This window comes from Ambystoma mexicanum, chromosome 1p, assembly GCF_040938575.1.
Source record: "Ambystoma mexicanum isolate Mex_15411 chromosome 1p, UKY_AmexF1_1, whole genome shotgun sequence".
Lineage (NCBI taxonomy): Eukaryota > Metazoa > Chordata > Amphibia > Caudata > Ambystomatidae > Ambystoma > Ambystoma mexicanum.
The window spans coordinates 530,666,169-530,810,347 of NC_090921.1; positions in this window are offsets into that span (position 1 = coordinate 530,666,169).

The window sequence follows — 144,179 nt, forward strand, 5'->3', positions numbered from 1 at the left end:
GCCTCACTCCTAATGAAGCCCATGGTTTTATTTGTCTGCGCAGCTTTTTAATGGGCATGCAGGAAGAGCTGACAGAATGTATATGGTTAGTAAAGGTTAACAGGGAATCAAAATAAACTCCCAGTGTCTTTGCATAAGGGGAAACTTGGATGGAACAGCCTGCAATGGAGAACTGTGAATAACAGGGGTCAAGTTTTTTAAGTCTAGGACCAGTACAGACAATAAGGACCTTTGTCTTTCCATCATTAAGAGCCATCTAATTGTGAGCCATCCAGGTTTGTACAATGGCATAGATCTTATTGATTGCCTGAAGATCGTGATCCTAATCTCCATGATTTATGTAATATTTGCGAGTTGTCAGCGTAGTTGGTATATAATATGCCAATGCTGTCCAGCAATAGAAAAAAAGAGGCTTCATATAGTTGTTAAATAGTGAGGGAGATAAGCATGCGATTTGAGGGACATCATGTTCTGAATTTTACTGGCGCTGTCTGGAAATCTGCCACCGCCACTCTTACTGACCTGGGGCCTAGGAAGTACATGATTCAAGCCGCTACACTATCTGAGCATCCGACCACATCGACAGCCTCCTCACCAGGAGAGTGTGGTCAACGAGGTCCAACAGTAACAAAAGTGCTGTGTTGCCCTCATCTTTAAACCTGGACATGTTTGATTTCAAATACAACAGAGCTGACTCTGTACCATGGCTTTCTCTATACCCGGATTGATGATATCCCAGAATGTTAGTCCTCAATGTGCTCCTGCATTTGCAAACATGGCACTCTGGGCCTCATTACAAGGTTGGCGGGCTGGAAACAACGTGCCAGTAATTCTGATTACCTGCACTATTTCAGGACCGCTGCACTACAAGAGAGAATGCCAGTAGAAACAGTGCCGGTAACGGCGGATACTGTGCTACCATTGCCAGTAGAACAGGGAACTGAAACAGCGGGACCCTCCAGAAGCAGTGCTGGAAACACCGGCATCACCAAAACAAGACAGCATTACAACAGCAGTTTCCCCAGAAACACTGGCACAAAGATGATGGTGGCACATGGAAAACCGTGCCGCAAACACTGGCACCTCAGAGCAGGCTGTAACCAAGCCCAGGTGTGGAGGAACAGGCCAGAGGTGCACACAACTGAGCCAGCTGCACATAATGAGCACAGGGCCTGCTGAAAAGGACCACACCCACGCCACACACACCTTCGGACACAACCATGCTGCCACTCGTAGCAATAGTCATGAACTTGGAGGTGCTGCATGCAGGAGTCCAGCTCTATGAGCATGATCTACTGCAGAGGCAACAGGCCGAAAGGCATTGGCGGAGAAGGATGAGAATGCAGAGGAACAATGGGCAGCAAGGTGTGCCCCAGAGGCTTACACCTATACCCCGCACAAGGGCCACACTGTGGTCCCTGACTGACAGGCATATCCACACACTATACCGCCTGAACAGGGAGACCATCCTGGAAATTGTGGTGCTCATCCAGGATGACATCCAGAGCATCATTGGCATCCAGACTGCCATACCCCCCCTGTTGAAGGTGGTGTCTGTGCTGCAGTTTCTTGCCACTGGCACATTCCATCACACAGTCAGGGAGCTGCATGGCATCTCTCAGCCATTATTTTCAGTTGTGCTGGTGCAGGTCCTAGATGTCCTCCTGCATCATGTGTCCCAGCACATTGCCCTACCAAGGACACAGGCACAGGTGAAAGCCACCAAGGACTGCTTCCATGTCCTCGCGGGCATGCCTAATGTATTGGGAGCAGTGGACTACACACACATGGGGCTAGTGGCTACCCATGCCACAGAGGAGGTGTATCGAAACAGAAAGCTGTACCACTCCTTGTATGTGCAGATCATCGCTGATGCGGACCTGACGATCACACACTGCTGTGCACGCTTCCTGGGATCAACTCATGACTCCATGGTCCTGCAGAATAGCATGCTGTCTACATACATGGCACATCACCTGGCTATTGGGTGAGTAAAAGCATCAACAAACACACCACATTGCATGTGTACCAGGGCATGGGTGGATGTTCACTGGCACAAGTGCATGGCCCACAGGCACCATGTCAATGCAGGGACACATTCTGCATGGAGGAGTGGGTGGCCGCGATTGGCATCCACCACATGTGTCAACGGATGGACACCCTGTCACAATCTGGGCACAGACAGACAGGCACATGTAATGCACTACAGGTACTAGAATGCATAAATGCGATGTCACAAAACACAGCATAGGCCGACTCCGCCCCACCCACAACATGGCTTGACAAGCATTTCCTGTCACAGGGTGTAGCAAGGTGAATAAGGGCCTGCAAGAGCACAGACCCAGGTGCATGTGTCACACAGCCATATCCCAATATGTGTGCACTGCCCAGTTACCCCAATAAAAAAGCCCTCCCTGTGTCCCATTCCATGCAGGTGATCCTGGTTATCCCCTGCTACCTTGGCTGATGACCCCTGTGAGTGATCCACGGACTCATTAGGAAATCGCATACAATTGTGCCCACATCAGAACAAGGACGACAATTGAGCAGACTGTTGGACTGTTGAAGGCACGCTTTTGGTGCCTTCATCGCTCCGGTGGGGCACTGATGTACAGGTCAGTGAAAGTGGGGAAGATAGGCCTGGCCTGTGCCATGTTGAACAATATGTGCATCAGGTGGAACATTGCCCTGCCCCCGCACATGGACTGGTCTCCAGCGGACGTTGATGATGATGATGATGGTGGTGACGTGGATGCAGCTGCAGACATGCACCAACACCATCACAGGGATGTCAGGGATGGACGTGCAGCCTGCCAGGAACTCATAGAGAACTACCTTTGAGCACACAGTGCCTGCACACTACCCATGGCACACACTGCATATGATGCAGTGCAAAATAAAGCACACCACTTCACAAATTGAATGTCCAGACATGAATTCAGTTGTAGAACCATGTGTATTTTGGAATGAACAAACATGAACCACCTCCTCACCAACTAACCCTCCCCACTGTCCTCTCCCCAACTAACACTCCCAAACACACCCTCCCCAATTTACCCTTCCAAACACACCCACCCCAACTAACCCTCCCATCAACACCCTCCCAGTAACACCCTCTAGGTTGCATAAGTGTCATGGAAAGTTTTGAACTGGCTCACTTCTGTGGCCTCCTCACACCGGACCTGCACTTTTGTGCTGAGCCTGACAGGCGCAGAGATCGATGCCCTCTGCTGCTCTGTTGGGAGCTGGCAGGCTTGGTGATGGTTGAGTGGGGGGTGGGGCGTGAACTTGCCATGTCCCTGTGCTCTAGTGCCACCTGCAGGGAAATGGTAAGGGACTCAGCCAGTGCAGAGATTGCCTTATTCCCCTCCCAAGCCCCCAGTGCAAGGTGTACTGTTGCACGCGAGGAGGGGCCCATGGTACATGCACAGTGTCGGCTGGTGTCTTGCACACTCTCCTGCATCAACCTGGTCTCCTGCTGCTGCTGGCGCATGCGTCCTGCCATCTCCTCATGCCGTGCCTTGATGCGCCGTATGCATGCATCCATATCTCGGATGCTGGGGAACGGAGGTGGAGGTCGGAGGGGCTGAATGAGGGACGGTGGTAGGGGGTGTGTTATGGTAACCCCTCGCTGGTGTCCTTGCCCTCCTGCCCGGCATTGACATCTGTGGTGGGGGAATGAAAACCCTGATGTTCCACACTGCTGTGTGTCAGGGGCAGCTGGCTGTGCCTCCGTTGGCGCAGCAGGTGTTGTTGCAGTGGCAGTTGGCTGTGCCTCCTTTGGTGCAGCAGGTGTTGCTGCAGGGGCAGCTGGCTGTGCATCCGGCGCAGCAGGTCTTGCTGCAGGGGCAGGCGGCAAACTCACTGGGCCTGTGGTTTGCATAGTCGGTGCTAGTGTGGCCTTGTCAGTGATTTTACGGGGAGTGGCTCTCCCCCTCTGTGTGGGTGTCCGTGATGTGCTTGGTCCACTTTGATCGCTCTCAGATGAGGTGCCTGTGGGGGTGAGATGGGAATGCCGTTAATCACCTCTGTGACATCCTATGGCCTTGCAACACGATATTATATGATATGGCACATGCAGTTCATACAGCGAGTGACATGATGCCTGTGCATGGAGTTTACACTCCATAAATTGTACATTTGTATGGCGCCTATACGGAAGTGTTACCATGCATCGCAAGATGAATTAGGGTGGATATAGGTGGGGATATTAGGATCAACGGTCGTACTGGGCCTTGTGTCATTCTTACCCTGCAAGTGCAGGAAACAATAAGGTGCAGGGGAGGGAGGGGTAAGGGGGCAGGGATGGGAGGGGTGAGTTGAAGGTGAAACCAAGGTTTCTGGCCTGACACGGGGGTGAGAGGAGGAAGCACTTGGAAGGTGCCCAGAGAGTGGGTAGGAAACAGTATGCATGCCTCACAATGAGAAGCTTGTCTGTCTTGCTGGCAATAAGGCAAAGATCGTAAGCAGAGCACGATGCATGAATAGCAGTCAGACAGTCATATATGTGAGAGAATGGGAGAAGGTGCTTGCATTGCCATAAAATAGGCCACTTTGCAAGGGTAGATGTGGAAGGGCTGAGAAGAAAGGGAGAAACCAGAGAAGAGCAGCATCAAACCACAGTGAGGAATCTCCTTAAAGAGTGCCGCATAAGACAGAAAACCTGCGAAGGGCGAAAGAACCAAACCGCTCTTCAGCATCGATGGGGACCCGAGGAACATACAAAGGATGGGAGACTTAGGAGTCCTTCTCACCACCATTTTGAGGGAAAACCTCAAGAACCTTTGAGGCTGAGATGAAAGGAAGCTGGCTGCGGATGGGTATGGAGGTGCCTAAATTCAAGCTACCTCTGCAGCACTTTACTGGGTAGGGATTTGGGGATACCCAAGCTAAATTATATGGAATTAGCTGAAAAGAGATTTCCGAAGACATTATTGTGCATCCCCAATAGTGTACATACAATCCCTCTTTATTTAGAAGGAGGTATTCAGCCTATACAATACTGTGTGGGGCTAAAAATGAGTATGTGTTGGGTTAGAATTAGCAAGGTGGAAGATTTAGATGTTGTCCACAGGAACATTCCTTTTATGTTGAATTCCTGTTTGATGTACTCCCGTTGCACTCTAGATGACCCAGCGAGCAGCACTGGCGAATGCACGGCATCAACTTAAATGGGAACTGATTCCACATGTTATGTTTCATGTCACCCTTTATTCTTTCCTAAGGAAGCGGTTCCTCATGCCCTTCATTATAAAAAAAGAAGCTATTCACAGCAAGAGAAGTATTAGCCTTTATAAACCGGCAGAAGAATATGAAGTGTTTGTAGCAACCCACAAAATGTGTAACTTTGGCTTGGCAGCGCCGTATGACAAATATCAATTTGACTGCATTATGTGTATTATATATTTGATTATTATTACTCTTTAATGCTTTTAAGAGAGTCATATTCCTCCATGTGTAGATGTATTGCTTATATGGACTGTTTATCCGCATAAAGCTTTTTAAAAAAATAAACATCATGCTGATTAAAAACAACTCTGTGCTTTCATGACTCCCTCTGGGATGTACCAATACTCCCAAATGCCCTTTGGGTTGTACTACTCACTGCCAGTTTTCCAGAGATTCATGACAATAATGTTGAAGGTACGGAAAGTACTTCCAAGGCAACACACTAATACATGGGATGGATGATCAACACCACAATAAGTTCTTGGCTAAAGTGCTCTGGAGACTAGAGACATGTAGCTTGCACCTGAAAAGGAGAACAGTAACATCCTTACAGTGTTGATTAGCTTCCTAGAATAATCCGTTTCGCTGCAGGATAAGAGCCTAAGGAGAGTCTGGTAAAGACAATACAAGTTGTGTCAGATGATGATAAAGTTGTTCCTTGTCATGGCTTAAAAGTATATAACATTAGTGAGGGTCTTTTTGCCAAAGCAGAATTCCTGAGAGCCGGACTGAGAAAAGAACACATGAGGCTCAAGAATCAAGATGTAGATAGTCATTGTTTTCAATGCAAGTAGCTATGGGGAAAGTGCTGATGCAAAACAAGCATGAAAAGAGCATGGTAAGTAACATTTGCATCAAAAGCATCATCTGAGACTAAACGCGCTCAATAATAAACGTGAAATACTTTGATGCTTGTGGGCAGTGACCAACTTTAGGTAACCGCAGGGAGTTCAGATTATGGACTGAAAGCTTTGAGTGATCATCCTGGGGCCTAAACCAAACAGCAAGATTGGTAAGACAAGGCTACAAAATACACAAATGTAACTATTAATTAGACCACATCCCACAATGGCAGAGCAAGCAAGCTTCTTTTTGTGAAACATGACTGTATCTGCAAGCATTGAGTAGCATTGCCTCATTAACAGATACACACACACACACACACACAAGGCATAGTAATTTCTGAAGAATGGAGCGAGAATACCCTAACAGATGACACACAAGCAAGAGAGAAGACATGTATAAGAGATGGGTGGACATATAACAGGAATCTACTGCCCAAATTACAGAGATACAGGACAATTGTTCCAGATCGCACTACAAAGGAAATTACTAATGAAAAGGCCAGTGTTTATGGCGCCTGCAGTAGTATGGTCCATGAAGGACACACAGGTGTGTCATTGATGAGGAGTATGGAAACGCTATTGGTGCCCACAGATTTATACAACCATTGAGAGACAAAGCTGCAATTGGCATGTAAATTAGTCAAGCGACATGAGACTAACTGCAATGTCACGTGTCACAGGGTGGGAATCAAAGGCGTGGAGCTAAGGCACAGTTAACTTCATAAGCCCTTACAAACAGATGAAAAGAGAAGAAGGGTATGAAGTTGTTGGGGTGGACTATAAATTCAGGTTCATACAAATTAAATTCATGGAATAAATCTGCACCACAACAACCGTCATATTGTCAATGTAAGTTTTTACCATGTAAAGTAGTCCCTCAATGATAGTAAATGACAATGAGTAGACATTCACCACTGGAGAAATGAAAACATTTCTAGAGCAAAGTGAGACTTCCCATTTCAGGGGAACCATATACCAACCTCAGGGGAATGGCAAGTAGAAAGATGAAAATTTAATTTTCAGGCAATTAATGCTGCAGGGTAAAACTGTGCAGGAGTAGTGCTAAAATCCATTGTAGCGTACAAAATCCATTCCGAACAATGAGAAACCATCAGACAAACTCAACTCTTGCTCCTCCTTGACTGATATAAAAAAGAACATTTACCAAGACCCTTCTCAAATAAATTCCAGAGGATGTTTTGAAAGTTACATGATGCCCTTAAAACTAAAACCCATTGACCTCACCGAGCCAAGATTGAGAAAAAATAACAACACCCAAGATAGACAGACCGACAGTGTCCGATACATTGCTACACTAGGTTGAAGAATCAGATACAATTACATAAGGACAAACGGGAGAACATGGAAATTGGAATGCAGGGCATTGTACAAAAATCCCTGGACCAACATTGAGGAAATCCCAAAGGGAGAGCTCCTGAGAGGATGACACCCCCTTGAGACCTCATATTCTGCAACCCCTGGTGAACTCATTGCAAAGAAATATGCACAAATGGAGAACCTGCTGGAACTCAAAGAGAAAGTGAACAATCGGAACCGAATGAGAACAATCCAGGGAAAACACACCCACTTGGTTGGACCAGACAACGTTTGTTGATCTGAGAAATTTGAAATGAGCTGTACTTTTCATCAAATGTACACACTTTACTATGAGAAGGGGACAATCTGGTATACTGTCTCACCGACTGACCTGTCAGCGCAGACTGTATCATCCACATGTATAGCATTCCCAATTTCCACAGCAGAGCATAAGATGAATGTGAAAGGTGGGAGACGAGGAGTCCAGACATGAGCAGTGTGAGGGTCCAGGTCATCGCAGAAAAACTGAGCAGACATGCTAGCACATGTAACATGTGAATAAGGCCATGTGTTATAATTCACTCACCTGTCCCATTGACTCCCACAGATGGAGTGCATGGTGGGCAGCTTGGACTTCTAATGGGAGATGCAAATCCTTCGTCATATTAATGAGGAGAGCTTGCTCCTCTGGGAAGTGTGTTCAAAAACAGACCTAGTGGTATTCTTGTTTTTATTATTATTATTATTATTATTATTATTATTATTATTAATATTATTATTATTATTATTATTATTATTATTGTAGTCATTATTGAGAGCTTTGGAAACCAACAGAGCGCTTTACAATCATAAGGGGAAGAACAACATTAGGGAGAAGAGAAACAACAACAGGGGAGGGAGGGCAATTGTCAGCAATGGACCCACAAGTCCATTGAGGGAACGGTTGGGATCAGATCACCTAGTCTCAATGGGGGGATGAGGGGGCTATAGCCCCAGGTCTTTTGGTTGCAGCCCTGGATAGAAGCTCAGGGGCTACAATCAAAAGGCTAGCTAGCCCAGAGTCCCAACAGTCATGAAATTAATGTAGCCCACGATCTTTCCAGACATAGTAACACCCCTGCATCCCTTACACCTCATTGAGACTGGGTGATCTGATCCCCAAGGTTTAATAATGAGAAATAAGTGAGAGTGGGAAGTATGAAACCATGTACAAGGGATTAAGGAGGGTGTCCTCTAAGGAAAGAGACTACACGCGGAAGTGTCCGAGGGCTTGAGAAGCCGTTCCTGTTCCGGGGATGTGGTGGCGCTAGCAAACAGAGAATAGAAAGTAAGCTTTAGAATGCCGGGGAGAGAAATCTACTGAAGGGAGATGAGTCTGATTGTACTCACTAACACGGGCGGCCAACCCGCCAGAAAACCCACAGATTCCACCAAATACGGCCAGCAGCTGAGTCTAAGCAACGGAATAGAAATCAGAACAGAAGTAAGGAATAAGGAGAAACTCTGAGTCAGTAGAGGAAAGGAGTGTGAGTCCTAGAAGCGAACTTACGGAGCCTCCACAAAGGCAGTAGCGACACGTATACAGACAGCACTTCCTTCCTTATCAGGAGTCACGTGACCCAGCGCGAGTGCGTCAGATGTACGTGAAACAACTAGACCATTGTTGTCTCTAGGAAAAGTCGCCGTTATGGGAGCCTGCATTATCACGTTATGCGCCGTTCTCCCTATTCTACCGCTTTGCCACCATGACCAACGTTGATAATGTGTAACAGTACGACCCCTCCTCAGTGGAGGTGCTCCTGGTTTTCCGGGGTGGAAACGGTAGAACCTTTTCACCAATTTGGGGGCATGAACCCCCAAAGCGTTTTCCCACGTCCTTTCTGAAGGTGAGTACCCTTTTCAGTCAATAAGGAACTGAAGTCGACCTCGATTGAATCTTGAGTCACAGATATTGGCCACTTTGTATTCCGGACCTGTGTCTGTGCCCACTAGAGGAGGGTGAGAATTAGGTCTTCGCGCAAAACGGTCTGTTATGGATAGTTTAATCTGGGAGATGTGGAAGACCGGGTGCATTCGAGACCAAGAATGAAGCAGCTCTAAACATACCGCCGAAGATCCTACCAAGGAGAGGATCTTAAAAAAAAATCGAGGAGACAATTTAGAAGGAACTAAATGTTTGGGGAGAAAACGGGAAGCCAGCCAAACCAGGTCGCCCTCCTGAAGTGTAGGTATAGGTCTGCGATGACGATCTGCATATCGTTTGGCTCGGTCCTGAGCGTCCTTCAAAGACCTGCGGGCCAAGCAATGACCTTCCTGAATGTTGCTCATAATGTGGTTGACTCCTGGGCATTGTGACAAAGAAGGAGAGACGGTAGGGAGAAAGGATGGGTGATAACCATAAGAGCAATGGAAAGGAGTAGTCTTCAATGCAAAATGATACGCATTATTGTATGCGAATTCTGCTAGTGGAAGCAACTCCAGCCAGTCGTCTTGAGCTGCGGAGACAAAGCATCGTAGATACCCTTCCAATGTCTGGTTCAAGAGTTCGTCTGACCGTTGGTCTGCGGGTGGTATCCGGAACTAAGGGATCTCTTGATGCCCAATTTCCGACATAAAATTCTCCAGAATTTAGAGGTGTATTGAGAACCCCAATCGGAAACAATGGTGTCTGGAAGGCCATGTCGGGAGAATATTTCCGCTAAAAATATCTTTGCCATCTGTTCTTCCCCAGGAAGCTTGTGAAGAGGAGAAAAGTGAGCCACTTTAGGGAGGTAATTGATAGTTACCATAATGGTCGTGTGTTGAGATGAAATGGGAAGATCAACAATAAAATCCGTAGAAATGTACATCCAGGGTCGATCTGGGGTAGGCATACGGTTTAACAGACCGTATGGAGACACACGAGGAGTTTTAGACTGTTGACACACGACACAGGCGGAGACATAATCATTTACATCACTCCTTATCGTGGGCCACCAGAAATGTCGAGAAGTTCTAGAGTGTGTTGAACTCCTCTGTGTGCTGCAACCTTGGAATCATGGCACATGTGGAGCACCTGTTTTTGTAAGGATGCAGAAGGTACAAGAACCTGATCCTTGTGAAAGCAGCAACCTTGGGTCAAATTGAGCGAGTGAAGATCAGCGAACTCTTCGCATCTTTGTCTGTTCTGGCACGTGGCCCGTCTTAGTTCTTGAAGAAAGTCACCCGTCATTGCGACAAATTTAGCTTTGGCAAATAAGGGTTCTGGAGAGAATTTATAGTAGGAGTAGTCTTTTCGTGAAAGAGCGTCTGCCTGAAGATTACGATTACCAGGTGAACTCGATTCTAAAAGGCAAAAAAAAATGTGCCCATCTTTCCTGCCTGCTATTCGTGGTATATGCTTGCTGCAGCACCTTAAGGTTCTGGTGATCCATGCGCACTTCCACTGGATACTTCGTTCCCAAGAGCAAATGTCTCCACTCTTCAAAGGCTCTTTTAATGGCCAATAACTCTTTTTCTAGAACGGAATAGTTTTCTTCCGAACGATTGAATGTCTTGGATAGATAAGCTACTGGTTTCTCGTCTCCTTGTTCGTTCTTCTGGAGTAACACGGCCCCCAGAGCATGGTGAGAGGCATCCGACTCTACCACGAATGGTCGATTTTGATCCGGGTTAGCCAATATCTCAGCAGAAGTAAAAAGACGTTTAAGTTTTTCAAAGGCTGTCTGCGCCTCAGTATTCCATTCGAAGGAAACTCCCTTCTTAAGCAGTCTGGTGATGGGTTGAACGGTTTCTGAAAAGCTTGGGATAAATTTACGGTAGAAATTAGTGAATCCTAGAAACCTCTGGATTTCTTTTATTGATGATGGAGGAGGCCAATCCAATACTGAGGAAACCTTTCTGGGGTCCATAGAAATCCCTTGAGGGGGCAGCACAAATCCTAGAAATGTAACTTGGCTCTGGTGAAATTCACACTTTTCTGCTTTACAATATAATTGATTTTCTTCCAGATGAGATAATACGAGGTTTACATGACTGATGTGTTCTTCCTTGTTTTTAGAGAAAATCAAGATGTCATCGAGATAAATTATGACAAAGTGAAGGAGGACATCAGAAAATAGGTGGTCCATAAATCTTTGAAAGATCGCCGGTGCGTTAACTAGCCCGAAGGGCATGATGTGATATTGGTAATGGCCAAAGGGAGTGCGGAATGCTGTTTTCCATTCATCTCCCGGTGTTATCCTGATGAGATGATAAGCTCCCCTGAGATCAAGTTTGGTGTAAACCGAGGCCCCTTGAACGGCCTCCAAGATGTCAGTAATAAGTGGCATGGGGTACTTGTCTGGGATTGTGATCCGGTTTAGACCGCGGAAATCAATACACGGTCGTAATTCTTCTGAGTCCTTTTTTTGGAATAAAAAATAGTGATGCATTCGCAGGGGAAGTGGATTCTGAGATCAACCCATTTTGTAGGTTTTGGTGAAGATATTCTTTTAGAGCAGCCTTTTCTTTATGGGATAGTACATACATGCGGCCGAAAGGAATAGGCTCATCAGGCAATAGGTCAATACGACAATCATCTCTGCGATGAGGTGGAAGAGTAGGAAATTTGGGGTTAGAGAAAACTGACAGAAATCGCTGATGACAATCAGGAATCCTACTAATGTGACTAATAGATGGAATGCTCAGACATCTTTCTATTTCAAACGTAATATGTACTCCTACAGTAGTATGTAACAAACAATGAGTGGAGCAATACTCCGAGCCTAAAAAGAGAGTGCCCACTGATCAGTTGATGAAGGGATTATGTAATCTCAACCACGGGAGCCCCAAGATTATTGAAAAATGTGCCGTCCGGATGAGACCAAATTCTATGTTTTCTTGATGTGTCCCTACAGCACAATGTAAAGGTTGGGTTTGTTCCCTGATAAGACCTGAACTCAAAGGTGTCCCATCAACCCCTTGAACTGGAGTGGCTAGTATCTTGTCAACCCTAGGAATTCCTTTCTTGGTCGCTCATGCATCATCCACAAAATTGCCCGCCGCCCCGCAATCAATCAGTGCCGGGACATTAGTAAGGATGATAGTTGGAAGGGTTATAGTTAAAGAAATCACAACCATAGACTGCTCTACCTGTCCAGGATCTGAGGAAGAGTTCTTGTTAATAGGGGAACCCTGACGAAAGACTCCTACCGTGGTTCCCCCTACGGTAGGGTTCTTGCGTTTCCCGAAAGCTGAGATGGAATTCTACGTGATGGAACAAGTGGGCAGTCTCTTAGAATGTGTAAGGAAGAACCACAATACATACACAGACCGCAAGTCTTTCTTCTCTCCCTTTCGGAGTTGGAAAGAGGGCCCTTCACGGTCCCAATTTGCATTGGCTCTTCTGGAGAGTGTGTCTTGGTAGTTCCGGGAAAGAATTCCATATGAACCCGAGAAGCTTTTCCCGTCTTTTTCTCCTGATGGCGTTCTTGCAATCGATAGTCTATCTGCATAGAGATCGAAATCATCTCTGCCAAATTGGCTGGTCTAGGGACCTTGGACACCTCGTCTTTGAGCTCTTCTGAGAGCCCTCGTCGAAACAAAGTAACCAGACCATCATCTGGCCATCCTGTCTCTGAAGACAATTGTTTAAAAAGTGTGATATATGAGATGAGGTCTCCAGATCCCTGCTTTAAATCAAGTAATTTTTCCTGAATTGAAACTGACATTTCTTTACGACCAAACATGGTTTTCAAGCTACTGGTGAAAGCAGCATAGGAATCGAGAATGATATTTCCCGAAGTTACCAAGGGGGTAGCCCATGCTAAGACTGGGCCTGATAGCTGGGAAATAACGAATCCCACCTTATCTTTCTCTGTGGGATAAAATCTAGGCTTAAAGGTGAACTGAACATTGCAGCTGTCAAGAAACTCTTTTAACTTAAGCGGATTCCCGTCAAACTTGTCTATCTGGAATGTTGACGGAGGAAGATCAGAAAATGCCCGACATAACTGTTGTTTTAATTGCGAGTTATCCTGTTTTAAAGTCTGCATTTCCAATGTCATGGACTGCATTGCCGCCATAAATTGGTGCATCTGTTGTTCCATTTCAGATCGCCGTCTGCCGCGGCCAGTCTTTTTTTCGGCGTCGCTAACTGTCAAATCTGTAACAAATTGCACTAACCTGGGCAGACTGCGACCCGGAATGGAGACAACTGGCGGATGTCGTGGAAATGGATGAATCCCCCGTGGGAGTCCTGCTTCCCAGCTCCCTGAATGATAAACCAGTTAGGAGGAGAGCAGGATCCCCAGGGAAACTCTCCTGGGGGAAAAAACCCTGAGCCGCTGCAACTCTTCGGAACGGGAGGTGGAAGTCTGGACGGATCCTCTATGCGCGCTGGACAATGAAGAGGGTCGGAGACCTTTCCAAGGAAACAAGAAAGAACAGGTAAGTTCCAGGAAGACTGGTAGCGAGAAATAAGTGAGAGTGGGAAGTATAAAACCACGTACAAGGGATTAAGGAGGGTGTCCTCTAAGGAAAGAGACTGCTCTCGGAAGTGTCCAAGGGCTTGAGAAGCCGGTGCTGTTCCGGGGATGTGGTGGCGCTAGCAAACAGAGAATAGAAAGTAAGCTTTAGAATGCCGGGGATAGAAATCTACTGAAGGGAGATGAGTCTGATTGTACTCACTAACACGGGCGGCCAACCCGCCAGAAAACCCACAGATCCCACCAAATACGGACAGCAGCTGAGTCTAAGCAAGGGAATAGAAATCAGAACAGAAGTAAGGAATAAGGAGAAACTCTGAGTCGGTAGAGGAAAGGAGTGTGAGTCCTAGAAGCGAATTTACGGAGCGTCCACAAAGGCAGTAGCGACGCGTATACAGACAGCACTTCCTTCCTTATCAGGAGTCACGTGACCCGGCGCGAGTGCGTCAGATGTACGTGAAACAACTAGACCGTTGTTGTCTCTCGGAAAAGTCGCCGTTATGGGAGCCTGCATTATCACGTTATGCGCCGTTCTCCCTATTCTACGGCTTTGCCACCATGACCAACGTTGATAATGTGTAACACAAACTGGCTGGGTCAAAAAAGAGCATTCCAATAATCGATCCTGCTCGACACCAATGCGGGCACCACAGGCGGGCGCAGATGGGCAGGAAGAAAGGGCAAGATTTTACGAAGAACCTGCAACAGGAAATGGCCAGACTGGCATACTGCACTCTCCTGTGCCTCCATAGAAAGTGACGAAGACAAGTAAACCACCAGGTCCTTCACCACAGTCACCGAAATGGGGAGTGCACCAAGAGTAGCAGGCCAAAAGGAAGAGGACCAAGAGTCAGATGTGGCCAGGGAACCCACCACCAAGACCTCCGTCTTGACCCGGTTTAACTTGAAACAACTGGTGCCCATCCAGTCCCCCACGGCCAAAAGGCAGTTATTCAGTCGAGACGATGCACCATCCCGATCAAGATCTAAACGGACCAGGATTTGCATGTTGTCTGCATAGGAATAGCACCTAAAGCCATGTGAGCGGATAAGAGCAATCAGGGAACAAATATGGATGTCAAACACATCGGGGACAAGGCAGGGGTCTGGGGAACCCCACAGAACAGAGAGTGAACAGAGGACAGAAAAGGAGGAAGAGATACAGACTGGCCTCGACCAGACAAAAAGTAGATGAACCAGGCTAGCACAGAACCAGCTATCCCAATCGCCGCCAGCCGGGAAAGGAGGAGGGGGTGATCGACAGTATTAAAAGCAGCTGACAGGTCGAGTAAAATCAGTGCCCCCACTCCTCCACTGTCAACCATCCTGGCAAGGTCATCCATAACTGAGACTAGAACACTCTCTGTACCGCTTTCCGGCTGAAAACCAGACTGAAAGCGGTCAAGTACTGCACAGGACTCCAAGATAGAAGAAAGAAGAGGAGAGAAATCAGAGCTTCAAGAAGGTTCATGAAAAATGGAAGTAAAGAAATAGGGCAGAAGTTAGACAAAATGGAGGCATCCAAGGATGGTTTCTTAAGTAGAGGGACCACAATGGCCTGTTTTAACTCAGCTAGAATTAGCCCATGACTGCAAGAAATATTCACAGCCTGGGTCGCCAAGAGAATAATCTGAGGCAAAAGATCCTGTAAAATGGATAAAGGAACTGGGTTTGATTGTGCTGCCGATTTAATATGCAAAATGGCAGTCAGAACAATCTCATTTGTGAACACTGAAAACTGGACAAATATCCCAGCTAACAGTGGTGGGTAGATTGATGTCAATAACCGGTGCCCCAGAGTATGTAGATTCGATATCATCACGAATTTTAGTGATTTTTGAATGAAAGAAATCTGCCAGTGCATCGCGGTGAGGACGGGATGGCAGGGACGTGGGGAGAAAACGTGCAATAGAAGAGAAAGATTTTACAACTGAGAAAAGTTCCCTGGACTGATTCAGGACAGCTTCTATACTGCTTGTGAAAAACGACTGTTTAGCAGTTTTGATCAGCAGATGGTATTTTCTAGATAAAGAGGAAAATGTAGCTTTGTCAGTCAAATTATAGGACAGGCGCCATTTGCGCTCAGCTTGGCAAACACTGCGTTTAGCTGCTTTGAGATCATCCGAAAAACACGGTTGAGAGGGACGACAACAAACATTTGCAGACTCCAAAGGCGTAAATTGGTCTGCAGCTGGCAACAATGATAAAGACAGGGTAGAGAGATCAACACGACCATTAATAAGGCAATTTGCTTTGACGTTAGAAACAAAATGAGATAAATTCACATTGCACCAATTTCTCCTGAGAATTGAGTGCTTAACAGGAGGCAGTAAGCGAGTCAAAAGAGGTACCGTAAAAGAGACCAAAAAATGGTCTGTCCAGATGAGTGGCATAACAGGAAAAACCACTACTCCTGGAATGGCTGAAAAAATTAGATCCAGGATACCGGCCAACTGATGGGTGGGTTCAGCCATATGATGTTTAATGCTGAGATCTAGTAAACTGTCCAAAAACTGATTAAAAAGTGGAGCTAATGGCAGATTAACTCTAACGTTAAAATCACCTAAGGCAATCAAATTCCACAAATGGCTGTAGGAAGAGGGAACATGCCCCAGGCAGACGGTAAACCAGAAAGAGGTGAAGCAACTGTGAAGCAGATAGTGTCACATTGACTAATATCGACTCCATGGCCAAAGCATGAACAAGAGGTACCAATCTAACTTTTGGCATTGATTTAAAGATTTTGGCCAGTCCTCTCCCAGCCCCCAGGGTGAGCCGGCACGCTATCCACATGCAGGATATTGAACCCATCAGGTAAAAACTGTGGGAACATAGGGGCTGAAGAGTCAGTTAACCAAGTTTCACTTACACAAAGTACATCAAGCCCACCAGAAGAGAGTAAGTCATGGATATGATTTGAATGTGCCACCATTCACTGAGAGTTGACAAATGTAACCCTTAAAATCGGTCTAGCCTCAGCCGATACCAACCATAACAATATGCTACGTGTGTAGGACACTGAGACTGCCCCACTAGGGCCCAGATGGGCTTAACTTTGGCACGCAGTAGGCACGCCCGCTGCACCTGACCATTGTGCTGTCTGTAGGAGCGGCACATAAGTGTCGCAGTCCTCTCTGGAGTCACGTGACTGCGTGCAGAGCAGAAAGCATAGAAAGACTGTTTAAAGTGGGCGTAGGAAGAATGACTACACAGCAGCCAAAATGCACTAAGCACCTAGACCAATAAAACTAAATCACCACACAAACAACAGGTGGGAAACTTCGGGCAAGGGAAACATCATCACAGTAAATAAAATGAGAGTTAAAATTATGTAATTAGAAACAAATCACAGGCAGCGCTTTCAGCAGCAATATCATATGCACAACCGTCCATCCAATTTTTTTTTAATTGCAAGTTCCCCTCATGTTAGCTTGTGTGAGCTAGTAAAGAAATAAGTAATTCAGTGCTGGCCACACAGAAATCAACTTGTGTGCCTTTTCTGCAATTTATATCACTATGGGGAAAATGAGTTGCATCATTAATAAGTGGCTTGTATAACGCAGAAAGCATTTTACATTGTGGCAAAGTTAGAGACTACGGTTACAAGACACATAGGCTTAAATGCCACTAGACCAGATTGTGTGATCCTCCTAGGCCAAGCATGTGGCGTCACTGGGCCTTGTTTCCTCTATATGCATGGAGAAGACATTCAGTTACCATTGTGTACTTTACAAAAGTGTCATTCATAAATGTAGACTATAACAGAGGTTCCCTGATCATCATTCAGCCGAGCAATTCGTGGATGGGGGTAGTGACGCTGGGGAGGCTTTGAAGTAAAATCTTTATTAGGGCACCAGAGGAGCGACTGCACATTCTGAAAGAGGAGCATGAACACACTAACTCCTGTCATCAGGGGCAGGGTGTGCTACAGGAAGGTACTATCTGCATAGAAACAGAACATGACCCCCCCCATTGAACTTTAAACAGCAGGTTTCTTTTAGTCATTTTTTTTTCCAATCAGCCACCTAGGACGCTTAACATTTGACTTGGGGCCTCATTACGAATTTGGAGGTAGCCATGCCCTACGACCTCCATGTACTTCTCAATGGCAGAAAATATGCGTAAATCGGGACTCGCCCTGCCGCTCTGAAAGGTGGTACGGGGAGCAGGCCTGGCCCAGGCCAGCACGTATTGAACATTACAGAGCAGCAGAGTCATAAATGAATAATTAATCTGCTGCTCTGCACAACATTGATTTGCTGGTTCACTGAGAGAAGTTGAGAACCAATGTTCTCGCTCTGCACACTCTGGGGAGCCTGGTTGGGAGGGGTGGTGTTCCCTGTGCTATGTAAGCGGCCGCCACTGGTTGTTTGTTACCCCTGAGCTTCTATCAGGGGCTACAACCAAAAGATGCAGGGCTATAACCCCCACAGCCGACCCCCATCCAACAACGCCTCTGCTGCCCACAGGGAAAGTCTGGTCTAAAAAAGACAGCTATCCAAGTGGCCAGCATCAGCCACATGATGTTACGTGAACTTAATAAGGGCATGGCGACCTCCAAACTCGGGTCTGGGTCCGTGGTCCCTGAATGGGGAAATACCGGCCCATTCCGACTTTGGAGGGCCTGGTATTTCCCCATTCAGGGAACCCGGACCATCCCCATTCCCATTGAGCCCCTAAAGGGCTCAATGGGAATGGGGAGCATGCTAACAATGGGCACGTTAATGACAGGCCCGTTGTTAGCATGCTGGTTCCCTCGCGGGACCCACAAAGGACGTCTGGTCTGGCCAGACGTCCAGAGCGGGTCCTGCGAGGGAACCTCATAATGAGGTGGTACGTGGTTAACGGCGCTGGCACCTTTGCCGGCGCCATTAACCCCTTACCACCTCACTTGTAATGATGCCCTTGGTCTTCGAAAAAATGAGTTGGCTTCTTTCTGGAGGACGACTGTGGGATCATGCAGAAGTACACAAATTTCAGGCTCCTCGAAATATGTTGAGGCTGTCTGAGTATCCTCTTTCACTGTCATCTCTATGCATGCACATTTTTATAAGTGCAAGGACTTTCAAGTTACTTCCGCTGTGGTTATAGTCACTTTTACAGATCTGCGTGAATTTTCTGTTGAGGAAAGGTCTGCGACAGAAAAGGTTGCATGAGAAATGTACGAACCACAAAAGGTTTGTACATTTCCCATGCGAACATACATTAAAAACCCCTACAAACCCACACCCCCACCCACACCCACAACACACCCACAACACACCCCACCCACACCCCACCCACACCCCCAACATAAGCCACCCTACTTACCTTTGAAGACGCGCTGAGTCCCTGAGGGGCAAGTTTCCTTTCACTTCCATGATCCGGAACTGGCGCCGCAGGGTGTTTTTCTTTTTTCTTCTTTTTTTTCTGGGCAGCTGCATGGCATGTCCCCCGCAACTCCCCGCTCACTATACTGTAAAGTATAGTGAGCGGGGTGTTGCGGGGGACACCCCCCGAGCCCCAAGTCTGACCCCACCGAAACACCCAAACACATACCACAAAAAGTTCAAACTTTTGGTAGTTAGAACTTTTCGTGATGTGTGTTTTAGGTCTTTTGGTGGGGTCGGACTTTTATAGTCGGTAATTTCATACAATACCGCTTTTACATGTGAGACAGTGAAAAGGGACGGACCAAACTCTGATTCATGGAACTGTTTTATAATGGCGCAATCCCATAGGAAAACGTTCCATGAATCAGGCCCCTTGGTGCACAAATGCATAGCCACTGGCTTTGGATATCATCATAGACTACTTTACAATGGAGAGCTCCATAGGGCTGCATTTTTACTCGGCTAGGCGGAGGAATGTTTTTTCTGCAATGCAAGAGTATGCCATTTCACCCATCACATTTGCAAAGGCACCTGTGTCCTAAGGAGCATTACGTAACCAGCTCTTGAGTTATGTGCCTAAGCAAGTGTGACAGTTTAGCCACTCGGGTGGCTGTTCTGTGAAGTTAATCAGGAATCTGGTAGAAGTTGCTTTGTCGTACAAGTATGATAGAGGTGTCATCTGAGCCAAGCACCCTACATGGCTGGTGGTATAGGACTGGGAGACACCTTGATTGGCTGATCATGAAGGTCATCTATAACAGACCTACCGCCGTGTAAGGATTGACAAACATTCACGGCATGGCAAGTCTTTAGCACAGCAGTTCACGTACCATCATGTGGCTGATGCTGGCTACTTGGATAGCTGTCTTTTTTAGACCAGACTTTCCCTGTGGGCAGAAGAGGCGTTGTTGGATGGGGGTCGGCTGTGGGGGTTATAGCCCTGCATCTTTTGGTTGTAGCCCCTGATAGAAGCTCAGGGGTAACAAACAACCAGTGGCAGCCGCTTACATAGCACAGGGAACACCACCCCCCCAACCATGCCCCACAGAGTGTGCAGAGAGAGAACATTGGTTCTCAACTTCTCTCAGTGAACCGGCAAATCAATGTTGTGCAGAGAGGCAGATTAATTATTCATTTATGACTCTGCTGCTCTGTAATGTTCAATACGTGCTGGCCTGGGCCAGGCCTGCTCCCCGTACCACCTTTCAGAGCGGCAGGGCGAGTCCCGATTTACGCATATTTTCTGCCATTGAGAAGTACTTGGAGATCGTAGCTCCACGCACTGTACATAACCCATCTTCATTCAGGAGGCTGGCAGGGCGCTGAAGGGGTGTCCCCGCACTATTGTAATTGTGTGCATACAGTGCACCAGTCTAACTCCTGAGTTTTGGGTCCTGACAGGATCAATGTGCTAGCAGGCCAGGCAGCAAAGCAACAGGTAGTTAATGGATTGTCATTGGATGTTTGCCAACCAATGACAGTTCGAGTGTGAGTGGGGTCGGGTCATGGGCACATGGTGTGCCTCACCTTCTCTTTCTTTCTCTGCTAGCTTGATGGTGGTGGACTTCTTTCTTCGAGGACTCTGTCTGAAAGCTGCCCAGAACCAGGCCCACCACATGTGCTACTGCAGCCCTAACAGTAGCCAACTCTAAGGTAAGTGTTACAATGCTAGTAATATTGATTGACTATAGTTAAGTTATGCGGCATGATGAAGACTAAGAGATTACTTAACTTTTCATGGCGACACTCTGCGAGTGGGCCTACATCTCACTGCAAGATGCAGTTCTATTGGCTCGCCACCGACCGTGCTTATTGGTATTTTTGCTCGCGGCCCGGGTAGGACTCCGAGTAGTGCATAGTGCACTGCTCTGAGTTGGTGCAGGGGGGTTGCCAGCAGGCCCCAGCCCAGGACTGCTCTCTGTCTCCCGCTCTGACTCTGGACTCCAGAGGAGGACCAGGCCAGGAGTCTGGGCTGGGCTGGCCTGGTCCTCCTCTGAAGTCCAGAGTCAGGACGGGAGACGGAGAGACCAGGTGGGATGGGGCTCAGTGAGGCTCACACGCATGCTCCAGCAGGACCATCCTCCTAGGCTGGGCCTCTTCTGGAGTGGCTGGCTGGGTATCCCAGTGTGAGCTCTCTGGGCTGCTTGGAGGGAGTCTGAATCAGAATGCAGGGCCTCTGGCTCCTAGAGTTCACTCCCACCCACCCAAGCACTAACTGGGCTGGGCTCCCTCTGGAGTTCCCATTGAAAAAGGGAAATATTTACATTTAAAAATGATGCTGCTCTGATGCTCTTTTTCCTCTGTTACTCATCACAATACTTTTATTAATGAAAGCTTGCCTTTCCCCTCCACATTCACATTGTGCTCTAAGCAGACAAGAGCAGTATTCCTGAATGACAAACTGTTGTTCAGATTGGAAGAAATCAAAAGAAGCTTTACTTCAGCTACACAGGAAACGCTTTACTTTTTGGCGACAAAATGTCAAGGATCAATGCGTCAAAAAGGCCCTGGGTTTCTGGGCTTATGTCAATTGCAGTGCAACTGTGTTTTAACCCATTGCTGCATACCAGAAGCTAACTATGGCTACAAAACAATGTGGGAATTCAGATGGAATAGAACAATCGAATTTGCAAGGAAAATGTAGTCACCACACGTTTAAAATGTACTTTTGCAAACTAAGAAAAATACTTGTTTAAAAGTGTATGATGGATAAGGCCCTGTCCTTATCTAGCAATGTGAAGGGGTTTTGTGCTGTGGAACAGACATGGGAGATCTTATTCACGAGGCTTTATTCTGATTTATAACAAAAACAAAAAAAATAAGGAATTAAATTGCATTGGTTGCAGTGGGGGAAATCAGCCACAAACAGATTCCTGCTTGGGGGTTGGCAGCAACAGAAGGCCCCCCACAGTAGATTCTAGAACACACAAGTGATAATTGCTACCTTGGCAGACTTTTGTCTGGGCTGAGGCCTCTTACAACAGAATTTCCGGGACACCAACCTGTGAAGTGGAAGCGGCCATAAACCTTCAATCGAACTAGAAAAACCCCTCCCCTCACTGGGCTGAAGTGACACTTGGAGGTAGCTGAAGAGAAAAAAATGGTTCCAGTGGACAAAGGATGCCCATTTGTTTCAAAAGATTATTGTATTAAGAAACTTTAAAGACAGTTATTTTTGCAACAGAAATGTGCAGGAATGTAAAAAGTTAACAGTTTTAATGTAATTTTGTGGTTTTTAATTTAAGACGTTGTAGGCTTCACTGGCATATAGGGAACAGAAATGGCACAGAATGGGGTATTCCAAGGAAAGTGTATATTATGCCAATGTAAAATTCAATACCGACATGCCTGATGATAATTCATACACACAGGTAAAGCTATAGAATTTTAGGCCGAATATTTAACGCTAAAAATGACTAAAAATTATTAGAAGGGCAAAACGATGGGCCTCATTCTGAGTATGGAGGTAGCCATGCCACTTTTAGCAGCATGGCTACCCCCATACCGGGTACCGGGTCTGGGTATCTTGAATGGGGAAATACTGGGCCATCCCGACCTTGGACGGCCCGGTATTTCTCCATTCAAAGAACCCGGACCCGGTACATCCTTGTTCCCATTTGAGCCCCCTCTTTTAAATGCAAAAAACGTTTTTGCATTTAAAACTGCAAACCAGAAAAATGCAACTTTTCCATGTGTGAATTGGGCTGCACTGGGTTTTCAATTTCAATCTGTTTTGTGAACTGTATGCTTTTGTGATACCTTACCTTATGGTTGATAGTGAGATAACATCCCTAATACTGTGATAAAACATAAGTATACCATTCTTTAGACACACCTATAATTAGTTATTTTACAAAATCCGAGTGTCATTTTAGGCCTTTGCAAAGGGTTTAATATCCGTTTTCCTCTTATTCTGTGGGGATTATGATTCTGTTTGGTGCCTCTTATCCCTGGCTACCTGCTGCTTCTTTCTATCCACTCAGAATTCAATTATTTGTGGGTTGCGGGAACATTGCAGAGGGAAACCTTAACTTGGGTGCTATTTATCCAAATTCAAAAAGTGCTCCTAGTCACTTGTGCTTTAGATATTTTCTATTAGAAGGTTAACCAAGTGCATTGCTTCCATTTGCATTGTCATTATCTCCCCATTGGTGATTGCTGCCAAATATTAAATGTGTGTGATTTTTGGGACTTTTAAAAATAAATAAATATTGTATTTTCACCAACCGGCCTGATTTATGGTCCATTGTTACCCGGGGTATTTGTAAAAGGGGGTGTGAGATGGGTCAGGTACCGGCTCAATTTGAATTTGTTGAAATGAAAGAAAAAGCATTCCTATTGAGCACCACATCCCAGGCTAAAACCAAGTGTCCTGGTCCAGTGTGATGCCCGATTGGAATCTTTAACAAATTGGTGGCTCGATTCGGGGATTGAGTTTGTTTATTCACCCGTGACAGCCTAAAAGAGCAGACTAATCTCCAAGGTAGGAATACTTTGTGTGGCTGGAACACTGTGTTACGTTTAGAAGCCCCCAACCCACAAAACAAAAATCCTAAGTAACAGGCTTGTGTATAAAATTAAAACTAAATCAACCCTAAAAATAGACAAAAAGCAATAGAATACAGATTACCCTTCCATTAATAAATTAAGAAAGTAAGAACACTTTCCAAAATGGCCACTTTAGAGATCAATATAGCTAGGGAGCACCTTCTGCACAAATTATTTGTCAGGGGGGAATGGCCAGAACAAGATGAAAAAGTATGGCTAGAAGAACTGAAGCACCATGTCACTGCCATGAACATGAACACGTGGCAGGACGGTGGCCTATTACACCAAGCTTTGAGCAAATTATACATACTCTGAAAACTAAAAAGGAGTAGATTAAAATTGTCAGAATTGCGGCCTCTATGTATCTTCATATGGGAGTGATGCGGGAAAAGCATGAAGAAAATACAACTCTTGCGCAAAATCAATCCAAACTTTTAGCTCAGATACAGACTGAACTAAAATGAGCTGAACATAAATTGCAAAAGAACCAAGAGTTTGAGGCAGAATCTGGAAATTATACTCAAAAGCTAAAAGAGGGCTTAGTTGTCAAACAGCAGAATAATGTAGACCAAGAGACCCAATTAGATGCATTAAAAGAGGAGTGTAAATTAATTTTGAGAGACCTCCATTCCCAAGCAGAATTTGATGAAGAGCGCCAGAAATGATGTGCCATAACACAACAAAGGGATGACCTGGCGGAACAAAGGGGCACTCTGTATCAGGAGAAAGAGGCCCTCCGCCAGGAAATGTGTAATTTAAAAATCAATTTGGAGAGAAGGAGCCAGACCTTCAGGGACTGACTGGCCTAAAAGAAGAATTTGATAAATTAATGGGACATAGGAGACAAATGTAACTCGAGTTAGAGCAGGCCATAGAGGTTCTAAATGTGCAGAAAAGGCACGCTCACCTCCTACAACAGAAATTGGCTCAGGATGCCCAGACTATACAGGCAGCACAAAGAGATAATGAGGCCCTCTGTGAGGAGAATGACGGGCTCCACAAACAAGTGACAGCTCAAGAGCAGGTCATAGAGGCTAGTAAAACTCTGGTAGCCAAGCAAAAGGCTCAGATATTTGCCTATTATCAAGAGATAGGGGCTCAGAAGGAAAAACTAGCAAGGTTGGAGAAAGAATATTCTAGATCAAATACAAACTGGAGGGACCCCGAACAGGAGGACAGGGCAACCCCTGATCATAGTATGATGACCTCTGTACTAAGGGACTCAACCCATTTAATACATTGAACACTGCTGACTTCCTCTCTACTGGTTCACATGAACCAGTAACAATGAGACCAGTGGAATTAAATAGGTTTAGTATGATGGATCTGACAGGTCAGTGCCCCCAAGAAATTGATGGACGGGCATCTCAGTATAGATACCAAAACATTAAAGCTGATGTCTCTGACAAGGAAGTCTCCTATGAGGGGAAAGTCAGGGAATTAGATCTACAGAAATATTATCTTCCAAGGGACCAGTTGGTTCAATTTGCAGAAAAACCGAATGAAATGATGCCATAAAAGAGCATTTTGAAGACCTCCACCCAATCAGGGCAGTGGGGGGATCCTCTGCAAATCCTGGAAGCAGGGAGGAGTCAGAAGACTACTCTCCTGTGTACCGCATGCGAGTACAAACTAGGCCCCACCATTCTGCAAGCCCCTCCCAAGCTCCCAAGCTCAAAGAATCAGGGAGTGCCTAGAAGATCAGGAGGGTTCTCCAACAGTAGCGCCTCTGATTCTGAGGGCAAGTGGAGTCGGGTGACAAGGCCAAAGAAGGCAAATAACCTAAAGAGAGTTATGGCAAAAGACCCATTAAGGCCATTAGGAATTTCATAACCTTATACCACAAAAATGCAAAATATTCTGTCTGGGAACATTTGGAACTCTATGAGCAGATGATGGACACTTTTCATCTTAAAGACAACCAGAACTGCATAGAGTATGCTAAGTGGACATTCTCTCCAGAGTACTCCAGCTTCTTTGCTGGGTTGGAGGACCAGAACCATTCAAGATTGTCCACCTACAGGGCGGCCATCTTGAAACACTTTTCCGCCCACAGAAACCCCCAAGAGGCTCGCAAAGTGGCCTACAATTTGCAGTGCGCGGAAGATCAGGCCCCACGAGAATTCGTACAGGAGCTAAACGCGCCTTTACACAAACAACTAGGAGGGTGCGCACGGATAGCAGGGAGTTTATAAAAACCTTCTTTCATGCGCTCCGAAAGTATATTATGATCCAGCTGGTGAGGGATTTCCACGATAAAAGATCTCTGGACTGGGTAACAGAGAAGGCGACCTGCATTTATGAAGTCCAAAAACCTGCAGAAAATAAAAATCAGACCAAAAACCCCAAACCAGCCAACACCCCTGCTGCTGCTAAAATGCACCAATCCCAAACCAGCAAAACCAGAGGCCAGGAAGGCCTTCAGACCAATCACAAACAGGTGGCAATTAGGGAGGTAATCCCCCTAATGGGACCCCTAATTCTCCTGAGTATATCAGTCCCAGGTACAAGGGCAGCCGGCCTATCTTGGGGTAAGTATAGACTCCTCCAGCCCAAGGGGGGGGGGGTCCTGCCAGTTAAGTACTCCCCCAGGAAACGTCCCTCCTAACCTCCCACAGGAGGGCAGTAATCCCCCAAATCCTGGGTTAAGTTTCTTTCCCAGGTACCCTCAAAACCCCAACCTGCAGGGCAACCTTACTTTCTTTCCACGGTTTTAGGAGCCCAAACAATCCAATCTGGGAGAGGGTAGGCCAAGGGGGAGGGCTACCAAAATCCACCATCTCCAGGGTACTACGGGAGAAGGGATAGTTACCCTTCCTGTGAACAACCCAGGTATGAGCAGAGACCCCGTACCAGTCAGAACGGGTGTCTCAACTGGAGCGCCAGGTCCAGAACCTTACCCAGGATCTGGGTTGCATGGTGAGGGCTCAACAGGACCCTCAGATGAACATGGCGGCTCAGAACCCCACAAACCAAGGGTCTGGCACCCCAGAACAACGACGGGGATCGAATCCTGACAATTCACTGGTTACAGAGGAGGAGGCACAGGAGAAAGGGGTGTGTAAAGCCCTAGAGGAAGCTTCCTTCCTCACCCGTGAAAAAGCACCTGGACACCCCAGAACCGGAAAAAAAAATCTCCTGCCCCAGAAAATCTGCAACCTAGGGAATAGAGGGTGGGTAGGAGAAATATTGTAACTTGTATAATCGGTAAAATTGTAAGATTTGCATTATCCTATTGCTTGCTGCATCCCTGCTACCTACGGGTCTGGAGCGCATTAGCAAAAAATTAAAACCTCAAAAAGGCCCATTTTGGGGAGGAAGTTAGTGTCCACCAATTTGAAGTTGAAGAATCCTTAGAGGATTCTGGGAAAACAATCTTCTCCTTCAGGGACGGGGGAATTCCTCCCAAAGAAAAATGGGTCCTGACAGATACACATGAAGACTGGGTGGGTGTGGGGACTGATGCAGAGTCACCCATCCCTGAACCCCAGAATTGTCATCCTGAGAAGAAAATACTAATGGAGAGATCCGCCCCACAAATTGGTTGCAGTGACTGCCACCCGGTACGCGGAGCAGCACAGAGCTAAGGGAAACAGGAGATTCCAAAATATCCACTATTTCAGGATGTCACATTTTTATTACAGATCCCCAGACTCTGACGCAGAAATTTGTCCAAAATGCCACCGTATCAGAGTCCAAAATAAAGAAAATGACCACCCAGCTTGCCCAAAAGACACATTACCTTTGTCCGCTTTTGGAGAAGGAGGGTAGATTTTATGCCCAGGGCTAAGTGCAAGGGCAATGTACATTTTCAGCACTGGTGGACACTGGATCCCTAACCACTGTTCTGTCAAAAATGGCCTTTGACCAGCTAAATTCAGGAAGGGGGGAGAGATACCAGATCCCTCTCACCCCTCTTCCTGGACAACTCCAAAACTTCGACGAGAATGAAATTCCTGTCGAGGGGAGAGCGGATTTGGAAATAAAAATTGGGCGACACAAAGTGAAACACCGGGTCATAGTCTTGACTCCAAAGGGCACACCCTGTCTGCTAGGGAATGACATCCTGCACAGGTTGTCCCCCCTAATAGACTGTGTGAACGAGGTCCTCTGGACTCGGACTAACAGGCCAATAAAATGAATACAAAGTGTCAACAATGTTAGTTTAAATGGCACATGCCACATTGTTGAACAAAAATCTGATCATATTGAGTTTCATCTCCAGAATAACAAAACACCTGATGTAACAGTAATTGCTGTGGGACATCTAACTGGTGATGGAAACTCCTCTCCATTCCTGAAAATCAACCTTCCTTCCAGTTTTAAGTGGCATTCCACACGGGAAGGAAATACTTTGACATTTATATACTGATTCCCAATCTGAAAACCCCAATCCTATAGACAAAAGTGATGAGAAACAACCTAAAGTTTAGCTGATATTCAGAAAATTAGAGAACAGTTGTTCATCCCTATTCAGTTCAATGAGGGGAAGAAGTCTTTTCACGCCTGAGTGTGCGTGAACAACGATAAGAGCTTCATCAGCGAAGCCACGTTCAGGCAGCTCCCAAAATATTCAACCATTCCCACATTTCAATTGATCAATAAGTGGAAAATGGGCCTGGAAACTCCCAATTCCGAACATCTCCTGCCTAGCAGTTGTATGCTCAAAATTCCTATAGGTAACAAAAGCCTAGAACATAATTGTTGGGTCGTGCGAGATGTCCCTGCTGCATTCTATTTAGGCAGTGACATTCTCAATCAGTTTGCCATTAATTTGGACCTGATAAATCACAAAGCCTGACTAGTGTGAAATCCCATGGACTTTGATAAATCAGAAAATCATTTTGGTCAGCCCAATTGCTGCCGTTTACAGTTGAAGGTCAAATTGGAGAGGAGGTCACCACCCCAGGATGGACACGACTATTCCCACTTGAATTAAAAATTAAAAGAGGACAGAAACTGCAAAATGCTGACACATATATACACCTCAATGCCCATCTCCAACAGCAGGGGTTGGGGTTAAACCCAACACCATTAGTCAATGTAGAACACTACACCATTACAATATTGATGGATAACAGCGACCTCTGGTGTATCACTCTGGGCACAAGCACCATTATTGGAATGGCGGTTGATGACCGACATTTTTCCATGGATATAGGAAATGAACTGATATGACCAAACCCCAATGACTGTTTGGACAATGACAGTGACAATGACTTACCACCAGACAGGATCTTCACCCGGCAAGGGGAGAATTTCCTGGTGTACTCTTCCTGCCCTTACGGGGAGGAAGAGGTGTCTTGTGACATCAGGCAGGATGAGGCGATATTCCAGGTCCACAATGATTGCCTCTCCTACCTGAAAGCCTCTGTCCAGGTCAATACTCTGACCAGAGACCCCTCCACCCAGCTGGTCAGTCTTTCCAGGCTTCAGGCAATGGTTGAAGAGCGGGTCAATCTAGCTGATGCCTGTGAGACTCTCCAGCAAAAGCAAAAGTTGAAACAGGTGTTCTTAGATTTTCAAGATCTCTTTGCAGTGGACTTGTACGACTGTGGTCGCACCGAAATCCATACAACAACAATTCCCACAGACCCTGGAATGACTCCTGTGTTTGTGAAGCAATATCGCTTGCCTCTCGTATCCATGGAGTCCCTGATGGAAATCATCAAAAACCTTGAGTCCCATGGGATAATGCGTCAGTCCACAGCATCTTTAATAATCCAGTGCTGGGGATTTTAAAACCAAATGGCCAATTGAGGATCTGTGTGGACCTTAGGAAGCTAAACAAATGGGTCCAGATGTCCCTATGGCCTCTTCCCTACATTGTCCAGGGGCTGGCCCAGATCCAGGGGTCAAAGGTATACACTGCCATTGACCTGATCAATGGGTACTGGACCGTGTCTGTCAATAGGGAGGACCAATACAAGCTGGCCTTTACCTTCGGGGGGCAGCAGTACACGTGGACCCGGACTCCCTTTAGATACATAAACTCTGGCAACAAATTCAACATCTTCCTACAAAAGGCCATGCCCGACTTGGGTAAAAGGGGTAACCTGGCCTATGTGGATGATGTCCTGATAAAAAGCTCAACGGTGGAGAAACACATAGCGGAAATCCGTCATGTTCTGACTCAGTTGAGGGTTCCCGGAGCAAAACTCTCCTTTCAAATGGCGCAGTGGTGCAGAACCCGTGTCAACTTTTTGGGGCATGAGATAACTCCTGAGGGTCTCTGTCCCCAGGAGAAGAAAGTGCAAGCACTCCTAAAACTAAAAGAACCCACAACTCTGCGTGAGTTAAGAAGCCTCCTTGGACTGACTAATTACAGTAGGAAGTTCATTGAGGATTACACGGATATCTCAAGACCCCTGATCCATCTGTTGAAGGGGGGGGTCCAATGGGAGTGGGGTCCAGAACAAGCCAAGGCAGTAAAACAACTCAAAAGAAGCCTCTCACAAGCGCCTTGTCTAGCTTACCCTGTCAAAAACAAGGAGTTCTTCTTGGAGACAGGGTTCTTGAATACATGCTTGACCGCAGTATTATATCAGAAGCATGACAAGGTCAATAAAGTCATCTCCTATGCAAGCAAATTTTTATCCTCTGTGGAGGAAAAATTCAATGATTGTGAGGAGGCACTCCTGTCAACAGTGTTGGCATTGAAGAATTACCGCCCGTTTATCGAGAGGGAACACATCATAGTGGAGACTCCACATCAGCCTTTGCAATAAATCCAAAGTCACAAAATCTGCGCCAGAAATGTGAGTAATTCCATAATTACTTCCTGGATTCTCTCAATGCAAGGCATTCCTGTGGAGGTCAGATATGGCCAAAGCAAGAAGAGTTCCCTCGCGCAAGGTCTGGCTGACTTGCATGATTGTGCCAGTGAAAATTGTCTACAGGACGAAAGTCTTAAAATCCAGGACAACATGGAGGCGTACCTGAATTCCCTGCAAAAAGTCTATGAAGAAGACAGGTGCCAGGGAATGCCCACAGTTTATGTGGATGAGTGCTCCTACCATGTTGACAACAAGGGGGAAAAGGAACTGGTGGTCGGCGTGGGGAAGGCCTGGGTGAATGATGCCCCGGGAACCCTTCTCTGGGTACAAAATTAGTCCCCGGAGTAGTCAGGTGGCAGAGTTGATGGCAGTTCATCAGGACATCCTCACTGCCGTCCAACACCAACTCCACAAACTGGTCATAATCACTGATTTAGATTATGTCCGCAATGGGTTTGTGGAGCATGCTATGTGCTAATAACAAACATGGCAAGCTAATCCAAAATATTGATGATCTGTGGAATGACCATCTATTGGAAGAAGATCATGGGTCATTCCAGAATAGAGGGACCAGACAAAACTGGAAACAACATATCTGATCGGCTGGCCAAAACCGGAGCCATCCAGGGGGATCTCCTTGAGATTGAGTCCCTGTTGGGGGAAATCCAGGTCAATTCTATCACTAGGTCCCAGACAAATGCTCACAATGAACTCTCAACTGCCCAGTGGAGTAAGGAGACCCTAGATGCTGATTTAATCATGGCACAAAAAGGGGATCCGATTATTGGAAAATGTTATCAACACATTGAGGACCCTGAGTACTTCCCCCTGATGGATACCGACTACATTGGGAAAGAGGACCTCATGGTGTTGATGAAATGTCCAAATATTTTCCGAATCCAAGACGGTTTGTTGGTAAGGAGATCCATATCAGGCTGTGACCAGTGGGTGGTCCCTACCTCATTCCAAAGCCTGATGCTGAGTCACGCCCATGACGCGGCCACAGCCAGTCATCTGGGGTTTCACACTACTTTAGAAATCTTGAGGGAGGTTGCATACTAGCCACCCATGGGGCAGGACCTCGACCAATACTTGAAGGGGTGTCTTGTGTGTGCACAATTTCAGCCAACTTCACTCACACACTGAGCTCCCCTCCAGAAGAGGGGATTGACACTGCTTTGCTCAGATTTACAAGTAGATTTCATCGGGCCCTTGATTCGCTCCTCTAGTGGGAACAAGTACATGTTAACAGTAACATGCTTGTTTACCAAATGGGTGGAATGTTACCCGGCCCAAATTGCAAGGCAGAAACAGCAGCTGCCCTGATGATCAATCACATCTTCTCACGTTTTAGCCTTCCCCAAAGGATTGAGTCAGACCAAGGTAGTCACTTCACCAACGAAGTGATGACAAAGATGTGGGAGATACTTGGGGTAAAAAGGAAACTTCACATTGCATACCGCCGGTGCCTCTAGTGGGTGAGTTGAGAGGTACAATAAAACAATTGTGAGCATTCTGAAAACTTTTGTGGCAGATTCTGGGCCAAGTTGGGACATCCGATTACCGCTTTTCCTGATGGCCATCAGATCTACACCTTCTTCTGTGACAAATATGTCTCCATTTGAGCTGATGACTGGGTGAAGGATGGTGCTACCTCAGCATCTGCTCTATAGAACACAAGAGCATACACTGATAAACGCCTCCACAACACATGAGTATGTTGAGAATCTAAGAAAACACCCAGCGGAATCTGGAAAAATCTGCAGAGGGGATGAAGACTCAATATGATTTAAAAACAACCAAAAAAGAATACCAAGTAGGAGACAGGGTCTAATTGTACAATTTCCAAAGGAACCAGACCAAGGAGTGGAAATTTCTCCCTAGTTCACACGCACCTTTTGAAATTGTAGATAAAATTTGACCTGTCGCCTACAGAATCAGAATCCTCAAAGGAGAACTGATAGAAGAGAAATGGGTCCATATTAATCAGTTAAAAAGTTGTCACCCTAGGCACACTTTGCAGCAAATAGCATAGACATCTGGAGAATGAGAACCAGATAAAGAAGAACCAGAAGGGAACAGATAGGTTTGGAGGTGTAATTCTTTAACAGGGAGTATGTTTCTTCATTGTTAGGAAAAGGGATTCCCCAAAATTCTAGCCAAATCCATAGTTATCTGTGTCGTGGGACTGATCAATTACCTTTATTACCGAAGTACTGTCATTATTAAATGTATGTGTTTCCCACTGCTGTCAACCTTACGGGAGGGCAGTCAGTGGGAAAATGTAGTAACCGGTTCTGATTTATTTAATAGCTTCGTACTGGTTCCGCCCATTCAGCACCAAGGAGGACATCCCCAGGGAACGGGAAAGGAAAGACCTAATGGAAAGTTGCGGGTGTCGCTCTGCACTACAACGAGAGACAGCGGGAGGATTGTGGAGTACTGCTCCCTGATGATGGAAGGACTCCACCTGATGAACCCCGTTTTGCCCACCTGAGGAACCCGTTTTGCCCTACCGATGAATCCCATTTGCCCTACTCTCCCTCGACAAGGAATCTCAGAAGAGTCGGGGGATTTGCGGGATATATTTACCCACTCAGCTGTACTCTCTTCCATAACCAAGCTGCACGTCAGCAGAAGCAGCAAAATGGCTGCGCTGGCTCCTGTGAGCACCATTGCCTCACACCAAAACTGCGTTTTCAGATACAAAAAGATGGCTGCACCATCTTGCCAAGCACATATCGACAGGGTGGTAAAAGGGGGCACACTGAGAATTCCTGCCAGTATGTCCTTACACGTACAAAAGAAGGGGAGTAAAAAAGCAGCGCTGCTTTGCTGCAAGCCCAAAATTCCCATTGAAAAATGGAAATATTTACATTTAAAAATGATGCTGCGCTGATGCTCTTTTTCCTCTGTTACTCATCACAATACTTTTATTAATGAGGCCTTGCCATGCCCCTCCACATTCACATTGTGCTCTAATCAGACAAGAGCAGTGTTCCTGAATGACAGGCTGTTGTTCAGATTGGAAGATATCAAAAGAAGCTTTACTTCAGCTACACGGGAAACGCTTTACTTTTTGGCTACAAAATGTCAAGGATTCATGTGTCAAAAAGTCCCTGGCTTTCTGGGCCTATGTCAATTGCAGTGCATCTGTGTTTTAACCATTGCTGTATACCAGAAGCTAACTATAGCTACAAAAACATGTGGGAATTCAGATGGAAGAGAAAAATCGAATTTGCAAGGAAAATGTAGTCACCACACGTTTAAAATGTACTTTTGCAAAATAAGAAAAATATTTGTTTTAAAGTATATGTTGGATAAGGCCCTGCCCTTATGTAGCAATGTGAAGGGGTTTTGTGCTGTGGAGCAGACATGGGAGATCCTATTCAACAGGCTTTATTCTGATTTATAACAAAAATAAATAAAATAAGGAATTAAATTGCATTGGTTGCAGTGGGGGAAATCAGCCACAAACAGGTTTCTGCTTGGGGGTTGCCAGTAACAGAAGGCCCCCCACAGTAGATGCTAGAACACACAAGTGATAATTGCTACTTTGGCAGACTTTCTTCTGAGCTGAGGCCTCTTACAATGGAAGTTCCGGGACACCAACCTATGAAGTGGAAGCGGACATAAACCTTCAATCATACTGGGAAAACCTCTCCCCACACTGGGCTGAAGTGACAGTTGGAGGTAACTGAAGAGAAAATAATTGTACCAGTGAAGGACAAAGGATGCCCATTTGTTTCAAAAGACTATTTATTAAGAAACTTTGAAGATGGTTATTTTTGGAACAGAAATTTGCAGGAATGTTTGTTTGTTAGTTTGTTTATTTATTTATTTATATAGCGCTCTAGACCCAGAGGTAAAGGGCGCTTAGGTAAGCGGTTACAGGATACATTTTATAAATTTTACACATTATACATCACTTTTAAAGTACATTTTACAAGTTATACATCACATTTAAAGTAAAAGGCAAGAATGTCAAGCGGAGGATGGATATGGTTTATACACACATTTAAAGTAAAAGGCAAGAATGTCAAGCGGAGGATGGATATGGGGGATATGGATAGTGAGTGTTAGTTTTTATTCAGTAACCATGAGATGACATGTTTTCTGAATGATTGAAAGGTAGAGATGGATTTGATGTTCAGTGGTAAAGTATTCCACAGTTGGGAGGCAAGGACCATGAAGCTAGTTCCTCCAGCTCTTTTTAGGGTGAATCTGGGCACCAATAGGCGTAAGGTGTTAGTGGATCTTGTAGTTCTAGTAGCAGATTTCAAGGTAAATTTGTTGGTGAGATTAGGGGGGGTTCAAGGCTTTATATGTGAGGCAGATAGTTTTGGGTTGATTCTTAGTTGTCTGGAATGCCAATTGCATGATTTTCTAATGGTAGAGATGTGCTCTCGCCTGTGAATGTTTAATGCCGCTCGTAGAGCGTTATTTTGGAGTACCTGCAGTTTATTGATTATGGATTGGTTTGCACCTAGGTAAAGACTGTTGCAATAGTCCAATTTGGACTGTATAAGAGCCCTAGCCAGTTTGAGACAGCTATTAGAGGACAAGAAGTGTCTACAAGCTCTGATCAGCTTACCTGTGTAGGCAGTGGCTGAGGCAGTCATGTTGATTTGTTTAGAGAGGTTGGTATTGGCATCAAGATAGAAACCTGGAGTTTTTACACTTTTAACAATGGGAATAGTGTTTTTATCGATGATGATACTATTGTAGTTAGGGCTGAGTTTCAGCAGGTTGTTGGGTGAGCCGACAAGGAGGAGTTCGGTTTTCTCATCATTCAGAAAGAGGCCGTGTGTGGCCATCCATGCCTGAATGATGGTGAAGATTTCATTGATCGGGGTAACATAGGCATTGTAGTTACCTGTTAGGTCAGGAGTATCTGGGTGTCATCTGCATAATTGGTGTAGGTGACACCCAGGTGGTCCAGTTTGTCAAAGAGTGTCTTTGTAAATATGTTATAAAAAATGGGTGGAACACAGGAGCCTTGTGGGACACCACATGTGATGGGGTTAGGGTCAGCTGCCGCTGCAGGTGCGAAGACCCTCATAGTTCTATTAGTGCGGAAGGATTGTATCCACATGACAGCAGAGGAGGAGAAGTGAGCTGCTGATGATAGGTGGTTGCAGAGGATTTCGTGGTCAACCAAGGCGAAAGCTGCTGATAGGTCTAAAAGAAGTAGATTGGAGGCATTGCCTTTATCTTTAAGTTCGTCAATCTGGATTTAGACCCCTACATTGAACAAAAATGTCCCTTGTCGACCTCAAATGCCAGATTGATGAATTTAAAGATAAAGGCAATGCCTCCAATCTACTTCTTTTAGACCTATCAGCAGCTTTCGACTTGGTTGACCACGAAATCCTCTGCAACCACCTATCATCAGCAGCTCACTTCTCCTCCTCTGCTGTCATGTGGATTGTCTCTATATAATCTTGAATTTGCAGATAAGCAACTCTATCTAGGATTTTTAGCAGGAATGGGACCGTGGTGATGGGTCTGTAGTTAGTGGGTATAGCCGAGTCTAATGTTTTTTTTTTTAAGTGGGAGAACCCAAGATTTTTTCAGGTTACTAGGGACTGAGTTGGTATAGAATGATAAGTTTATACGTTTAGTGATGAAAGGGGATAGATCTCTGGCTGCATCTTTTATAGTCTGGGCCGGGCAGCTATCCCCTTTACAGTTGGAGGGTTTCAGAGAGGCTATCATTTTTTGTACTTCAGGTATAGTTACCTTTTTGAATGTAAAGCCTGAGTGAGTGTCAGTGGTGGGTATTTTACTAGGGCTAGTTGGCTTGCTGCAGGTAAGTTGTTGTCGTTTGGACTCCATTTTGGTTTGGAGCCCTGTGATTTTGTTGGCAAGGGCATTCTGGATCCAAGTGCACCAGGGTTTGTCCTTCGTGCAGGTATCTGCTGGCGGGTTAGGGTTTTCTAGTTCCTTTAGAATTTTGAATAGTTCTCTGGTGCTGGAACCTGCCTGGTTTATCCTAATGTTGTAGGCTTCTTTCTTAGTACGTATTATCTCACTTTTGTAAAGGACGTGATATTAGTGAGATTCGTTTTATTTTTAGTGGAAGGTGTCATTTTCCATAGTGTCTCTATTTTGGCTTTCTTTTTCCTCAATAGTTTAAGTTTGGGGGTGTACTAAGAGTTCAGGTGTGCTCTCGGATTACCTTTGCGCATTTTCAGTGGGGCGATAGTGTCAATGGCTTTGGCCATGGAGTCGTTATAGGTGTTGACCAGTAGGTTCAGGTCGGCCGTGGCCGGAAGTGCATTGAGAGTGGGAAGTACCAAGGGTATTAAGGCTTCAACAGTAATGTTGTGCTTATTCCTGGTAGGGCAGGCTGGTACAGTGGAGGATTTTGTTGGTTCTGAGTTATTGATATTAATATCTAGTGAGATGAGATGATAATCAGTCCATGTGGGAGGTGGGGAGACCTTACGGGTAATATTACAAATTAGCACAGCGTCCCAATCGATAATTCTACCTCTCCGATGAATGGGTTGAGAGCTGAGTTGTATGAAGCCATGCTCAGCTAGGGCGTTGGCTAAGGAGGAGCCTGGGGGGTTATTAGGGTCACTGTACCCAAGGTTGAAGTCTCCAAGGATGATTGTTTGTGCTGATGGTTTAGAAATGTCAGCTATTAAGGAAGTAATGTCGTCTTCAAAGGATCTGGGATGACCTGGGGGCCTATATATTAGGTGAATGGAAATTGTACTTTTGGGAGAAGTCTGCAGCTTGATTGTGAGATGTTCACATGATTCTAGTGGAGAGGAAGTGACTGATCTGAGGTCTAGTGAGGATTTAAAGATGATAGCTACGCCACCTCCACGAGCATTAGGTCTGTCGGCTCTGAGGATGGAGTAGTTGTCAGGAATGGCTAGGGTTAGATAGGGTCCTGCTGCCTCATGTAGCCAAGTTTCTGTTATGGCGAGTGGAAGTCGAGGTTGTTGGTCAGGATGATATCAGCGATATCTGTAGGATGGGCCACAAGGGACCTGACATTTAGTAGAGCTCCTTTTAAAGGGAGTGGTTTGGAGTTGTTAGAGGTTGTGCTATTTTTATTGGTCTTAGTAAGGGGTTTGGCTGATGGGTTGCTATTCATATGGGGGAGTCTACTGCCTAGTCTAATTTTTTGGTCTGTGAGGTTAGGGTTGACAGTGAGTATGTTGCCAAGGTGATTATTTGTAGCAAACTTAATGATGGGTTTGGTGTGATTGGGAGTGGTGCCAACAACCAGGCTGGGTAGACTAGGTCTTGACTGGTGACATAAGGTTTTGTCAGTAATAAGGTTGGCTAGGGTGTCAATAGGGTGGTCACTGGTAGTATGGTAGTATAAATGTAAAAAGTTAACAGATTTAATGTAACTTTGTGGGGTTTAATTTAAGATGTTGTAGCCTTCACTGGCATATAAGGAACAGCAATGGCAGAGAATGGGGTATTCCAAGGAAAGGGTACATGATGCAATGTAAAAACCCATACCGACATGCCTGATGATAATCCATACACACGGGTAAAGTTATAGAATTTTAGGCCGAATATTTAATTTAACGCTAAAAATGACTAAAAATTATTAGAAAGGCAAAACAATGTCTTACAAATTGTAGAGTTGGACTGGAATGTTCTGCATAAAATATGTAACCTGCTTATGTAATTTGTAATTTAAATTAATTCCCACATAGATTAGAACATGGCGGGAAAAGGTTGATGTCGCAAATCAATCTTTGAACGTATCGTGGCTTTCTTTAAAAATATAGTCTAAATAATTTAGTTTAAGTAAAATTTGCTTTTCATTTTTAAAACCAATTTTCTCTTTTTCTCTGCTCTATTTTCCTAAAAACGAACCTTATTGTACCTTCCCAATCCCTCTAAATTCACCAGCTATAGCCCTCCTTTCACTACTGTATTATCCCTGTGCTGTGCATCTATCCCCCAGCCGAAAAACCACATTCTGATTCAGTGTTTTTCACCAGTTTAAAAAAAAAAAAGTTTTTGCATTTAAAACTGCAAACCAGAAATATGCTACTTTTCCATGTGTGAATTCGGCTGCACGGGCTTTCTATTTCAATCTGTTTTGTGAACTGTATGCTTTTGTGATACCTTACCTTATGGTTGATAGTGAGAAAACATCCCTAATACTGTGATAAAACATATGTATACCATTCTTTAAACACACCTATAATTAAATATTTTACAAAATCTGAGTGTCATTTTAGACCTTTGCAAAGGGGAAACCTTAACTTAGGTGCTATCTATCCTAATTCAAAAGTGTGCCTATTCACGTGTGGTTTGATATTTTCTACTAGACGGTTAACCATTTGCATTGCTTCCATTTCCATTGTCATTATCACCCCATCGGTGATTGCTGCCCAATATTAAAATGTGTGTGATTTTTGTGACTTTTAAAAATAAATAAATATTGTATTTTCACCAACCGGCCTGGTTCATGGTCCATTGTGACCAGGGGTAAAGGGGGGGTGAGACGGGTCGGATACTGGCTCAATTTGAATTTGTTGAAATTAAAGAAAAAGCATTCCTATTGAGCACCACATCCCAGGCTAAGACCAAGTGTCCTGGTCCCGTGTGTGACGCCCGATTAGAATCCTTAACAGGTGCTAGTTATATTTTACCAGGTGTGCCTTCCTTTATGGGTGCTCATTATATGGCCAATGCCATCGAAATCAGAGATCCCACGAGGTTGTGTTTTGCAGTGGCAAGCTTGGCCATGGGCAGTCAGTGGGTGGGTAAATAACCAAGCAACACCTACAAGCTGTGCGTCCCAGCTCACATGCCATTTCTCCCTAGCTGTGCAATACTGGTGGTTCTACAATATTTTCAATGTAGCCACTTGTTCACATTAGTATTTTAGTCAGCAGACCCAGCAGTTACACTGAAAATGAAGCCATGGTTCTGTTAATAGAACATAGTGCGGGTGAGGGCTTGCAGTCACGTACCTGCATGTGGGGGTCACTGCATGAAGGCAAAATGTGACCTCATAATTTAATATTCGATGGTAGTTGGTGCATTAAAAAATATTACAGTAAAATCTGTAAAATGCCCAAGGGGGGTTTAGGATAACATTAAAGTTGTCCTGGGTGTTTACCTATGTCGGGAGGGGGCAAACCCTTCATATGTAGGGAAAGGAGGTAACTTGGAGACTTTGGGGGAAGGGAACACCTACTTGTAGGGGCATCTAACTTCTTTACACGTTGTAATGAGACTAATCTGTTGGAGCTTCAATATTACAAGCAGTTAACTCTCTCTCATTCATGCCTGAAACCATTTTCTTACTTCTCTGAGCCTATGTTGTCCTTTCTCAGATCAGTCTCTTTACAGACCATCTGAAACACCTTGCATGAACAAAGTTGTTAAAACTGATATAATGTTGTTTCGTCCTCATTGTATATGTTGGCCTATGCCCAGTCGCTTTGCGAGGAAATCCGTATTGCAAGGTCGTGACCTTACGTGAATCAAGCCTCCATTTTAGGTTAAAGCCGCCATTTTAGTTTTTCGTGCAAAGTCACCCTGTGGCCTAAAATGGCCGACCTGTGTTCTCTTGTTCTTACTTTAACCTCTTCAACCTCTATAGAAGAGTTAATGTTCAACCTGCCTGCAGGTTACATGTTAGGGTCATGTAGACCTTGCCCTTTGTTGACCTCGGGATCAGGGGATTACTTGAATCGGCGATGTTAACCTATATAAGAACAATAACGCTATTTGAACACGACATGCGAAACATCTGTTTGACCTGTATTAAAACAAATGTGTAAAGAGTGTAAAGTTAAACCCAGAGAATAATAGTGTTTGTTAGCAAATGTATTAAAAAGTAAACCGCATGCATGAGATATGTAAATTAGGAACCAACCTGGCGCGAACCCTAGCCCAGTACATGATTAACTTGTAGGAGGCTGGACATTGTTATAAAGAAACTGTATAAATACGCTGATATCCAGCTAGCAATTCCTGTTCACTGCTCAAATTGAACCCTGCTCGAGGTCTCTGTGATGTATTGACGGCCAAATAGCTATTTGTGTACTTTGTTTTGTAAACTGTACAGTATTGCAATAAAGATTCTGGGAATCTTTACAAGCCTGTGTTGGTGTATTTCTCTTTGCATGGTGTAAAAGCCTTAATATTGTATTTTCTGATTCCACAGATGGCAGCCGAATAGGAACCCTCAAGATCGACTTCGTCTCGTTGAAGGTTGGCTCAGCTATCGGACCGGGATTGGACGGTGCCAATAGAAACGGCCCCTCTGGATGAGAAGTGAATTCCTCGACAGAACAGCACGATCCGATCCCTGAACGGTGGGCTGTAGCCCGAGACGACGTCTTGACGAGGGTCCATATATCGAGGTGGGTAAATTTGCCGAAATCACCAGATACGTGGGTCCTTAGAATTGTCCTTAGTAACCCGATCGGGCCTCCCAGTCCATTGGTCAGGTGAATCGTGACCCGATTCTTAATTTAACCCTGACAATTTGAATTTGGCGCATTGTACTCGCGAGCACAATTATTTGACCAGGTAACACCAGAACTCTGATATGCCTGGAAAATTGTCTGCCTGCTTCAGGGCATTATTCCTCAACGACAGACAATCTTTGTAAGATACCGTCCCGCACCACAGGAGGGGTCGCCGGCATGTACTATCTACTGTAAGAAAGGCTTTGGTAGTATAGCATTTAATGACATTTGGCACAGACAGACCAGACATAAGTCTAATCTTCGGTGGCCAACCAATGGTAGCTTTGAAATCCCTCGTATAGAATATCTAGAGTCTGTACTGGTAAAGAAAAAGGCTAGACCTGCAGCATTTGACGCATTGCACAGTTGGAAAACAGAAGCTTTGCAGCAACAAAAGAGTAGAGAGAAACAGATGCGTCGACATATGACGAGTGCCAAAAAGGCACGGTTATATGATCAAAATAAACAATTGGAATCAGTTAGGAACACGGACAGAGCGTTTCAATTAGGCATTCAAAAAATGTACCCTTCAAAAGATTTTCATACGTCAGATGAATTGATTAACAAACATTTGCATGAACGAAGGCCCGATGCCTCTGCGCCACCCCCGTACGTCCCTCCTCCTGGTACTTTGCCCCTTTCTGTTGTTATTCCTCCTCCTATAGTTCCTCCGGTCCTCCCTGTTGTTCTTTCTGTTGTTCTTCCAGCCGTCGCTCCTTTGCCTGCCCCCTTGCCTCCACCTGTTGATATTCAGAATGTGCCTACTCTTCCTCTTCCAAGTGATTCCGCATCGCTTGCAGTAGACCAGGGCGCGGGATCAAGGGTTGTGACTCGTAATACTGTGTCCCCAGATAAAAAGAATGAATTGATTGCTTGGGCTAAACATTGTATGGAGAAGCGTGAACAAGCTGATGTTTTTTCCACACTCGAAAATTTAAAAAGTATTCCTGAGAAAAATGTTTTTATTGAAGGGTTAGGGTTTAATTTGAGTATAATTTGGAATAGATTAAACGATGTAGATCTCCCACAAGGGTTACGGGATTTGAACGCCTTAGCGTTGTCCAGAGATACTGCGGAGAAAGTATATGAGCATGTTAAGAGGATTTTTGTGTTTAGGAAGGAGTTGGAAGAGTTACAGAATGAACAAGCAGATGGTGATAGTTTAGGTACTATGTTCTTACAGAAACGGTTTTCTCCTCGCCGTGAATTGAAAGGTGAGGAAGCGCAAATTTGTACAAAGGATGCGATAAGATGGATTTCGGAATATGTCGATAACTCCAGATGAAGTATACGACACAAATGGTAAGTATACGTTAGAAATGCAAAAGAAAGTGATACAGGTTATGGTAGAATACCTGCAGAATGAGTGCGTAAAAAGAAAGATTTGTTGTCCCGCAGAATTGTTGAGTGTTTATAAGAGAGCCTTTTCGATTGATACTTCTTCGACTGCCTTAGCGCTTGATTTGGCTCTGTTGCTTAGTAAGCGTTCGGAGCTACCCACTTCTCAGTTGCTTATGAGAGAGGTCCCTCCGACATTTGTGCCAAAAGTTGAGATTGCGGCCGATGCTGCACGAGGAATAGTCGCGGTCGACATTCCTACACATTACGTATCGCAGTTTATTCACATCCCGTTCTCAAGACAGGAAGTGAACACCATAAAGCAATCTATTCCTGATATAACAAAGAATCCGATGGGGTTCTATAAAGAAATTGTCATGATGTCTACCCACGGGGCACCAGACCAGGTCCAGCAACCCCGGAAGCAGGCATCAAGTTATTTTGAGCAAGCCCAAAAACCCCTTCTAGGGGCTGTTTGGGTGCGGTACTGGTGCCTATGGCGCCAGGCTCATATGGACAGTCAGTCCTAGCGCCATAGGCACCAGGCTCATAGAGTAGAACTTACCTGATGCAGACCATGGTGCAAGCTTACCTGATGCAGACCATGCTGCAGAGCTCCAAGCCAAATGAGGCTTGGAAGGGATTATTTTACCTTGAGACTATTTTTTACTCGGGTGGGGCTGGGGAGGAATACTTACCTGGGACTACTTTGGAGGCTATTTAAACCACGCGCGAAGAGCAGCACACGCTTCGCGTTATTCTGCATCTAGCAGCGTAACGCTCACCGTGTCTGCAAGCCTGCATCCAGTCTTCTGCCACGCCTGCCTAGAGTCTGCAGCTCTTAGAAAAAGGGAGGAACAGAAGGAGAAGAGGTTAGAATAAGAGCAAAACATTCGATCCTTACCTGAATTCCGGATCCACCGTGCCTTCGAGCTGAAAGAAAGAAGCATTTTACGCGTGCCACCTCGCCTGCTGCAGCGCTGCGCTGAACTCACCGCCCTTTCGCAGCATCCTCATGATCCACCGCATCCTTCTGCACATTCCCGCCGCACTCTGGCACCTAAGGGGAACACCAGAACAGCAAAGGTGAGCCAAGGGAATAAACAGAGGCAATAGTAACTACCCCCATAGACTTACCTGATTACTGCCGGGGGTACTATTACTCTTCACGGGTCGGCGCAGTCTCCATTGCATCCTCGCCGTACCCCGGCCCCTAAGGGGAACAAAAGGACAATAAGGTGAGACAAAGGGACAAAGAAGGGGAACTCTTCTCACCACAATATACTTACCTAATTTTACCGCCGGAGGCATTATTCCCCGAACTTCATATTTACTCTCCAAACCTGGATAAGGGAGCAAGCAACAGGTTACATTCTGGCCTTATTTCATTGAACTGTGTAGGATAAGCCAAATCCTTACCTGAACTTCGTCAGCTACCACAAGGAACTCTTCGCTGGGGTCAGGCTGCAAACTGCAATGAATCCGACAAGAGTGAAAGTCAGACATGTGAACTCTTACTAACTACATACTTTTCGACGTCAATATTGTTCTGGAAATCACCAATTCCGTCAAACCAGTGAAGCAACTGGTTATCAACGCCCCACTGCGCTCAATGCAGGATGGAGAGCTCAGCTTTTCGAATCATCAGGTGAGACTATAAGAGGGGACATCAAAGGTGATCAGTGGGGAGAACAGCGGGGATGGGGGGATTTATGCTCGACTCCATGGGTGGTTAATCCCCTTTCTCCATTTGGAGAAGAATATTCCTACGGGCCAAGCAAACAAAGCTAGGTGGGCCAGTCCAGTCTGTCATCTCGGCCCTACGCATCACATTGGTGGAGACCGCAGCTGTCCAGTTCAGATCGACGCCTCTGTGGGAGCCAGGTGAGCGTAACAGAAATAGAGTCGGTCTTACAATCATCGGTATTCACCTTAAGTGATATTGATTTATCATTTCCCGTACTCCTGCCAGTTGATTTGTGGAAACAGATTAGGGCTGTAGATGATGTACCTGGGTTAGGAGATACATGGGATAACATGGTTAGGCTCAACAGAGAAAGACCAGCTGGCGAGTGACCGCCTCAAGTGATATTAACTTTGCCTGATAGGATTATTGTAAAATGAAAAACTATAGTTCCTGAAAAAAGAATAATTTGGGACAAGCTTACGGCCTGTGTCCAAGGAAAGTCTGAGGGTGCTACCGAGTTCTTCAATCGGTTTGAACAGGTATTTTCAGATTTCAGTGGACAAGACTAAGGCACAGAGTCAGGGAAAAGGCTGTTTGTCAACAAATTTGTACGTGGATTGCTGCCTGACATCCAGTTACAGATTATGTCTTCCGAAAGCGCTTGGCAGGCGAAGTCTCAATCAGAAGTACTGCACATGGCTCAGTACTATGAAAATCGTGTGAATAATGAAAAGGAAAAACTTGAGAAGAAAAAGGGTGACCTGAAAACAAAAGTCCTATTACAACAGATTGTTAGAAACCGTAGAAGGGGTAATCAATTTAGAGGTCAGTACGTTCCATAGGGAAGTACGCACCTGGCTCCGGTAACCATTAACCAGTGTGCCTATTGTCAACAGGAAGGTCACTGGCGTGCGCAATGTCCGACCTTGCAGCATAGGTCATTTGGGAACATGGGTAGACGATCCAGAGGTCGCCCAGGTGTACGGGGCCCTGGCAGAGGTCAGTTTGCGCCAGAATCACAGCAACCTTCTTCACAGGATAAACAAGTTTCGAATGTGGATAATAGAAACATTTTTGATCACCCTTCTGCCGCGTACCTCTCTGAAGAGCTTCCTTTTGACGACATTCTGTTTCGTAAGGATTGCCCGAAGCAGGATTTGGAACCAACGCCTATTCCCGTTCATCAGAAAGGTCCCTACGTTGAGATGGCGGTGGGAAATAGGAAGCATCTATTTTTAGTAGATACGGGAGCACAGAAATGTTCCATTGACCATTCACGGGTTCCAAATATTCCCCTGTCAGGGCAGTCCAACGTTTCCGTAGGGTTTTCAGGCACACCTGTAGTTTGCCCGGTCTCTTTGCCGGTACCGATAACACTGGGTCCGTTCACGGAGCAGTGTCCATTTCTACTTACCACAAACTGTGGGGAGAATTTGCTGGGGTTAAATTTGTTGAAGGAATTGCATGCAGTAATACATTGTTCCCTGGACGGAGCTCGGTTAACAATTTCACCTCAGCAATCACTCGCCTCTCAGTTTTTGACTCGAACTTTACTGCCAGAATTCAGTAATATTCCGGAATGCTTATGAGCAATTGATGATAATGATGTGGGCATTCTTCAAATTGAACCTGTTAAAATTATTCTGAAACATGGAGTGAAATTGCCTCGCATTCCACAATATAAGATCTCAGTTGAAGGCGAACAGGCTTTGAAATGTATAGTCTCTGATTTTGTACATCGTGGAGTAATTGAGGAAATTACAGGTAGTTTGTGTAACAGCCTGATTTTGGCAGTATACAAAAAAGGTGATAATGCGATTCCTTTCGGTTTATAATTGATTTACGTGCTATTAACAAAATTGTGGCTCCTCAATTTCCCATTGCACCTGATGTTACAACGATACTAACTATGATTCCGGCTTCTGCCACTCACTTTAGCGTTGTTGACCTCAAAAACGCGTTTTTCAGTATTCCCATACACAAGGATAGTAGGTATTTGTTTGCGTTTACCCTAGGTGGATGCTCGTTTACATGCACTCGTGCACCACAAGGGTACACTGAGAGTCCAAGTATTTATAGTAGGGCATTAAAAGAGCAGCTCGATACTCTCGAGTTGCCTACTACTTGCATGTTGCTACAGTACGTAGATGATCTCCTCTTGGCTGCTGATTCTGAGAGTGCCTGTAAAGAAGGCACCATGTTGTTGCTTTGTCATCTAGAAAAACATGGCCACAAAGCTTCACTCAAAAAATTCCAATATTGTTGTCAGGAGGTCGCCTATTTAGGCTATCTCCTGTCAAAGGAGGGAAGACGGTTGACACCTGAACGAATAAAAACTATTTCTGGCATGTCTGTCCCAAATACGCAGAAGGAAGTTAGAGCCCTGATAGGTATGGCTTCTTACTGTAGATTGTGGATCCCTAACTTTTCGTTAACGATTAAACCAATGCTGGCTTTGACAAAAAAGGGCATTTCTTTGCCATTGCCATGGACGTTGGAACACCAGACAGCATTTGACTTGCTCAAAACCGCGCTGTGTTCGGCGCCGGTTTTAGGAACTCCAAATTATGAAAAGGCCTTCGTGTTGTATGTGCATGAACGTGATGCATGTGCTTTGGCTGTGTTAACGCAGGAACATGGAGGGAAGAATAGGCCGTGCGGCTATTTCTCATCCGCCCTTGATCCTGTTGCATGCGCTTTGCCGAGATGTTTGAGAGCTGTTGCTGCTGCTGCTGCGTCTGCAAAACAGAGCGAGGGAATGGTCCTGGGTCATGCATTAACCCCAATGGTACCTCACTCTGTAGATATTTTATTGAATAGAACTCAAACGCAACACCTTACTTCCACACGATTGACAATATACGAATTGATCTTGTTTGCTCCCCACATTCAAATTCAGAAGTGTTGTGTATTAAATCCGGCTGAACTTTTACCTGTCCCACAAGATACTGTTGATGGTGACGAAACGTCACACGATTGCCTTTATACTACAGAACAAGAGACTAAAGGTAGAATCGATTTGAAAGACACGCCTTTGAATAGCCCACAAGGAGAGCTATTTTGTGATGGCTCTTGTTTCAAACTTCCGAATGGTACATACACGACTGCTTATGCCGTCACTACTTTAAGTACGATTGTGGAAACCAAAAGAATTATGCATAATTCCACGCAGGCCGCAGAAATTATAGCATTAACTCAAGCTTATGAACTTTCTGAAGGGCTTACAGTAAATATATATACCGACAGTCAGTATGCCTTTGGGGTAGTTCACAACTTCGGTAGACTGTGGAAAGAACGAGGTTTCTTGACCTCACATGGCACAAAAATACAGCATGGCACTTTAATAGTGCAATTACTTTCAGCGCTCGCACTCCCTGTTCAGTTAGCTATTATAAAATGTACCGCACATTAAAAGGTTACAGATGATATAAGAAAAGGGAATGTTTTCGCTGATCAGATAGCTAAACAAACCCACTGATTTTAGTTCAGAAATGTATGCTGTAAGAGAAACTGTAAATGTTTGTACTTTTGGTGAAAGTATCGATTCTGTAAAAGACATTCAAGCAGATGCTACTATAGAGGAGACCAAGAAATGGGTCAAGGGTGCAGGGAGATTGGATGGTGATGGGTGTTGGGTGGACAATGTCGAAGGAAAATGGTTACTCCCTGATGCCTATATTACAATGATGGTCATTATGGCTCATGGTCCGACCCATGTCTGCGCGCGAAAATTGACTAAAATGTTACACAGTGTATGGGCCAATGATAACATTTTCAAAATTGCGGAGCGCTTTGTACAAAGGTGCATGGTCTGCTTGCAGCACAATGTAGGAAAAGGTACCTCGACTCCTAGAGGAGGTTTCGCTCCACCTTCTGTTCCATTTGAGGTTATCCACTTTGATTTTATTGAGATGGAACGTTGCAACAATCTTAAATATGTGTTGGTTGTCATTTGTGCATTTAGTAAGTGGGTTGAGGCCTTCCCTGTTAGAGATGCTCCGGCCATAACCACGGCAAAAACTCTGTTGAAAGAGGTTTTTCCTAGGTTCGGGCTGCCGAGAGTCATCTGGTCGGATAATGGGCCACACTTTATCGCTGCTGTAATCCTACAAATATGTGAAGGATTACAGATTGATAAACGGTTCAATTCGGCCAGACATGCCCAAAGTGTCGGATTAGTGGAAAGGCATAACGGCTTTATAAAGAACAAGCTCGCTAAGACGTGTGCTGGCACCAAGTTAAAATGGCCGGACGCCTTACCGATCGTGTTGCTGTCGATGAGAACAACCCCTCAAACTAAGACTGGGCTCTCTCCCTTTGAGGAGGTAATGGGGAGGCGTGCTAATATTTGGGGTATGCCAAAATGTCGCTCATTGCCGGATATAGAGAATGTGCTTCTTTCAGATTACTGTAACCAGTTGACTAAAAATCTATTTTCAATTTATCACCAGGTGTGGTAGGCATTACCTCTACGGTACGAGGGTCCGGTCACAGTCTATGACCAGGGGACTGGATCCTCATGAAAGTTTTCGAAAGGTCGTCTTGCCTTGTACTTCGGTGGAGGGGTCCCTACCAGGTCCTGCTAGTCACCCAGACTGCGGTGCGGGTAGCAGGGCGAAAGAACTGGATACATGCAACACACACGAAATGGATCCCGCATCCCGTGGCATACGATACAGAAGACACAGAATCCCTTTCCACTGCTGTAACCAACGTGCCTGAAACAGCAACAACCGACAAGAGAGTATCGGAGACTGTTGCAGAATTCGTAAGGCCAGACAAAATGGCTATATGTCTCCGCACTCTCCAACAGTGGTACTTCCGGATCAATCATTTTCTGATCCCATTTCCGTTCACTCGCCACCTCCAGTGGGAAGTGACGACATACTATTTTCCAATCCTTCGGCACCGGAAATTGTGAAATATAATTTACGTCCAAGAAGATAGACCTACGGCACGGTTTGGCTGTGCGATTGAGGAAAGCATTTGAGGGCTTGCCTTTTGGCCCTACCGTACAAAAGGGTTCTGTTGGCATAGGGTTGTGGGAAAGACATTAAGAAGACGCGCAACTGGAGTCGCCAGCAAACGAACAATTGGTGTTTTTTCGATTGAATACTACAATGCCTGCACCCGCTACCGCTCGTACCGAACTTTTAGATAAATATGTGACTAGCAGAGACAATGATCAAACATGTAATGGGACCCCGAAAGTGTATTGTTGCCTTTTTGTAATAATAACTGGGCTTTTAGTAACTATTGGTTTTGGGTTATGGTATCTGGAGAAAGCATATCCGTTAGAGGACTTTTTTACCTGTTGAAAATGTATCTGTTTTCCCCACTCCTTCCGTGCAATTGCATACCTTGTCGCCTAGAGATTCTTCGAATAGGCGGAACTATCAGAATAATACTCTTTAGTTAATAATGAATGCCACTCATGCAATTTTCAATAGGACCAACTGCTGGATCTGCTTGCATCTACCGCAACATGGGGATAAGGGGCTAGGTTGGTACATTCATGCTTTACCTTTGACAACTGCTTGTTATGCTTCTCTTAGAGCACTATTCTTTGGCCGATGGAATGACAGCATCTCAGGGAACTTTGATGGTACAAACTTGAATAGTTTTGAAAAACGTGTTTTGATGCCCCTGGGATGCTCGCTTTTTGCAAATAGGAGCAAACCAAACGTTGCTTCTGTTAGGCCCTCTGATAGATTGTCTCGTCCTTTTCAGTCTTTGATCTCTTTAAAAATGGCTCCTAAAGGCAATAGGGATGCCACGCCTCCATTTTATTCTGTTAACCATAGCCCCGATTCAGTATCCTTCTGCATACAGAGGAATGGATCACGGTCAATGGGTAATTTTAGAAAATGCGCCAACGTTGTGAATTTGACTAGTGAGAACAGACTTCTGTACGTGGGTGAACCTGTCTATTTCGTTCGCGGTAATGTGGCATTTCCATGGTTGCCCAGGGATTGGCAAGGAACTTGCTATTTAGGGATTCTATTACCTGGGGTATTTATTGCCAGTACTGCAGAAATTTCGAACACTCGTCCACGACGAGATGTGAAAGGGGATACTCCAGCGCAAACTCTAGGAGACATCATGAAATCATGTGTGCCATTTTTTGGGCAAATTACGAATTCAGAAGATATCAGGGGACTAGTGAGAGAATTGGAGAGAACCATCAACCCGACCACTGACATACCCTATAATATGACGTTAGAACAGAAAGCGATAAGATTAGTGGCTTTTCAGAACCGGATGGCATTAGATGTCAATTTGGCTGAGCGTGGAGAAGTATGTAAATTAGTGGGGTCTGCTTGCTGCGTTTACCTACCAGACTCCTCTCCAACGATCTTTAGGGCGATCCAAAATCTACATGTTCTTAGTTTAGATGTGCATGTTCCTGAGGGAAACTGGGAACTTAGTGCATGGTTTTGGGACCTCCTACGGTCGTGGGGATGTAAGTTGTTTTCGGCCCTGCTGATTATCTTGGGTAGTTTTCTGTTCCTTTGTTGTTGTATACAGTGTCTCCCTGGTATATGTTCGGTATTAGGGGGGTGTTGCACGCAAGCAACAAGTGTATTAGGGCATAAAATATACGCCCCAGATAAGGTTTCCAAGGAGTATTTGTTGAAAGAAACTCTAGTGTCTGATCTAATGGCAATATATATGTCTGACAATGATTCGGGGTGTATAGACGTTGAAATGTGGAGTTAGTCGCAAAAGTGATTGAAGGTAGTTTAGCGCTTGGCATAGGCCAAAAGGAGGGTTTGTTAAAACTGATATAACATTGTTTCGTCCTCATTGTATATGTTGGCCTATGCCCAGTCGTTTTTGCGAGGAAATCCGTATTGCAAGGTCGTGACCTTACGTGAATCAAGCCTCCATTTTAGGTTAAAGCCGCCATTTTAGTTTTTCGTGCAAAGTCACTCTGTGGCCTAAAATGGCCGACCTGTGTTCTCTTGTTCTTACTTTAACCTCTTCAACCTCTATAGGAGAGTTAATGTCCAACCTGCCTGCAGGCTACATGTTAGGGTCATGTAGACCTTGTCCTTTGTTGACCTCGGGATCAGGGGATTACTTGAATCGGCGATGTTAACCTACAAGTATATAAGAACAATAACGCTATTTGAACACGACATGCGAAACATCTGTTTGACCTGTATTAAAACAAATGCGTAAAGAGTGTAAAGTTAAACCCAGAGAATAATAGTGTTTGTTAGCAAATGTATTAAAAAGTAAACCGCATGCATGAGATATGTAAATTAGGAACGAACCTGGCGTGAACCCTAGCCCAGTACATGATTAACTTGTAGGAGGCTGGACATCGTTATAAAGAAACTGTATAAATACGCTGATGTCCAGCTAGCAATTCCTGTTCACTGCTCAAATTGAACCCTGCTGGTGGTCTCTGTGTTGTATTGACGGCCAAATAGCTATTTGTGTACTTTGTTTTGTAAACTGTACAGTATTGCAATAAAGATTCTGGGAATCTTTACAAGCCCGTGTTGGTGTATTTCTCTTTGCGTGGTGTAAAAGCCTTAATATTGTATTTTCTGATTCCACAAAGTAATTCAGTCCAGGGTAATAGTAAAACTAAAAACATTGAACTTCAACGTCTATAGTGCACCTTCTGGGATTTGGTTTTCCCATAGCCTGGGAAGGAGTTAATTGCCAGTGACCATTCTACACAGTGAAAAACTGGAGGTGAAACGACTAAGGCCTGATCGGCCAGATTAAAAATTGAACAGTCCACTAAACAAAGGGGAAAAGCCTACACACGTAAATGTTCCATGATTTGGTATGAAAAGAAGACATGGCTCACTTGTAGTGTTGCTAAGCACTCTTTCTTCTGCTTCCCCTGCCTGCTGTTTGGAGGTGAATCCACGTGGGCAAGAACTGGAGTCACTGACTTAAAGCATTTGTCAAAAAAAAGCAATAGACATGAATTGTGCAAATCTGATATTGAAAATATGTTACAGCTGTGCATGTTGGGAAGTGCAAACATTGCAACACAGTGAGGATGTGGATAAAAATTGATACATCTTGTCAAAGTTAATCGACTGTGTGCGTTTTTACAGTGCATTTGAATTGGCTTTAGTGGCCATGATGAAACTGAAGATTCTTTGAATCCTGGTGTATTTAGAGGACTGGTGGAATTTGTATCCAGCATAGACAGTGCAATGGAGCTGCATTTAATCAATGCAAATGTATTTAAGGGTACTTCAAAAACTATTTAGAATGAGCTGCTGGACTGCATGCTCATAGTCACTAGCGAGACCATTGTAGAGCAGTTAAAACGCACAGATTATGTGGCTATTCAGGCAGATGATATAATTGTTGTTCACACTAAGACTCAGTCTGTGCTAGTCTATTGCTACATTGATTGATTTTTATGGATTTACTCATTTGAAAAACTCTATAGCGCAGACAAAGTATTCCCTAAAGAAGTCCACAAAAAAAGTAATTGCGCAAACATATGATGGTGCAAGTGTAATGAAGGGAGTGGCTGGTAGAGTCCAGAAGAAAGTAGCTGAAGTGTATCCATATGCCCATTATGTACATTGCTATGCACACCAGCTTAACCTCATCATGGAACAAGCTATTTCCAAAATATCAGAAGCTCAAATTGTCTTTACTGATATCTCTGGCTTCTGTGCATTTTTTTCTCGTTCTCTAAATAGAACCTAAGGTCTAGATGAGGTATCAGATAAAAGACTTCCAAGACCATCACACACTCGCTGGAGCTACCACATTCGGTAGTAGAAGCCATATTTCAGCATAGGGACGCACGCCATAGAAGCTTTGAGGTCAATGAAATATTGCATGATTTTGAGGGAGTTACTGTGCATGAGGCCCAGGGATTCATTAGAACTCTGAAAGAGAATGAGTTTTTTTGTTCAATGACATAATGCCCCATGTTGACATTCTATATAACCAGCTTCAGAGGCGAGATATTGATTCTGTGTATGTGCCGAAAGCTACTGCAACTTTTAACAAATGAATTGGCAGAGTAGGTGAAATCACTGACAATTTGGAAGCTAAACTTCTATCAGAGGCAACTTTTGCAAGTCACAATATCAACATGATCACTTTAAATCGTTTGGCAAAAGAAGTATGTGACATCATAGTTACACAAGCCCAAGATCGCTTTGCATTTATTAAACACTTGGAGTGGGCAGTCTTTTCCCAATGATGCACTGACTGCAACTATCCAAGCGTACCCCATGTTAAACAAGGAAAGACTGTGCACTGAGCTTTCAATTGTTTATGAGAGACCGGAATTCTATAGTGCAAGTGGGGAAATTTCTTTATTAAAATTGTTCATCAACAACAATCTCGAAAAAGCATTTTGTGGGACCATGCATTTATTAAAAAATCTGATTACTACACCCATGACAACAGCTGAGTATCGGCACTGTTTCTCCACCCTGAAGCAAGTTAAAACATTCTTGAGAAACACAATGGCTGAGGATCGTCTGAATGCGTTGACATTGCTGCCCACCGAAAAAGAACAAATTCAAGAGATCCCTGACTTCAATATATGGACTATTGCTACATTTGCCTCTCTGAAAAATGATTGACAGTTGAATTGTTCTGTTACAAGCTATTTGCAGTTATTTTGTGGGTTATACCATCATTGAATTATTTAATTGTTTCAATAATCCTTACATATCAGGATTTTGTGTAAGGTTGCAGTGATCTATTTGACAGAACAGCGAGATACGTGAAGTTTGTATCATTTTTTATCAGATTATGATGTTATGGTTGTTGGTTGTGAAAATAAAACACTGACAATAATACATTAAATAAACTATTTCTGTTGCATTTTTCTCCATGAAATTTGTATATGTTATTTCTGTGACCTGTGCATTCCACATGTTTCAACTTTGAGTAACTGAAGCAATGGCGACTCAGCGAGGGAGACAGCCATTAGAGGTAGGACAAATTCTGCATTAATTAAGTGGTTAGCAAGTAATATTTTAGTCCACTTTCTCCCCTTTCAGAAAATGCCTAAAATCCCACCTTAGTAAGAGGATGAACGCATATGAATGCCAGTAACAGCATGACAAAATTATATTTTTCCATCATTACTGGCTATCTATACAATTAATTTCTTTATCCATACACCATAGTACCAGTTATTCTCAAATTAAGCTGCTGCAAAATACACCATCACACTTGCACAGGTGAGAATAATGTACCATCATAAGTATGTAAAACCTAATGCTTTTTAGGTCATATTTCGGTGGGTCTGGACAGTAAATTGCACATTTTGGAAGCCATTTTTCAAAAACATTCCCGAATGCTCCCATGGTGTGGTGTGGGCTCCCTCGCTGCGGTCGCTCGAGCCCAAATTCACCCCAGGAAATGTAAACCCCACCATCTTTCAAACTCAACAGCTGCCACTGGTAACAACCAAAAGGCTAGCTAGCCCTGAGTCCCGACAGTCCTGACATTAGCGTAGCTCCAGCTCTTTTCCGGACCTAGCAACACCCCTGCCTGTGGGAGTCAAACATCTAGCATATAATGTCAGTGGAAACATGCACAGAGTTGGAATGTTACATTACCTCAGTTCTGGAGATCTGCCTTGAGAGAAACACATAACAAGAATCCCAACAAGCAAACTTTTTTGTAGCAGTTTTCTTCTGAGCCTAGATGACACACAGCCAGTGATTAAGTCGAACTTGAGTGCTTCATTCTCCAAATGTAAGTGGAAATTGCATCTGAGTTCAGAGTCTCATGACAAAAATTGTCTTTGATTTGCTCTTTTCGTGTTGTGTAGAATACAAGTTGTACCATTGATAGTTAACGTCCTTCTTCCATGTGAACTACATAGCTCCCAGGTTTCCCAGTTCGATGCGGGACTCTTCAAGCCAGTCCTGTTTCTTTTCCCGCACTGCATGCTGGGACTTGTAGGCCCATCCATACAAAGGGAAAACAAAACTACAACGTCCAGCATACAATTGGAAACAAAAACCAGGACTGCCTCGAGGTGACATGCATGTAACTGGGAAACCCCGCAGATAGGGAACTAATAATTCAAAGTGGCGCCAAGATTGTTGTGTCAGTGGATTTTTCTGAGATCTCAAGCACAATGTCCCTCATGTCAGGTCCAGCACAGTGATGCAGCAAACTCCCAGGGACTACTGCCAAGTTGAGGGTTCATGGACAAACTGTGTGCCTTCCAAAGGTGAAGGGCCAACACAGTGCGTAACCTCTATCATCATGACTATCTTCCTCAGAAGCCTATCATGGGCTGGGTTAGAGGCAGGTACCATCTGAATAGAAGTTAGAAATGACATCCAGGCTAAGTTAGCCTCGGAGCAGGGCATGGTATGATATGATGTGATGGGGCATTAATAACGCACCTGTACACAAGTGTTTCAAGGTACGACAAGACAAGGACAGGGAACAAAGGGAGGACAAAATAACGATTTTGCTAGGCCTTGTGGCATTCAGATCGAGCAAGTGCATGGACGAGGTAAGGGGAGTAGTGCCAGGGGGAGGGGAAGGGGAAGTGCAGTTAACTCATAAGTGCAGCCAGCGGGTTGCTTATAAGTGCAGAGAGCAGGGACTGTAGGGTTAAAGATACAGACCCTAAAGTGCTGGGGAGCCTGGAGGCAGTGCGAGGGCAACTGAACATGCAGGAGCCTGGGCCCGAGTACAGAGAGTGACCAGGTGACCAGTTTGCAGAGCAGTCAGGTGCATCAGCAGGGGAGAGCAAGAGAGAAAGCAGAAGCGAAAAGGAAGGTTGTGAGTTGCTTCTGGAACCAGAGGTGGTTCTGATTAAGTTTGAGAGAGGCAGGGAAGCTGCTCCAGAGGGAGGCCCCAGCTGAGGATATAGATCTGCCCTCGACTCTCTGCTTGAAGAAGCATCCGACCCTCAGAGAGTTGGAGGTGGATGAGCAGAGAGCTTGAGAAGGACGATGTTTTGGAAGGGAAAGTAGGAGGTAGAGCTGTCCCAGGCCCCAGAAAGCCTTATGGATGATGCAGAGGGTCTTGAGGTTGATCCTTGCAGCCATGGGGGCAGTGAAGAGATTTCACAGCTGGAGAGATATGATCCCTGGGCCTGAGGTCAAGGAGAAGTCTCACAATCCTGTTCTGGATAGGTTGTAAAGGTCGAAAGGTAGAGGCAGGAAGATATAGAAAGAGGCTGTTGCAGTAGTCCAGCCTAGAGAGGAACAGAGCTCTGGAGACAGTGATCTTCTAGGGGAATGATGGGATAGAGAGAAAATGTAACCAGCAGCATTGTGTATTGCTCCCACAAGGTGGCTCAACATAGGAAAGTAAGGTCTGGAAGGACACATGGCAGACAGAATGAACAGAGGTCTATTGGCCAATTGGAACACTGAGGTATTTCCTAAAATGGTGCCCCATGAAAGACTGATGGCATTGAAGCATGTTGACAGGTTATTGGTGCCGCCTCTGGAACTCTGTGATTTCAGAGCCAACAGCCTATTGGGAAACCTCCTGATTTTCATATACTGTAAAGACTGTTTCGCAGGGAGAATTTGACTCAATTGGTAAAAGCAAAGCCGTAACAGGAAGAGGGTGGGAGGAACAGACTTTATTATTTTTTTTAACTTTATTTAACCCAAGGGTTTTTAAAAGAGTTGATTGTGTTTCATTTTCTATCAGGTCAGTTAACTGTTTGTCCATTTTCTTCATCTATCGTCAATAGAATCAGTTCTAAAATGTTTGCTGTGGCTGTAACCCAAGTTGTTTGTCCACCCCCAATTAGTCTAGGCCACCAGACCTCTTCATCAAAGATGTGAGCTGTAGCTAAAACAGGCCTCAGGTACGGTTTTCTGATGGATTCAGTTCCGGGGCATGCTATGAGGAGGTGCCTCAATGTTTCTACTGTAGAAGAGTCTTTACAAAATCTGCATTTGTTTGAATTTGCCCTACCTCGGATCTTCAATATTTCATTGGTATGTAACAAGTTAAGGCGAGCCCTAAAAAAGGTGCTCCTCAACTTTCGATTATGATATTTTTCAATGGATGGTTGTAAAATGTGAAGTTTTTGGTTCATGGGCGGCAAATGCGAAACCAACTTGTATGATGCCGCTTGATCGCAGGTGGTAGCCCAGTCAAGTTCATTTAATTTTTTGTGAATTTTCATAGAGTTCTCAATTAGCTCTTTTTTGGAACACTGGATCAGTTTCAGTTTGTTTTCTTGTTCTTCGTACCAGTGATTTAATCCCGTACATCGGCTTCCTTCAGCCTCGTTATTTATCATTTCAAGTAGCTTCAGGCGATCTTCCAGCAGAAGCTTCCTAAACAGCATCATAGAGTTTGTTTCCACTATTGATAATAGTGAAAGCTGACTCATTTCTCATCTTATTAAGACCATTGGCATTGAACCAGGTAGATTCAGGACTTCCCTCCAATAGTGGCTCTCTAATTTAAGCCAGTTTTTTTGGGTATCCCTGGCATTGCTTCAGCACCATAGGCAAGTGAGGGAACGACCTTGGCTTTGTAGTAGTTCACAATGGGCGTTAGAGAGAAGCGACCGAACTTCTGGTCTATTTGCTTTTGCCTGTGAAGTTAGGCTCTTTGTTTTGGTCAGCAGGTGATTTTGCATAGCATTTTAGGCATCACGGTCGATAATTTAGAGAATTATCGACCGTGATGCCTAAGTATTTAAATTCGGCGACCTTCTCAATGCGTTCGCCCTCCAGGTTCCAGGCAAAGGTGTCGCTTTTTTCTCTTCCCTTTCCAAAAAGTTGGTGAGCTGACGCTGTAGCCCAATAGCTGTTTGATCAACAAGGATAACATCGTCAGCGTACAGGATTCTTAATATTTTTGTGTTACCCAAATGTGGTGGAAAAGCTCTGACCTTATGCTCTGTGTCCTTGTAGTCACCTATAAAGCGCCGGGACCAGCGGGCAACCTTGTTTGATCTGCTGATTTGTCGTAATCTCTTTCGTTAGAGAACCTTGCTGGTCGAGCCGAACTTGTATTCTTGTTGCCGTATGGAGTGCAATGAGTGGCTGTAATATGGCCGCTGGACAGTTCCACTTTCTCAGCTTCTCCCAAAGTCTTGTTCTATCGACTTGCTCAAACGCCTGACTTAGGTCGATGAAGGCCATATAGGTCCGGGGCCCCCCCGCTAAAGACTTGCTCTTTAGGATGATCAATGTTAAGATGTTTGTATTGGTCCCCACATTCTTTTTGAAACCAGATTGAAAAGGATTGTTGCAGGGTGCCTCTTTTGCCCAGCTTTGAAAATGGCGAAGGAGCAGAGATCCGTAGACTTTGCCAATCACGTTTAGGAGAGCGATGGGACGAATGTTTATTGGGTCGTGTCTCTTTCCTCTCTTGTAGATAGGCACTACAACCGCAGTGGTCCAAGATTTGGGTAATACCTTCGCTGTTGTTGATCTACGAAATACTTTGCTAATAAACCCGGCCCATGCCTCAGGATGCTCCTTCAAGTGCATATTTGTCAGGCCATCGCGGCCTGGGGCCCTGGAACTTTTCAATTTTTAAAAAATGTCCATGATGTCTTCATTGTCATGGAGCTCCTCCCAGGGCGACACCCTCTGGTCCTGTATAACAGCAGTTGGTACGGATGGATCGAAAAAGATCTTTTTGAAATGGGTTGTCCAGGTATCTTCACCAATACCATTAATTAGTGCATCTGTAGTGGTTAATTCTGTTGAGTTAATAAGGGCCCAGAACTTGCGGGAGTTGTTCCCACAAACAAGCCTCAACATTTCCTTCGAATCTCTTTGGAACAAGGAGTGTCGGTACTGTTTAAGACATGACTTGTATTTTATCTTTTCGAGAATCAGGGCTTGTTTGTTTACCTCAGAGCTATCCCTTGTGAAAGCCCTCTGCAATTTCCTGAGTAGGCGTCTTCTAACGAAAAAATATCAGATCGTAATTATGTACAGGTTTTTCAATGCATGATGCGTGGTTCAATCTTGGTTTTTTGAAGATGTTGAGGACAGCGCCATAGTCGGGTGGAATACCAATATCACCTGCTGATCCTAACTGAGCATATTTGTTAGTTAGAGTGTTAACGTTGTTTGCACTCAAAGACAATTGATTTCCTTTCACATTAACCTCCACGTCCGATTTGAACATTGCTTTTTCAATCGAACTGACAGGCCAAGTTGTACACAAAAAGTTGTGATCGCTTGCCGTGGTTTTAATGATGGTGAAGGATGTAATGATCGCCAGCAGTACGACCTTCCCATGATGGAATGCGATTTACGCTAGCAAAAATGGTGTCGAGATTAACAAGTTCTTTCACGTTTGTCAGCGAGGTCCATTTTTTACAATGTGATTCAGCTTCAGTTTTGCACGGTCTGCAGGGCTTCATTCCACAAACTGCATTTAGATCACCACAGTTGTATAAGTATGGTTCAGAGAGGTGAATATAGGCTCTGTCAATTTCCTTCTCCACCATGTCCAGGAAATCTTGATCTGAGATGGAGTCTGGATTGCAATAGACATTGATGATTATGGCTGAGGTTTCCACTATTTTATCCAAGACTGTTCCAGCAGTTCCATTTCACCTGGACTGTTACCATTAAGAGGGATGCTGTCAGAATTTTACTCAGTGTCATCCCCTTCCCAATTCGTATCGTGGTTAACAGGCCCGAAGATGGTCTACCCTTTAGTCCTTTTTTAGCCAGGCAAAAGCGATTTCAAACCCGTCCAGGACAGGCTTAGTTGTGAGCCATGTCTCCTGCAGACATAATATGTCAAATGCGGCCAAGTTTACGTTGCCCGGTACTGTAAGGTGTGCAAAACCTCGTGTGTTCCACGAGCCTAACTTAACCGTTGAGTTGATTGTGGGCCGTATCATGGCCTCTGTTGGTTTTTGGATGGGCATGGATTGCTATTTTCTTTCAGGAGCCAGCGCTTTGGAAAGCCACGGCCAAAGATTTTGTAGGGGATTACATTTTTCCCTATCAGTGTGCTGTTTGTTGTTTTTTGTTATGTTTTGCATACATGTTCTTTTGATAGATGTAAGCGGGCCACGAGGTGTTCTTTCACTTTTCTTGTCCACCTCCTTCTGACATTCTTTGTGATTGTTCACAATTGAGGAAGCTCGTTCTGGTTTTCTAGTTGGAGCAAGATCTCTTCTCACCATGTGCAGACTGCTTGTCGTCTCCATTGATTTAGTTGTTAGTTTCTCTTTCTGGCGTTGCTCAGAGGGATTTTTCTGTTTTTCGACCTCTGAAGAGCTAATGTACTTGGTATTTTGTTTCGATTTCCCTAAACTTGAGTATTTTCTGGTGGTCGTCAGTGATTCCTCGTGTTGCTGGTGTCTCTGAACATCGATTTCTCTTAGATCATATCCCAGTTTTAACAAATGTCTCAAGGAATCCCGCAGCTTCTGTTTGACAGATCGAGAAGTAATATATAGATAAGTGGAGGCCTGGCGACCTTCATGAAATGGCTCTACTATTTGCAGGTCGCTTGATTCTACTGATTTGAGGTTAGGAATGCTATGTATCAAGTTGATCACCGTTCTTCTGTTAAGAACGACATAGTCTCGGCTGTTGTGTATTTGTTCAAGTTTAAAGGCAGGGATTCCCAGCTTCTTTGAGTGGGTTCTTGATTTAGGTAAGGCTTCAACTTGTATATCCTTTTCATACCCATTCGATCTACTGTTCTTTCTACCATCATCTCTCCTGGTAGTTCCCGGCTGCCGTTCATGTTCTTTTTTCCTTTAATATTGTGGGCTGCTTGGTTTCCTCCCCCCACTTTGATTCAATGATTTAGATGCTTTCGAAGAATAATGCCTTTGCCGGCCTTCACTGTGTTTGTTCGTTACCTTCACCCACGTCGGGTCTGTACCCCATTTTTCAATTTGGGCCACCTTCCTACAATGATCCTCCAATTACTAGAAGTGATGTTGATCTTCAGAATCCATTGTCCTTGACTCAAGTTGGGATTCCACGTTTTGCTCATTCTAAATGTCTCTTGGAGAGATGTCATCTTCGTCAATTACGCAAGTTCCCTCACAATGTTCGCTCAAATATTCTAAAGCTTCCTCCATCAAGAGGTCCTCGGTAGTTTTAGAGATGTTTGAATAATTGGATGTCTCCAATAAATCAATACAGGTAGATGATACACCTTCCTCTGTACGTTTTGAGGTTTTGCTGCTTTGGACTGAGGTTGGCATTTGAGCTTTATTTCTCTCTGCCTTCCTGCCTGGTCTAGAGGCCAGACCCTTTTCTGGCAATGGTAGGCAGACTAGTTGTTTCTCGTTTCTCGGTGTCAGAGAATTAGTGGGTTTGCCCTCTGCAAATATAGGAAATTCTTTATTTGCTGCTGTCGCGTTGGCCTTCCTATGGGGTTTTCCCAGGTCAATCGGAAGTATTAGATCTTTATCTTCACATACACAATTGTGGGGCTTCTTCCCCCCCAGCAGGCGACATCCTTTGACCATCGCTTCATTATCACTCGAAGACTTACAGCTTGCCTCGGATGCTTGAATGACATGTTGTGAAGAGGAGCTTAACTTGTTGCTACTCGTAGTCGTTCTACATGTCTTAGAGTCTTGTTTGACAGATTGAGGGGAGGCGCTTGACTTGTTTAAAAGCTTCTCCAATCCGTCTGGCGTTCTCAAAGGCAGTTGGCAAGGTATGGATTTAATGATCGACATTTGACATCCTACCTCATTGGTGGTCGCTGGAGTTAAAAGGTTCTTCCGTGTACACCGGTCGGTGTGAGATGGTGTGTTCTCTTGCTTTTTGTTTTTCTAGTGCTGCAATGTAGCCCTCCAAATAAAGCAATTTGGAGTGCATCATTGCTGAAATGGTGCTGTGATCTTTTAAAGTATCGTTGATAGCCTCATACAATTTTGTAAAAGGTGCCAAAGCATGGTTACTGCTGACATGATTGTCAGAATGTTTTTTCTTTGGTGATTCAGCCGAAGAGGATTCCGCCAGTTCACTATGTCTCCTATCCTTAAGAGGGTTAGATGCCATAGGTAGACGTAGGTCCTTTTTTGCCGGTTTTAGACAGGCTGAAGTAACAGAACTGCATCTTTTCCTTTTTCTTTCAGATCCTTGAAGATCTCGGCTTCCACTTGTTGTTCCCCTTGTTTTTTTTCCATGTCAAGGTGAACAGTTTTCATTCTAGAGGGAATGTTCAAGTTGGCAACCGCTATTGGAGGTAATTTGCATGTAATTTCATTGTTGCGGTTCTGTGGACTAGAAAGCAGTCCACCTATCTCCTCAGATGGAATAGTGGCAACCTTTGGTGTTAAGTTTTTTTGACATTGTGGGGTAAGGGGGGTTAGGTCATTTTCATTGGCTTTACCCCCCAGTGAGGCCTCAGAACTGAATACAACTTCCAACATTTCACTGTCGCTAATTTCACAGATGTTTTCATATTTTCTTTTGCAACGCTTCCCCAAAAATTCTTTCAAAATTTGTGAGAGGGGGGTGTTGCTATCCATGCCTCTTGTATTTTCCTTTGATTTTATTATTCTCCTTGTTGTGGGTTTGGCTAGCTGTTTTTTAGTGTTGATGGAGCCACAAAGTTCATCACCACCATTTTTTGGTATCTCGGCTGACTGGGTAGGATGATCGCCATACTGTACTTGACATACTGTTTTGTCTTTTGAAACTTTCTTCGATTTTTTAGAGCATGGGCCATCTTCCTTATTTATTGAAGATGCTCTTGTTGAAGAGGGGTCAATGGGATGGCTTTTGTCTTCAGAATCCTTTCCCTCTTCAATAAGGTCCAACTCCATATTCATGGCTTGCTTTTTATATTTCTTGACGTCCCTGTACAGGGTTAACTGGCTTTTATGGTGTGGCAGAGTGTGAATGTCAACATCCACCCTCACGGATTGACCTGCAAACAAAACTCCCTGATGGATTTCCGCCAGGTTGTTATCTGACGGGATGTTGGTGAGGCTGTCCGCAGTAAAGCCCTCCTGGGCCCCCAGCACGAGAGTACCTGCCACCTCGAGCCCAATTCTCCTGCCTCGAGACCCCTCCAGGGGGAGTGCTAGAGCACCAGCCGGCGCGCACTCCACGTCTGCCTCCCGCTTCTCTACCATCTCCCTCAAGCCGGCCTCTCCCTTCTCTACGTGAATTGACACCGTCCGTCCTCCAACGGGCTGCGAGGAGACCGTGGGTTGTGGGAAGGAGCCGGGCGTGGAGGCGCCGCTGCAGGACGCTTCCGATGGTTCATGCAGAATCCACTCTTTCACAGGTGAGTCCAGGTTTACCGTCACCATGTTGGGGCGAGTGGGCTGTGTTCCAATTCCCCCAACAGTTCGCTCGACCCCTCGGTCACAGTTTGGCGGCATGGGCAGGGTAGTCGGATTTGTTGTACGAACAATACGGGCCTTAGTGATTGTTTGTCCCTGATTCTTGTTGTTGTTCGGGCGGGCCCCCCCATAGGGCACAGGGCCGTAGGGCACGGGGGCCGCTACTGTTGACGGTTCTTTAGTCAGCAGCTCCCTCACCTTCTCGAATCACAATCGGGGGAATCGGGGGCATCGTCCGCCATAGCAGTGGGAAAGTCCAATTTTTCTGAGCCAGAAAGCTGTTTCTTCTTGCTTTCGGCTCGTGAACGGGACCGAGAGCTCCTCTGAAGGCCGTCATCGTGGGCCCCAGGGGTGAGCAGAGTGGCGTCCTCGGCGTCCATGGCTGCCATAGACTGCCTAAGCTGCTACTCTGCTGCTACTCTGCGGCAGCTCTGCGGTGTAGTGGAGCTTTTGGCTGGTCACTGGCTGGTCACAGGCAGCAAACACTGAAAACAGACTCCGGTCTGGTCTGATACTGGATACACAGAGCAACTTGCAGTCACTTGCCTAAGACTGCTACTCTGCCGCTACTCCGCGGCCGCTCCGCAGTGGTGCTTTTGGCTGGTCACTGGCTGGTCACAGGCAGCAAACACTGAAGACAGACTCCGGTCTGGTCTGATACTGGATACACAGAGCAACTTGCAGTCACTTGCCTAAGACTGCTACTCTTCCGCTACTCCGTACAGACTTTAAGGACACACGAGGAAATAATAGGGAGGTAAAGTTAAGGTTGAGAAAGGAATAAAAGAAGAACAACATAGTTTAATGAGAGAGAGATTGTTTTGGAAGAAATAGAAGGGAAGGAAATATATGAGAATAACGGCCAATACATTTCAAAGGAAGGTGTAAGAGAGGAGATGATGGAACTTAAGACTTAAGGACATTTTTCTTACCACACCATTGAAAAATGGGAAGTGAAAGAATATTTTAGAGGAGAAGCAAGTTTACGGTTTTGAAGGAAAGCAGGTATGAAAAGAGAGGTGAAGGAACAGAAAAAATGCAGATTAGAAAGGAGGAGAATGGATGCAAGTATTCAAGAGTGTATAGGAATCACAAGATTAAAAAAGAAGGTATGGAAAGTGGAAGAATTCGAGTGAGGTGGTTAGATATGATATGTGGGAGGGAGGAAAAGGGAGTGAAGATGACTAGAAAGAAAATAAGAAATGTAAAGAAGAAGAGAGAGTTGGATATGGTAAAATGGGAAGCCAATAGAGGAGAAGGGAAGGAATAAACAGACATGGGGTGTTATGAGTGAGTGAAAAAAGGGGTAGAATGAAAGGAAGGGATGAAAAAGGGAAATAGATGGAAATGCATATATCAGTCAATATGGGAATGAATAACAGGAAATGACGAGGTATGAAAGGAGAGGAGCAGAAATAGAAATGAAAAGGCAGGAAATGTGAGGCATGAATTAGAGGCCAGTAAAATGACATAGATGGTTTGAGAAAAGAAAAGAACATGTATGGAAAGTGTTGGAGAGGAGTGCAACAGATAATTTCCAACAGAAGAGAAAATAGAAGGTAAGGTAATGTGTCGAATGAGAGAGGTAGGAACAGTGGAGAAGGTAACGTTAGGGAGCAACTGTATAAGGAAGAAGGAAAAGGAGTTCAGTTGAACACGAGGACATTATAGAGGAACAGAACTAACTGGAGAAAATAGACAGTATGACGTGAGAAAAAGGAGTAGTAGGAACATAGTTGACATACGAGGAAAAAAAGAAAGAACCCAGTACAATGGATGCTCTAAGTAGATGAAAGAAGTTGTAGCAGTAAACAAGAAGGTATCAGAAAAAAGGAAAGGCATAGAATGGAAGAGAAAATATGGCAGGAGGCAGGACTACTAAGGAGAACGAGAGTGTGGGAGGAAGGAGGGAAGCGAAAAAGAAAGAAAGTGTGAGGGGAGGGTCAGGTGAAAGGAATGCAAGGATTTAGTTATCCTCCAGGCCATAGGAGATGGGCCTCCTTTACTAAAACAGGCTTTGCTTTCACCTTGTGTCCTATGATGTGACTTCCTGTGATGCTGTTACACATTGCATATGCTGGTTTGGCCTCCACATATTTTGATAGGACTCACACTATGACTTTAGTGTTTCCCCCTACACAGTGCAATTGGACTCGTCAGGGAGTGAGTGGAGACATATACCGAGCACTTCAACAACCCTCATCACCTATAGAAGCAGGATTGCCTCTGTCTTGACTCTGTTTTACCACAATACATACGATGCATACTTCACCTCTGGCTACAAAGTGAATATATTATTGTGCACTGTTTAGTGGCACATGTGTATGAAATGGGTGTATTCTGTACCTTTAAATAGGCACACCTCTTCTACTCTTCGCCGTTAGGCGTGGCCATTAACCTTGTGTTTGTTCGCCATTGTGTACTCCTTTTGATGGTGCCATCCAATGTTGCCACCAAATGGCAGAGTATTCGTGAGAAAAATGTTTCATTACTACATTCGCACCCCTTCCATTTGTATTTAACAAGCCTTCTTTTTTTCAGGACGTGCTGATGGTACATAGAATAAACACCATGTAACCACAGGTCCAATAAGAATCCACAACGCAATACCAGACACCCGTCCTACAGTACATTCAGTTGACCTGTTTTGAGTATGGATGGAGGAGAAGGGCGATTCCAGTCCAATTCTAATTAGTTCGCTTGGACAAGGCAACATGCTCTACGTGGACAAGTCGCCATAGAACAGGGACTTCTTACCCGGGATCAGGTGTTCGCCTTAGAATGCCGTCTACAAGGGGAGTCCGACAACCACTGAACTAATTTAAACGCCCACTTTGTAAAATCTGCAAATGCGCCGCATGGCATGGATGCCATATACTCACGATGAGAAGCTTCATTCCTCCAAATGCATTGACATCTCCTCTACAATATGTCTAGGGCTACCCGATATCTGGTAGATGTCCCTGCACTGCATCGATTAATTGCATCCTTTATTTTATTTTATTGGTGTTTTATAGCACCAAGTTACAACAAAAGAGGTTTTCAAAGTGTGTCCATCCTGCTGGAATATCCTAAGGTGGCCTATCGATTGCCATGCAGTGTTAAAGCTGTATGGAAGGCCGTGTTCCGATTGCATAAGGACAAGATGGATTTATGCGATCAAGTAGGAGCAGTTAGATCTGAAGAAGATCTCATGTAAGACCCAAGGACGGTTGGAAGGCAGCCCTGGTGCCAGCACTAAACCTTTACCCTCCACTGCCCATGCAGAGGATCTGCCATTTGCAATGTAGAGGGAATGCTTTTCTTGTAAAGCCCCAGAGGCAATACAACACAAGCCTTGCCAATGCGCTTTTTCTATGAAAATGTCCTCAATTTGAGGTTAGCAAAAAGTGGGAGGAACAAAGCCGAAAGCCGACGCAACGGGCCAATGGAAGGCATGACGGAGCAGCTGATTGAGTCCAATGCCTCTGTCTGAGCAGCTAACGTGCTCTAAACCAGACATAAAAAGGATCTCCATCATTAATATCTCCAGCATTACAATCATAGCAACTGCATACCTGTAAGGCAGGGGTGCACAACTGATTTTGAGAGAGGGCCGAAAGTACCTTACATGATGGCTATAGTGGGCCGAAAAGTAAATGTGGGTAGGGCAGTAGGCACGGTGGTGTGTGGTGTCTCAGGAGGCTTTTTCAACCCCCAATTCTTAGTAAAACACATGGAAAAAGAATGTTTTTGAGGTGTAATGATTTTTATTTGTATTTCAAACTTATATTTTGTACTACACATTTTCCATTGTTATTTTATTTCTATTTAGTTATTGCATATCGTCTGTTTAATTAAATGATATATATTTTATTGACACTTGATTGGACATTCCATTATTTTGGACTGCTATACTTTGCTGTTTGGATTGCCCAAGAGGAGAATGGCCTTTGTTGAGTCATGTTTCCACAAAAAGCAAAGGATGTACATCTCCTAACTGTGCCTGTTTTAGCTTTATTTTTGGGTTCACTCTTGGAGTGCGACACTATGCCCCATAGCCCCCACCCCTCAACCAAACACTAGGCCCCATGGCTCCCACCCCTCAACCAAACCCTATGCCCCAAGACACCCACCCCTCAAGCAAACACTATGCCCCAAGACACCCACCCCTCAACCAAACACTATGCCCCAAGGCACCGACCCCTCAAGCAAACACTATGCCCCAAGACACCCACCCCTCAAGTTAACACTATGCCCCAACACACCCACCCCTCAAGCAAACACTATGCCCCATGGCCCCACTCCCCAACCAAACACTATGCCCCATGGCTCCCACCCCTCAACCAAACCCTATGCCCCAAGACACCCACCCCTCAAGCAAACACTATGCCCCAAGTCACCCACCCCTCAATAAAACACTATGCCCCAAGGCACCCACCCCTCAAGCAAACACTATGCCCCAAGACACCCCTCAAGCAAACACTATGCCCCAAGACACCCACCCCTCAAGCAAACCCACCCCTCAAGCAAACACTATGCCCCAAGACACCCACACCTCAAGCAAACACTATGCCCCAAGACACCCACCCCTCAAGCAAACACTGTGCCCCATGAAACCCACCCCTCACCAAACACTATGCCCCACGACACCCACCCCCAACCAAACACTATGCCCCATGACACCCACCCCTCACCAAACATTATGCCCCACAACACCCACTCCCAACCAAACACTATGCCCCACGACACCCACCCCTCACCAAACACTATGCCCCACGACACCGACCCCCAACCAAACACTATGCCCCACAACACCCACCCCTCACCAAACACTATGCCCCAAGACACCCACCACTCAAGCAAATACTATGCCCCAAGACACCCACCCCCAACCAAACACTATGCCCCACGACACCCACCCCTCAAGCAAACACTATGCCCCACAACACCCACCCCTCACCAAACACTATGCCCCAAGACACCCACCACTCAAGCAAATACTATGCCCCAAGTCACCCACCCCAACCAAACACTATGCCCCACGACACCCACCCCTCAAGCAAACACTATGCCCCAAGACACCCACCACTCAAGCAAATACTATGCCCCAAGACACCCACCCCCAACCAAACACTATGCCCCAAGACACCCACCCCTCAAGCAAACCCACCCCTCAAGCAAACACTATGCCCCAAGACACCCACACCTCAAGCAAACAATATGCCCCATGGCCCCCACTCCCCAACCAAACACTATGCCCCATGACCCCCACCCCCAACCAAACACTGTGCCCCATGAAACTCACCCCTCACCAAACACTATGCCCCACGACACCCACCCCCAACCAAACACTATGCCCCATGACACCCACCTCTCACCAAACATTATGCCCCACGACACCCACTCCCAACCAAACACTATGCCCCACGACACTCACCCCTCACCAAACACTATGCCCCACGACACCGACCCCCAACCAAACACTATGCCCCACAACACCCACCCCTCACTAAACACTATGCCCCAAGACACCCACCACTCAAGCAAATACTATGCACCCACAAACAAAACACCATCCCCATGTCTCCTCACCCCCACAACAAACATCATCCCCATGCCTTTGGTAGTTAGTGTTCTTACTGAGGAGGATGCTTAGAATGCCATGGTGGCAGCCCTCAACACAAATAAGTGTGGATTATGAGGGCTCTGCTATAAAACAGGTGATGCGAATCGTGAACTCTTCCATTTGTACACACACAAGAGAGGTGAGGGGATTAGGGCAAAAACAATTCAAGGATGCAGATCAGAAAAGCAGAGATGGCTGTTCCTTTGGGAGTCGGCTAAATGGCATTGGCATCATAATATCTCTGCACTGTGCATCCTACATTGTTCAGTGGTCGAAGTGTATGAAAAGAAGTAGTGGAACTATGTTCCCTGATGGTCTGCACCGCACAAACCCATTCCCTGCGCCCCCTCCCACACACAATCCAAACCCCCAACCAAACACACCTGCTATTTATGGGAATGTGCAGTGCACTGAAGTGCAAGCTTTAACTTCTTCCTATACTTTTATTTTAAAACTAAACCATTCCAGAAAGGTTTACTTTTAAAATAAAAGTATAGGAACAGTGAAACTTAAAAATAAAAATTTGGGATCACCGTTCCCATCCACTTCGACCTCTGACATTGTTTACTTTTTGTACATATATCCGCTGTCGATGCCATTCACTATTGTTCAGCAAGTTTGTCTGTTATGCAGAAAACATGCGTGGATAATGCTAGCTGTCCGCTTTCGTGTAGATATCCCAGTTATTTATATTTGCATTTCTTTTTAAATGAAAGCACAATGCTTTTAGGTGTGTGCGTGGATCGTGTGGAATACACCAGAGCTGGGGGTATGTCTATTGCAGGGGAATATTTATTAATTACTGGATCGGTCCCGCTGTTAGCTATGTATACTTGAGGCCAAGTGATGTGCACACCACATGTAGACACCATAGCAGGCGCTGCATGAAAGCCCATTCTGCATGCGTCTTTCTCGGCACACACAGGGATGTGACTTTGACTCTCAAAGCGCTTTATAGGCAGGAAAGCAGCCATCATCCCAGGCACATATGGGCGCCCCAAACTACTTTATTGGGTATTTACATGGTTATGGCTCTTCCCCCTCCTTTACAAGAGGCAGCAGCCAAATGCCCTGGGCAATCTAGCCAACTTGAACACCTCACTCCAGGGAGCAGAACCTGCATTCTGGCAGCCCTGCTGAGTTTAAATGAGAAAGGAAAGTCAAACAAAGACTTTCCTAATGGAGGGCTGCCGTTGCTAATTGCGGGCTGCTCTCCATTAGAAAAGTCCTTAATTGCTGCGGGCCGCAAAAAATAACATGCCAGGCCGCACTTGGCCTGCAAGCCGTATGTTGTGCACCCGTGCTGTAAGGTGTACTTCTCTTTCAGGGGAGCACGTTAAGTCTTTTAATGGATATATGATTATTGAACCTCTGAATAAACTAGCTATTATGGATTAAGGCGTTATATGTCTTTCCAAACTACCTTACTGACATTACTGAGACAGGGAAGGGCCTGTCAGTTTGGGTATTGAAAGGAAATCTCCCAAATAGAAGGCACCAGAGAACGTGGGAGCTGAATGTTTCACGTCGATTGACCTGAAGAACAGAGGTTTGAACAGAGACATGGATTTAATGTCATTCTGGTGAACTGCGCATCTTAGCCGGTAAGATAGCTCAGCGGGTTGAGCGCTCGCTGCTGCGATCTCAGCGTGATCTGCAGGTCGCAGGTTCAAATCCCAGCAAGCCCAATTCAGCCTTTCATCTTTCCAAGGTCGATAAATGAGTACCAATTTCGGTTGGGTGATATTGTATGTAAATGTGTGCTCTGTAAAGCGTTTTGGATTAAGGCGCTATATAAATAACATGTCATTAGCCAATCATTATGCAGCAGGCCATGCTCACCCTGATAATGCCCCCATCAGTTTCATGCAGGTGCTAGGAATTGTACACCCTTCTCAAGACACAGACGCATTTCTTCATATCTAAAAACGTACAGTTTGTTATCCATAGCATTGTAAAGCGCTGATGGCAAATTATTATTAATTGCCTTCAGGCAGTATAGGCCCTTCAGAACAATTATCCAGGGTTTGTAAAAGTTCATTTTTGGGACTGATGTTTTCAGCAACGGACTTCAAAACATTCCTGCAAAGAGCAGAAATATACATATTTACAAATGTACTAAGCAAATGGAGCTTCTAGATTGGCTAGAACAGGCACTCTCACGCATGAGAGCCTTTCTGGTCACATCAAGGTGATGGGAAGGGACATGGAGGGCTGTGTGTTCCCTGTTATTGCTAGTGGTCTGATTACCTAGCCTGGGAGAGTGTCTGCAGGTTGAGGTTTTTGGTGGGCAACACTTGTATCATTCCCCTTTCTCTCGCTGAGAACTGCTTCTCTTCCGACCACCATTGTCCCATCCTGCTGGGTCACATGTGAGTGGACCACATAACGAAGCCTTTCTGTCTGCAATTATGAGGGTTTTATTCTAAATTCTTACAGGTGGCTTGCTGCCTCGGGAACCAGGATTTTTTCCACCCACCCTTGCCCGCAGAGACCAGCTCTGCGCCTCGTGCTGCAGGGATCATCTCTCCCCTTCCAAGTTACTTGAGGTTTGGCTTTTCCTACCTAATCTACTTCAGTCACTCTACAGGTTCCCCATTTCTTTTCATGGTTACTTGTAGTTAGTTGCAATAAAGCATATGCAAGCTTGGTTCATGCATATTTAGCAACGTGCAGTGTCGCTTTAACGGAAGAAAGAAAAGAAAAAGTTCTCAGCATTATGTAAATGTATTTGTCCTTTACCTACATGAGTTTCAGTCTGGTGTATGTCTGTGTAACTTCAGGCATGGATGCCTATTTGCTTCATGACTAACTAGGCTATGTCGTGATGCCACTAATGACGTCATTGATACCTGGCTGTATTGTCAGTCGATCTGATCCATTGATGAGACCTCTGTCACCTCGAAATCACCAGGATATGATTTGAATGGCTGTCTGAGAGAATATATTTTGTCATATCTTTGCTACATTGGTGTAGTCAGTGACTGGCCAAACAGCAAGTTACACCTTTCATTCCTCATCCTACGAGCCGACATTCGCATAGGGGTCATAAAGGCCATTCCAGGGACCCTCTCTTCATATTGGTTTACAACATGTTTAAAATCACAAAATAATAAAAACATTAACTTAACCACAAAATAAAAAACATAACGTGATAAAAAATATATTTGTTAAAAGCCCCTATAATCCAATAGCCATACAAACAGCATAATAACGGTGCTGCGTCATATTACCATTTTCACTTTTTCCCATTTCATATTTAAATCAACAGCAACTCACTACGGAATCCCATGATGCTCTCCTTTCCCATTAGCCGCACCTGATGCTGCCTGACCTAATAACTGGACTGCTGAGTTTACCTTTAATACTAAGTGACAGCTTGGAGCACTTATGATTTGTCAGTTAATGTCCCCAAATTGTTGGCTGCTGCCACGTGTCTTATCCCATACTCATTTAGAATAGGTCTCAACCATTTAGTTGTTTTGTATGTTATTATTAAAGAGCGGACCTAGCTCTAGAGCAGGGCAACACTTTACAAGGTTTGGGTAGCCAGCGTTTGGGCTGGCATCTTTTAACAGTAGATAGCGCAATACTGTGAGCTTCGTTCAGTGTGTCAAATGGGATTAGTGGATGGCCAGGTGCTGTTGAAAAAGCCATGCTTTGAGAGATTTGCGAAACAATTGAGATTTGTGGGGGCATTTCGAGTCAGTACTGGGATTCAGTTCCAGAGGGTGGGCGTGTGAGAAGAGAAGGATCGTTTGCGGATCCTCTGTTTGCGGACAAGTTGTGATTATACCCGAAATATGAAAAGAAATGGGTAACAGTCTTACTATAACCTAGGGAAAATAAAGGGGTAGTCCTGCACTTATATCCTTGATCATTCAGGTGTAGTATACTTATATCCAAAGATTGGATCAGTAGAATGGGATGACACTCTTTTAGTATATTTCAAATTGTATTCAATAAATTCATCACACGAAAAAATCATCTAGATATCATAAAAATTGATAAAAAAACAATTTCATACCAACAGTCATAGCCACATACAGAACTCATTCAAACATTCACACAATAAGAACACCCATGGTGTTACATACATCAATGGGTATTGGAAATATAATGTTTCTCTTCATTTAGTATATTGAACAGTGACCCAGTCCCTAATATTAGGTGTCGTGGTATATCCGATACCAAATTTAGGTCAGATATCTTTCACAGAAAAGCGTCGACACGTGTTTCGGTCGGAGACCTTCTTCAGGACGTGGGGCGAAGAGAGAATGCTTCGCCCAGTTCTTAACAAGTGTGGGCCCGTAACCAATCTAAAAGCAATAGTAAAAACAAAGTGTCATCCCTATTTCTTCAAAAAAGTGACTAGTAATGTCACAATGTGTTCAAGATCTCTCAACACACCATTCCCTACTCACCCCCAGGTTCCAAATCAAGGATAGGTGAGCGGGATAATGGACATTAATCCTCCACTGGAATCAGTGCAAATACTGAACCTGTGGAACCAACATAAACACACATTTCAGTGTCCATGAAAATATTTATATCCCTGCATTATATACAGTGAAGATAAAAAAACTAAAAAAAATAATAAAATAAACACTTACAGGCACCCATGGTGCAGCTCGGGAATCTTCACCGAAGTATCGTAGCCGAACGGTCACTCACAGACCGGCGTAGTAATTGTACACTCGGTAAACCATTCACAATGCTCTATGGAAAACATATAAAATACCCATACTAAAGACCGGATATATTATTCTCATGTACCCCAAGTTAAACGAAGGACAAACACCCTCTAGTGTCAGTAAAACTGCATTCTACATAGCCCATATCACCTTGTGCACATATCCATATGAATATCCCTGTATGTGCACGTCCATGCGGAACGCAAAGTAAAACCTATTGTGAAAAATGCTCTGCAATGCAGGGCCCCCTTTCCAGTGCCCCTAACACCTGTCCAGCAGTGCTAACTCGTAATAAATGCTGCTGCCACATATCCTGTAATTGAAAGAACGTCTTTTCAATGCAGACGAGAACGGAAACGAAACGCCGTGAAATCCACGCCGCTTGTTTCACTTCACCAGTGTCAGCACACCAAGTTACTCGTGTAATAAGTCAAACAAAAAGTCAACTGAAAACACAGACAGCTCGCGAGGTGCTCGGGCACGCTATTAAGAGCAGGCTGACACCAATCCACAAAAAGCGTTTACCTTTAGTACACAGATGAATTCCTTCAAAAGCCGCGATCACTCGCTCGGCTCCAACAGCTCCAAAACCAAGTGAGCTAAACATAGGTAAAGGACTACCTCCTTTAAATCGTACTCCCGACACTAAAAAAGGACCAACCCGCCGTCTAAATTAACCCAGGAACTTGGTAGCCTCCATACCCATGTATCCCAACATAACTTGTTACTATGCCAGAAGGCCAGAATCACACATGGTCGCGCCTCATGAGAGTGACCCACGCAAAAGATAGAACAAATTTTACCTGACTCCCTAATTTAAGGAACTGGGTCCATTTCTCAATCTAGACATGTGGGTAATCACACCAGACGATTTTTAATGCATATCGTCCCGGACCACTCCATATCTAACATGCAGCACTTGATAAACGTGACCTTTGGGATACGAAGAAAATAGCTCATTGCATTCACATTACCATATTATTATAAACAGTTCTCAATGTAAACATACGGGTAATTAAAGCCAATAGTTTTTTCATAAGGAGAAGATCTATAACATATCATTTAGGACCCCTTTACATATCACATACAGTACTTAGTCCCCATGAACCTTAGAGTACCCGTAGATTGGCTCATTGCATTCACAATACCGTATCATTTCCTAGCAGGCTGATATACTCCAAATTGCACTGTATACTTGAAAACTTCTTCTCATGTGCGTAATGGACATCGGTCAAGAAGTTCAAAACAGACCGTCACATACAATAGATTCATGGCCCACATTTTATGTTACATTCTTGGTATATACAACTCGCAGTAGTATTTGACTATATAGTACCCACATCTGTTGGTCATAATGACCCTTCATTTCGGTGTCAATTTTTTGTGATCATATTATTCCACTCAACCGAAACGTTCAAACCCTTATGGACTGTATTCAGGGTATGGATCCATTTTTGTTCAATGCGATGCAGTGTTATCCCAATGTTACTATAACCTAGAGCACATGTGCACAACAGAGACTATGGGCCTCATTATGAGTGTGCCGGTCTGGAAACAACGGCACCGTTGTTTCCAGACCAGCACACTATGTCTCTGCGGGCGGGTGCAGTCCCACCCGCCAGGGTCACCCGCCCGCAGAGTTTCACGGAAGCACTGACACCGTTGTTAATGGTGCCGTTGCTTCCGTGGTCCCCATTTCAATAGTTCCGATAAGACTCCATGGGAATGGGGACTTACAAAATTACCGGCGCCTGAATTCCCAGCCCCCGGGGTCGGAATACACCGGTGTTACCGGGAAGTCAGGCGCCGGTAATTCATTACGGGTCCAGCGCCAACCTGTCAGTTTTACCGGCACTTTTACCGCCAGACCCGTAATGAAGCACTATGTCTGAGTTTTCCCATGTTCCCCATTGTGCTAGTCCTGGGAAACTCTCAATTTCAAGGGTGAAGAAGGGGTTCCACTGAAGGAGGATGCAGAAAATCAAATACGTTACAAAATCTGCCATGTTTTGAAAGTGAGATGTCAATAGATATGATATGGCATTTATACCGCACCTATACACAAGTGTTTCAAGGCGCGACGAGGCAAGGGGGGGAACAGAGGGAAGACAACGATCCAACTAGGCCAAGTGTCATTCAGATTACGCAAGTGCATGGGAAGGGCGAAGGGGGAGGGGACACTGCAGTACATGGGATAATAGAATAAATAACAAAGTAAAAGTACGGCCAGCTGGTGGCAAGTACAGGGGTAAGTGCAGACATCAGGTGTCAAGTGCTGGTAGTGGGACTGTAGGGATACAGAGAACAGTCCCCAAGTTAATGGGTTGCCAGAAAGGCAGTGCACATGTGCGACTGGTGGGGGTACCTGGGCCCGAGATCAAAGGGTGGCCAGGTAACCAGTGCAGTTTCAGTTTCAGCCAGGAAGTCAGCAGGGGAGAGGAGGAGAAAAAGCAGAAGTAAAGAGAAAGCTTTTGAGGTGCTTCCAGAACCAGAGATGATTCTCCTCAAGTTTCAGGGAGGGAGGGAGGCTGTTCCAGAGGGAGGGCACAGCTGAAGAAAGACATCTACCATCAACTCTTTTTTTGGAGAAGCGACTGACCCTGAGGGAGTTGGAGGCGGATGAGTGAAGAGCCGAGAAGGAAGATATTTAGGAGGAGAGAGTTGAAGGTATTGAGTCCCCCGGCCCCAGAAGGCCTTGTGGACAATGCAGAGGGTTTTGAACGTAATCATCGCAGCCACTGGGAGCCAGTGCAGAGATTTCAGTCCTGGAGAGATACGATCCCTGGGCTTGAGGCCAAGGACAAGTCTTGCATTCCTGTTCTGGATGAGTTGCAGAGGGCGCAGAGTAGAGGCAGGCAGATTTAGAAAGAGGCTGTTGCAATAGTCCAGCCTAGAGAGAACCAGAGCTCTGGAGACAGTGAGCTTCTGGGGAAGGAAAAGGAAAGGAAGAATACCTGTGAGGAGGTGCAGCTGGTAGTGTGACTTCTTAGAGGTGTTGGAGATGTGAGGAGAGAAGGAGAGTGTGGAGTCGAAGATGACCCCAAGGTTTTTAGCCTCACAGGTGGGAGCAGGAAGAGGGTCAAGACAGGCTGGCCTGAGAGTGAAAGGAAAGGAGCGAGTGGGTGTGCCGATGAGGAGAATCTCGGTTTTACTGGCATTAAGGCAGAGATCATTGGCAGCACATCACTCCTGGATGGCAGACAGACAGTCAGAGATGAGAGAGGGAGAAGAGGTGGCTGAAGGTAGCCTGAAAATGAGCTGAGTGTCATCCGCATAGCACTGGAAGTTGGGGCAGAGCGCAGCAATGCAGAGGGCAAGAAATGCCAGGTATTGGTTGAAAAGCCAGGGAGAGAGGTAAGACCCCTGGGGAACACCACAGGTAGAGATAGAGATAGAGGAGAGGAAGGACCCAAGTTGAACCTGGGAGGGTCAATCAGAGAGGAAAGAAGTCAGCCACGCCAGGACCTGAACAGTGATACCCAGGTCATCACGGATATGGTAGAGCAGGATGGCACAGCTGACTGTGTCAAAGGCAGAGGAGAGATCAAGTAAGATGAGGACACAGGGGGTGTTGGAATCAAGGATGGAGAGCAGGTCTTCACGGATGTTCAGGAGAGCAGTTTCCGTGCTTCTGGCAGCTCTGAGGCCAGTCTGATGATCATGGAGACAACCAACAGATTCAGTGTGAAGATTAAGCTGGGAGATGGCCAACTCTTCCAAAAGTTTGCAGAGGAAAGGGGTGATGGAGATTGGGCAATAGTCAGCCGGGCAGGATCGGTCGGCAGAGGGTTTCTTAAGAAGAGGGTGCACAAGGGAGTGCTTCAGGGGGGAAGGGAAGACTCCAATGGCAAAGGAGTGGTCGCAGAAGTCGGCCAGAGCAGGAGCCAGGGAGTCAATGTGGTCCTTGATGGTTTTGGAGGAACAGGGATGAACCTGTTTTGATGAGACTTTCATAGATCAGACCTGTCTAGAAACCTTGTCTGGGGAGAACAGGAGAAAGGATGAGAAGGAGGAAGGAGAAGTGGCCGAAAAACGGCCAGAGGAAGAGCAGGAAATAGAGGGAGGAAGGGGAAAGAAGGAGAGAGAGGACCGGATGTCCTGAGTTTTAGAGATGAAATGTGAAGCCAGTGCCGTGCAGAGAACCTGGGAGGGGACAGGAGAGGCAGAGACTGTGGCAGGATTGGCCAGTTCCTTCCAGATTTTGAAGAGTTCCGCTGAGTTGTTAGATGCCGCAGAGACACGGGCTTGGATGTGAGCTCTCTTCTTGGTGAGGACAGAGAGCCGGCATTGCCTTTTTGAGCAGGCGGCAGGCCAGTTTGTCAGAGGATGTACCAAAAGCATGCCATTTCCTCTCAGCCACCCTGCAGTTGTATTTGAGGGTGACAGGGTCTGAGTTGTACCAGGAGTTACACTTGGCTTTGGGCTTCAGGCGGATCCACATGACAGGGGCAAGAACATCGAGAGTATCAGATATAGCAGAGTGGAGCATGGAAAGGGTTGTGTCAGTGTGTGAGTCAGCCAAAGGGGGAAAGGGGTTAGAAAGTGGCAGGTGAAAGCCTCAACTGGCACGTGCTTCATGGGTCGGATGATCAAGAAGGTGGGTGGCAGTGCTGGAGTTGGCTTGGCCTGAGGGGTAGAGAGGGTGAGTTGGGAGGAAAGGAGAAAGTGATCACTCCAGGAGAGAGGAGTGGTGAGAGGGATAGAAAGGGGAAGGTCTGAGGAGATGAGAACATCCAGAGTGTGCCCTGCAGGGTGAGTCGGGCCAGAAAAGAGAATAGAGAGTGAGAGAGAGTAGTAAAGGTCACGAAAGAGTCCAGAGGAAGGACAAGAAGCATTCAGGTGGATGTTGAAGTCTCCAAGAAGGAGGAGTTGGGTGGCGGAGACCAGGAGGGAAGAGGAGAGGTCTGCCCACTCAGAGAGGAAGGAGGAGATCTGACCAGGTGGCCGATAAATAGTAGCCACAGTAAGGGAATGGCTAGGAGAGAGAGAGAAAGCCTGCAGACGAGGCATTTGAGGAGTAGGCCTGCGTAGGAATGACAGAGGCAGGAATCCACTTGGGGAAGATCAGGGCTACACCCCCACCGGAACGGTTGGACCTGGGCGTAGAGAGGATCTTGTAGCCGTCAGGGAGGAGAGTGCCAAAGCTCGTGACAGAGCTGGCCGTAAACCATGTCTCGGTGAAAACAAGGACATCGAGGTCAAGTTCCTCCAGAAGGCGGCAGATGTCGGATGAGTGTTTAACAGCTGAGCAAGAGTTTAGAGTGGCAATATGGAGAAGGTTGCCGTCCCTGAAAGACTTCCAGGGAGGGGTACAAATCAGAGGTACACCCTGCGGAGGTGTAGAAGAAGTCTGAGCGGGGGCAGAAAGGGAAGGGGGAGAGGGCGAGGTAGCCAAGGAGGTGGCAGCAGGGGGAGGTGAGGAAGCCAAGGAGGGGGGAGAGGGGACAGCAGGAGAAGAAAGGAAATTGATGAGGCACGGGAAGTGTCTATCGAAGAGGAGAAGATTGGCCTGAGGGCCTTGGACCAAGACGGTACCATTCACAAAAACATTAATGATGACCTTAGAGTAGTGGAAGGAGGTGAGGAGGGCCTCCCACCAGGTGCCACCATTAATGGGAGAGGAGGAGAAGGGAGAGAGCACCAAGACCATATATAGGGTCCATAGGTCTGGTAAGGGAACGAGGATGTCTGTGAAATTTTGACTGGAGGAGGCACTGGTATAGGTGTCAGCGATAGGGAGGCCTGGGTTGGAGACCAGGATGACCTTTTTTAAACTTCTTCCTACCAGATTTAGTGAGGAGAGCAGGATAGTCGATAGAGAAGCAGTTAGAGAAGATAGTAGAGACGGAGAGCACTATAGAGTAGGTAGGGAAAGGAGAGAAGAGGAAGGGAGAGGGAAGGGGAGAAAACTAGGGCAGGACACAGGGCAGGGTGCAAGCAGATGAGACAGAGAGATGCGAGACAAGTTGAAATTGGACAAGACGACAGGCACTCAAATTTTAAGACTATCAAATGCTATTTAAAAAAGCAGGAGAAAACACACCTACGTTTGAGAGTCGGCTAGGTGGGCAGGGGTATACAGGGTAGCGTGAGAGACAACCCTGGTTGATGGCTGGCAACTGGCTTCCCGTGCGGACACCTGCAGACACAACCAGGAGCTGCCTCTATGGGAGCCGCCCTTTGCCTAGGGGCCCTTAGCCATGGGGGCCTGCCGGGCAGGGGCTGCCCTGGGAAGGTCAGTAATGAAGGAGGAGCGGCCAATCAAGGTGGTGGGCGGGCTGGAAGGTGGGAGGAAGGGGAACAGGCACAAACAGACACAGAGGGAGAAGGGAACAAGGGACACAAAGGAAGCGGCAAACAAATATTCAAAAGGCCCAAGCAGGGTCTTACCAGCAGAATGAGCTTGCCTGCAATCATCCCCTCAGCCAAGGTGGAATGGCGAGCGCGGTGTGCTGCAGGACCGAGAAGCCAAACAGGAAATCCAAGCGGCCGATAGATGCAGTATAAGGACCTTAAAGGTTGTGCCCACTATCCAATTCCAGTACTCCTTTGGGACCACAGCCCTATCCTTTACTGTAATATCTCCAAGAGTAATAAGCATGCCAAGATTGCCTGAGTCCATAGACCGTCCACTCCCCACCCTACTTGAGACTGGGTGATCTGATCCCCACTGTTTCCTCACCTGGTTACTTGAAGATCCATTGCTGACAATTGTCCTCCCTCTCATGTTCTTAGCTCCCCACTCCGTTGTTTCTCTTCACCCTAACCTTGTTCTTCCCCCTATGATTTTAAAGCACTTCATTAATATATAATATGTTATATAATATAATATGTTAATAATGATTATAATAATAAGAACATTTGGACACATCAGAACCACTCGATCCAGAGAGCCTAGACCATGGCGTACATATCTTGCAAATGGACTCTGCATAGGCCTGGAGGCCTAGCCCAAGATTGGACCCGAAAAAACCAAGGTCTCAATGCCAGCAAAAAAACGTTCCTTTTCACCCCAAACATGCAGCTGGGTCCTTGGTGTTGAAGATTAGAACTGTTGTGTTTCTGCACTACAGGACTCTGTGACCATTAAGTGAATAGTCAGTGGCTTGAAACCTTTGGTTATGCAGGCAATCTACAAAGGCTTTCAATGCTATCAAGAGTATGAGTAGAAGTTGTACATCCGTCATCTTCTCAAAAGTCACAAGCAAACACTTTGGCTTTACCAAGCAGTGCAGGCACTGGATGCAACCTGAGCATTTAATGATATTCTAGGATGCCAGAGTTTGTGCCCTGGCATACAGTGTATTTTGCCAGTACAGTCACTGAATGTTCTCAGTATGATCGTGGTTATAACACATACAAGTTGCAGACTATGTAAAAAAAGAAGGAGTTCTGTCCCAAATATTGGCCGTGCAAACGGGCGCTTACTGGCTAGAGTGCCCTTTCTTTGATTGTGAGGACGCTTCCCTGGTTCACCTCAGAGAATTCCTGTCATGCCGGTGGGACCTCTCAGGCAGTACACCAGAAGAGTTCAAGATTGTGCTAGAGCTTCCTTCATTTAGGGACGTCTCAGGGGTTTGAGTTAGCCAGCCGTCCATTAAGTTCAACAGTGCCTGTCTGCTACCAGGCCAGAAGGACTGCAGGTGCTCGCCTTAAAAGGACAACTTTGACTTGTGTGCAAATGTGGATGGAGAGTGCTTGAGAAGTAGGCCCAGGAAAGTCATTTTATAGCTGTACATGGCACCAGTTTGCCCCCATTGGGACCGTTTTGCTCAGTTTCGAACACAATGCCCAAACAAGCATTGACGATGCCAACAGATTTAGCTTTTGTGTAGACATAGAAAGGTATTTGCCAGGCATTACGGGAATGGTAACAACTGCTCATTAATGGCAGCAGCTGGAAAATGGTGCACATAATGCTAAAACTGTTGGTTTTGCCAATGCTTGCTTTTAACAGGACCCCAGTGAAGGACAGGCATACTGTGAATCAAGTGGCGAAGGCAGATCTGCTTAAGAGATTTTTATTACACCAGTTTACACCAGCGTGTTTACAGCACTAATTAAACCACCAGGTTTCAGAAGACTGGTTTGAAAAACCCGTCAGGCACTTCGTGCGAAAAGATAGATTTTAAGGCTTGAGATTCCAGGAGGGTGTGTTTTGTGGCAGAGAGGGGAAGCAAGTGGTTGGGAATGGCCATACGGATCTGCATGATCATGAGCAGTCAATGGGTGGGTAAGTAACCAAACAACACCTACAAGGATTGTCCCCCGGCATATGCCATCTCTCCCTATAGCTGTACTCTAATGCATTCCTTTCGGATTTTAGCCACAATTAAAAATGAATTAGTGAATTGGAAAAGGTTCAATTAAAGAACACCAAAATTAATTCAAGTGGGAGAAGACAGACTAGATTAGTAATACAATCTTTCAAATTGTGGGGTTAATTCACATAAAACACTTCCCCTGTCTTTGCCAGGAGCATCCACTGTGATGCAATAACCCTGGGATTGTATTTGGAAGATGGTGTGTGTCTGTGTGTGTGTGTGCGCGTGTGTGGGTTGGGGGCTGGAGCCAGCATGAGGGTCGCGGCCATCTTCTGTTTTTGTTCGCCTTCCGGAACAGCGGAGTCTGTTTTTCATGTTTCTTTCCTGTTTTGTCGGATATGTCTATCCGCTGATTTTCCACTGAGCTGCCTTGAGACTTCCTTTTCCTGTCACAGATTCTGCATTGATTAAGCAAGACTTGATGTTCGCACTCAAGGCCCCGCAACGTACGTGGATGCCTTCTATAGTGGCATCCGACAGCGCACTGTATACAGCTGAGCATATATTCTGTGGTCCACATTATAAGAATACTCAGTACGAGTGTAGGTGTAAAGTCGAGGCCCCCTGCGGCGTCGAAAACTACAATGGCTGCACCCTCGTCTTCGCTTTATGGTCTGTATGTCGTATCACAAATAGCGTGTGAAACATTGTGTAAGAAGTGGTAAGTGTGCTGCTGTGTATGGTCCATGCATTTTTACGGTTGTCCATGAAAAGATCGAAAAGAATATACTGAGGCAGAAAATGCTGAATCCTTTTTATTCTAATTTTTGTCCTGAAATGCAGGGGGACATAACCCACAGCTTCCCCAGCACCCTCCCCTGCCCAGGTAAATCCCCTAACCCCACCCCATCTATTAATTTGCTAAAAAGTTGAAAAATTCGGATTTAAAAATTCACCATTTTCTGAATTGTTTTTTTTCCATTTGAATTCTTCTGCGGATTTCCATTTTCACACATTTGCAAAACGGAAGGCAAAAGCAAAGGGTAAAATTGCCTTTACGTCTTGCTTTTACACTCCTTCTTAGTTTGGGCTATTAGATGGCGCTATATGCCAAAACGATTGCATTGGAGTGACGTGTGAGGAGGAACACACAGCTTGTGGGTGTTGTTTGGTTAGTTACCCACCCATTGACTGCCCATGGCCATGCTAAACCCTATAGCCATTCCCATCTCCTTTACGTAGAAGCTAGCAAACAGGTTACTAACAAAATACAGACCCTACAAAACAACGCTCTCAGAGCAGCGCTTATCATCCACAAGAGAGAACACTTCTCTAACATTAGGAGAGCCCATAACTGGCTCAACACTACAGATAAATCCTGCTCAAAGTAGCCTCACTAACACACAAATGCCTCAACAACGCTGCCCCCCGCTACTTAGTTGACAGAATAAGTAAACACACTTCCAATAGACCTACTAGAACCTCCAACGCCAATCTACTCACAGTCCCTAGTTTCACTTGCACCAAAATGGGTGGCAACAGCTTCCAGGTGAAAGCAGCCCAACATTGGAACTCCCTACCACCCTCTCTAAGGACACCCCAAACCTACACACACTTTAGACGCAACTACATACATTGGATAAAGAACAACGACCGCTAATACCATCCAACCCACCACCGACACCCACTATGTAAATATGTATACTTGTAAATCTGCAAACCTTTGTCTTTATCGTGACTACTGTAACCATCTATGATCCTATTGTAATTATTGTAATGCATTGTAACGTGTCACTAAGCTGTGAATAAACTTGCTGCTCCGGCGCCCTCATACCCTCGGGTCTGGTGCGCAATACAAATGAATAAACTAAACTAAACTACTGCTCATCCTCACCCAAAACACATCCTCCTAGGATCTCTTTGAGCTTGCTCTTTCAAGCAATAGCATCAATCTTCGGCCTGCCATTGTGTATTCAAAGCAGTCTGCTGAAAGTTAATGGCTTAATTGCAGCAGTAAATGGCTTCTGCTGTAATAAAAATGTCTTAACAAAGCGGCCCTTTAACCCATTGATTAATAGCAGTTACTTGCATTGAAGTCCTTTTAAAAGCAAACATTAAAGCCAACAACTATGACTTATGTATTAGTTATGCATTTGCCAGGCACTGCTATCACATGCCCAGGCAATCATGCCATTTTCCAGCTGTTACCATCTTATGGCCCTGTGTACACTTATGGCAGTGCCTTGCAAATGCCTTTCCAATGCCTACATAAAAGTAAAAACTGTTGGCTTGGCCCATGCTTATCCCCTGGAAGTACCCTATAACGTGAACCTTTCCTTCCTCAATATGACATGTGGGAAGCCTGTCCCCCACCCATGAATGCATGCACTGTCCTAGTGTGGCCAACACCTTTCCAGGTATGGCAGGTGAAACCCAGCAGGGCCAGTGTGGTTTTCTGCTTTCATTTTGTGTGCTAGACCTTAGGTCAATCAATCTACACTGAACTGTTAGAAAATAATAAATATGTGCTACTATCATACCTTTTACGGTCTGTGCATTATTGACGCCCCTTTTACAGTGGGCCCCACTTTCCTAATACACACACTGCGAACAGTGTCTCTTTTACCGAGGTGCGCTACGTTTACCCCAGCTATCCCAATTCCTTTCCATCTAGCCTGGATCCGGATTCCACTACATGGTTACTATTTTCCCTTTGGTAAAAGCATTTCCCAGCAGCCTTTCTAGAATCTACACTTGAATGCCCCTTGCGACATGTATGTTCTTAGTACTTCCATGGCAGTATTCACACTGCTAAATGTTTACACTTTGCTTGTGTGCACTGATGGAAACCCCTCCTTCATCGTAAAATAACACTTTTCTGTATTCTTGAACCCCTCAGTAAAATGCAGTGCCATCTCTCCATGGGAAAGACTGAACATTTTATTTTAATCCACATCTATTAGGACACCCCTCTTTTAAAACCTATTCAGCACTTCCCTTGGTCCTCCTAGATGGTCCCCAAGAGTTACAAAGTGCAGCTCCTTGAAACAGGCGGGGGAAAGCGGTTGGCAGTAAACACCTCTTTGACATATGATATATGTCATTTATAACACACCTGTACACAAGTGTTTCTAGGTGCGATAAGACAAGGGAGTGGAAGACTAGATTATTGTAACGCACTATACATAGGAGCCACTAAATCCATCATCAACAAAATCCAGATACAGCAAAATAAGGCCCTCCGAGCGGCATTGAACATCCCCAGGAGAGAACACATTACAGCAATAAGAAGGAAACACAAATGGCTCTCCACCCATGAGAAAATCAGACTCAAAACTGCATCTCTCACACACAAATCTCTACATAACAAAGCCCCTCAATACCTAAAGGACAGATTCACCAGATCACACCCCACAAGACAAACCAGACTTGCCTACACCAATCGCCTACAAGTACCACGCTTTAAACTGACCACCATAGGCGGAGCTAGCTTCCCAGTCAAAGCTGCTCAATTGTGGAACGAATTACCCACTACCGCGAGGCTAGAACACTCTTTTTCCAAATTCAGGCAAATTGTAATTAACTGGCCAACGACAGTAACTGCTAATTGAACCTATGATAATGCTTACGCCTGTTTGCTACACAGCATCTGCACCATACGATTGTAAACTTGTATTGTAAACTTGCACCTGTAACTGGTAATTTCTGTAACTTGTAACTGTAACCTGTAACTTATGCTCTAAGCTGTACATATTCTTACTTTCTGCGACCTTATACCCCAGGGTCCGGTGCGCATAATAAATACTAAACAAACAAACAAACAAACAGAGGGAGGACAAGACCAACGATCTTACTAGGCCTTGTGTCATTCAGATTGTGCTAGTGCGACAACACAAAGTGCAGTGGGAAGTGAGAGGGGGAAGTGCCAGGCAGACGGAGGGAGAAGTGAAATCAGGGCAGCATTGCTCTGAGTAAGTGCATCTAGGGCAGCGCGGCTCTGGGTAAGTGATATATGATATGATGTGATATTTTATTTGTATTGCGCTCATACACAAGTGTTTCCAAGCGTGGTAAGGCAAGGGAGGGGAACAAGGGAGAACAAAAACAACGATCTTACTAGGCCCAGGGAGAGGGAAATAAATAATAAATAAATAGCCCTTTGCTAGGCGAGTCTTTCTTCACTGTTTCCCTGACATGGGTGGACCCACAAAACCTCTCCCTGCTACGCGGAGCGGTACACGGAGTTGGTCCGCTGGGTTGACCGGAGTCCACGGCAGTCTGCTAACGAGATTCTGCCTGTGCCAGGCATGTCTTTCTTTACTGTTTCCCTGATGTGGGTGGACACACAAAACCTCTCCCTGCTAAGCGGAGTGGTACGCAGAGTTGGTCCGCTGAGTTGACCGCAGTCCATGGAAGTCTGCTAACGAGAATCCGCCTGTGCTAGGCAAGTCTTTCTTTGCTGTTTCCCTGACGTAGGTGAACCCACAAAACCTCTCCCTGCTACGCAGAGCAGTAGGCGGAGTTGGTCCGCTGAGTTGACCGCAGTCCACGGCAGTCTGCTAACGAGAATCTTGTACTTAAGACTGGTGCTTCTCAGTTGACCTTAAATAAGGTTGCTCAATCATATAAAGTTCTTGCGTGAAATAATTAAATGTCAAACAAAATATACTTCCAAATGATACAACGTTTTCCAAGAAAAATGTTTAATTCACATTCCTTGGTTTTATATTTCTGATATTACGAGGCAACTCAAAATCCATAGGTCAATTATTCACAATAGTACATATGCCAATGCATTTCGGTCTGAGACCATCTTCAGGGCTGTACTGAAGTGAGTGCAGAATCTGCATAATGTAAACATTAAACATTCATCGCAATACACATAGATATAGATACAATCGAAAATTCAAAATAAAGCAAAACACATACCCCAAATAGATCCAAAAAGATGTTGAACATGTAGGGAAAAAATATAATGATAATAAATTTAGAAATATGTCAACACACGTCACATCTCTAATCAATCATAGTGTTTTAACATCTTTGTATCCCGTGCACTGTACCTGCTAATTGTGAGTTGTCCTCCCCTGTGAAATGCGTTCGTAGAACGTCTCCAATATTCCTGTTAATTATCAGAGGGGTAATAAGTATTACTATTACTATCGCTATATCCAAGAATATAACTATTTGAGCCAGAGAGGTTCTTACCTGCTCACGTATGTTTCGCGCGCAGGACCGATCGCGCTCGCTGTGAAGGCGAAAGTGAACTGCGCGCGGCCAATAATGCTTTTAAGGGTAGTCATGGGAACCTAGGCGGGGCGTCGGGCAGGATCAGGAAGAAGAGAACAAGAAGGGGGAAAAGGAAGGCAAAAGCCGAATACGAGACAACAACAGAGGAGAACATAGTGATTAATTTGTCCTCCAGAAATCTAACCCTGTCTGAAATCAAAACATTACAAAAGGGACTCAGTTTTGTGCCTACATACGACAGCACCCTATTTGATTCTAAGATTGAACTATATAAATTGGTGCGAAAAATGAAACTGAAAGTCTTCTTTAGTGAATTAGAAGAAGAGAATCCTAGAGACATAGAAGATTCAGATTTCAAAGAATTCCGAGGAAAGAGCAACTTTATCCCTCCAATAACAGTCCCCTCGGTGGACATCTTCCAGAAACAGGTCACAAGAGACCTTGAGAAAATCAAATTCAGACACTCGAGAAATCAGAACATGAAACCTCATGAGTTAGAACTCATTAAAAACTTATATGGAGACGACAAGATAACAATACGGTCTGCTGATAAAGGAGGAGGCTTAGTTCTACTCAATACCAGCGATTATGAAGAAGAATGTTATAGACAGCTTGGGGACATCAACACCTATGCGTTATTAGACACAGATCCTACAGAGGAGATTCGGGGCAATTTGGACAAACTTTTGGAAAGAGCAGAAGAATTGGAATGGATAAATCATAATACAAAGAAATTTCTGACAAATACTCATCCAAAAATACCACATTTTTATACTCTTCCGAAGATACATAAGGATACACAGAAACCTCCGGGAAGACCTATAGTAGCCGGAATTAACAGCATCCTCGAACCACTCGGTAAATACATCGATTATTTTTTACAACCTTTGATTCAAAAAACAAGTTCCTATATTAAAGATTCTACTCATTTCCTACAATACCTAAGAACTGTTCCATTCAACAACAACAATATCTGCTTCACAATAGACGTCAAAAGCTTATATACATCGATTCCCCATGACTTGGGCAGAGAAGCGGTGGAGTGGATGCTCCTGAGGGAAGGAGAAATAGCTGCACAAAAAGAGTTCATCATGGGACTGTTGGAATTCATTAGTAACAATTCATACTTCCAATTCAAAGACGAATTTTACCTACAGGTTGCAGGCACTGCCATGGGAGCAACCATGGCCCCTTCATATGCAAATTCCTTCATGCACAAGTTCGAAACAGATCATGTCCTGACAAACAACTTATGGAATCAAGATCTCATCATTTGGATCCGGTACATAGATGATATTTTTGGCATCTGGAAGAGCACAGAATCACAACTATTAGAATTTTTTGGATATATCAATAACATAGACCCGCGGATACAGTTCACATACGAATATTCACGTGAATCCATTCACTTTCTAGACGTTGAGATCACTGTCACAGAAACAGAATATCAAACTACTATCTATCGGAAAAGCACAGATAGGAACAGTCTGCTACACAGACTAAGTTTTCATCAACCGAGTCTGATCAAGAACTTACCTTACAGTCAATTGCTTCGAGTGAAAAGGATTGTGAGTAACCAGAGTGAATACGAAAGAGCTGTAAAAGAGATGGGTAAGAAATTTCTGGCCCGCGGTTATTCAACAGAGGAAGTTACATCAGCAGAAATACGCACGGTTTCACAGGATAGAGAAGAGCTACTCAAACCCAAAATACACAAACAAGATATTTGTCCTCCACTGGTGTTTGTATCGAAATATTCACGCCAAAGTAATCGGATTAAGTCAATCATAAAGAAGAATTGGAACACTGTAACATGCGACAAGAGGGTAGAACACCTGTTTAAAGAACCCCCAACATTTGCTTACCAGAGAAGTTCCAATTTGAAAGATAGATTAGTCCACACTAGACCCCCACAAAAGAAGAGAAGCACAGACCGCATAGGTACATTTCCATGCCTCAACTGCAGCAACTGTGGATATATCATGAAAGGACAAACCATAAATCACCCATATACTGGAGAAAAAATTAAACTGAAATGCTATGCCACATGTGACACGGCAGGAATTATATATGGAATTAAATGTCCCTGTGGTTTATACTACGTCGGACAAACACAACGTACAGCAAAGATCAGGTGGAACGAACACAGATCTTGCATCAGGAACAAGACTGCAAGCTCTGCAGTAGCAAGACACTGGCAGAGTAAACAACACAATCTGGCACAGATCAAATTTGTAGTCCTGGAAAGAGTCCAAAGAAGAGAAAGACATGAGGATCTACAGAAAAGAATTGATCAACGAGAAACGTTCTGGATAGACAGACTAAGTTCCCTCACACCAAAGGGAATCAACGAAGAGATTAATTATATGTGTTTTCTCTAAAAAAGTTAGATTCATGGTTTCTTCGGATGGAGAAGCGTTATGAACTGATATTTAGACACAACTGAGGACACATGGCAAATATGTGATTGAGCTTGATGACGGATTTTTGTTTTGTTTTCTGTATTTTACATAAACATGCACTAATTGCACATTATCAAATGAATATATAAAAATACGTGTATGGGTCACATGATCCACTCCATATAACCAGGTTCTAACCTAATTGAATACTTATATGTGTTGACATTTACAGAACAGGTGCATGGTTATAGAATGAAGTCACGTGTATTGTTTCACTAATTGCTTAGACTTTCTCCTCCCCATTCCACACAAGTTAATTTTATCATTAGTAACACACCACATACACACACCTTGTAGCCATGGGAACAGTCCCGCCCCCCTGCGCCTACGTAGGGCGGTGGGTCCCGAGGCGTACGGGCGTACGTGCTGCTGCCCGACGCCCCGCCTAGGTTCCCATGACTACCCTTAAAAGCATTATTGGCCGCGCGCAGTTCACTTTCGCCTTCACAGCGAGCGCGATCGGTCCTGCGCGCGAAACATACGTGAGCAGGTAAGAACCTCTCTGGCTCAAATAGTTATATTCTTGGATATAGCGATAGTAATAGTAATACTTATTACCCCTCTGATAATTAACAGGAATATTGGAGACGTTCTACGAACGCATTTCACAGGGGAGGACAACTCACAATTAGCAGGTACAGTGCACGGGATACAAAGATGTTAAAACACTATGATTGATTAGAGATGTGACGTGTGTTGACATATTTCTAAATTTATTATCATTATATTTTTTCCCTACATGTTCAACATCTTTTTGGATCTATTTGGGGTATGTGTTTTGCTTTATTTTGAATTTTCGATTGTATCTATATCTATGTGTATTGCGATGAATGTTTAATGTTTACATTATGCAGATTCTGCACTCACTTCAGTACAGCCCTGAAGATGGTCTCAGACCGAAATGCATTGGCATATGTACTATTGTGAATAATTGACCTATGGATTTTGAGTTGCCTCGTAATATCAGAAATATAAAACCAAGGAATGTGAATTAAACATTTTTCTTGGAAAACGTTGTATCATTTGGAAGTATATTTTGTTTGACATTTAATTATTTCACGCAAGAACTTTATATGATTGAGCAACCTTATTTAAGGTCAACTGAGAAGCACCAGTCTTAAGTACGGTATTTTTACCTTACTTTTTCTTGCAATTGTATTTAGAGCGATCCGGATGCCACAGGATCACTTATAGACTGGTAGCTCCAGGTTAAAACATCACACATTTTCTCTAAATGAACTTTATTTATATAAAAAGTCCCAACCATTGTGGTGCCCACCTTCACATTGTATTTCTGCTAACGAGAATCTGCCTGTGCTAAGCAAGTCTTTCTTCACTGTTTCCCTGACGTGGGTGGACTCACAAAACCTCTCCCTGCTACGCGGAGCGGTACGCGGAGTTGGTCCGCTGAGTTGACCGCAGTCCAGGGCAGTCCCCGGAAGTCAATGGATCACATGGACACGGCTGCATCTGCTAGGAAGACAGACAAGACCAAGGAAAAGGATCTAGACTTTGGCTCGGTAAGGAACTCCTCGACCGACAGCACCGCGGGAAGGCACTGCCTAAGAAACCAAAGCATGCGAGCCGATGGGAAAGGTAAGTGGCAGGGGGTCTGGGAATCTAGCATTGAAGACCCTCCAGTGTTTACCTCTCCCACCAAACAATCTCCATCTCGCTCACTAAGCTCAGAGTTGGACTCTGAGCCAGACGGTACCCTCCCAACACGAAGAGTGAGCAGACCGCAAATTCCAAAGAACTTACCCCCCTCGTATAATGGGTCAGCTCGGTCTGCCACCTCCTCTGGAAATAGCGAGGTGTGCCGTCCTGTGCTGGAAAAATCTACATTTTCCGATTCACCAGCTCATAAGATCCAAGACCCTGATCTCTGCACCGGCCTCCCCACCCAACAAACTTCCACTGGGGCGAATGGTGCTACAACTGTGGACATCGAAGGATGGCCGCGACCGGAGCCCAGTTTGATGGCAGAGGTGGGGGCTGAGTCCGGAGATACAAACACAGATACAAACTTGAATATGGAACGAGAGCCTGTTGGACACATCGATCCCTGTCAGCTGACTGGGAGCGCAGCGACCGCACCACCTACTGGGCGACCGTCTCCCTGTGAGACCTCCATGGAGGCACTCTCCCCAACATCTGATAAGGAGAGAGCCCCGCTTCATACTATTAACATCGCTGCCTGCACTTCAACGGCTCAGGTGCATGCCTAGATACATGCTGAGCCACCACCAGCTATCAAAACCTGCGAAACGGCTATAATGGCGTAAAAGGAACTTGAGCCCCACATATTCTTGCCACTTACAAACCCTGAGCTGGAAAATCAACTTTCGGTCACAGACTCAGACAAGGACAAGGAATCAGCAAAAGACAGAAGGAAGGACCCTCCAGACTTGCTAACCCAACCGCAGGCCGTCGACCTTAACACCCAAATAAGCGAAAAGTCGATTGCAACACTAGACAACAACGGATCCGATATTAACTTCAAAAATGGTGAAACGAACAACGGAAAATGTCACACCGATGGCTGCACAAAGAAAACATTTCGGTACAATCAGGAAAACGGACCCATGGAAAACCCCTTTCCAAAACTCCTTGATGTCAAGTGCTTTAAAGGACTTTTTTACAAAGCAATTTAAATGCAAACTAGAAGCAGATGCTGAACTATCGAATGCAGAAATATTAGAGGCTGTTCAAGAAGCGCCTCCAGCTTGCAAACACCGAAGGACTGCAGAAAATGAAATTAATCAACCTCTCCGCCTTCCCCACTGGTCCCTGAAATTCTAAAACCTGCAAACCTATTTCTAGATTGTCAACCACAGGAAAAACGGGATGCTCTCAATTTCTCACAACCACTTTTGCGACCAGCCTGACCTAACAGAGATAACTGCCCATTAAAAGACACAAACTCGGCAACTACCAATAGTGTCGACTCTCGGAGTCCCACCACACCGGAAACCAGTATGACAGGAACGGTCCAATGTGCAAAAGGACCGACTACATCGGCAGAAGTCGTACCGGCTGCTCACTTTCTACATCATGCAAGGGCAAAACGACAGAAAAGTCCAGGACGGACCTTAAATGATACAGCAAAAAAAAGGGTGAACGTGGGAATGTCCCTCAGGATAGCCCACCACAGGCACCCGAGCCACCAAAAACAACGCTGGCCTCAGAAAAAAACAATCACCCGGATACCAAACCCACTCACTCTCCATCACGCCATTGCGGTGCACCGGGGGCCTGCACGCCAGCAAAAAACAGAAGACTGAGCGAGATACCCCTGGCTTCCCACAAAGACTCTCCTACAAAAAAACCTACTTACAGTCATGTCGGCAGTCACAATTGCACTGGCCCCTTTTGGAAAGCTATACGAAGCGATTAACGACTCAATGAAAGACAGTGTAACTGTGACAGCAATGATGCATTCAAAGCTCATCTTCGTGGAAGGATTCATAATGGCACTGGAGCAATAAAAAAACGCTGAACAACAATCGCTTTAGGAATCAAGAATGGCTGTACTTGAAGAAAAAATTAAGCAAAAAAGAGTGGCTTCCCCAGCTCAGTCGCAGACCTCCGTCAAAGGGACACAAACTGCGCCCAAAAAAAGCTACTTGCCACCAACAAAATGGACGACAAATAATGACCAGGGGCCACCAAATGAAACAGTGATGCTCCAGACACAGATCATATCTAGATCAACTGAAACAGTGGAGGGGCCTGTCAGCAGCAACCACTCAGGACCACGGAAGGAAGTAGACACTAACATTCCCCGGCCACAAAAACATCTCTCCCGGCTATCACTCCACGAGACAAGTCACAGGTGGATCTAGAGGTGATAGATCTCATTAAATCATGGATAACTGTCAAAGATTTCATGGCAAATAACTCACTGATGAACATAACTCTTCACTTAGATCCAGCAAAAGAAACAGAAGATTGCACAGATACATTGCCACGGAAAAATGAATCGCCAGCTAATCCTGACACTCCACCTACCTCATCAGATTGTAAACATAAAGCTTTCTTTCGCTCACCAGCTCGCAGCCAAGTCCAAACCAAATCCAGGTCCTCTCACTCTAACCCTGCTGAAAAATCAAAAAGAGATCTCATGAAACCTACTTGGAAAGAAAGTGGAAAAGCCATACCCCGAAAACAACTTGAACCACCTCACGAGACGACCAAATGGCCACAAAAAGACCTACTTGAAAAGCAGCGACCCCACTCTTCCTCAAATACCCACCATTCACGAACAAAACAAACCTGCACCTTCAAGATTGAGCAAATATCTAGTGGTCATAACTATCTGATTCTAAACAAGAAATCAGTACTCAAATTATTGGGAAAAGTGCAGAAGCTCTGATCCTTAAAAACTGAAGATTTTACACTGATAGAGCCATATCACAAAAGCCAAAGCGTACCTTTACATAAAAGCATTAGCAATATGAGAAATTCCACAAGAAGTGTATACTGACCTCGAAAACATGGGCTTCCGCCTCTCGGAACTACCAGAACCAGCTTCAGTGATTCACAAACCTTGTTTACCAAACCACATGGAAACAAAAAAATACTGATATAGGTCAAGAACGGACGATCTCCTCAAAAATAAGAGATGGGAAAACCGTCTGAGATCTCCTGAAGTAAATCGACCTAGAAAACCTGATCCAGAATTAGAACAGCCAGAAAGAGTCAAGCAACAACAACACTATAAGGCGGAAACCAGTGGAAGAGAGAGACTGACGTCGGACAGGAACTTCGGCCGCCCAAGAAAGACAGGCACTGAGACGACCTCCCCAAATTCGACCAATCGGGAACAAACTAAAACTTCAACACAACAAAACATTCGGAAATCGCCTGTCAAAGTTACAGCGACAGATCTCAACAATGATCACGTATCATCTGGTCCCTAGAGGTGGTTTAAAGATGTCTTAAAAACCAAATCGGTGATATAGCAGCAACGGCCAGAGGACAAACAAGGTAGAAACCCTCTTCAGCAATGCCATAACTCCCCGCCAATGAAAACCCTAAACACGGGCTCATGGAACACACAATGTCACGAACACTTGAGCAAAGTAGAGGCCCAGGATTTAGGGATCCACGACATTATCCCATGCCTTCTAATGCCCAGACTGTTGACTTTGCCAACGCTTGCTGATATTAGTAGAGCTTGTAATCTGCAGGCTACATGTAAACCTCTACAGCAGAGGTACATTAACTCCAACCAAGCTCTATTTTTTCCATGGCATGTCTGTGACAAGTGCCAAGAGAACTCTTGAGGTATTTGATCACAGACCCTTAACTCTTACGAATAATAAAGCAATGCCTACATGTTTTATTCTCGTTCTTGTGAATGAATTATTCTTACAGCTGCTAGATGATGATGGGCAAAAGAAACGTAAGCGCATGATGCACCATTAGTTGAATATTTGTTCAAGATGTTGTGCACCCCGTGGGAGAACAGGGACTCTGCTTATTCCTTAGTTTGGAGATTTTCAGGCCATGATCTGACTGGATATATACCGCTGAGAGAGATCGCACAATGTGCCACTCTCACAGGCCGAGCCTCTGCGCTGTTAGACCGTGATGGCTGGAACAGTCATTGTAAAACAGGCATAACACATTGACATGCATGATGTGTCTAATAGTTTCTGCTTCTTCATGTCATTTGTAATGGTGGTGCTTGTACACACACTAGTAACACTCGCGTTAAAAGATGCATCATTTGCAAGACCATTTACCAGAAGCTCCCCACACCGGCACCACCGGAACAGCCCGCCTAACATGTGGACAAGAAGATGAGGGAGGGTGGACTGGCAAGGAGCTGGAGGACAGAACCGAGGGAAGGTGGACGGCTCATGGATGAATGCTGAGACCAGGGAGAGGAGAGTGGAGACTGAGCAAAGACCTTGTGGTGACCTATGACATCGAAGGGGAATACATGAGGTAAAAACAAATGGCGTGTGGCTTTGAGAAAGTCACACTGAAAAGCCATGATGCTTTATGGAACTTAAAGTGCACGTTTTTAGAGTGCATTGAGAAAGCCACATTAAAAAGACACACTGCACGCTGGAACTAAGAACCATACTCAGACTGACCTATAGGGCAATGCTCAAACCAAAAACACAAAATGCTTGTGCGAGACGTTTTTTTGGTCAAACTAGGCCACTTTTGTGGCCCTAGTGGACCAGTTTTATAAGGTACTTTACCATGTTACTAGTAGTTTTGCCCAGTGCTACTGAATAAATATTCTTAAAAATGCACAATTTCCATCACATTTTATCAAAAAACTCCTACTACGCAGTCTGTCGCTTTTTTATTGGAGCCAGAGACTAGAGAGACAATTGTATGCCCCAGTCCGACCCTCACTGTCAGCACCCTTAACGTGTGAACGCTGACATATTATCGCATCAATGTAGCGCCCTCACTGTCAGCACCCTTAACGTGTGAACGCTGACATATTATCGCATCAATGTAGCGCCCTCACTGTCAGCACCCTTAACGTGTGAACGCTGACATATTATCGCATCACTGTAGCACCCTCACTGTCAGCACCCTTAACGTGTGAACGCTGACATATTATCGCATCACTGTAGCACCCAAATCATCATTAAATGACAACCACACCAAACCAAAAAGAAGAAGCATTCCAAATACAGGCAATGATGGAAATCCAACAACTGCACAGTTCTGTATGCATGTATATTTCAGTGATGGTGGATTCTAGTAAAAAACGATATTAATAATAATAATACATTAGCATTTGCTAGATATATTAGTTGTAATACATGACATCCACAGGAACTCATTCGTGTTTGGTGGCCTTCTTTTGAGCATGTGCTTTCTGGCAGTGGTGCATCTTGGGATGGAACAAAAAGGAAAAAATACTGCTGTTCCATAAACCTTGTCCATGGACATTGAGTATGTAGGCTACGTCTTTGCTGAATGGAATCCTCTAAGTTTTCGTGAATGTGCTATGTCTTTTAAAACGCACAAGTTGCCTTAGACCGTGCCAGCAGTGCTCCTTTGTGGTCTGTGTAATTACGTGTTTTTATTTTCATGGCGCTACTTGTCATCAGACAAATATATTCAAATGAACATAAAGTATAAACTGACAGCGTTCTGTAAACTGCTGAGGGATATATTTTTACTGGGAGAGGCTGAGGAGAGTAAAGCGAGAAAGTCCTAGTTTTACATGTATCAATTTGTAAAATGCGCACCACAAACTTAATTTCCTCCAGGCACTACACAATCCCAGAAAATCAAGAGCATCAAAATCCTTGTGAAAAGAGAAAGGGGAGGGAATGAAGCAGTGAAAGAAAGTGTAAGCGGAATCTTGAAGAGAAGTAATGATGGAATACAATTATAAGTTATCAATTTGTTCTCCTTTTGCTCCAGGCTGGGACTACCACGTCCATCACACAATGCGCTGTTGCAAAGATGAGTCTCCGTCAGTCGCTGGTGCTACAGACCTAACCAGAAGAGAAAGTGTCCTAAACTAATGGACACTTGCATCCCCTGCACACGACAATTACTGACACAATCGTAAGTCAAATCTTGTTGAAATTCATGAGATTGATTATGGTTAATTAAGACCTGGTAGTATAGAAGTATCAAGTTAGTGACTACAGTTTGTACAAGATATTACACATTGTAATAAACATATTCTATAAATGAGAAATTCAAATAACATCGGTACATTTCAAATAAATGCAAATTAAAAAGAGCTCCACACGTTTTGGGAAGAAAATCCCTTCATCAGGAGCAACATTTTCATTTAAATCATGAAGTTTGTCAATCTTATAGCTTCAAATTAAGTCTACAAAGCAAAACAGAAGGACCTCATAAGTGACATCATTCTAAATATTAATTAATCTTGTCAATAACTGAAATTGTATCAACAATGAACTGTCACTTTGTTATGAGTTATAGGAAGGTTCTCAGAGTGTTCCAATTTGATTCATGAGTATTATGATATCAGAGAACAGAGATATTGGTCTGTGGATGTTCTTTAGTTCTATTAGGGAAGGTTAAATGTTAATGATGGAATATAATATCAAAGGAGGTGGTGGGATCGACATAATAGGACAAGTCCATGGTGCACCCACTGAACATACCTCTATTGTTAGGTCTCATGAGGTTTTCAATGACTATAGGTGTTCCGCAATGTGGAACAGACACAGTCTCATCACTGGAGAATATAAACAAAGGTACAATTGTATCTAATTCTCGCTGCTGTAAGAAAGTTCAGGAGAGATACTCTGGACTATCACGTGATACTGTTTTTACATGACAAGACTATTACCGTCAGAACCAACCTTAGCAAGTTAATAGACAACCAAACCAACCAAGACAACTGAGAAACACTGGTGAAGAAACAGAAACAGATACACATCTTTTTTTTAGGAACAGGAAATCAAGGAGAGGACACAAAAAGATTAAGGCCAAAGAAAAGATAAGTGAATTAGTGGTCCATATTTCCAAACATACGATATCCAAACAAGAAATTAATTTACTCAATTTAGGACTGTCATTTGTTCCCACTAATAATACTACATTATTTGATGAACACATTAATGTAGCGAAACTCACAAGAAAGATGACACTTAAAGTCTTCTTTGACTCGCTACCACCCTTGGGAAAAAAAGATTGAAAACATTTGACTACTTAGAAATGAAATCAAAGAGCACATTCCAACCTAGTGTGAAAACTCTGCCCTAGATCTATTTGAGAACTCTATGATTAAAGATCTGAAATCTATCAAATATTTTGACATCAGAGAACACAACTTTAGAAAACACCAACATACATTACTTAAACAACTAGCAGAAGATCAATCCATCACAAATCAAACCTGCAGACAAAGGAGGTGTGATTATGATTATGGACAGTGGTTAGTGCAATCAGAGTTGTTTGACATTACTTAATGACAGAGATATGTTTCTAATCCCAGATCATGACCCTACATCGACCATATGATATGATATGATATGATATGATATATGATATGGCATTTGTAACGCGCCTATACACAAGTGTTTCAAGGCGCGACGAGGCAGGGAGGGGGGAACAAGGGGAAGACAGACAACCATCCTACTAGGCCAGGTGTCATTCAGACCGCGCAAGTGCAGGGGTAGGGGGAAGGGAAAAGGTGCAAGGGGAAGGGGGAGGGAGGGGGAGTGCAGTACAAATAAGTAGAATAGAAATAAAATAATAAATAAATAGGGCCAGCTGGTGGCAAGTGCAAGGTAAGTGCAGACAAGTGCTGGGGGGGGGGGGGCTGTAGGGATACAGAGACAGTCCCGCAGTGCAGGGGTTGCCAGGGAGGCAGTGCAAGTGAAGATTGACTGGGCCCAGGACCGAGGTCGGTGAGAGTGGCCGAGTTGCAGAATCAGTGCAGTTTAGGTGAAGAATTTAGCAGGGGAGAGGGAGAGAGAAAGCAGAAGTGGAGAGGAAGGTTTTGAGGTGCTTCCGGAACCGGAGATGGTTCTCCTCAAGTTTCAGGGAGGCAGGAAGGCTGTTCCAGAGGGAGGCCCCTGCCGCGGAGAGAGATCTACCCCCAGCTCGTTGCTTCGAGAAGCGGCTGACCCTGAGGGAGTTGGAGATGGATGAGCGTAGGGCTCGGGAAGGAAGATATTTAGGAAGAGAGAGTTGAAGGTATTTAGGCCCCAGGCCCCAGAAGGCCTTGTGGACAATGCAGAGGGTTTTGAACTTAATCCTCGCAGCCACTGGGAGCCAGTGTAGAGATTTCAGTCCTGGAGAGATACGGTCCCTGGGCTTGAGGCCAAGGACAAGTCTCGCAGTTCTGTTCTGGATGAGTTGCAGAGGGCGGAGAGTGGAGGCAGGCAGATTAAGATAGAGGCTGTTACAGTAGTCCAGCTTTGAGAGAACCAGGGCTCGGGAGACAGTGAGCTTCTGGGGGAAGGAGAGGAAGGGAAGAATACCTCTGAGGAGGTGCAGCTGGTAATGTGACTTCTTAGAGACGTCAGATATATGAGGAGAGAAGGAGAGTGTGGAGTCGAAGATGACCCCGAGGTTTTTTGCCTTGCAGGTAGGAGCAGGAAGAGGGCCAAGAGAGGCTGGCCAGAGAGCTGCAGGGAAGGAGGGAGTGGGTGTGCCGATGAGTAGGATCTCAGTCTTACTAGCATTAAGGCAGAGGTCATTGGCAGCACACCATTCCTGGATAGCAGACAGACAGTCAGAGATGAGGGAGGGAGAGGAGGAGGCCGAGGGTAGCGGGAAAATGAGCTGGGTATCGTCCGCATAGCACTGAAAGTTGGGGCAGAGGGCGGAGATGCGGTGGGCAAGGAGTGCCAGATACTGGTTGAACAGCCAGGGAGAGAGATTAGATCCCTGGGGAACGCCACAGGTGGAGAAAAAGATGTCAGGGAGGAAGGACCCAAGTTGGACCTGGGAGGGTCGATTGGAAAGGAAAGAGGTTAGCCACGCTAGAGCCTGACCAGTGATACCCAGGTTATCACGGAGACGGTTGAGCAGGATGGCATGGTTGACAGTGTCAAAGGCAGAAGAGAGATCGAGCAGAATGAGAACACACAGAGTGTTGGAGTCGAGGTTCAAGAGCATCACACTGATTATCGAAAATGTTCTCATCAATGCCCTCAATGAAGAATGGATCCCTGAGCGTACCAAAGATTACAGACCAACAAATTCCTGATCATGCCAGTATTTTACAGGTTACCTAAAATCCATAAGAATCCGCTGCAACCTCCATTGAGACCTATTGTGGCTGCCACAGGCATTATATTTGGTCCTCTGGCAAGATATGTGGATAAACTACTCCAATCTATAGTACAGAAATGTACCACCTATCTAAGGAATACGACACACTTTCTGTTGGCATTAGAACAACTGCCTCAATTCAATCCTTATTGGACACTATTCAGGCTGGATGTACAAAGTCTATATACATCCATTCCTCACATAGAAGAAGTTGATGCTATTGAGTGGGCCTGATTACGTGAAGAATATTTCCCCTCAGATAAAGTCTTTGCAATCAAATTTGCCAAAACTATTCTGTATAACAATTACTTTTGATTTCAGAAAGATTATTAGCTGCAAATCTCGGGCACATCCATGGGGTCCCGCATAGCACCCCCATATGCTAATTTATTCATGAATACTTTCGCCACCAAGTACATCCTGCAACACCCCACTTTGAAACCAGAATTGGGAGAATGGAAAAGATATATTGACAACATCTTTGGAATATGAAAAGTCCTAAAGAAGAATTACAGATATTTCTGGCATTCCTTAATGAACAACACACGAGAATCAACTTCACACTAGAAATGGCCACCCCACTTTCTAGACATTCTAGTGACACCTTGTGGCAACAAACTCAAGACTTCCATCTATTGGAAACTGACCGATGTGAATAACATACTGCTCTATGCCATTTATAACCCACAGCACCTCAAAAATAATCTACCATGAAGTGAATATATGAGAATACAGAGGATAATTTCAGATGAACCGACCTATTAAGAAGCCACTGAAGGTATCCCTAACAGATTTCAAACAAGGGGTTATCCGATTACGACACTAGATGAAGCTAAAATGAAGACTAACATCAAAACGAGAAAGAATTTTTTAACTCAGAAAATATACACATGTGGTCCACCTCTCATTCATCTAATGAAATTATCCAAACAAAGTGGACAGATTATTCGACGTAGTAAATTGGTAAATTACAAAACTAGACCCACAATTGACAAAACCTTTTCCAAAACCACTGATTATAGAATACAAACATAGAAGAAACTTCAGAGACAGCCTAGTTAACGCTGAAAGAAACATCCAGACCAAACAAGGTTTCTTATCTAAATCTGAGTATGGCATATTTCCGTGTCTACACTATGGACACTGTAATGATATCCAAAGAGGTGATTTTGTGAGGCACCTCTAGACTGGTCAAAAATTCAAATTATGACAGTTCGCCAGATGCGATTACAAATTTCTGACATATGGCTTGATATGCCCGTGTGGACTCTACTATGTAGGCCAGACAATACGCACAATCAAAGACAGGATCCCAGAGCGCAAATACTACATTAGAAAGAAAAATGCAAAATCTCCAGTGGCAAGACATTTCACTGAACATAAATTCATAGTGCTGGAAATGTTTCGAACCCCACCAATGGGTGGCAATACTGAAATATTGCTATATAAACGAGAAATGTTCTGGATTCACAAATTAGACTCAATGAATCTGACTGGAATGAACCAGGAATTCTCACTTACTCCATTCTTATGAATCCATGTCTGATCATACTTTGAACATCCAGATAAGTTATTGTGACTACTCTAACTGAGTAGGAGTTTGACCATCCTCTGAACCTAGTATATCTCACATGTTGCTTTTCACGTATCTCATGTATTCGATCATCATGAATTATTGGAGTTATTGGTTTACAAGGATCGCCTTCATTCCAAAATGCAGTACCAATTACAACAGCGAATTAAGCAATTGTCAGAATACGAATCCAATCTGTCCATTGATATTCACCAAATCAATTGTAATGTTCTCATTGCTTTTATTATTTATGTATAGTTAACACCATGAATTGTTGCATTATGTATTGACTGAGGATCACTTAGAAATTGTTAAAAATGTTTCAAGTTGTGTAACATTAATTATTTGACAATGTCATGTATCACCCAATAGGTGATCATGGTATATTCTGAATCATTGAACTTGGAAAACTGAAAGTACCTAGGTACCTCTTCAATTGGAGACATCTTATACTAGACCATTGAATATCTACCATGAACCCACTGAATTTAGAATATCATCTCCATAACCCGCTATCAATTGTTTTTGATTCAAGCATAATTAATATTACTTTTTTGCGGCACCACATGATTTACAGACAACGCTGCATGGGGAAGTCATACAAAATTCATGAACCGGAAGAAAGCCAGGAAACATAGCAATGACCCATTCTATTTCGGACGATTCCCCAACGGACCAATGGATGAAAAGTAGGTCGAGAGGTACCCCCTCACCCAGCCCTACAGACCAGGTGCGGTACAAATTTACCCCAGAGTGGACGATGAGCCCCAAGCTACAACTAAAGACACCTCAATCGACAGTCTCGATTAAAGTGCCAAGAAGCCATGTCCCTGGCATCAGCGCACCTGTTGAAGCACGCTAAACATCATAAATGAGACAGCTTTTAATCCATCCACACCCCGCTTGAGTCTTTGAACAAATACAAGCACATGAGAATACTAGATCACGGCTAAGTGATTCTCCCACTCTCACCATAGAACGGGCAGCAATAAGAAAAGACTTCCATACACAGGATTCAGGGATCCATTTATTAAGACCATTGGACACCCGAAGATAGCCTCATAACCTTCAAATAATTGAAGATTACATATATAATACCACATTCAGAAGTATTCGTCCTGAAGAAAGCGGCCACTAACTAAATCCCACTGAAACCAGTTGACCTACTCCTAAGTAGTGCTTGACTGATTATCCAGACTCTGATACCCCATATACATAGATGTAGGGGGCTTGTTTGAAGCAATTATAATCGCTAGTTCTATCTAACTCAATGTTAGGCAAACAGAAATACATTATTTTTAACATCCCTTGACTACTGATCATAGAGAAAGCATTTTGTGTGATAAGACATACGTGTTGGAGGCGGCCATATTAAAGACTGAGACCGACCCCCACCATGTATGCACTTACTTTTAGAAATTAGGAAAGTAGTGAGAGATGATAGGGAGAGGACCACTACACCCCATTTGTAGTCGGCACACCAGCACTCACTAGGGCTGACGGCGACTGTGCATGAGGTTACTTACCTACAGGGCTAATTAGTTATCGCTAAGGATCCAGCTTGAGGAATAACCTTTTAATAAACAGTTAAGGAATAGACAGGAGGTGACCATCTTTCGACTCTCATTTGTTGTTACTTTACTCACTGGAACCCAACACAAATGATCTAATAACAAATTGCTTTGCTGGTGAATAAACAAGGGCTTCAATAGCTTCATAAGAAACTCCTCTTAGTAATGTTTGGCGCATGAACAAGTTGAGACAGTGATGCTCTGTAGCCTGCATGGTTTACCATCAATGTGGGTTATTAGGTGAATGACTTATATGCCAGATTGATTGCATACTGTAGTGTAAGGACAGAGTTCTCCTTGTTTCCTTTTAGATAGGCGGCGCATCACTGTATTCCTAGGGACAGCTCCCCTTTTAGGAACAGGGTGTGCTTCTACCCAGGTATAGTTTTTAGTAGTTTTCAAGATACATTCTTGCTCAAATTGTTGTGCAAAATGTAGTGCTCCAAAACCTGTTTGCGTGTGTGAAAAACATTGAAGTATAACAGTGGAATGAAGCAGCTATAAATGGTAATTCAGTCCCTGACTGTCATTGTGAGATCATAAATTGTGCCACTCTCCCATTTAGAGATGCATGCCTATTAATCATCCCTATGCCATTCAATGTTTAGTTTTGGCTGTTAGGTATTATAGGTAGGAAGGAGGTGGGAGGTGAGAAGGGCACAGCTTGTGGATGTTTGGTAATTTACCCACTCATTGACTGACCAGGGTGATGCTAGTCTCTATGGCCCTTGCCACACACTACCTGTCCCTCACCGCCCATAATACATCCTCCTGAGATGACTTTGATCTAGCTTGAGCAAGCAATGACATTAAACTAAACTGTGCTGTATTGAGCATGCCGTTGTTGTTTCTAAGCAGTCTTCTGAGAGACTGTAGCTTAATTGCAGCTGTAACTGACCAACTGTTATAATAAAAATTGTCTTAAAAAAGTGTTCCTTCAGCCACTATGTTTATATGCAGTATGTCTCTTCCTGACATCTGTTCCTGGTACTAAGGCCCTGCTAAACACAAGCACTAGCAAAGCTAACAGGTTTGCCTTGTGTATAGGTATTAATCAGGCATTTGCCAGGCATGGATAGCACATGCCTGCAAACTCACTATTTTCCAGTTGTTGCCATTGTATGGCCAGTTAGTACCTATATAGAAGTATCGTACCATGTCTATGCAAAAGCCAAAATTGTTGGTGTTACCCATGCTTGTTTTTTGAGGATAATTAAATATTTAACATGTTCTAGAAAAGAAAAGGTAATACAAAACCAGTTCTTTGGTATTGGCTGTGAACAGAAATAACTCCAACAGCAGATTCAACAGGACAGTATTGACGGACCACGTGTATGTTCAGAATCATTTTACAATCAGCTAGTTATGACATCATAACAATCCCATTAGTAAATAAAGGACTAGTTTTGTCATTAGCACCCGGGGCCAAGGGAATGGAGCCATTCAGCTTCTGCAGATCGTGGGCTGAAACCTATTATCTCGGCCTGCGTTCCACGGAACCTGTCGACTGCTTCCACCACCATGCAGCGCCATCTTCCTTCCCCCTTGTTCCCTCTCTTCCTCCCGTTTCTTTTTTTTCCTATTCCTCCCCTCTCCACTTACCTGAGTGTTGCAGCGGCAGCACCCACCACCGCCTCACGCCCTCTTGGTCTTCCTGTCCACCATGGTAATGGAAGGGGGCTCGTATGGTGGCCTTCTTAGCAAAGGATTTTCATTCATCGAACAGGACGCGCTTTGGTAACACGCAGTGATAATGGCGTTATCACCCTGTGCCAAGGTCTGGAACGAGGGTAACATCCCGGTGCCCTCATCTAAGGCACTTGCCGGACCACTGCTCAAGTTCCAGCCCTTGGAACGGGGTGATAACGCCATATTATCACATTGTACCTGAGAGACACTGTTACACTGTTCTCCCTAACGAAAGTTAACCGTATCAAATATTCTTCTTATGTCTGTCCCAACCCCTCACCCAAGAACCGTCCCTTCTCTGCAGATGTGGCTAATGCCCTCCTGAGGCCCATCTCCTCTAAAGACACCGTCTCTAAAGAAGTCCACCCTTTCCTGAGACCTAGCTCTCCCCTAATCCCTAAAGCCCATCTCTGTTTCAAGGTCCCTCCCCACTCCTCTAAAGCCCATCCCTGTTCCTAGGTCCATCCAAACCACTAGGCCCATCCTGCTCTGAGGACCAGCCTTGCTACAAGTCTCCTCCCACCTCCAGTCTCAGCCAGGCCAAGAAGCACTTTTACACTCTGTAGCCCATTATCGCCCTGAAGCCCATACCTGCTCTCATGCTCATCCTCACCGCAAGACCCATCCAGGCATCTCACTAGGGTAACTAACTTCTAGGCACTGTAAAATGCTGGCTCAACTACACCTTCCAACTACATTCTTCCCAAAAACATTGCTATTTTAGATAATCGCAAACGAAAATGTGTACCTACATAAAGCACTAAGCCTTAAGTCTCATCCTTTTTATGGCAAATCTATAATAGAGCTTGTGATAGATTTTTTTATTTTATCATATATATTATTGCTCATTCATGACATAATCATATTCATGCTCTGATATGTCTTCTTCACACTTGACTTTGTATATGGCCAATGAAGAATTTTGAAGTGTATACGGTTCGATCAGACTATTTAAATCATCTTGATTTGGAATGGGCACTTTAAAAGACATTGGGGGTCATTATGAATCTGGCGGTAATACAGCAGTAATTCCACCCAGTGTAATTATTGTTACCGCTGTGGGGTGCAGCAGAATTACCACAGCATTACCACTAGTTGGGAGCACGCACGCGTCTTTGTTGGTATCGGTAATTCCGCTGGGGAATTGCTGCTGAAACTGGGTACCCATGGCTGTAATTCTGCCGATATATCGGGAATTACCACCGGCCAATCGGTGCTAATTCCGCTGGTGGAATTTGCGCTGACGGAAATAGGATCATTGCCGGAACGGGAAGCATGGCGTTGGCCATTTTGAAAAACTCAATCCATCCCAAATCTTTCACTTCCTGAAGACATCCACAGCAATAGGAGACAAGAATCATTTCCCAGGACAGAGCCAACGCAAATAGGCCGGAACACAGGGTCAGAAAGCCCACATTTAGTGAGCGAGAGCTGGAGATACTAACAGAAGTGGTATCACATGCAGATGAGCTGGATGGGAGCCAGAATAGGAAAACCTCGGGCCACTGCACCTCAGCCATCTGGACCTCCATTGCACAGAAAGTCACTGCAGTGGGTACAGTTCCCTGGGATGGGGAGGACTGTAGGAAGAGGGTGAATAACCTCAAGGTGAGGGTGCGCAGACGCCTGTCACAACACCGGCAGGCGGCACTGGCCACCGGAGGCTGCACCACAGAGTGCCTTGTCCTGACCCCCATGAGAGTCGGTGGACCTGAGGCAGGAACCAGTAGCCAAGAACAATCTGGTGAGTCTGAAGGCCCTCTCCCTTTCCCCTGACAATGCACTGTGTGGGGGGCTGTTTGTGTGAACATCCACTCTGCAATTGCAGGACCAGTGCTGTCACTACATGCAGGGGTAGGTGGGTAAATGTGCATGCATCCATGCACCGGTCAACCGCAGTAGAATCAGGACCTGGGTGCGACATCGGCCCCCTACACACCTCTGCCACGGTAGCTTCCTCTGAGCGGATTTTTGGGGGTGATGGCACGCTATCTGAAGTAAATGTGCCCCACTGACATGCTGACGCTGGATGTACAAGTACAGTAGCAGGGCCCATGTCATTACAAAAGGATGCTGATGTCATACCAGCATGAGGCAGCTACCCCATACTGGTCTAGCACCAGCACCCGATGGAAGTGTTGAATTCCCTGCACCAGCACGGGAAGGGGGAGTCCAACACTGAAATGGATCGCTGATGCCAGGCGCAAAGTCACCCCCCCTCCCTCTGACACCAGGGGAGGGCCCAAAATCACTGTAACCTCACCCTGTGCAGCACCCATGTGTGCTGAGTAAGGCCAGGTGCCATCGGTGACCCACCCCCTGCAAGGCCACCCATTGGAATGTCCACCTTGTCAGCACGAGGGGCAGAGAGCACCTGTCAATGGGGAGTAAATCCTCAGCAGCCACTACACCCACCTCGCTGTGTTCATAGGCAATGGCCTGAAAATGACCATGCACCACAATTCCTATGTGTGGGATGTCCGTTTATCACATAGAATGTGTAACTAACAAGGCAACCCACCAGTATACATGTTGACTGACTGCATGTGATTGTTCACCCAATAGGGTCGCAGCCAACTCAGGAGGAAGAGGGTGAAGGGACATCAACCTCCCATGGCCAGGCCTCCGGGACCACACCACGGGCAATCACCCCATCGCCGGCATGCGACGGGAAGGTCAGGCGGAGGGTACGGAAATCCACACCAGGGTCCAGCTGCACCATATGTGCCAGTGCTAGCACGAAAACACTTCTGCAGGTGCTGCACCCCCAGAACCTGCAACCACCCCCCAAATAGCTGGCCACTGAGGACGTGAGTAGGGAGCCAGATACTGGCAGGCACACAGGGGATATTGTGCACGCACCAACCTACCTGACACCTGATATTCCCATGGCACCTGAGCAGGACACCCAGCACCTTGGCCAGCATGCCCAGGAGTCACAGGGTGCCGTTCATATGGGTCACCCTGTTTCAACCCCAGCCCTCCCCTTAGTCCTCAGCCCATCATCCATCCTTCACAGGAAGCCATATGGAGGAGGCTTGAGGACATGGAGCAGCGCCAGGCGCGCTTTGAGACCCTTGTGGAGTCACAGGCACAACATCTACAGACCATCCGTGACTGAGTGCAGGGAGACTCGTGGAGGATAGTGAATGCCATGGAGAGAGACAGACAGCATTCAGCCACAACATCTGCCACCCTGACTGTTGTCGTCCAGAGGGTAAGGGAATTCATTGCGGGCCAATATTCTCCTGGGCATGCAGTGTAACCGGGTTCTGATTCTGATCCATTCACCTCTGTCACCCCCACAGAGGGGTCACTGCCTGGCACACTAAGGCACCGCTCTGTGTGCAATATTTCTCCGAAAGTGCAGGAGGACACTTGTAGGGGCAAGAGGCCACGAAAGCGAACATACATTTGTATATAAAAGGCACATGGGAGTGGTGGAGCGAGGGTGTGTTGGAGATGGTTTTGTGGGGAGGGAGGAGGGTGTGTTGGGGATGGTGTTGTGGGGAGGGTCAGGGAAAAGGGTGTGTTGGGGATAGTGTTGTGGGGGGCGAGGGAGTGTGAGACTTTTTCACATTAAATATTAGTTCACCAGAAGCAATGCGGACATTCCTTATTGTGTTCCATGTGTTTAATCATTAATGTGACACTATATGCAGTGGTTTATGGCACACGGAAAAAAATGGGCTAAAATAAAAGTGTCCATGAGTTTGCAGCAAGCCATTATCCTGCTCTGATGTCATCCTAGCCAATGCGTCCAAAGGTCTCAGCCAGAGGTAGTGTATCTGCATCTTCAGTGGGTGGCATGTTCACATCAGGGGGTAGAGGGACATTCCTCCTGAGGCATATATTGTTCAGCATGGCACACACCAGTACAATGGTTCCTACCTTTTTAGGACTATTCATTAGTGCCCCTCCGGTATGGTCCAGGAGGCTGAAGGTACACTCAATACAGACCCTGCCACTGCTCTGCGCTTCATTGTAGGCCAACTCTTGTGGAATCTGTGGACCCCGCACAGGTGTCATGAGCCATGGCAGCTGCATGTATTCAGTCACTTGCAAGCAGAAAGGTCATAGGTGTCACTCACAGTGCATTTTCTAGGTGTTGCCATTCACTACATCATGCTGGTGGGCATTATGTGCATGCATTAGGGGTTTCTTTGCACCACATGTCTTGCTGACACAGTATGTGCATGGTGTTTCGAGAAGTATTTTCATTGTTGTGTTACCCCATGTACCCAGCTCACTTGCAGCAGTTGTCATTTCCAGGGTCTCTGGTTGTCATGGCAACATGACATGGTGCATGTTTTGGGCCTGTATGTTGCTCTCATGTATCTGCCCTGATGGTTGGTTACTCGTACCTCAGTGGGTTTCTAGTGTCTGCGTCTCTGCGTGATGGCATGAAGGGGTCATGTACCTGAGTACTTGGCTGAGGAACTGCCAGGGTTACCAGTCTTTGGTGGCATGTCACAGTTTGTGTTGCAATGATTGAGTATGTATAATGTTGCATTGTGGTACCTGTATTCGTGTGTGTGTGTGAGTGTGTGTGTGTGTGTGTGTGTGTGTGTGTGTGTGTGTCGGTAGTCCATTGTGTCAGTGTGCATATGCATATTCATATGGAATTGTCCATCAAGTACTTGTCCTCTGGGGTGTAGAGTGTCATTTTTGCATTAAAAGGGCAGGTCCTACATGTATATGGCCTTGTCAGGGCATTCATATTACTCTTATGCCCGTGCAACACTCCTTCCTGCTAAATTTTCTTGCCAGCATTGCAGCACGTTTACATTGTGTGATGGCACTTGTACTCACCCACTATCCACGTCCGTTGTCCTCTGTGCCTCTTCATGTATCCAGGCAGTGCACCATTGCGTAGGGCCATGGCATCGTGGGTGGAACCAGGGAAGCGGGCACAGAAGTGTGTGTTGTACAGGTCTGGAACGCGGGTCACCTGGACGTTGAGTGAGTGGTAGTGCTTCATGTACCTGGGGGGCCACCAACACAACATGGGTACAGTCCAGGGCTGCAATGACATTTTGCAGTGTGCCACAGCATGAAACCATGTTTTCACAACATGCACCTTTGCTGGGGTGGTGGCCAGTGTCATGCCGCCGTCTTTTGGTGGTCGCTGGCGGTTATGGAAGGCTTGGCGTTGGCGGCGCCATTAGATTGTTCCGTTTTTTTTTTCCTTTCACTTACTGGTTTGACGGTCTAGTCTTTTTCTCTTGTTTCTGTATTTAACCACGCCCTCTCCTGGGCTCTGTGCGTTGCAACTTTGTTTCCTTTTCCTTGTTGCCGTGCTACTTTGTTTTCCGTGCCTTTTCCTGTTGCCATTTTCCGCGGAGTCTATCGCGGTATCCTTTCACTCAGCTTCTCCCCCTTCCTTCCCTTTTTCTGCCTTTCCGTCCTCTCGGTCCTCTTACCTTTTGGGGTTTCCCCTCTCCTTCCTTTCTCCCGGATCTCGTTCCTGGTTCCTGGCGGTGCTTCCATTCCAGTCCCTCGCACTGCTCCTAGTTCAGTATCAGCATCTCTGGACTATCCAGCTTACTGCCGCACCGAGAGACTTACCTTGATTCTCCTGCTCCGGTTCATTCCTGCATTTCCCGGGCTCTCCAGTCATCTCTTCCTGCACAGCATCCGTACCAACTACATCCGTAGAGAGGTTTTTTTTAGCGGCTGCTTTTTTCCTCTCGTCTTGGTTTCTGCGGGACGGGGGCCGGCTGCTTCCCTGTTTATCAGGGGATCAGGGTGGCTTCTTCCCGCGGACGGCCGTACCTCTTCACAAAGAAGAAGAAGCCCAAGAACAAGGCCTCCAGACGAGAAACCGTTCTGAAAGAGACAGGTGAGGAGAAAGGGGAGGTGGACGTTGAGTTATCAGATTTGGAGGATAATCCGCTGGTTCCCATCATCCGTGACAGTTTGCAACGCCAGAAAGAGATTACAATGTCTATTCCGGAACAGGTCCAAGAGCTGCTCACCGCAATGCAGAATGTGACATTAGAATTACAGGCCGTGAAGGCCGAAAACGCTGCTTTGAGACAGCGAGTCGACCACTTCGAACAGTCCCCGAGTGATCTGCCTCCCATGCCCTTAGCCTGCGGTAAATATGATGGTTCACCTACTAGATTTAAGGAATTCATGGAGGCTTGCATAATCTATTTCACCTTCAGACCTCAGACAGATGCCTCAGATGCAGCCCGCATAGGTTTTCTGATTTCTAACCTTACGGGTAACGCTCTTTCCTGGGCTACTCCGCTTGTGACCGGTGCCAGCCCGTTACTACACGATTACGCCGGTTTCACCGCCCAGTTCAAATTGGCCTTCGAGAGGCAAGAGACTGCGGTAGTCGCCAGTGAACAATTACTGGACATTCGACAGGGAAGTTCAGATCTTCTGTCCTACATCTCCCGCTTTAAACGGGTGGCTGCAGACGCAGGCTGGCAAGAGAACGCTCAGTACACCATTTTTCGCCGAGGATTAAGGGAAGACCTTAAAGATGAATTAGCAAGGGTAACCAGACCAGCCACTTTAACCGACTTGTGGTCTACAGTGGTTCAGCTGGATTTCCGTCTCTCAGAACGGCGGTCTGAACGTCGAAAACAGCGTGGATTTCCTGCTACGCCTGATCCTGGGATTACCTCTCCTTCTCCTACCTGTATGTCGAAAGAAGAGCCAATGCAAATTGGGACTACTCGAGGGCCACTCACCTCGGAAGAAAGAAGAAGAGGCAGGGAGAACAACCTGTGTATGTATTGTGGATCTAACCAGCATATTCTTAGAGACTGCCCTAATGTACCACCAAGACGTTCGGGAAACGCCAGTCCTCGGAGCTAGTAGGGACAAATTACCGAGGGGGATTTTCTGGTCCCTTCGTTTCTTTATCAGTCACACCCATGCTTACTACAGAAGACAACCGTCTCATGGTAGTCGGAGTAGAGTTATGCATATCTCAGCAGTCCTATGAGGTTCTGGCTCTACTGGATTGCGGCGCTGCTGGTTGCTTTATGGACTTGGTTTGGGCGGAAAAGGTCGGTATTTGCCGTTTGCAGAAAGACGAGGACCAAAAGGTGGAAGGTGTGGATGGTAGACCACTCAGCTCGGGTCTGATCACCCATACCACATCTCCTATGCAAATGAAGATCCTACATCACAACGAAACCATTCAATTCGACCTTATCCGAGCAGCACATTTTCCAGTAATCCTGGGAATCTCTTGGCTTCGGAAGCATAACCCAACCATTGATTGGACAAAGAATCAACTGTCATTTACTTCAACATTTTGTCGTCGGTCATGTTCTTCGCAAACCATGCATACTTCGGTCCACATTTTTCCAGATATAACCTCCAGTTCAGATGTATTGAAGGTAAACAGCATCCCTAAAGAATATCTCCGCTATCAGGAGGTGTTTATGGACGATGGCCCGCAGGAGTTACCTCCTCATAGACCAGAGGATTGTCAGATCATTCTCCAGCCCAATGCTGTTGTCCCTTTTGGACGAATGTTTTCTCTTTCCCTCAAGGAAAAGAAGGCTCTCAAGGAATATCTGGATTCTAATTCACATCATGGCCTGATCCGACCTTCATTCTCTCCCGCTGGGGCTTCACTTTTTTTTGTTCCAAAGAAAGGTACCAATGAACTTCGTCCTTGCATTGATTATAGGGGCCTAAACCAAGTCACGCTTAGGGATAGGTATCCCATGCCACTTATCGGAGACATTCTGGAAGCAGTTCAAGGGGCGAAAGTCTTTTCCAAAATCGATTTAAGAAGACCCTACCACCTTTTGCGGATACGAGCAGGTGATGAATGGAAGACGGCCTTTCGCACTCCCTTCGGACACTACGAATATTGTGTCATGCCCTTTGGCCTAGTCAACGCTCCATCGATATTCCAAAGATTCATGGATCGCATCTTTTCTGATCTACTTTTCCATTGTGCCGTCGTCTATCTTGACGACATTCTGGTTTATTCTAAAAGCGCCCAACTCCATTCTGATCACCTCCACCAAGTCCTTCAAAGACTGCGAGACAATCTACTTAAGGCCAATGCTGATAAATGCATTTTTCAAGCCTCCTAGGTCAACTACCTTGGCTTTATCCTGTCTTCGGAAGGAAACCGCATGGATCCCACTAAGATCGACGCCATATTGCAATGGCCTACACCCCATTCCATCAAAGACGTCCAAAGGTTTCTAGGGCTAGCCAATTTTTATCGCAAATTCATCCAAGGTTTCTCGGATCAAGTCCTTCCAATTACGAGGCTGTTAAAAAAGTCTTCAATGCCCTTTATCTGGTCTTCTGAGGCAAACCGAGCTTTCCAACGACTTAAGGAGGAATTCTGTTCTGCCCCGGTACTTCGTCAACCAGATCAGAATCTAAGATTCATTGTGGAGACTGACGCCTCCTCTGCGGCGATTGGTGCAGCTCTTCTACAGGAACATGAAGGTTTGGAGTATCCTGTTGCCTACATGTCCAAGACACTGAATGACAGCCAGAAACACTATTCGGTGATAGAAAAAGAACTCCTGGCCATGAAATCCGCATGCGAGGAATGGAGACATCTCCTACAAGGAGCAAACCATCCCTTTGAGATCAGAACTGACCACAAGAATCTTAAAATTCTACAAAAGATGGAATGTGTCAACTCCCGTCAGGCTCGCTGGGCGCATTTTTTCTCCCAATATGATTTCACATTGACTTACTTACCAGGTTCCAAGAACATACTAGCTGATGCCCTTTCTAGAAAGCCATATCCAGATGTGTCTCAGAAGGAATTTCCCAGTCTCATGCTTCCTGAGGTCAAGGTTATCTGTTCGGTGGAGTCTTTCTTAGAAAGGGTCCGCAAGGCCACGCGGTCCACCTCTCCTCTCTCAAAGGACCTATCCATTCAAGATGGTTTATGTTTCAAGCAACAGCGATTGTTTCTGCCAGACAGATTCACCCGTCAGTCAGCTTTAATGTGGTGCCACGATGATCCAACGGCAGGACACAGAGGTGTTAAGAACACTTTGGAATTGCTTCATCGCAGGTTCTGGTGGCCTGGTATGGCCAAAGATGTTTCAACCTACGTCAAGTCATGTCCGGTATGCTGTCGATCCAAACATTGCACTCAAAAGCCGATTGGATTTCTCCAACAACAGGACCTTCCCAAGAGACCCTGGAGCCTTATTTCCACAGATTTTATTGTGGATCTGCCACCCTCGGAAGGTTGCTCATGCATCATGGTAACAGTCGACTGCTTCAATAAGATGGCACATTTCACTCCCCTGGCTGGTCTTCCCACTGCCGCTGAGATGGCGGCTGTATTTGCCAGAGAAATATTTCGCTTACATGGTACTCCAGACAAGATTATTTCTGACAGAGGTTCTCAGTATACTTCAAAGTTCTGGAAGGAGCTTTGTGAGAGACTGGGAATGGAACGTGCATTGTCATCTGGCTTCCACCCACAGACTAACGGGCAGACTGAAAGAACCAATGCCACGCTGGAGCAGTATCTTCGATGCTTCACAAATGCCCAACAGGATAATTGGGTTAGTCTGTTGGTCACCGCGGAATTTGCCTATAACAATGCCAAACACAGTGCCACTGGTCTCAGTCCTTTCTTTTGTTCCTATGGTTTCCATCCCAGCTTTATTCCTTCTCTCTCCTTTCCTCCTTCTACCACTCCATCTGTGGATGCCCTGCTTACCAGTATCTCGGAGGCTCACAAGTCTGCTACAGGATGTTTGCAGGCAAGCAGTCTTCGGTATCGATCATACTGCAATCTTAAGCGCCAGCTCGTTCCGGCATGGCGGAGGGGCACCAAGGTCTGGTTATCTACTAGGTTTCTGCCTCGCTGGCTTCGCCCCTCTAAACTGTCTCCCCGGTACCTGGGTCCTTTCCCTATACTTCGCCAGATCAACCCCGTGGCTTTCCGCCTCCGGTTGCCCAAACACATGCACCGTCTCCATCCTGTGTTTCATTCCTCTCTCCTGAGGGAATGTAGGGGTGATCCCTACCATCGTCCTTTGCCACGGGACCCGGTTCGCAAGGTGGTTCTTTCCGATGAGTATGAGGTGGCCTCCGTTCGTGACTCCCGCTATCGGCGGGGTCGCTTGGAGTATCTCATCCACTGGAAAGGATACCCCCACTCAGAGGACTCCTGGGAACCGGTGTCTCATGTGCACGCTCCGGCGTTGATTCAGCGGTTTCACCGTCTGTTCCCGGGTAAGCCGGGGGGGGTGTCCCTTGGGGGGGGCATACTGTCATGCCGCCGTCTTTTGGTGTTCGCTGGCGGTTATGGAAGGCTTGGCGCTGGCGGCGCCATTAGATTGTTCCGTTTTTTTTTTCCTTTCACTTCCTGGTTTGACGGTCTAGTCTTTTTCTCTTGTTTCTGTATTTAACCACGCCCTCTCCTGGGCTCTGTGCATTGCAACTTTGTTTCCTTTTCCTTGTTGCCGTGCTACTTTGTTTTCCGTGCCTTTTCCTGTTGCCATTTTCCGCGGAGTCTATCGCGGTATCCTTTCACTCAGTTTCTCCCCCTTCCTTCCCTTTTTCTGCCTTTCCGTCCTCTCGGTCCTCTTACCTTTTGGGCTTTCCCCTCTCCTTCCTTTCTCCCGGATCTCGTTCCTGGTTCCTGGCGGTGCTTCCATTCCAGTCCCTCGCACTGCTCCTAGTTCAGTATCAGCATCTCCGGACTATCCAGCTTACTGCCGCACCGAGAGACTTACCTTGATTCTCCTGCTCCGGTTTATTCCTGCATTTCCCGGGCTCTCCAGTCATCTCTTCCTGCACAGCATCCGTACCAACTACATCCGTAGAGAGGTTTTTTTTAGCGGCTGCTTTTTTCCTCTCGTCTTGGTTTCTGCGTGACGGGGCCGGCTGCTTCCCTGTTTATCAGGGGATCAGGGTGGCTTCTTCCCGCGGACGGCCATACCTCTTCACAAAGAAGAAGAAGCCCAAGAACAAGGCCTCCAGACGAGAAACCATTCTGAAAGAGACAGGTGAGGAGAAAGGGGAGGTGGACGTTGAGTTATCAGATTTGGAGGATAATCCGCTGGTTCCCATCATCCGTGACAGCCAGAGAGATATACTGAGAAACATGGCGCAGGAGAGCTTCCAGCACCTGGCCAGCCACGAGGGAAAATATTGGCTGTGACATGCCGTGCAGCATGGCCAAGGAGTGCTGAAAGGTGCCAGTTCCAAGGAATTGCAGGACGGACACTAGCTTCAGCAATAAGGGCAAAGCTGTCCTGATGTTAATCCTGCTCTTAATGTTCCCTGGATTGTGGTGAGCAACTCACCTATGGTCTCCCTTTTGAGCCAGCACAGGGTTACCAGCTGGCTGTCCGTGAGGGTCCAGGTTGAGGGCCTGACCCAGGGTATGGGTACTCGCCTTACATGGCGTCTCCTCCTCCTCTCTGCACCCTGTGCCCTGGGCTAGTGTTCCTGCCTCTGTAGTTCCAGGCACAGCATGAACAGCTGCATGTCCCATCTCGCAGTGGCTGGCAGCATGGTGTTGGAAACTGTCTGGGGGAAGCCGTGGGCCTTACATAGCCCTCTTGAGTGGAATGGGTTCCCCTTTGGCTTAATTTGTGGCACCTGTATGCATTTACCTCCACCTGGAAGCTGGAGAGGACTGTGCTGTGTTTTTGGTGGAATTAGTACTGAATTCCGGTAGTATTACTGCCAGGTTCAGACTTGTGATCGGACGGTAATACTGCTTTGGTGTTTCGGCGGTAATTCTGCCAACTGTAATTCCGCCAACTGTAACACATCCGACAGAATAACCACCGAATTCGGCTGAAAGTTAAATGTGGTGGCACATCAGTTACCGTCACTTTAAAGGTTTGACACCAAACTCATAATGACCCTGGGCAGGCTCCAGGTTCACAGTGTTCTTTGGGAGGTCCAGCCGTAAATAAGGTAAGGTTTTACATCAGTACATCCATGTATTGAGCAGGTTGTCATGATATAGTCAGGCAAAGCAAAAAGACTTTTGCGCAAGCGCTAACATGACCAAACAGGATTGTTTGTCTGACATTAAAGTCCCCGAACTCCAACAGGTGTTCACCTCTTGTAGCCATGTGCATGCTATTTAAGGAGTTGGACGTGGAAAGCTAGGAGCATGTAATCTTTTCTGATGGCATTAGACTTTGTTACCATGGAAACTCATAAGAATCAAGGCGATCGGCGACTAGTGTGCGTTTGGAACCATAGGTGCAAGCATTAATGACCTCTGCGCTGGTAACCAACACGCACATTTTGAAAGCATTGCCTTGTCTCTCACCTAGTTATTGTGAATATCAGTGGCGGTAAGAAAAAGACATTAAAAACACTATGATGTTGGTGAGGTAACTGCTTGCTGCATGGAACCACTATGGAACCGGTGGCGTTTCTTGGCAACAAATGTCACTACTCCCAGCATTCAGACATCCTCTGACTGTCTCATCTTCAGCCGGCCTGAAGATTCAGGAATACCAGACAAGCTAGAAGACAGAAGACACAATCACCCTGTTGAGGCAAGTTTCAGTTTATTCTTTTAAAAGTGGATGCCTGCCCACGTGCATGCTTTGAATGTCTTCAATGTATTTGTGCAAGAAAGTTTGAATGAGTGCGAGCATGTCAGTGAGTTTGTGTTTGTGTGCATGCAGGGCTTTAAGTGGGCCGGCGCAGAGCCCCAGCAGTCTCCTAAAACCGTGTCAGAGGCAGAGCCCTGCCAGGCCTGCCTAAAGTCTCCTCTTAACTCAAGCCTACTAGGCCGCTAGAAGACAAGGCCTTTTTCTGAAGCTTGACCTCTCACGTGTAAGCAAGTGTTTCAGGCTTTAGATAAAAAGCTTTTCTTTTTTTCTAAATTGTGCGCCGACCCCTGCCAGGCACCCCTGTGATGCAGTGATCATCACTGTTGCACTCAAAATGAGAGGGTGATGATCCATGCAAAGGGGGACCTGGCAGGGCACCGGCACCCAATTAAGAGGCAACACTTGCCTGAATGACGCCTGTTCGGCCATACCTTTGGCAAAATCGAGCCGGGGCTCTTACGGGGGCATGATGGGCCTGACTCACCTAAAAGGCCACTCTCCTTTTAAGACACTCCTCCATAGGAGCCCTGGTTCGATGATTTTGCATGCCACTTAAAGCAGTGTGTGTGTGTGTGTGTGTGTGTGTGTGTGTCAGGAGTCATGCTAGGCGCATGACTGATTACTCAGGGGGGTGTTAGCACATATTGTAGAATGAGCCATCATGAACATGTCATTAACAGGGACAGTGAAAGTGGCATATATTGTGCGCAGGCTAACAATGTATATTTCCTTATCAATACAGCTATATCTGGGGACAGTCAGAATTAAAAATGCATTTTAGAAGGCCATGCTGACCATGTACTTTGCAGTCACATGCTGGCATATATTGTGGTCGCACTCATGAAAGAGTTTTGCCATGGCAATAACTAGCATATTTGCGCACACTGTTTTGGAGGGCCAGGCTGCAACATATTGCATCATGTAAATGTCCTTGACAGATACTGTGCTGGCATAAATACTGGGCACCATCATGAATGGTTTTTGCTGTTGCAACACTAGCATATTTGCGCGTAGGCAGCATTAAAATGTAATTTTTAGGATTAGGCTGGAATATATTAAGAACCGAGGCATTGTGAGCATGTCTTTTACAGTGACAGTGCTTGCATATATTGTAGGCACCATCAAGAGAGTGTTTTACAATTACAAAAGTGGCATATATGTGTGCACTGGCAGTAGGAAAAGAGTGTTTTATGGGGCCATGCTGATCTATATTTTGAACAGAGGCAGCATGAGCATGTCCTTTCCAGTGACAGAACTGGCATATACTGTAGGCACAACCAAGAAAGTTATTTGATTTTACGATGGCAGTATCTCCATATATTTAGACTGCGCGAAAAGTGATTTATAGCACCATTCTTGCATATATTGTGGACGGAAGCATCATGGACATATGTTTTAAGGTGGCAATGCTGACATATGTTTTAAGGTGGCAATGCTGGACACATGCATCATGAAAGTTTTGTACAATGCCCCTGTGTTGGTGGCCTGGCATTTGTTTGTTTGTTACCCTACATAAATTATTGCAAATTGCATGGCTTTTTATCCGGTGCTCTACAAATAAACACAAGCACTGGCAAAGCCTGTTGGCTTTGGTTGTGGTGTGTCACGTGTAGTATCACATGCCCCAATAAACTTCATGCAATGACTACAGCATAGAAATACAGTTGACGTCATTGCAACCAATAACAAGTCTTACAGTACTTAACACAAAACAGGCAAGCGCTTCAAGCAGAATAGTCAGAGCTTTGCCAAACCTCAACTTCTGGGACTCTTTCCATTAAATTAATCATTGAAACAGTTTATTCGAAAGTCCATAAACCAATTCTCACATACAGATATGCACAGTCCAATATAAAAACACAAAATACATAATGAGTCTTGCAATACACACATTTTAAAAGTACACAGTCCATACTGGTGGCCCGACAATATGGGCACCCATGTAGGGTCTGGCATCTAGATTGGAGGGAAAACATTAACTTTAGAGAGGATGCAGTTTATGCTAAAATATTCACAGTGCGCTTCCTTCTGTTCCATGCCTTCCTCACATATTCTGACATGCCCCAGGCAACAATTAAAGGTTCTGCACACAACAAGAACAAAAGTGCCAGACGACACTGAGTGAAATTTGCTTCTCTCAGGAGTGGGGAAATGGTTTGTTTCCTGATGTCATGACAACGAGGACAAAACAGGACAAAATGTAAAATGTCTTCATTCACACCCTCACAACCCGGGCAGGGCACATTCTGCTCTTGTCCCTGCCATTTCTGCGTAATATCCCTCACCAGGAGTAGATTGAAGCACCCTAGTGAGTGCCCATCGACCAGCCTGTTTGTCGCTATGTGTCAAATATGGTTGAATAATATCCAGGTTCGAAATGGATAGATGGAGCCTGTTGGATTGCTGAGCAAGGCCGATTAATTTGCATTTTGTTGTAATATGCGAGCGGAAGGCCTTCTTGTACACGCTCCTCTCTGCTATTGTAAAGATTTGGGCCGGGCATTGTAAAGACTGGGCATTGACCAGGGACACTCTTTCAAATATGCGTTTCAACCCTGGTATTTTTTGCCAATGGGGGCCCTGCAATAAAGATCTAATCATGTCATGTGTCAGAGTGGCTCTCGGGTTTGACCCGATCCCCAACCAGTGCAAAAAGGGTGCTTCGTACCAATCATCGCCGATGTGAGTTGTGCCCAGTTCTCTGTCCATGGTAATTGGGGGTGGAACTGGGCAGAGCCAACAATTTATTCAGGATGTGATTCTCTATGGCTTCAATGGCCATTACGTTTTCAGTCCACCACAGTGTCGCACCGTAGTTGGTCACAGCCTTTGGTGGTGCACGGAATACTTCCATGATAAGGCTTAGTGGTTGACACTGACACATGATCATGAATTTTGTGATGATCCCAGCGCTTGTTTCATTTTTGTGCTTTGTCTCTGTACATGGGCCAACCCCCCAGTTGTCTGAGGAACAGATGCCTAGATAATCGAACTTGGTTACCCTGGGAATAACAGACCCATTGCTCATCATATTGCGCATTTTAACTGTTTTTTGACTTTTTTCCCTCTCCCAGCACTATATGCCATAACTGCAGATTTACTAGTGTTAATGGCGAGTTTTAAATCTGTCATAAAATCAGTGTAGGCATTAATTAGCTTTTGTAGGGCTATTGCTGTCCAGGCAATGAGCACTGTGTCATCGGCTTATGCAAACAGAGGGAATGCTTTATTGCCCACCCACTGAAAATCTGCTTTTGTAATCACCAGTGCTCTGAACAGGCCATTTATGTAGAGAGTGAATAGGCCTGATGAACTCGGATGACCACCTCGAAATAGTCAGTGCATTCAGCCTGTTCAATAAAGCGGACATGGGCCCTGGTGTCCTCATGAAGCAATTGAAGATAGGTTGAATGATTGTTTTTTTCTAGGACTGTGGTTAGATGCCTGTTGCCAAATAGGAATTAAAGCAGGTTACCAGCAAAGGAACCTATAGGTACCTATCACTCTTGTATAAAACAGTGGGGACTGCATCCAGTCCCAGAGCTCGGTTACGTGTCTGTTGATTGACTGCCTTTTCCACCTCCTTCAAAGTTATCTGTGAACATAAGGTCCTTAATCAGTAACATGTCATGCATGGCTGGGATGCAGAATGACTCTTATATCAAATGATCAGACCGACTCAGGAAGTTGGCAAAGTCTCATCCGACTGTTTTAATATCAATTGTCTAAAACAGGGAGTTACAACAGTCATCAACAGATGTTCGCTCGAGCTCTGAGCTCAAATCACATAAAAATACCTTAAGTACGTTTGTCATAAATGAGATCATACAATGTGACAAATAAGGAAAACTTACGGGGTGTTGTGGTTGGCTCAAGTGGAACATCTAAGTATACTTTCGAAATAGGAACGGGTTAAGACTGGGTCTCTATAGTCAGGTGGACAACTTATGCACACCCCTAGTGCAAGTCATCTTCAGCACATTTTTGACACACAGAATACTATTGGCTCTTAAACTATAAGGCCCATTATGATATGGCCTCCTATAATTGGTTGGCACACTCGTGCCATGTCTAGAACATTTGGCTCCTTAGCAGCACGTAACCTCATACCCAGGCTCCAGGAGGTGGACATGAATTTGCTTCCCATCCAATTATCCCCACATCTCTCATCGCCCATGCCTCAGACAATGAAGAGTGTTATTGAACTTGGCCTTGCAGCAGATTCTGTCTCTTGGGAATAAAATGGAGTATGGCTACACGCTTGTCACAGCTTTGGTCTGCATGTCCAACTCCTATTTCCATCCTTGGCACACGTGACAGGATACCGCAATTCGGTCCATTTTATAGCATTTAACTGTCTTGAATTAATAAACTTGGCACTCATGGTGTTCCTCCCTTGCACCTTAAAGAGGGATATTTTGCTTCTCACGTTCACTGTTCTGTATGGATAGATAACCGGCCTTGGCTTGCTCCAGCTTTGATACCAGACCAAACAGCTTTGCCCTTCAAGTCCACAATCTCCAGCTAATTCTTTGCTGCGACACACACAGCTCTTGATCCTTCTTTCTCAGTGGATTTGAACTTACTAAAGTTGTGACAACGATGTTCAGACACTATACAATGGCGGTTTTGCCTTCTAGTCTATTCACTACGTATAACACGCTTCTAAGATTACTTGATCTACTTGTGTTGCTGCATATGTATAGTTATTAAATGGCTTACATTTTCTGCAGTGCTCTTCACACATGCAATCTTCTTTTCTGCATAAATATGTTCACTCGATTCCTTATCACATCATCAGTGTCTATAAGGTCCATACACTTTCTTCTTCAGCTGCTCTTCTTAGTGCGTCACTCTCACTCTTGTGACATCACAGCTTCTCTTTCTCTTATTTTCATATTCCTTCAGGGACCTCTTCCAAGAGATTGTCATCTCTGCAGGGATACATCTGGTGTGGTTTTCTTAATGGATACCTTGTCTCGAATGGTATGGTCATAACTACTGGTGTCAAGCATGGTGCAGTTTCAGGCTTCCAACATACAGGCAGTAGGGGGCGGGACTTCCTGTAGACTCATTCAGCTGCTCCTCTACGCTCTCCCCTCTGGTTGATTCATTGACCACACCATCATCAGACTCCACATCTTGATACCTTTTCTTGAAGAAGTGCTTCTTCGGAGTCCAGATCTTCATCACTTCCTTCAGGGAACCGGCTGATTTGACATGTTCGTCCACACTCCAGGTCATGAGACTGCACTGTCCATTTGGACTACAATTGATCCATCATCCCACATACTTCTTGTGGTTCTTTGGATACAGCAACGTTGTTCCCTCAGGTGCTAAAATACTGGCCTTTATGTATTGTCTGATTTCTTCATCAATCAATTCTTTGGGTCCAAATCCTGATTCAACAACAATCATTATTCTCATTCCCACTGCGTTCTTGGCTGTCTTTTTGCACTATGTAATCATTATCGTGATCACACAGAATTCAAACATCACCATCACCCATATTACTCCAAGAAGCTTGAAGATGTTTGCCATCCACTTTGGAACCCATGAAAAGATTGATGCACACCAACTGTCATCTGCAAAATCTTCTGTCTTGTCTTCTATCTTATTGTGCAGGTTCGTGAGCAATTTTATGGCCTCTGTCAAGGTCCCATTCTCGCCACGGTGAGAAGGTATGAATGTGCAACATGATGGCCCGATTATGGCACAAACTCCTCCTACCATTGCTGTAATCTTATCTAGGACATACTTTTTTTATTTTTTGTATTTGAATTCAGCTGAGAAAACTCAACTTTTTGAAAACATTTTGACATTAAAAAACGTAATAATTTCACAGTTTATTTACACACTTAATTCGGTATAAAAAGACCACAAAAACAATCACAAAGTATAATATGATCAACATTGAACAAGACAAGAGAAATATATGGAAGACAAAAGATGAAAAAACACATAGAAATCACATAAAAATCACATAAAACTAACACAGAGCCTCCATTGAATAAGAAGATTAATTCTTCAGCATTATATAGATAACTAAGTAAAATGAATGAAACCTAATAAAAGGAGAGAGAGATTCACCAACAACGATTAAACAAAATTGGTTAACATAATCGATTCTATGAGCCAACCTCTGGTTTAAAACATATTTAGACAATATGCGTCTATGCAGGATCATTAAGAAATATTTTTAATCTGGTTCACTAATCAACCTCTGTGTCTTTGACCGCACCTAAATTCAATGCATTCATAAAATTGAAAGTGGCTATTTGAATACTCATAATTTTGGTCTCCAAAATAGTTGGCCATCGGTTTTCAGGGAACATTGAACCAAAATAAATCAAATATTTTTGGAAACATCTTGATCATAAATCTGTACGAGCCAGACATTCCACAATAATGTGTTTCAAGGTTTCCTTAGTGTCTAAGTTACAACAAAATCAACAAAGGTCGTCTTTTGGAGCAAGAAGTTTCCTTCTGATAAGAATATTTCGAGTGTGATACAAATTAAATCGTATACGCTGTATTACAGTTCTAAGCTGTGGAGAGGGGGACCTACACAAGTATGGTTTTATGGCTTTGCGTTTTTTTTATCAAAACCATGTTCTTCAAAGTCACGATATGTAAGGCATTGAGTTCTAGTCTCTATCCAGCCTGTCTCATAGATTTTAACCTTTGCTCGATCAGGATTGGTCACCAGTGTCTCAATTGACACATCAGCCTTTGCCAACACTTCAAATATGCATGTGATCCAAGTACGAACAAACATATGTGAAGACGTTAGCATATAGTCAGCCAAGTATGCTAGAATGGTATCATTTTGGTAATACATCAGGCATTTACGAAAGAGCGCACATAGACGCCACTTATAGATAGACACTAATGAGGAAAGACCCAGCTCATGACGCAGCCACAGCCCAGGAATACATACAGGAAGATGGAGGACACTCTTCCAGTATTTCACCTCTAATTTGTTCAAAAATGAAGTCGAAATAATGTTTTTAGTCTCTAATCCATAGAGAATTGTTGATATCACCTTTTGACACCAGTATGTCACTGCTGGACAAATAGAAAATTTGCCATATTTGAATAGAATGAGCCGTGTCTGTGAAATGGCTGAGTTAAGCTTATGAGTGAGCATGTTTAACTAGGAATCAGTGTGAGAAGAAGCATCAAATAGTAAACCCAGATAGAGATATGTTGGAACAATCTCAACACTCACATTTTTTACTTTCCAATCCATTTTTGCTCTATGATTTAGCCTTGGTGCAAAATGCACAATTTGTGTTTTCATTAGGTTGATAATTAACTCATTCTTGTCTAGGTAAGTACTTAGGGTTGACAATAGAAGCTGTAGACCTATAGGGGTTTTTGAAATTAGAACTAACTCATCCGCATACCACAATGCTTTAATAATCAAACCTTTGATTTTTGGCAAATCCGCACAGATCTGAGCGAAGGCATGCATCACATCATGTATGAAAAAATTGAAGCAGGCTGAAGCAAGGATACAACCTTGCTTCAACCCTCTGTAAGTAGCAATCTTCGCAGACAACAAACCCACCATAGATATCCTAACCTTAATAGTGGTATCAGAAGGCAAGGTATAAATAATGTCACACAAGGTGACTGGGCACCTTGCATTCAGCAACTTCAACATCAACTTAACTCTTGAAACTGAGTCGAAAGCTGATTGCAAATCGATGCAGGCAAAATAAAGTGGTTGTTTAGATGTTTGAGCATGTGCTTTTAAAGCATTCAAGGTAAGGAGATTGACTGCAGTGCCAAGTCCAGCGACAAAGCCTGTTTGATTGGGATCGCGTTGGTCACATGAGTGTGTCCATTGAGTAAAATCTCTCAGGACTAACCTTGAGAAAAAAAATTCCCGGAGCATCAAGTAATGCGATAGGGTGATAACTTGTTGGTAAGGCACGATTGCCTTTTTTAAATATTGGCATAATCAGTGATGAGCGCCATGAATTTGGTAGTTTTTTAGACTGTAATATTTGCTTAAAAAGATTGTTAAGAATACAAGGCCACTTCTTTCGATTCTCCTTAAACATAAAGTTAGACAGTCATCTGGTCCTACTGTACGTGAAGCTGAGGATTTATTTCTAGGACATATCTGTTCTGGAGGGTCATTAGTCGTATGGCCCTCAATTCTTCCTTGATAGCATTGAATCCCTTTATGGTCGTGTTGATTGTCTGCGGAAGCTCCCAGCGAGTGATTTGCAACCACTTTGCATTGGCCATCGTCTGGATCCCAGGCATGAAGATAGTCGTGATGATTGAAGCAGTTTTGCTGAACAGCCTATGCTCATACGGGATAGCTTCATATGCATCTATTAACTTGGCTGAGAAGTAGTTCTCTCTCTTTGTTCGGTTTAGAAATTCAAGTGATCTTCTCCTTCTCAAATGGGCATCTGCTTTTGGAAATTCGCCAATGTTAAGGTCACTCTGAGGAATCACTAATGCTGGAACATGGATGAGCACCATGAAACTAGTTCCTCCCCAATCCTTGGGCAGCTTCTTGTAGTCTCTGTACCCACAAGCCCAATAGCGCTCCATCAGGACGGCTATCCCTGCTCCCATACTGGAGACATCAACTATAGTCTTGCAACCTATGTTATCTCAAACATGCCTTTTTCCTTTTTTTGAAAGCACAGTATTGCATTTGCCAGTGGAATCACACCCATTCGGCCTGATTCAGCTTCTACGCATGTCAGCAGCTTGGCATGTTCGGCCCATGACTTCAAACACCCATCATTTACTCTTTGTACTTCTTGCAAATATTCTTGATTCAATGGATGAGCTACACAGGACATCAATCCTTCTTCCCATTCTTTCTTGGACGTCACTCATCCATAGACTGGTAAAGTAGTTCTTTCCCAGCATCCAGGTATCCAAGCTATTTCTGCTTTATCAGGACAGTCCATTCTCTTCATGCAAAAACAGCAAGAACAAGTCTGTGAGTATATCCGTTTGGTAAGACCATAGATTCAATCAAATAGATACTCAGTGAGAAACGGGTCAGTGTATTGCTCTTGTTTCCAGTTGTCGAATTCAAACTCTAGATCAGGCCTATTGGTGACACATCCTCAACTTTCTAAAGTTCACTTTTAAAGATTCCTGTGACTCCAGCAAAGAATTGCACATCTGTTATAATATCTGTCCAAGGGTGAGTCAAATTCCAAATGCAAATATACATTCATTAATTTGTATCTTTATCGTCCTTCCTCCTCGTCATCGATCGAGTCTGCACACACTTAAATTCTTCTTCTTGTCTTGCTTCTAAATTGACAGTTGGGGGTGGTGCGGTCTCACCGGTGCACAGTTTTACATTGTTCAAATGAAGCCAAGCTCACCTGCCTTTGACTTTCACTGCTGAGGGATTACCATTTTCAACACAAAAGGGGCCATTAAAAAGTGGCTCTTGGACCCACCAGGGGGCGGCGAGATGTGCTGAAGCACCTCCGTCTGTCTCCTCTCACGGGCCGGCGAAAAGGGACTTGAGCCCCCCCAGTACCCCGAGGAGCGACGTGCAGACCCCGCTGGAGATTGGGGGGACCTCTTGCTGCATCAGTGGCTGAAATCCTGACCTTCCTGAGTGCGGCGTTGATGGCGAACGAGCTGCGTTCTGTACTGCGAAGCTCTGCGCGCTCCGGTGTCCGCCTGCGACGCCACGTCTCTAGGCCTCTGTCACGGTGGGGGATGGGATTGGGGCCTGCGCCGCCAGAGCGGCAGCTCGTCTCTGCGTCCTCCGCCCCTGCCTCGCTGGTGCTGCTGGGGCCATTGCCGTCGTCTCCCCTCGCCCGCTTGCTGGAGTGGAACGGTGGGGAGGAGGGCACAACAGTTGTGGAATCTGTGGCTGTCCCTCTCTGTCTGCCTGATTGTCCTGCGGGGCTCCGCTCCATTCCCGCCATTGTAGTCGGCGCGCCGGGGGTGGGGGCGCAGAGAGTGTCCCGCCTTGCCCCATGTTTTTCTGGCCGGGTGGCGGAGGGTGCTCCCGGCAGTCCCGCCCCCTCTTCCATCTGCTGTGGACACTTGTTGCTGGCTGCTATCTGGTGGGGGGACCAGGCACGGAGAGTGACTTGTCTGGCCTCACGTTCTGCGGGCTAGGTGGCGGAGGGTGCCCTCCAGCTGTGCCTGCCCCCCTTCCATCTGCTGTGGACACTTGTTGCTGGCTGCTGTCTGGTGGGGGGGGATCGGGCTCAGAGAGTGACTTGCCTTACCCCACGTTTTGCGGGCCGGGTGGTGGAGGGTGCCATCTGTTGTGGACACTTGTTGTTGCTAGCTGCTGTCTGGTCAGGTGATCAGGCGGCCGGCCCCCGGGCATCTTCACTGGCCTTATAGGGGCTCTCCAGGTGTTGTCGAGGGGCGCCTTCTTTGGATGCTGGCCTGTGGCCCCACAGCCTTTTCAGAGCACCTGCATTATTCCAGACTGGAATAAGCAGACCCAGGCCCCGTGGGCAGTGGGGGACCTTCAAGGGACCTGCAGCTGGGAGCCCCCCACCCCTGGCTTCACCAGCCGAGATGGCATCTGTGGAGGCAAGGTACTCGGCACGTCGAGCTATGGCTTGCGCTATCGTGTGGGGGTCAGGAGGCAGTGTGGTGGATCTGCGTCTCATGGAATAACTTTGCCTGTCAGGTTGGTCGCACTGCCCAGCCCGCCTCTTTGTCTCCTCCTGTGGCCCGCTAGAGGCAGAGGTAGTGTACTTTGGGTTCCTTTGGTGCCCTCCCGTGCATGTCGCCTGTGGGCATGGTCTTGCCCCCTGTGCAGCTGCCCCTGGTTCCGATCTACTGATTGTTCTTTTGCCTCCTCGTGCTCCCATGCCATCTGGTAGGTCCTCGGTGACTCATTTCCTCTGCTGAATTGGGCCCCTTGGGGTGGAAAGGTGTGTCTCCCAGTCTACCTGCTCTCCTCGCCTCTTTGTTGTATTGCCCCGGGTTCCACATTGTCAACTCCTGCCTAAGTTGGGCGGACTCCCCCCGTCCTATGCTCTTGGTAGGCCGTGGCCCTTATGAGCTGGTCGGAATCCCTCCAGAAGTTCCACCGTACTCCCTCCGATTCTCCTCTTCCTCCTGTCATGGCAGCTCCTGCGCAAGCTGAAACAGTGGATACTAGCACCGTAGCCAAGGGCATGACCACCTTCTGGAGTAAATTTGTGGCTTTAGAGTGGACATTGCTGTGTGACTGGACATGCTTGACAAAAAAGTTGACTCCATCGATGACTGAGTCCAAGCCCTGGAAGCAAGTGCGGCATCAATTGATGTCCTTGAAACCCAACTGGACAAGCACCTGGCAGAATTGGAGAAAAGGGAGGAGAAATGTACTTTGAAGTTGGACGACTTGGAGAACAGGGAGCGTCGCTGCAACTTACGATTTTTGGGCTTTCCAGCGCAGGAGGGGGAGACGCAGGTGAATATCCTCAGACCGTTCAATGCAGTAGTTAGCCTTTTATTTGATAGGGCCAACAGCAACAAGCCAACGATTGACAGAGTGCACAGGGCGGGCGCGTCCAGTAGGTCCCCAGGTCCGTCCATGTGAAATTTCATTATTTCTCTGAGAAGAGCAGGATCCTGGAGCTGGCACGGAAGAAGGGTCCGATTGCATGGGAAAATTCTCTAATCTCAATTTTTCAAGATCTGTCGGCCCTCACCTGTCGCCCCTCTAACGAAAATGTTGCAAGCAAAGGGAGTGCGTTACAGGTAGGGCTATCCCTTTTCACTTGCTTTTGAATTGGAGGGTTACAAGTACACCTTGGTCACCGAGGATGATATTCGCAGATATTCGCAGAGTATCTCAGGAGCTACTGGGAGCCCCGGACGTCGCACCTTAAGATGCGGCCCCGGAGAGAGGTCCGTCAGGGCCAATCAGAACCAAACCATTAGAAGAGAGACGTAAAGTTCGAGGTCATAGGAAATTCAGAAGGGTTGCCCCTGCCTCTCCGGGTCCATCTAATGGATGATGTCTCCTGGTTCTAGATGCTTTGGTCTTTAATGAGGGGACCATCTGGCTCTGTTTTCTGGTTCTTACATGTCTGGGGGGTCTCTACAGGGGGTCTCATCGGTTCCTGAGTCTGTGGCAGGTGTGGGTCTACGGCTAACTACCAGCCTACGGGATGGTTTTCTTTTCGTTGCAACGCCTGGGCAGTGGGTTTATGATTTCCCAAGGCTGGTCTATCTAAGGTGGTTTTTTGCTTTGTCTTTAGTGTGTTTTGGGGGAGGGGGGGGCTCTTGTTGTTGAAGATGTTGAGCTCATTCGCCTGAGGGGAGGAGTCACTGGTGGCCTGGTCTAGCCTCAAGCTGTTGAAGCTCGGGGTCCAGGCGTTCAGCGGTTGGGTGGGTGTGCGGAGGAGGAGGGTGTTTCCTTCAATTGTTGGGGCTGTTTTTTTAGGCTGCCGGGGCTTCCGGTGGATAGGGGTTCTCTAAGGTACTTCATGGTTTACTGTTTCGCACTGAGGCAGGGGGTTGGGATAGACATAACAGGCTCCCTAGTGGAGTCGAAGAAATATTTCTGTCTTTTCAATGGGTGATTCTCTTCAGTTTTTGACCTTCGGGTCTCTGAATGTGCGGGGATTAAACTCTCCTACTAAGAGATCGTTGGTGACGAGGGAATTCTCTAGGCTCAAACTTCACTTTCTTTTTGTACAGGAATCCCATTGGGTCAAGGGGAATGAACCAAACTTCAGGTCTAGGGCCATACAGCACCTGTTTAAGTCCTCCTATTCCCAAAGAAACACAGGGTTGCTCTCCTGATCCCCCCCAATACCCACTTCTCCCCCAAGGCACACAGATCCGACCCGGAAGGACGCTTTATTATGGCCAAGGGGGTAGTGAGAGACAGGTTGTTTACTCTGGTGGGAGTTTACGCCCCGAACGAGGCACAAGATGTTTTTTGGGAAGGGATGGGGGAAACAATCAGGGGTTTCGCTGAGGGGTCTCTAATAGTGGGCGGGGACTTCAATATGGTTCTCTGTACAGATAAAGATAGGAAATCCCCTAACCCTTGCCCTGATCTAAGGTTCCAGGCGAGGTTGGTGGACTCTTTCCGTCAGATTAATGGAAATTGGGCTTAGTGGACTCTCACCCCCCTGGTCGCGACCACAAACCATTCTTTACTTTTTTCTGTAAGGTGCATTTGGCATTCTCGAGGATTGATTACATCCTGGTAGATTCCTCGATCCGGGACTATGTCTCAGAATTTGGGGTAGATGCTATCCCGTGGTCCGACCACGACTTGGTTAGAGCCACTTTGGGGGTCCCCCCTTCTTCCCCTCTTAGGTCTCGGTGGACATGCAATGACACTTTTCTTCAAGATAAGGAGTTGAGAAAGTCCCTTCTAGTAGCTATTAGGGAATACTTTGTCCTCAATGATACTTGAGAGGTGGAGGTCATGGGAGTTCGGGAAGCATTCAAAGCCACGATCAGAGACTCCCTTATGGAGATGGGTTCGAGGAAGAACAGGGATAGGGACAGGGAGGAGCTAAAATTGAGAGAACAAATTGCTGCCATGCAGCCAGGGGGGAAGCTGAAGTCCCAGATGCTCCCGGCAAGTGGGAGGAGCTCCAGAAACTCAGGGCGAAATTGTCCGCCCTCCTGGTGGGCCAGACGGAGAAAAAGCTAGCCTTTTTAAAACAGAGGTATATGGAGAGGGGGGAAAAGGCGGACAGGATTCTAGCATGGAGGCTTAGGGAGCTCCGAAATAGTAGAAGAGTGAATTCCATCTCCTCGCGGGTGGGGGAGAAAATCCTGCAGGACGGCCTGATAGCTGAACAGTTTAGGCAGTATTATGAATGCCTTTATGCATCAGAGTACACAGGTGAAGGTGCTGATATGGATCGTTTCTTAGAATCCCTTCCCATTCCTCATCTCTCCCTTGAGAACGCGGACTCTTTAGAGCTTCCCATATCACCCCAGGAAATAATTGATACCATCTCTTCCCTAAAGAGAGGTACCGCTCCTGGGGACGACGGTTTCTCAGTTTGCTTCTATAAGGCGTTCTGCTCCACGTTGGCCCCATTCCTAGCGAAGGTGTTCAACACCGCCCTTAACACAGGCTCCCTTCCTAACTCCATGATGTCTGCTCTTATTGTGGTCCTCCCCATAGAGGGGAAAGACCCCTCCCTCTGCCAGTCCTACCGGCCCATCTCCCTTCTCAATATAGATGTTAAAATTCTAGCTAAACTCCTAGCAAATAAACTGGTGAAACACCTCCCTTCCCTGGTGCACGGAGACCAGGTTGGTTTTATTCCTGGTCGCCAAGGGTTGGACCACGTGAGGAAAACTCTGAACCTCATGCATGAGGTTTCGAAGCGGGATTTGGAAGCCTACCTCCTCTCCTTGGACTCTGAAAAGACCTTTGACCGTGTCGAATGGCCTTATATGGTAAGGTGCTTCGGAGAATGGGCCTGGGTGACAAATTTTGTGGGTGGGTCTCGGCCCTGTACAATGGCCCCGTAGCAAGGGTTGTGGTTAATAACTGTACCTCGGCATGTTTGCCGCTTTCTAGAGGTACCCGTCAGGAGTGCCCCTTGTCCCCCCTCTTATATGCTTTGGCAATGGAACCCCTTGCCATAGCAGTCAGGGCCGACAGTGGGATCTCAGGGGTGCAATGTGGGGACTGTGAATTCAAATTATCTCTGTTTGCGGATGATATTTTGGCTTATCTGACTAATCTCTAAGATTCCCTTCCTAAATTGCTGGGACTAATTCGCCATTTTGGTTCCTTCTCGGGCTTAAGGTCAATGTAACCCAAAAAAGTCAGGGATCTTTTATGGGCTCCCCCAAGATACCTTCCATTGCCTATTAGATCTCATCCAACACTGGCTGTCCTGTGGGCATCCTGGAAGCCAAACAAAGATAATAGGTGGCTCTCTTCCTGGCCTTCACCCTTATCTTTTCTCTGGGGCCCCTGTGAAATCTTGGTTCTAGGGGTTTCCACGATCAGGGGTTGGAAAGGGTTGCCCAACTCTTTCACCAGGGTGTCTTCATTGAATATGACCAGCTGTCGGATGTGTTGAGGGACAAGCCGCTCCCCATGTTCGAATATTTTCATCTCAAGGGATCCTCACTCAAGCCGGCTGGCTGGCTGATATGACTCCCTTTGAAAAGCTCTTTGTGGAATCCAAGGCCAGAAAGAGCTCCCTTTCTAAGATTTATAAGGTGCTGGTCACCGCTAAGCTAGAGGATAGACAGCCGTTCAAACAAATCTGGGAGGAAAGAATGGGCCTAACCCTTGATGATTTTTCATGGAAGTCAGTCTTCAAGTCAGTCTTTTCGGGGAAGTTATACACTTCAGCCAAGAAGCATAGTTTTAAGATTCTCCATTGTTGGCATCGGCCCCTAGTCACCCTATGCAGAATGTTTGCAAAAGTGTCTCCAATGTGCCCTAGGTTGTGCTCCCACCATGGAACCTGGTACCATATGTGGTAGGAGTGTCTGGTCATCCAGGTCTATTGGTCCAAATTGCTCAGCTGGATCAAGGACATAGTGGGAACGAGCCCCTCCCTTCTCCCCTTACAGATCCGTTTGGGCATGCCCATGCCTGATAATGAGGTTTTTACCTTCTCAAAGGTGACAGGGGCTATGTTGAGAGCGTGGAGACTGGCCGTAGACCAAAAATTGAAGAGTTCCTCAGCTCCCTCTAAGGCGGAATGGCTTAACAAGTTATTAGCTATTTTCACTTAAGAGAAATTGTCAGCCATCACCAATGATACTATGCTTTCTTTCTTGCAGGATTCGACTGTGGTTGTTTTAAATGATGATTGTGATGCTATGAGACTGTCAATTGGCTGGGCTTCTAGAGTCTCTACAGTCTTGCGGGTGTTACTTGTTGCCCTCGCTTTTGCCACATCTCTTAGCGTTGTGTGGGACCTCACTATTGTCACCACCCTGAAAAGTCTTAATCAGAGTCTAGTTCTAACCCTATGCCATTTGAACCTATTGCCTAGTGAAGCCTGGTAAGCCTGTGGGTGTGGGGGTGGAGAGGGAGGGGGGCGGAATTGGTATGCATTGTTTTATTAATGTTTGTAGCTGATGTTTTTCGCCGGGTGTTGACTGGCGGATCTGTTGTATGTTGAAATGCTTAATAAAAACAAAGTTAAAAATAAAAGTGCCACTTGCCACTTTCTGGTAAAGTTTCTAATCAATATGGCGCCTCCAATAAACAGTTTAGGTGCCACTAATAGCTCAATTGATTTGGTTGCTGAATGGTTTTCATCTGTGTTCTGAGACTGACCCCCCTGGCGCATGAGTTGATCTGAAATGAGAGAGATGCTAGATGTCATAGATGTCAAATATTCATTAAATTAATTTCCCAACATTTTTGCTGTACACTGGACATCACTTCTACTCCTGGATGGAGGAGTAAGAGGCGTTCTCATTCGCCTCCCTGTTACTAGCTTGTGGGGGGTGAAGTGATGATCCAAACCAGGCTGATTCCTTAGGGCATATAAAACTAATGGCAGGCAATATAGCCAATCCTTTTTCAAAGTTAGGTTGATCTTGGCAATCCTTTCTTTAAGGAGGCTGTTAAGTCTCTCACATAAGCAGAAGAAAATGCATGCTTAATGTTCAATAAATGCCCTATCTGAAATACTTCATTGACAAAATGTGGGCCATTATTGGATCTCAGCACTTCACACAGACCCCATCTTGGAAAGACTTTGCGCACTAGATACTTCACTGTGCAAGTGGCATCAGGGTGTGTGCAGCAACCTGACTCGATCCACCTGGAGAAGGGACACACCACCACTATCAGATACCTGTATCCACTACCCAACCTAGTCAATATGTGAATGCTGAAAAGGTCCATTCGGTCACAGAATTACTCCTCTACTTGTTCTCAGTGCATGGCCAGCGGTACACTTTTGACATACAGTGCAGTTTACTGCATAAAATGCAATGTGTTCTAACAAGTTTGGTATAAACCAGTCTTCTGTAATCGTTGCAGCAAGACTTTCCCTAGTTACATGCGTGGGTCATGCAGCTGTTCAAGCGCAACCTTTAATAATGTTACTGGCATCACCGGCTTTCCAGTGCTGTCTTGTTGCCATTATGCTTCTTTCGGGGATAAAGACCACCCCCCTTCGTTTCCATAATTCATGCTCTTCCTGCGGTGCACTTCCTTGAATTTCCATCAATCGGGTCATCTGTAATTTGTTAAACCCTTCTTGCACCACCATAACTGTGACTACCGTCTCTTTAACATTTAGCATATCAAAACTTGAGATATCTGGAGAATATGCAACCCTTTTCTCTGCATCTGCGGCTTTGTTCCCTCAAGAAATAAAGTGTGTTTGCTTAGTGTGAGCGGTGCATTTAACGACCACTATGGCTACTGGGAGTTGTAGTGCTTTAATAAGCCTGTCCAATAAGGATGCGTGCTGCACTGGAGTGCCGTCCGCATAGAGGTATCCCCTCCTTTTCCAACCTGCTAGCCCTGCGTGTACGGTTGACATCACATAGGCGAAGTCACTGTATAATGTCACTTTCTTCCCTGCATGATTCTCGAGCGCGACTGTCACACTCACCTGTGTCTCTGCAGGAGCGATGGGCGAGCCTCCCTTGACCCTGAGTCTTCACTACCCCTGTTTCACCCGGAGGAATACCTTGATCTTTAGTAGGGTGTGCACTCCAACCTGCATTCGCAGGGGATCGATTCACTCATGTGATTGGTGCCAATGTCTGTAGGCTGAGTTCAGATGCCAAATGCTGTTTTATGCCTTCACAGCGAGGCCGAGAGTTCAAGGCACCAGTTTCTTCACTGGCTAGAAAGTCATTCCCACAAGTGAACGTTGCGCGGAGAATGTTGAGTGTCCAAAATTGTCTGTATTGTCTTTGTTTGCCGGTATTTTTGTGGGTGAGTAGCGCTGCATGTAGAAGCTATCTGCTGGTAGGTTTGCGCAGCGCCTTCAATTCAAGCGCGCCTGGTAATGTCTCTCCCTTTCCCTTGCAGGAGAAATGATGTGGTATTAGCGCCTCAAGTCTGGGTTCAGCGCTACTGGAGACTTGGTGGTTAGCTAAGTTTGCACGGAGGCTGCGCAGTGAAATAAGTGTCTGCGTTATTGGGGCGAGCGCAATGAATAATGTCTCTTCTTTCTTTTACAGGGTACTGATGTGCGCGTGTTAACGCAGTTCTTCTTTGTTCTTACAGGTGCCGGTGTAGATGTTCCCTCCTGACTGAAGATATCTGTGGCATGGAGTAAGAACCAGGTAAGCTTAAGCAGAATGATCCGGAGCGGGTAAGCAGAAGTAGGATGATCCGGAGCAGGTGAGCAGAAGCAGGATGATCCAGAGCAGGTAAGCAGAAACAGGATGATCCAGAACAGGTAAGCAGATTCTGGCTGATCCTGAGCATGGCAAGTGTGTTGCTGATACAGCACACAGTAAGCAACATGAAGCACTGAAAGAATCTTGGGTGTGGCTTATATAGCCAGCCACACCCAAACACTAGAGATCTCATGAATAATCATGCAGTTCCTGTTTGGCAACAGGAAGTGGTAACCAGGAAGTTACTACAAACACTAGGAAGGAATGAAAGGAGGGATTTGTTATGGGTTCTTGGTGTGCCTATGCCAGGCCTGCCAAGCCTCCACCCAGCTTGCCCCAACTACCTGCCTGATACCCATGACAGTCTTCCCTCTCAAGATCCCTCCCAATGGTGTGTATGAGGGCTTTGGTTTCTCAGGATGGTCCCGATGGAACCAATCGGGGGGCATGCAAGTGCGTGCTGGGTTCCAATGATCTTTCCTGGGGTCCGTACCCCTTCCAGTCAATCAAATAATACAGGGTCTTTCATACTTGTTTGGAATCTAATATGTTCTTTACTTCATATTCTGGTGCTTCTTCACCCACTTGTATGGGTGCAGGAGGTGTGCAAGTTCGGGTTCCTGGGTATGCTGGTTTTAATAGTGCCACGTGAAATACTGGATGTATATGCATATGTTGAGGTAACACCAGTCTCATGGCTGCTGGATTAATTACTTTTTCTATTGTATACGGGCAGATGTATCTAGGCTGACATTTTTTGGGACCCTTTGAAGCAATGTGTCTAGTTGCCAGCCAGACCAAGTCTCCCACTTGATAATCTGGGGCTTTTCGTCAATGGCGAGCAGCGTTTCTTTTCTGTGTTTCTTTGGCTTGCTGTAGGATCCTGCTGGCTTCTCTGGCTGCTTTCATGATGCTGGCATGTAGATTCTTTACTGCGGGCATTTCAATCTTTTCTGGCGGATCGTAGACCGACGTTCTGGTGTTTCGACCGGTTCTGGTGTTTCGACCATATATAGTGAAGAAGGGTGTTGCTTGGGTTGATGAAAGTGTTGAGTTGTTGTAGGCATACTATGCCATCCATAGAATTTCTGTCAAGCTTTGGCTTGTTTGGTGTAATAGACAGCGCAAATACTGTTCCATGGTCTGGTTCGTGCACTCGGTTTGGCCGTCCGTTTGAGGGTGGTGACTAGAAGACAGACATACTTCTACTCTTGCCAGGGCACAAAATTTTTTCCAAAAACAAGATACAAATTGGCTGCCTCTGTCAGAAACAATTATGCTAGGGAACCCATGTAACTTGACGATTCGGTCTAGAAAAACCTGCGCCAGGGTTTGAGCTGAGTGAATATCTTTTAGAGCTATGAAATGGGCCATTTTGGAGAAGAGGTCCACTACTACGAGGATGGTATTATAACCTGAGTTAGGAGGTAGATCAGTGACGAAGTCCATTGATACTGTGTGCCAGGGTGTGGCGGAATGGTGATTGGCTGAAGGAGGCCGGCTGGTTTTTGCCTGGATGTTTTGTATTGTGCGCACACCTCACAGGTGCCTATGTAGGTGGCAATATCCTCTCGCCAAGTTGGCCACCAATAAGATTTGCTTACTTTCTTCATGGTTTTGGCAATACCCGGATCGGCTTCTAACAGCGAGTCGTGGTAGTCTGATCTGATTGCTTGTTGCAGATCCTCAGTTGGAACGTAGTATGGTAGTTTGTCTTGAATGATGAACTGATCTCCCTTTCTGTCCCAAGCCAGTATGTCTTCTTCAGACATATTTTCTTTTATTGGTTCCTGCAGAGTATTTAACGGAGATGGGCCGATGCAGAGGCCGAGAATGTTATGGCTGGGTATGATCTCAACCGGCTTAGGGGCATTGTAGGCTTCCTCTCCTGTGCCAATGTGGGGCTGTAGGTGATTACAAAGTCGTATTCCATTAAGGATAGGGCCCAACGGAGCTGCCTAGAAGACTGAGCTTTTGCTGAGCGTAAGTATTGCAAGTTCCGATGATCAGTTATTATTGTGATGGTGTGTTTTGCTCTTAGTAAGTAATGTTACCATTCACACAGTGCGCTTTTGCTTGCTAGGAGTTCTTTCTCAGAAACTGCATAGTTTAATTCTGCTGGGGAAAATTTCCTTGACCAAAAGGCAATGGGATGAAGGCATCCGGTTTCCGGATTTTGTTGAGACAATACGGCCCCCATGGCAATGCTTGAAGCGTCCGTTTCCACGATGTATGGTAAATCGGGCTGTGGGTGTTGCAGTATTGGGGCTGAGGTGAATTTTTCCTTGAGAGCTTGGAAAGCTTCTTCTGCTGCTGGTTTCCATTCGAACATTTGGTGTTTGCGCAGCAAGGACGTTATTGTATGTACAATATTTGAGAATCCTGGTATGAAGCGTCAATAAAAGTTTGCAAACCCTAGGAAACTCTGTACTCCCTTTACAGACGTGGTTGAGGACCAAGTGAGGATTGCCTCCACTTTTCTATTGTCCATCTTAATCCCCTGCGGTGTCAGTACATATCCCAGAAACTCCACCTCGGTGACGTGGAAGGAGCATTTTTCTAGCTTTGCGTACAGTTGGTTTTCACGCAGTTTGCGGAGTACAGCTCACACGTGGGTTACGTGATCATGGGAGGTGGTGGAGCAGATCAGAATGTCATTGGTATAGATGCCTGCGCAGACATCGAGGAGTTCCTGTAACACATCATTCATAAAATGCTGGAACGCAGCTGGGGCATTGTAAAGCCCAAAGGGCATGACCTTGTATTTGTACAAGCCATAGTGGGTACGGAACACAGTCTTCCACTCGTCCCCTTTCTTCATGCGTACCAGGTGATATGCGCCGCATAAGTCTAGCTTGGTGAAAATCTTTGCTTGTCTCATCTGGTCTATCAGTACTGGTATCAGAGGTAGCGGGTACTTATTTTTTATGGTGACTTGATTTAGGGCCCGGTAATCAATACACGTTCTTAAGTCCCCCTCTTTCTTCGGTACGAAGAAGAGTGGGGAGGTGGCTGGTGACTTAGATGGTCTAATGAAGCCATTGGCCAGGTATTTATCCAAGTATGTCCGTAGATGAGTGTTTTCTTACTCGGTTAATGCATAAATGCGGCTGCACTGTACTTGTGCCCCTGGTTGCAGGTCGATCTGGCAGTCGTAAACTGGATGTGGTGGTAGTGTATTAGCTTGCTCCTTAGCAAACACATCCTGGAACTCCTGGTATTTCTCTGGTAAAGTGCCCACCAAGCCTAAACCTGCTATCATTTCCTGTGAAGCTAACACTGGGCTTCCTTTGATCCCTTTGTTGTCGTAATAAGAGGCGCATTCCGTGGAAAAGAGTAAGGTTCGAGCTCGGCAATCTATCTTTGGGTTGTGCGTCTCTAGCCACAGTATCCCAAGAATCAGCTGGAATTGGGGTGCAGCGATAAGGTCGAATCTAATACTTTCTCTGTGGCCATCTTGGCAGATTAAGGTGATGGTGGAAGTACACTGTGTTACTGGTCCCGAAACGAGTTGCGTGCCATCCACAGCTGTCACGCTTTCTGTGGTTTCCTTATGGTGGAATGCCAATCCCAAGGTCTTTGCGGTGTTTATGTCCAGGTAGATCCCAATAGCCCCACTGTCTATGAAAGCCTTGAGGGCATGCATTCCGGTGGGCTGTGAAGGGTCTACCAAAACCACAGGAATATTGAAATGTGAGATCTGAGTGCTCCGTTCCTGGCTCAACAGACCGACCTCTACATCTGCTGGGCACAGGAGTTTTCCGCTACTGCACCTGTGTCTTTCCCTGTGTTATCTAGTACCCCCATTGTCTTCCATGGTGGTTTAATTGTGCAGTTCCAGAGGAAGTGACCATATTGGCCGCAATATAAGCAAAGTTTTTCCTGACGCCTCCGTTCTCTCTCTCCGCCTTGGTGAGTGGTCCCTTTAGAACACCCAATTGCATGGACTCTGAGTGTGTTTCTGAGGCCTGTCAATGGGACACTTCCTTTGGTCGGACATACACTGGTCTATGCTCTGATCTGGTTTGGTCGGTCTTGCGATCCTGTAACCGGTGGTCTAGTTCCATAGCTAGGTCGATGTATTCACTGCAATCTTCATGAGGATTAACTACTTGCGCCAAGACATCTTTGAATTCTCCTCTCAGTCCTCGATAAAATAACATTATTCGTTTCTCCTCTGGCCAACCTGATTCGGCTATTAAGCGATTGAATGTGGCGACATATGAGATAGGATCCTGACCACCCTGTCGCAGAGAGAGTAGCTCATCATCCAGGGCCTGACCTCATGTCCGATGGGCAAATAGTTTTTCCAATTCATGCTGAAAACCTGGGTAATTTCTCAGTAAAGGGTTGTCCCTAAGCACTAACTGAACAGACCAGTCTGCCGCGTACCCTCCTAAATAGGAGAAGACAAAAGCTACTTTAGCTTGGTTGTTCAGAAAAGTGTCTGGTTTGCATATGAAATGTAGCCGGCATTGATTCATGAATGCTCCAAATTTCTTGGGATCCTCATTGAAGCGTTCCGGGGGAGCTAAAGGTATGTTGCCTGGAAGCAATACCTAAACGGGTGTGGCTACAGGTGCCACGGTAGGCTGCCCCTGTGGAACTCCACCTGGTAGGGGTGCTAGACCAGCTTGGGTCTGTAGGAGCTGTCTTGTCAAATTGTCTGTTTTGTCCCTGTTGACTACCAGTTTGCGCCTTAAGGCATTTGTCTCTGAGCGGGCTGCATGCACCTCGGCCCGTACTTCATCTAACAATAGGGAAAGCTGGTCTACCTCAGAAGTTTCCATCGCTCGGGCAGAGGTATTGAGGATGGCTTAGTGTTCTGTCACAATCACCTGTGTCTCTGCAAGAGCGATGGACGAGCCTCCCTTGACCCAGAGTCTTCACTACCCCTGTTTCACCCGGAGGAATACCTTGATCTTTAGTAGGGTGTGCATTCCAACCTGCATTCGCAGGGGATCGATTCACTCATGTGATTGGTGCTAATGTCTGTAGGCTGAGTTCAGATGCCAAATGCTGTTTTATGCCTTCACAGCGAGGCCGAGAGTTCAAGGCGCCAGTTTCTTCACTGGCTAGAAAGTCCTTCCCACAAGTGAACGTTGCGCGGGGAATGTTGAGTGTCCAAAATTGTTTGTATTGTCTTTGTTTGCCGGTATTTTTGTGGGTGAGTAGCACTGCGTGTAGAAGCTAGCTGCTGGTAGGTTTGCGCAGCGCCTTCAATTCAAGTGCGCCTGGTAATGTTTCTCCCTTTCCCTTGCAGGAGAAATGATGTGGTATTAGCACCTCGAGTCCGGGTTCAGTGCTACTGGAGACTTGGTGGGTAGGTAAGTTTGCACGGAGGCTGCACAGTGAAATAAGTCTCCGTGTTATTGGGGCGAGCGCAATGAATAATGTCTCTTCTTTCTTTTACAGGGGTTTGTGCGCTCGTACAACTAACCTGGATTCCAGCATCGCGGGAAGATTCGGTGAGTATGTGCAGAGTTACTGATGTGCGCGTGTTAACACAGTTCTTCTTTGTTCTTACAGGTGCCGGTGTAGAAGTCCCCTCTTGACTGGAGATAACTGCGGCATGGAGTAAGAACCAGGTAAGCTGAAGCAGAATGATCTGGAGGGGGTAAACAGAAGTAGGATGATTCGGAGCAGGTAAGCAGAAGCAGGATGATCCGGAGCAGGTAAGCAGAAAGAGGATGATGCGGAGCAAGTAAGCAGATTCTGGCTGATCCAGAGCACAGCAAGTGTGTTGCTGATACACCTCACAGTAAGGAACACGAAGCACTGGAAGAATATTGGGTGTGGCTTATATAGCCAGCCGCAACCAAACACTAGAGAGCTCATGAATTATCATGCACTTCCTGTTGCCAAACAGGAAGTAGTAACCAGGAAGTTACTACAAACACTAGGAAGGAATGAAATAAGGTATTTGTTATGGGTTCTTTGTGTGCCTATGCCAGGCCTGCCAAGCCTCCACCCAGCTTGCCCCAACTACCTGTTTGATACCCATGCCAGCGACAATGCGCGCGACCAATTCTGCTGCTTGTGCCGAAAAGTGAGATGGTAGTCTTGCACTTGCTACCACTTCAAATTCCCCATTCAGCCTATCCCTTATTACAGCTGCAAGAGACTGCCTTTCTCCACTAGTTTGATACATTTTCAAAAGAACTGTCAATAAAGAGAATTTCCCCTCCTGGCAATGCGTTTTCTTTTATGCTAGGTATATCATCATAAAATTCAACATAATTCACACAATCATGCACATGACCACCCTCCGTCACTGGCTCAGCTCTAAATGTGTCAAGATTCACTATTTTACACCTGACAATTTTGATTGTCAGGTTCAAAATTATTACTTCATAAACAGAAGCTCTCAAAGATGTCAATGTACCTTTAGGTTTCTCTAAAATGGCAAACAGAGCATTCTCCACAAAGAGAGTCATAGAGCAGCCCATCACAATTCTTGTAGACTTCTCAATTGCGAATGTGGCGGCTGCCAATGACTGTTCACAAGGAAAGTGTCCTTTCATAACTGGGTCTAGAATCCCACTGTAATACGCTAGAGGCTTGTACCCCAATGTGGTCCTCTGTGTAAGCGCTGCAGTCATGACTGTCCCATTCGTATGCCAAAATAAGAAAAACTCCTCCGTATACTTGGGAAATCCCAAAACAGGAGCTGTACAAATAGCTTATTTCAACTCTTCAAATGCTTCCTTGATCTTCTCAGTCCATTCGATTGTAACTTTGTCCACTTGTGCCTTTTTTTAAACCTGGCAAAGGGTTCTTTTGTATGAACTATAATCAAACACCCAGGCTCTAACATAATTATATAGTCCCAAAAACAGTTGCATCTGCTTTACCGTGTGCGGTTTTGCGGTTTTCATAATTGCCTCAGCCCTTTTGGGTGTCACCTTCTTTCCTTGATGTGAGATCAATTGTCCTATGTATAACACCTCTTCTTGGCAATACTGCAATTTTTCCTTGTCTACCTTGTATCACTTGTCTGCTTGGATAGTTATTAGCTGAATGAGTCTTGTCTGCACTCATCTTCTGTAGTGATACAAATTAAAATATCATCTACGTATTGTATCACTGGGCTTTTAAAATGAACATTGCCAAGGTCCATCTGGAGGACTTTGTTAAAGATAGATGGTGACTCACAATAACCTTGGGGCAAACAAGTGTGTTTCAGGCAAGTCTGGCGGAACATAAATGAAGTCAAATCTTGTGAGTCCTTGTGCAACAGGATTGAGAAAAATGCATTTTTCAAATCAATCACTGCGAAATATCAAGCTTCCACTAGGATACTGCACAGTAGCATTGCCCGTTTAGGAACTAAAGGAAACTCTGCCTCTACAATTTGGTTAATTGGTCTCATTCCTGTATGAATCTCCACAACCTTCCCTTTGATTTCTTCACACTGCGGTGTTGCACAATGATTCTGATGGCACCAGAACAGCTTGTTCCATCAGTGCTGTGATGGTCCTGAATATACCCTCATCGGCCTCTCAAGACATCGGGTACTGTCTTGCTTGAGGTAAAATTGCCCCTGGCTTCAACTTTTTTTGACTTCCCCTATACCCTTTAATATACCTATGTCATAAGGGCTTGTGGTCCAAAGGATGCTTGGCATCTTGTCTAAGTCATCTTCAAAAAATGCTGGATGCTGCCTCATTATTGCCTTTGTCTGTGGGACTTCCATTTTCTCTATCCTTATCCAGTATGTGATGCACATAAAGAGCACTACTTCATTTTCTGTTCGATGATCTCCATACATGTCATCATCAGTAACGTCAGTCAACCTGTACACTTCTTCGAGAGCTATCGCTGTCCTCCATGGTCTACCCTCATCATCCGTTCCTTCAAGCATTGCCATTTGCCTTTGTACTATGGCTACTTCAAGCTCTATAGGGATAGTCTGTCCCCCCTCTTCGTCCATGGGTATCTGTGATCTAAACAAAAATGTGTCAGGTATTCTCACAGTCCTCCACACTAAGCCAGGTAACCATGTTAATAGAATTATCACCCTATAAAGAAAAACCCCTGGCTCAACTGGAATGTCTTGCAGAGCCACTTGCCCTATGAACGACAGTATAGATTTACCCATGTTTAAATAGTATATTCCAGGAGTAGAACATACTATTCCTTCATCAGTAAATGAAATAGTCATGTTAGGTTCTGTCATCAAATCCCTTCCCAAA